General features: G+C 36.5%; 5 protein-coding genes across 7 annotated transcripts in view; 4 read left to right on the top strand and 1 right to left on the bottom strand.

Moving 5' to 3' along the window:
• Nucleotides 1–10,719, top strand: part of aqp4 (aquaporin 4) — a 17,447-nt gene extending 6,728 nt beyond the window's left edge. For both annotated transcript variants that reach the window (XM_056481725.1, XM_056481724.1), the window contains exons 4-5: nucleotides 957–1,037; nucleotides 9,449–10,719. In XM_056481725.1, the coding sequence (XP_056337700.1) occupies nucleotides 957–1,037; nucleotides 9,449–9,712 (345 nt within the window). In that variant the 3' untranslated portion in view covers nucleotides 9,713–10,719. The remainder of the gene's footprint in view (nucleotides 1–956; nucleotides 1,038–9,448) is intronic.
• Nucleotides 10,720–28,988: 18,269 nt separating this feature from the next.
• On the top strand, nucleotides 28,989–73,102 carry kctd1 (potassium channel tetramerization domain containing 1). Of its 2 annotated transcripts, none has more exons than XM_056445569.1 (5): nucleotides 28,989–29,443; nucleotides 54,069–54,259; nucleotides 62,405–62,549; nucleotides 67,485–67,790; nucleotides 72,109–73,102. In XM_056445569.1, the coding sequence occupies exons 1-5, from the start codon at nucleotides 29,435–29,437 to the stop codon at nucleotides 72,271–72,273; spliced, it is 816 nt and encodes a 271-aa protein (XP_056301544.1). In that variant the 5' UTR covers nucleotides 28,989–29,434; the 3' UTR covers nucleotides 72,274–73,102. The 2 variants fall into 2 exon arrangements, with proteins under 2 accessions (XP_056301544.1, XP_056301543.1); XM_056445568.1 differs by lacking the exon at nucleotides 28,989–29,443 and adding an exon at nucleotides 42,492–43,955.
• Nucleotides 73,103–74,372: 1,270 nt separating this feature from the next.
• On the top strand, nucleotides 74,373–103,851 carry taf4b (TAF4B RNA polymerase II, TATA box binding protein (TBP)-associated factor). The gene is made up of 15 exons (XM_056481425.1): nucleotides 74,373–74,973; nucleotides 75,079–75,212; nucleotides 77,272–77,607; nucleotides 77,804–77,917; nucleotides 79,743–79,865; nucleotides 82,603–82,692; nucleotides 82,893–83,063; nucleotides 83,892–83,997; nucleotides 89,268–89,376; nucleotides 89,582–89,751; nucleotides 94,242–94,372; nucleotides 96,537–96,662; nucleotides 96,745–96,801; nucleotides 97,354–97,470; nucleotides 103,719–103,851. The coding sequence occupies exons 1-15, from the start codon at nucleotides 74,373–74,375 to the stop codon at nucleotides 103,848–103,850; spliced, it is 2,517 nt and encodes an 838-aa protein (XP_056337400.1). The 3' UTR covers nucleotide 103,851.
• A 9,892-nt stretch (nucleotides 103,852–113,743) lies between these two features.
• Nucleotides 113,744–120,557, bottom strand: psma8 (proteasome 20S subunit alpha 8). The gene is made up of 7 exons (XM_056445310.1): nucleotides 120,360–120,557; nucleotides 119,496–119,622; nucleotides 117,046–117,170; nucleotides 114,682–114,804; nucleotides 114,482–114,601; nucleotides 114,309–114,371; nucleotides 113,744–114,187 (listed from the first exon to the last, which is right to left on the bottom strand). Exons 1-7 carry the CDS (start codon nucleotides 120,459–120,461, stop codon nucleotides 114,092–114,094), a joined length of 756 nt encoding a protein of 251 aa, XP_056301285.1. The 5' UTR covers nucleotides 120,462–120,557; the 3' UTR covers nucleotides 113,744–114,091.
• A 13,333-nt stretch (nucleotides 120,558–133,890) lies between these two features.
• Nucleotides 133,891–139,660, top strand: znf521 (zinc finger protein 521). Its single transcript, XM_056445620.1, has 3 exons — nucleotides 133,891–134,068; nucleotides 135,101–135,292; nucleotides 136,194–139,660. The coding sequence occupies exons 1-3, from the start codon at nucleotides 134,029–134,031 to the stop codon at nucleotides 138,779–138,781; spliced, it is 2,820 nt and encodes a 939-aa protein (XP_056301595.1). The 5' UTR covers nucleotides 133,891–134,028; the 3' UTR covers nucleotides 138,782–139,660.
• Nucleotides 139,661–144,179: the final 4,519 nt, after the last annotated feature.

Here is a 144,179-nt window from a genome sequence, read left to right as displayed (position 1 = left end):
TCAGATTCTTGCTTCTTTGGTAAAAGTTTATTTGCAGACTTCATTTTTAGTATTAAATGAGCCATGGTCCATTTGTGGAACCATTAGACATCCTTAAGTAACATGTAAGTTAAGTAAGTAACATGGCATGGTGGCTCAGTGGTTTGCACTGTCGGTTTACTGCAAAAAAGTCACTGGTTTGAGTTCTGGCTAGGTCAGTTGGCATTTCTGTGTGAAGTTTGCATGTTCTTCCTGTGTTTAGGTGGGTTTCCCCCGGGTGCTCCTGTTTTCCCCAAAGACATGCAGTATAAGTGAATTGAATAAATAAAATTGGCCGTAGTGTATTTGAGTGCATGAGAGAGTCAACTTCAGTATTTAAGTTCACTAAACTCAATTGCACTTTAATTATAAAGTTCTATCAACATCATTCTTTATTACAACGACTTATTTATTTAAGTTAACTAAACTTGGACCACGTCCATTACACTTGTATTGTCAAGTCATGTCAACTTTAACCTGAGTTAAGACAACTTCACTATTTAAGTGAAGTAAACTTAAAATTTTAAGGCAGCATGAACACTTACTTTTTAAGTTGAACCAACAACAAAAAATGTATAGTGCAGCAATAACAAACACTTGACATCCGCGTTTAAATACTTTGTCAGAAAAGACATTCATAAAGAGCTGGTTTGTAATACAAATATCAAAATTTATTAATTTATTAATCATGTTTTAGCATAAAAGTTTTCTGAGGTCATAAAATTGTCTTGTGCAACCCAGGAACTGATAACAATAAATAATTAATAATATGAATAATTTGATCCTATAATCATAATTTGTGCAGTGCAGAAATAAAATAAAAATAGTTTAGTGGTAAAATCAACATGAAACTGCAATGCATTGTATATATAAGTGCAGTTTTGGGAGTTTTGGCACATATTTCCATTTTTCCAATCAATGTTTTTTGTTCATTTCAGATCCCGTACACTGGGGCCAGTATGAATCCAGCTCGCTCTTTTGGTCCCGCGGTCATCATGGTAAAATGGCAGGACCATTGGGTAAGATTTACACAATATCTTCTGCTTGTAAATAAACAATGCAGAGTTCTTTCTAGTTGCTTCATGAATATTCATGTGCATAAAGGTCAGCAAGGCCATTGCAACTGTGATTGATTAAAAGCGAAGCTGACAAGAATCAGATTCAATGCCAGCACTTTTTTAAGAAGAACATTTTGGCTTTGTTTCACTCTTGCAAAGGTGACTGAACTATATTTGGATCAAGATGATGTTTATCTCTGACCGACAACAGGCCTTTGGCATGAAGCTCAATATACTGGGGTGATTAATATTCTATATATCAGTGTAGGGTGACCAGTCATCCATTTTCCTTGGACAGTCCTGCATTTCAGCTCTATTTTTAGTGTCCTGACTCCCAATGGGATCGGATTTGGTTCTGTATATTCCTAAAAATCTGCACATCACCTTCCCCTTTACTGACTTTTGCACACACTTTTGAAAGTGTGGCAAACACACCAGACCCAAATAAGTTCATGCATTCAGTTATTTACAAGGTTATAAAGTTGAATTCTCATGCAAATCATAGACCACGTTGTAAAAATATTTGCATGTATTGCAGAGAATTTCTTTGTCAATATTCGTACTTTTTGGTTGGAACATGTTTCATCAATCTTTTTTCTCTTTTTGCTCTAGCCTTTTATATTCCCATAGTGATGTAACCTAAACAATGTATCTGTTGTGAATAACACGCATCATTAGCTTATGTGTAGAATGACCATTGCTGTGTAGACATGAGTGGGTATTTTACAAATGGCAAATGTTTTGTTTTGAGTATTCAAATATCTGAAACTCAAAACAAAAAATGTTATTGGACTGAAAACACCAATGCCATAAGTTTAAATTTTTTTACAAGGTGTGAAGGTTTGGTTTCTGAATGGCTTTCAGTCCAAATTCTCTTAAATGTCAAGACATCGTACACCCAGTGCAATGCGGTGCCAAACACAATGCATGGTTTTTTTATTAGTTTGAGCTCAGCGCAGATATCATTTTCACATACTGGGCTACGTTTTTAAATAGCAGCTTTATTTACACTCATTCATATGCCCATTGACATGCTGGTCTGAAAGGCAGGTGTGTTAAGGTGTATTGTTGGTGCATTGCTATTTTGAGGCAACTGAAATAGGCTGCACTGTTGACCAACTAAAAGCTGGTCTAAAGACAATAATGCAAGTTTGATTTTTTTTTTATTTAAGTTTAGTGATATGTGGGTCCAAAACATGCATAACATTTGCTTATTACACACACAGGGATGTACAGCAGCACATACAAATCTTTAAATATAAAAAATTTAAATATTAAAATGTAAAATATTACTATTGTCATAAATATAAAAGCTGCAACATCCTTCCATGCCTTCTCCACCTTCAGAGGGCTTTGGTGGAATCTGGCTTGATCTGTAGATGATCTGCTCACGCTTTAACTTCGCGTACAAGCAAGATATGTGTCATTGCTTGTGAAGCATTCAGTTTTTCCACTCACAATGTCCACCATGTAAACAGCGAATGCGCAATAGCACGAATGCACCTCACACTTGACAGGAATGGGGGATGAGACTGTGGTTAGTTTAATACATGTTGCACCCAAAAAACACCTATTAATCATTAAGAAAATACAGCTGCAATAACCATTTTTTTGCATCCTTAAAATAGCAAAAGTGGATTCGGACATTTCCTAAGTGAATCTGCGCTGTGAGATTAAACCATGCTCTTAGATTGTTCAAATAGGGCTGTATGTCAAGACCTTTACTTTGTTCAGATGATACTGATGATAAACTCCTGCTGCTTTGATGAACTAATTGCCCATTAATTTCCTCAACATTATTTTGTCTTCATGTTCAGTTTGTCTTGCGGATCACCGGCCTTTATTGGGATTTGAAAGAGTGAGTGGCATTTTTAAGATGCAATTTTTTTAGAAATCAGAGATTTGGAAATAGCCGTTTCATTTTCTATTGCTAAAAAGCACATTCACTTGTTCTGAAAACTGTAAATTTGGTGGACAGTTAAATGGGAGTTGTCAGATTATTAAGTATGTTACCACCAGGTGGAGATTAACACATTAATTAGGTGGAATCTCCAAACTTTCCTTTGATTATATCCATGTTTTCCTGAACCAGTTGGTCAAGAAGTAACAGTTGTTCTTGCACACAGTTTGGTTTTTGTTTTCGTTGTTGTCAGCCATGATAATTCACCTCTATTAAAAAGGCTGTTTTCATGCTAACTGATTATGAGAAACACAAATATGAGGTTGGAAATTAGCTGAAATCATACTCGTTTGATTTGTGACACTTGGCCTGCATATTAAAATTTTCATTTGAATGTTCTGTAGCAGCATTGGTATTTTAAAACCTTCACTCTTATGGGCAGCAAGTTAAAGCGATAGTTCTGACAAAATTTTAATTTACCTCATCATTTATATATATATATATCTGTCATTTTTAAATACTAGTTAAAGGTAGCACAAGTAAGTATATTTACATGTAGTAATGAAAGCGCTTCCTCCAACAAGTCCAACATGCTCCGCAGCTTGTGCTTCCCTGACTCCTGCAATTGCTAAGCAACCTCAGCTGTGCTGTCCGACACAGAATAAATTTCAGTTAAGGATTTCAACCGCCTAAAAACCCTTACTGTACACTTATTTGTAGAGAATAGATTTATTTATTATAAGAATAAGATTTATTTGTAGAGAATAGACAAAATGGTCACAGTATTTGGGTGCATCCCATTCTTAAAAAGATTTAAAAACACAAATACAAATGTTTCTAAACATTAACGTAAAAACTGAATTATGCTTACCAGTTACAACTGACCAGTTATACATCCAACCCAATGTATGTATCTCAATGCGTTGTTCCACTTATTGGAGAAAAACTTGACAAATAATAAATTTCAGGAAATCCCTAAACTGCAATTATAAGCTGTTCTTCCATTCTCCAGTGAAACCAAAAGTGTGAAGCTGATTGGTCAGTTCTTGTCATGTGAATTGCCAACGCAATCTCACAGCAATTCGTAACCTTTTGATTTTGTGGCTAATTCGTATGAATTCATGCGATCTAATACGTACAATTTAGTATGATTTGCTCACCATCCAATGACGATTTGGTGGAGTTAGGTTCCATGCCTCCTTTATACAATCATACAATTTCACTTGACTGAACTTGTACGAATACATACAAATAAGCCACAAAACTGAAAAAACACAAAATACTTACATTTTCTTGTGGGATCAGGCTGGACTTGCAGTGTGCTTGTGGCATTCTGAAAAGTTTAGATGTTTTTCAGCTTGGCATGCCTAGAAAACACGAGTGCTTTTTCCATTGAAATTAACAAACTTACATGCTCAAAAGATGCCAGATGTGAATGGCCCCTTTTACACTCAAACAGAAAACCATGCTGTGAACTAGAAATTTGCTGCAAATTCCAAACAAGTTCAGCTTAATTTGAAGTGATTTTTGACTAAAATATACTTGTTTCATTTGTTAAAACTTGACCGTTTTAAAGTGTTTATTTGAATGCGAAAACATAATATCACCCTCTACAATGTTTCATTGTATACAGAGACTCCTCCTCCTCCCCTATCACCCAATCACTGTTTGCATATTAAATAAGAACCAAAGTCAAGCCCGGCCCACATTTACTGCTATTTAAGAGAACTCGTAGTGGTAAAATAAACATTTTGTGAATCTTTAACTCTCAGGAAAATGTCATAAAGAGCTAAGCAGTGACAATGAAACTGTGTGAAATCTACATTTTTCAGTGTTTATTTTGCTAGTGCACATTATTATTTTTAAGGTGAATATAGAATTTGTGGATTAATAAATTAATTTTGTTTTGGTAATCTTCAATCAAAGTCTGATCATTTGCTGTTGACGTCAGTTTGACGGCTTCAGCCACAGTATTCGTAACCATGCCACTTTTACCATTAGTTTGCTATGAGTGAATCATGCACAAAAAGAAAGGCCCTTCTCCTTCTCAATATTCAGTTTCAGTTGAACGTACATTAACATACTGAAATAAAGCTCTCAGCAACTTCTAGTTCATGTTGACATTAAAAATATTGAAGGTCTGTTCTTTAATGTTAATCTTCACTAGACATTTCTTTATCTGTATTTTTTGGTGAAAACAAAGAACGCCCAGAGATGGATACAGACCTATCAGTCATAACCTTTCTTGAACCATGGTATAAAAGAATCACAATCTCAATCCGGTGCACTGAATATCAAACCCAAATACCGGACTTGTGTGATTTTGAAATGTCATTCCATTTGAAGCATTTGACAGCAGTCAGAAGCCAGACAGATGTGGCATTGGAAATAACGGCGGTACATGAGACTGGCTGCTCTGTATATGAGTGTTATGTGCCGTCCGAGTGACTGCTGCTGTCAACACACTTGATTCAGGGTCTCCTCGCCACCGCTGTAACGTTAGAAAGGTCAAAACATTTCTTTCATGCAGTGTTTACCACACTACACATAGTGGCCTTTAGAGATTATGAATGAAAGAAATGCTGGAGCCACATGAAGGCCACAGAGCTTCTGTTACATTAGCAAGAGCTGCTGGTCATCATTATACTGTATATTTAATAGTTTGGAGATAATGAGATGAAAAAAGTGAGATGCGGTTTTGGAAGCAGGTTTTTTGGGCATGGACGTAGTGTTGTTCAGAGTTGTAAATGTATCTGGTGTTTGCTGTATAAGGTTGGTCGTGCCTACTTCTATTTCTGTCATCACAGCCGTTAGTAATTCAATTTTGGCACTGTTTTAGATTCGATATCTATGTCACATTGATAACATGCATATTTCAGACACGAGACAGATTGTTTACTGCACTGACAATATAATAAGAGAAAGTAAATACTTTTTACTGAGGAATGCATTCATATTCACAAAAATGCAGTGGGTTAAACATCTGTAACAATTTTCTAAATACTTATAATTAGAATGACATTTTTAATTGTTTGATTAATTTAAAACATTTAAAATAAATTACCTTAAATTATCTAGATAATGGTGTAGAATTTATATTTCTTTAAAAAAAATTTTTTTATTATTTGACATAAAAAAATTCAAACCTCTAAAATTGTATCCAGTTAAAACCAGTAAAACTCTATACAGTGTATCTTAGATAAACATATTAAAACAAATGTTTAATTATTTTGTATTTCTTATGACATACGCTTTCTTTACATTTCCTAAACCTTAAAGAGCCATGAAACTCCCCTGTCTCAGCCGGGCGTTTTCACCCCTCTAGTTTAAAAAAAGTCAGGAAAGTGGATGAGTCCAGCTTTGTTTAGGTGGGAGTGTCGAGTGGCAAAAGAAGGAAGGGTTTGCATGAAAAGTTTCATTATGCGCACAACAGCTGATTTGTACGCCTGCAACACAAACACAGATTTAGGGGAGATAGACAGTGATTCGGAAAGCAGCATTTCAGCGGATCTGAGAATGCTATCTAACTTTGCCATCTGAACTGTTGTAGTAATATTACTATAAACTTAGTAACTTCATTAATTTTGATTAAGGTATGTCTTCAAAAAATGAAAGTGAGAGTGCTCATGACGATTATACTAACTGAATAAACATAAAGAACATAAATCACTCACCAAATTTTTAGGCCCCGTTCAAACTGCCAGTTTAATGTGACCCAATTCCGATTTTTTCCTCATATGTGACACAGATCGGATCTGTTCTATGACCATATGATATTCAGAGCTTGTTTCTGGCCTCCTTCATATGTGGAATTAAATCAGATATAAATTGGATGTGACAATGGCGACTAACATGGTCATGCTACAATGAAGTACTTCTCCATGGTTTAATGACATAGAAGGAAGAGCGTGTGTGGAGATGCCAACACGGTAAACGACAACAACAGAGGAAACATGGAGGAGGAAAGTGGTCAGTTGCCACAATTTGCTCCCACCAGACCTGAGATCTCTCTTGTACCCACAAATTCCTCTGAATGGTGGAAGACATTAGGGGTGTGAACCTACACTGGTCTCATGGTTCGGTTCGGTTGCGATTATCATGCCATTGATTCAGTTCAATTCAATATCACGGTCCATTGTCTATGCTTTCCATACATAATTAGATTTTTTCTTCACAACACAAGAATTTTTTTACTCAAATCTATAAATATATTAATATTTATATATTATTTGTAATACAATTTTGTCCTTTAAAACAAGCAGTAAGATATATGAACTGTACCGTTAATTTTACCTGCTCAAAGAAAGTACTCTTTTTGAATGTATCAAACAAAACTCCAAAACATGCACAGAAGACAGCATGAGCATTTATAGCAAATAAACTAAAGTAAATATTATCCCGCTTGCTTTTTGAGCGCTGTCAAGCGAGTTCTTACATCCCTATGATTGGTTATTGTCCTCACCCACTCAACAGAAAGGGCTGAGATCGGCTTTAGAAGTGAAAGCGCTGTTCACCGATGAGTGACGCAGGAAGAACAGCCGTGGTTACAGTTTATATGCGCATAATACGCGGTTATCACAGGTATCCACAAGTATCGTTTTAACAGCCAAGAGGAGAGGAAAATTTACCTTACAAACACGCCAGCGGGTCTAATGTCCAAAGTGAGAGATAGAGGCAGAGATGGAGTTTTACAGCATTTCTCCCTAGTCGTGAAATAGGGGTTCGTGCTGTACTTTCTTCAGTGTCAATAAAAGACTTTCCAGCAAACTCACAAGCAGTTGAATTGTGCATAATTATCTACCTTTTAAGTATTTGGAGCGTTTTATTTACTCGCCCCTTGCTTCCTTTGCCATAGTATTTTACTGCGACATTGCACATAGGAGATAAATGATGTCAGTACGTAATAACTGGTTATGATCTATTACTTAACCGATATCGAATTGTACCCATCTAGTGCACCGAAGAAACGTTCATTTTGACACCCCTAGAGAACACCATGTAAATACCATAGGCGCAAGCTGCGATGACGGCCCTTTCCCTCCTCCTCCACCTCAAAATCATTTTAAAGTTGGGCTAACTTTTTATATTTTGCAGAGCTAAAATCAAAAAAGCTTCCATTTTTCATCGTCATGAAAGCTAAAAGCTTCCATTGTGGATAATGTGGCGCACATGCTAGAACATGCATGCGCAATGTTGTACATTGTATGGCAAGTGTAAACACATGAATCAGATATGGGTCACAATTAAAAGAATGTGTAAACAGACAGGCAAAAAAATCAGTACGCCAAAAACAATCTGAATTTGAATTGTGTTAATTTTAATTAACAATTGTACTTTAAAAAATCTGAATTTTTATATGCTGTTAAAAGTTGTTTTGAATTTAAATTTGTTAATTTAAATTTGATTTTCTTAGTTTGAATTTCATAACTTGAATATTGAATATCTGAATTGTAAGACAACTGAATTTTTCAAGGCTGAATTTTTTATAGACGTATTTTCAAACTTCTGATTTTTTTTGTGTGTTCTGTATTCACAGAATGCAGATATTGGGTTTGTAAAATACTGTTTCAAGTTTTCAAGATGAAGAAATTCAGAACATCAAATTCAATATTCTAAAATTCAAAACCAGAAATTCAGATCATGAAATTCAGATTCAGCAGAAAGTAGGCCAGGGGTGATCAACAGGGAATTGTCAATAATTCAAATAAACACAATTAAAATTCAGATTATTTTGGCATATTATTAGCTCCATAGAAATGGAAACAACACTTTTGTTTTGGCACACCTTAAAAAACGGAACACTGATGACCCATGTCTCTGAACATTTCTTCATCTATCGAATTTAATTAACACCATTTGGACCATGCTTCTCTGACCTTTGCAACAGCTAAAAAGCAATGAACCTATCTGGACGAAGCTATGCATATTATTGAAGTTGCATCTCATTACACATAATTTGGTTTAAAATACATTTTAAATATTTCTTGCTAATTCTTATTTTCACATGAATGTAATTCAAACATTTTTCTTGAAATTCTAAAACTCACATTCAGTTTAAAGTATTTTTAAAATATTTTAGTTTAATTTCATATCTTTTAAATGTATTCAAAACTGAAATTAGCTATTTACACATTTTTGTCTATCATTAAACAATTTCACTCATGAATTAAATTTTCAACTGATTGAATTTAATACAAATATTTTGAATATTTTAAATATTTTAATAATGCCAAAAATACATTTTGGCAGAATCTTAAATATTTGTTTCTAATATGTTTTTTTCTAAAAAAAAAAAAAAACAATATGAAAAGCTAAATTATTAATTTAAAGGTAATTATTTGTTAAATTTATTGTGCAAACAATTACATATATTTTTAGTTTTTTTATTTATTTTCTCAGTTTGATTCCCATTCTTAAATCAGATTGCCTTTTTGAAAATGTTGGAGCAAAAAAATCTCTCTCTCTTTCTCAGGTGTACTGGGTGGGTCCTTTAATAGGAGGAATCCTGGCTGCAGCTGTATATGAATACCTCTTCTGTCCTGACCCTGACCTAAAGCGCCGCTATGCTGACGTCCTCTCCAAGAGCCCCTTCCAGATGGAGCCTTACCGCGTGGTGGACACAGACTCATACCCCAGCGATCAGGCTCAGCTCATGGCCAAGCAGGCGGCACTCAGAGTGCTGGATCTGGAGAAGAAGGAGCGCGAGTCCACCGGAGAGGTGCTGTCATCCGTATGACTAGTGAGAAGCACTGAGGAGGAACAACAAAACACAATGAAATACATCCATCAGCTCAAAGAGACTGAGCTCATCTAGACTGCCACACAATAGCTATGTTTCCATCCAAATTGAGAAAAACACTGAATGAAAACCGAGATAAAAAATCTTTTAATATATTTTCAATATATTTTTTATTTTTACGAAACACATTAATAAATTCCTTGACGTGCTTGAAAAAGGTTGTGTGATTTTGCCTTAGATGTGATTGTATAACTAGGCAAACCAGTGAACCAATCTCATCTCACACCATCTTCTCAGTGGTTTTCAGAAAGCCGCGGTCATGCTGCACTTTTTACCAAATAGACTTCAATTCATACGCATGTGAATGCGACAGACTGGAAACACAAGCTCATGCGACAGGTTTCGCATGTCGCTGCTTTGCAAAGTTCAAGCTTGGGGAACTCTGACCTGCGAAATCGAATCACGTGACTGTGTGAGACCAATTAAAGATCAAAACATGACCTTTTAATTTTAAATATGGAGCAATTAACGTCTAATCATTTTGTTTAATCCCGCCTCTTTACGCAGCACCGTACGACAGAATTTCGCAAGCTCAAACTCTAGTGTGACATTAATTCTGCATACACACGTGCGGAAATTCATCCTCAAATTAATTTGTAGAATTTCCTTCTAGAACTCTAACATAAGTGTTTCACAAATATCAGGCACTGCGTAAAAAAGGCAAGATAACATGACCAAATTTCTTTTTGCATGTTTCTTCTGCTACTCTTATAGATGCAACTTATTTAATATGAAGGAAAGTGAAGTTTTTTAACTAGCTCGAGAGGAGCACACTAATTAACAGGGCTTTCCTATCATCAGCAATCACACTATCATACAATACTTTTCAAGAAAGATTGCTCTAAATAAATTGAAAGTTCTAGCTTCCTTATCTCTCGATCCAAACATCACTCCGCCACCCAAATTCTGCATCTTTAACAGACCACTTCCCTTTTCCGGTGGGGGGGGGGGGGGGGGGGGGGGGGGGGGGGGCACTCTGGGAGCGAATTCGATGCTAAAGCGACATTTCTCGACAAAGGAGCAGATTGGGAGTCTCAGAACTCTCTTCCTGGACAGCAAACCAAATACACTTTTATATCCTATATCATCTGTGCATGCAAACTCAATAAAAAGGAGATAAAGCAATTTCTCCAGCCTGATCTCAAGATTAAACGTAGCTATTTTACATAATAGAGGAAAAGTGGCTAATTCGTAAAATTAAAAGTGGCTAATTTATGCTAATTACATTGTATAAATTTGTTCAAATTAGCCACCTTTTCGCCAATGCGTAAAATAGTTATGCAAAATCAGGTGTATCCCCGAACCCCACCACTAAACCCAACCCTCATTTGGGGATGACAAATCGTACTAAAATGTACGAATGAGATCGTACAAATTCATACCAGTTAAATCAAAAAGTTTGCCATGAAATTGTTGTAGATTCTCTGCATACAGAAAATATTTTTTATAATTCATTTCAAGAGTTCACACTTAGCTGATGATTGATTATAAAGCTTGTTTGGCATGCTGTCCCAGGAGAGAGCCCTGAGCTCATAAGATCCTCAAGCCCAGGACTCCCTTCTGTTGCAGGGCGAGAGGGGAGTTTGAGCTCAGATGAGCTTCAAGATGAAGATGGCTGTGACATGGAACTTAGGGTATTTATAGTGACTTAGGAATCGTCTGATTGGCTGATCGTCATGAATTGGCAAATGCATGACCAGCTGTGTTCAATCATAAGCACGTGTTCCTCCCGAAATTAGTTCATAAATAAACTTCACATATCATAATAGTTTCCCAGAAATTTGGCAATTTTGATTCTCTTGAACACATGGTATGGAAACAGGGTTTTATTCGCAAACGTTTTATGTGAAATTGTAATTTTGCTCATAAAGAAAATTTAAAATTACATTTTTGGATGGAAACACAGCTACTAACTTTAATGCAAGACACTTTGGGTTAAAACATACAAACTAATAGTTATCACCATGGTAAACAGTTGATTGAATACATTAAGAATTGCAAACATTTTTTTGTATTACAAGCTTTCTAAAATGTTTTGTTTGAATATGCAAATGAGCCATGTGTTTTGTCATGTCTCCCCTAATTTGCATATATTTACAGAACAAAAATCTGAACATTGGGATTTTGGGAATCTCATTTCTATTCTCCAGAAATGACTGCAAATATCCAGAAAAATATCTGTCTGTGGACTACAATATATTCAAATATATTTACATTTAAATATTTATATATGCATTTAAATTTCTAAACGTAATATGAATCTATATAGTGCTTTATAGAGATGTATGGCTCAGTGTGAAAGAAAAAAAACATTTTGATGAAACAGACTTCAAAAATATGTATTACAATAGAAATCTACAGATGCAAATTGATCAAGTGTTATAAAAGAAGCACTGGAAAAACACTTTATGAAAAGACAAAATCTCCAAATCTCCAAAATGACAGATGTTTTAGCCCTCAGCGTCTTGCTTTAATAGTCAAGGGTATGTTTAAAAGGCTCTTCTCTGCCTGCCAGTCTCAGGCCATAGAGCTCCCATCAGGATATGAGGAGTTTAGGCCGTCGCTGAACATCCTTTAGCAGATGCACCTCATCAGCTGCTGAATCAATAACTAAATGGGATTCTCACATCTAAGCAAATGTAGCTCTTTTGTTTGGTGTACGGGTTATTAGCTGGCAGTCAGAGCTTGAGATTAGAACATCACTATAGTCATGCAGATAATTTTCCTTCTCAGTGCACTCACTGTCATTTTAACCCCTTCTGGCCTTCACTTCTCCTTTTAAATAGGAGGAGGAGGAGGAGGAGGATTGTTTTTAATTTTGTATGTTGTTTTTTTTCATTATGAATGTTGATGATTGAAATATTTAGAGTTGAAACTGTGAAGGGTTTTTGTTTTATATTTGAGCGTAAAATGCATGAGTTTTATGACTTTATTTGTTACATAAAAACACTTTTCATAATTTTCCTTCCAGCTTTAGTTCACAGGTATCAAATCCAGTTCCAGGTGGGCCGCAGCTGTGCACAGTTTAGTTTAACCCTAATTAAACACACCTGATCAAACTAATTGAGTCCTTTAGTTTTGTTTGAAACCAGGTAGGTGTGCTGAAGCAGGATTGGAACTAAACTGTGCAGAGCTGTGGCCCTGCAGGAACTGGATTTGGGCTAGATAAAGAAAAGATAGCGAATGTGTGTAATCAATGAAAAAGTAGTGTAATGTTTTAGATTCCTTTTGAAGTATTTAGAAGCATTTATTTGATTTATTTAGTCCATATGCATGTAAATTATTTTTCATTATTTAGACATATTAATGTATATTATTTAAGATATATGAGTGTATATTATTTAGATTAATGTATATTAATTTTTCCATTATTTAGATATCATGAATGTATATATTTTAGAATATATATATATACATACATATAATGTGTATGTATAGAATATATAGAATATATATTGAATATATAGAATATATATACATACATGTGTGTGTGTGTGTGTGTGTGTGCGTGTGTGTGTGTGTGTGTGTGTGTGTGTGTGTGTGTGTGTGTGTGTGCGCGTGTGTGTGCGTGTGTGTATGTGTCGGTACATATATTACAATTATGTATTGATAATTAATATTTATTTGAATTAATTATTAAACATTTTTTGATAATAATTATAATAACAGTAATTATTTGAAATCTGGAAACGAATAATGCATACCAAATATTATATAATTCAAATTGTCAATTATAAAACAAATAATTTACTAATTAAGGTCTAATATATTTTATTTGTTATTAATATTAATTAATAAACAATTACTACAATTACATATTTCTTAATTACATTGTTAGCAATGAATATCTCAGTTTAAAAATTATATTAAATTATGTAAATATGTAAACTATATTTAACTAATATAAATAGTTAATAATATTGTGATTGTAGTTAAAAAAAATTGATAAACATTTAAATTACTTTTCCTAATTACATTATTAATTCATTTATTTATAACAGTAAGAAATCATAATAATATTATAACAATGTTTTATAATATTACGTGTTTTATTTGTGTCCTATTTTATCATAGATATAATTCAATTTAATAGTATAATCTAAGCATTACTCTATTTTTAATTTTCCAGTATTTATGAAAGTCTAATACACATCAGTTAATTACTTTTCCCCCATCAGTATATATATATATATATATATATATATATATATATATATATATATATATATATATATATATATATATATATATATATATATATATATATATATATATATATGACATTATTATATTACAATATATACAATAATATATAGCATATATGAGTACACCCCTTATCTCTCATTTCAGTTAATATTTTCTATAGGAAGCTATACAATAATATATTTGTGCATATACATTAGATTAGTCAGTACTGAAGCCAAATCTGGAGTTAATCTACCTTATAATAATGGTTCAAAAATTAGTAGCCCGAATGTTATGTTAAAGAAATATGTTATATTCATTTATTCATTTTCTTTTCGGCTTAGTCCCTTTATTAATCCGCCACAGCGGAATGAACCGCCAACTTATCCAGCACATGTTTTACGCAGCGGATGCCCTTCCAGCCGCAACCCATCTCTGGCAAAAATATGTTATATGTTGTAGAAAAATATTCAATACAAATTTTAAAAAGAGGAAAAATCAAGAGCAGCAAAAAAAAAAATACACAATTTTGTTAAATTGTTGTAGTTTGTAATTTGTTTTTGCAATATTTTGCATCATTTAAATATATTATCTTTGCATTTCTAAAGATGTTCTGTGACTGAAATAGTATTTTAATAAATTTATCTGTATACTCATATTAAGAAAGAAAGCATAATATCAGTAAAGCATTATACTCTTTCAAAATTTCGTGTGTAATATAATAACGCATTATTCTATTTCTGTATTTCCGGTAATTATGAAAAGCATATATACATAAAATTAGTTACACTGTTGTTACTCTGGATTTTCCCATGAAAGCTCATGTCACCATAGTTTTTTAAAGGCTTAAATAATTTCTGCTTTATGCATATACATATAATGACCAGCAGAGGACAGCACATCCTCACTGCCTCATCAACCTCAAACTCCAGTAATGCTGAACAGATTTGTTTATGTTATAGAGAAGCGCCAAATTTTTTCTGGGACTGTTTGTTTTCTTTCTCTGGTAACTGATCAGACCAAGACTCTCCAGAATGAAGCATTAATCATAAAATCATGTTGACCTGTTATAACTCTAGTTTCCTTTTACAGTGTAAAATGCATTCATACGTGAATGTGTATTACATTGCTCATAGTTCGTGATTCATGGCTGTTTATTTACACTTGAATTGCATTGTGGGACCTTGATATCTCTTTTTTTTTTTTGTGCAGTTTGACAAAGTAACTTATTTTAGTAGCCTAGTTTGAAACGATATATTGGGTTAATTATGTAAATTACACTCTCAGTACTTATTCGTTAACACTTTACTATAACAGTACATGAATAACGATGTGTTAACTAACGATATGTAAACTAAACATTACTTTATTATGAACTAATAATAAGTTAATGTATGCGCTATCATGAACTAACTTTAACTACAACATGAATTACAAGAGTTGATGTGTGAATAACGGCTTCCTTAATTACATGTTAGTGCATAATTGTTTGTTAATTAATGTAATAATTATCACATTAGTTTAACTGATTTGTTCATGTATAATTATATAATGACTTTACTTTGAGGGGCACATCATCATTAACCCATTCTTAACTACTTATGAACTCTAAATGAATGTCCGTCTAGTGCGTTTACACTGAATAACAATAGAAAAGTGTTCTGTCAATATCAACATGAACAGTTTCAACACAGGAGTTCATGAAGGATGAGTTAATGATGATGTGCCCCTCCAAGTAAAGTCATGACATAATTATACATTCACATCATGAGTTCATGTTGGTAACATTTAACTTAAACTTAAAGGTTAATTAATACATTAATTAACAACATGTACCAAGTAATTAAGGTAGCCCTTATTTACAACATGTGACTCATGTTACAGTTAAAGTTAATTGATGATTAGCACACCTTAACTCATCATTAGTTCATAATAAAGTAATATTTAGTTTGCATATTAACACAACATTATTCATGTACTGTTATTGTAAAGTGTTACCACTTATTCTGTTATTTTACAGATTTATTTTTTCGAGTGTGTGAAGTCAGCATGAGTTTATTATACTCATGAAAACTGTTTGAATCATTTTAATAATACCATCTTAAGGCCTGAAAATGAAAATTTGGGAATGTTGTGTGAATCATTTTAAGTGTTTGTTTTTAAACGCCTTAAAATACTTTTAAAGGTAATTTGTGTCAAATATAATTATCTTCTAATTAAAACCTACTGTATAAAAATTTTTTGCCAATAGTTGTTTATATTTGCGATCACTTTTTATCCCAAATGACAGGAACAAAACAAAGAAAATATTGTAAATTCAGCATATAAAAGACACAAGGATCCTGTTCTATATGTGTATAAAGCAGAAGAGGAAGAGGGTGCAATGCTCATATTTTTATTTATAATTAAGAAGGTGTTTAATCCCAAGGCTTTTGTCTGTAACAGAGGCAAACCCCCACCTCACACTTCAGTTGTTCCCTCAGCTATTTATGGAAATTCAAATCTTAATTGCTCCATTTAAATTAATTGGAGAAAGAAAAAAAACACTGAGCAGTTAGTCTGTTCAAATATTTATTTTCCCATGTGACTACAAAGGAGATTCTCCATCAGAACGCACACAGAAAGCTGTCCAAACCACTGACTATACAGCATCAAAGCCTTCGTGTGTATGTGTGTGTGTATGAGCCAATCCAACATACAAACTGAAGTCATTACAGACATTAAACCCCAAATCAAGGGATGAAAATGGCAAAAGCACAGTAAGTCATTTAGATGCACACATAAGAAACACATAGGAGGATATGTATGTGCACATATACACTAAGGCATGAGAGTTTGATGCGGTGACAGTTGAAGTCAGAGCCAGAGGCTTAAGACAATAAACAATCTGACCATGAATATTCATGCAAGCTCACACTGTGGTTTTGTGTAATATTAAGCAGCCCGATGAATATTCCTGAGACAAAGGAAAGTGATGTTCTACGCGTGGAAGCTTGTGTCTACATCTGCAAGAAAGACACTGGTTTGAGTTTTAAAGGGGACTTATTTTGCAAAAGTCACTTTTAAAAGGGGTTTAATCACAGTTGGCAAGAGTGTGTTAATATATCCAGCCTCTAAAGGTAAAACATTAATTAATTCTGTTTAATAATCACACTTTATAAAAACAGTCTGCAGAAACATTTTGATTGACATTCTCCCTTTGTATGTGTCATAGGAGGGGGAAAGCCCCACCCATTAGTGACCTCTCCCTCATTAGCATGAAAGCCCTGAGTGAAAAATAGCTGTCCGCTAGAGTTTTACCTGCTGAAGATAATGGCAGTGACTAAGAGAATAATAAATGTGGAGTTTTAGGATGAACCAATGAACACTGTAGTCTCAATAGACTATATATTCTTCTGAGACACTTATTTTGACAGAAATAATATTAGTCCTGTTATTGAATCTCCCACTGGTGATGCACAGGCATTTGTAGCTCCACCCTCTTTTGAAAGCACATTCTCATTTGAATTTAAAGCGACAGTCACCACGATTTGGATAAAAACCTGAAAGGGGCAGTTTCAAAGAGTTATAAAACATTATTTCTGGAGTATTTTGAGCTGGAACATCACATACAGACTCTAGGGCAGGGGTGTCAAACCACCGGCCCACAGGCCATTTGCGCCCCCCTCCTACTCCCTCCAGCCCACAACTGACATCAAAAATATAACAAGATTTAGCCCAACAAACCTTATATTTTTGAATCACTATCATTGTTGTGCAGTCGCATATAGCCACTTGTGGTTTTGACCCCCACACCTACTGGACATTTAAAGTACTGTACTATATGTTCGGGTTACTTTCGGTTCTCTCAGTGTGCGGTCGAGAGTAACACACATGCAGATTATTTCTGGGGCTGATTTAAACATTGAAATATATGTCCATAAGTGCTCTATTTTTAGTAGAGCTCTATTTTTGTAAATATTCAAGGGTCATTTGATTATAATCAGTTTTATACCGCCTGTATTTTGTTTTACAAACACCTCTTCATGGCTTACATGTTATGTTGGTGGTGTAAATGTGATCATTTTGCTAATATTCGATTCAAATGGTCTCGTTTAATAGATTTTTCTCATATGCATATTTAGATTTGTTTAAAAAAAAAAAGATGCATTGGTAAAGTTTTACTGCTGGCTGAATTGAACATGTTAACGTGAATTTGAATATATACATACTTTTCCCCTCTTGGTTGTAGTTCTACAAAAGGGAATGGTATTGAGAAGAACAACTGACAGTAAAGTCAATAAGTTACCCAAACTCTTTTCTGCTGTCTTACACTATATGTTCAACTTTTGGTTAAGCAACAATTGATTGGGACATAAATATTATTATTATTATTATTATTATGCCTATTATTAAACTACCCCTTCAATATGTACAATAAGAAACAAAAAAGAGGAGCTTTGATAATCTGGGGAAGAACGTCTGAGTGCATCAATTACATAAAGTTTCCACTTTTTTCTTGCGATTGGAAGTTAAAACGGCCCTCCTATAAATTGTCAGTCACTGATATGGCCCCCCGCCAATTTAAGTTTAAGACTCTTGCTCTAGGGACATCAGAGACTTATTTTACATCTTGTAAAAAGGGACATAATAGGTCCCCTTTAAATAGTTTGACGACTTGTTTTGATTGAAGGGGACTTCATCTGGATAGCTTAATGATATTTATGAAGACAAACAAATTTGCTTTTTGAGTGAGAAAGAGTAAATGAATTTAAAATAAATATTGCAACAGGCCTGCTCCTGATGCTTAATTTCATTATTTACTTATAATTTTCTTTGTTTATCTGTACAGGTCACTGCAACTGAACTTATGTGTCGTAACAAATAACACAATTATCTTGTTTTTTAACTTTGTGACTTGTGTAGTAATAGTAAAGCACTGAGCCATAAGATGCAGTGCTTTTACCATGCCGAGATCAAAAATAAAAGCTGTAAAATCTAGTTTGTTCACCAATACCTTTCTCATCTGCGTGAGAGTTTACTAGGGGCTGTATGATGAAATATTCATTCATTCATTTTCTTTTAAGCTTAGTCCGTTTATTAATTTAGGGTCGCCACAGCTGAATGAACCGGCAACTTATCCAGCATATGTTTTTTACGCAGCGGATGCCCTTCCAGCTGCAACCCATCTCTGGGAAACATCCACACACACACACTCATTCACATTAATACACTATGGACAATTTAGCTTACCCAATTCACCTATACGGCATGTCTTTAGACTTTGGGGGAAACCGGAACACCCGGAGGAAACCCACGCGAACGCAGGGAGAACATGCAAACTCCACACAGAAACGCCAACTGACCCAGCCGAGGCTTGATGAAATATTACTTCTTACAAGTGTTTTGGTTGAATCAAACGAACTTTTATAGTCAACACAACTTACATCAGTCAATCTGACTAAAATATTAAATATTAAAATAAACCTGATTTAACGTCGACAAACCAGGATTGAAGCGTCTTTTTGTACTGTCATGCGGCTGTGGTGTCGAATTAAGTAGCGATTTTACCGTATTTATTACACGTGTTTTAAAAGCGATGTAAAAAAAACTTGTAAAACTCATTCTTGATCACATTTGATGATGATTGATGATCACAGAGAGCTGAACAGATCTTTTAATCCAGCTTAGCTTAAACTAAGCATTCTAAAGTATGGCTATATTTTACAAGCAAGGATTCTGACAACCCAACGTGACTGACAAAATAAGTATGTTCGTGCAAGCAAAAGAAACCAGGTGAATACCGAATGAGAGGATGATCATTCGCACTAACAGCTGATGTGATGCCCGTGACTGTTTAAAGCATGTGCGCGCTCTCGTTTCCTTGCGTGAAGCAACTGTACTTAGAAACGCAACTGATCTCTTTCAAATAGACTAGACAAAAATTGATGAACATGCACCCACAACATGTCTTTCTGGTTTCAAGAGTTCCAGATTTGTATTTTTGCAAGCAGCACCGGTTGCTTTCGCTTTGAAGATTCTTTGAACAGATTATTAATGGGTCTAACGTTAACCATGTGTGTGTGATCATCCTTTTATCATCGTACACGTTTTTACCTGCTTTCTTTTGTATTAATATGGTTTAATTATAATTTTTTACAGTAACATTGCTTTTATGGGAGACTAACTCACCATTTATGTGTAGTTAAGTGGTGATGGGACCTTTAGCCAGGACAGATTACTGTGTATATGTTTTGCTAGATAAAAAGTATATTTTTATATTTTGCTTGTTTGCCACATTTAAAATTTGTGGCTAAGAAATTATTATTTATATGTTTGGTGTGGTCAGAGATAAATTTGGTAAATCCTTCATTTTGAGCTCTGAAAATTCTGTGAAATAAAAACTAATTGTAATACTATGAAACCACGACCCAACTGAAATGAATGAGGAGGCATGTGGACATAACACAAAATCTATATCAAGTAATTTTAGCATGTCAAAGTCATATTTATGTGTTTAAAATATATTTTCCCAACAATAAAATTGTGGCTAGTAAAAATGCAGAATGGCTAGTGATGTTGGAAAACTACTAGCCACAATGGCTGGTGATCAAAAAAGTTAATGTCAAGTCCTGAATAAGACAATACTCTGATCAAGAGTCTACCCCGTAAACAGTGATTTTTGATTATATCTTAAAGGACCACAGACACAAACTGAAGGAAACATTTATACGCTGGTGACGCACTGACTTTAATGAATCTATGTACTATAACATGTAACTGGGAATCATGAATGTAACATTCAAAACGCAACTCATGTAAACACCTGAATCATATTATTTTCTTATTCAGATTAAGGCAAATCATAAGATCACTAAAGATACTGGTAAACAAAGTCATTTTTACAGTTTTTCTTGCCTCACAAAAGTGTTCTTGGAGCTAACTACAGCTGAACCAATGAAGTCACATGGAATGTTTTGACAATGTTTTTGGTTCTTTTTCTGGACTTTCAATGTCTCTGGACTGCTGCTGTAACGTATGTAGAGGAAGCTCACGGATTTCATCTAAAATATCTTAATTTGTGTTCTGAAGATGAACTAAGATCTTAGGAATGAATGTACATGTGGGTGAGTGATTAGTAACAGATTTTACTTTACACACTTGTATGTGTTCTACCCATTTATATGGCAGTTATTGTTATCCAGACTTTGGTCATCATTTACAAATCCTCTACTTGTTCTGGCCTGTGAGTTTTGGTTACCATCATTGTTAAACATAGTTTCTTTTGTGTTCAGCAGAGAGAAAAGAAACTCAAACTAGTTTGGAATAACTACACGGTGATTAAATTTAAATTTTGGGGTAAACTTACCATTTAATGGTCCTTTAATAAGATTAAATGCAGGATCTTCTCAGGAATGTAATTGCGCATGAACCAAATGGCTTTTATAAAATGCAAACAATACGCTCATTTATTCATTACAGCAAAGTTTACTTACAAAAATGAGTCATCCTCACAAGTAGGCTAATATTAACTTGTAGACAGTAGATATAACAAAGACGTTTAGCAATCTGGCTCATTAAAAGTACTTTTGCTAATGTCTCAGTATGTAACTTCAGACACCCTGAATTACTTTTTTAATATATAAAAATGACTGTCAGTAATAGTGTTTATTCTAAATGACAAAGTTCAGTTAGGAAATAATAATTACTAATTCCACCAAGCATTACAATAAAGACCTAGTTAAAAGCTTAGCAACTGTAAAATCTGGCTCATTAAAAGTGTTGTTTAGCCCTTTTCCAATGTCTCAGAATGCGATTTCAGACTCTCTTAATGAATATTTTACAAAATGGCGGTGAATAATAGTGTTTCTTCTAAATAGCGAAGTTGATTTATACAATAACAGGCTAAATAGCAATGCAAAACTATGCTTAAAAGTTTGCTAATAGTTTATTAGCTTGTAGATTTCCTTACGGAAATTGGCCATGGTTTTATAACCAAAAAACATAGCTAAACCAATTAAAGCTTCAACTAATAAAATAAATAAAAAACAGAGAAATTTAGCAATCTGGCTCATTAAAAGCAAAGTCCCTTTCAAAGTCAGCCTGTTCACTCAGCAGCCATATTTGCAATGCCTCTGGGCGGTTCATCCAAGACCAAGTCTAGATAAATGGGGAATCCTGAAATCTCAAAAACTGCTCACTCAACTCAGTTAAATAAGCAACAAAATCTGAAGTGAGCAAACTTTTGTTGCTTAAGCTCTAATTACATTTAAACTCCATTATTTCCAGCTTGTTTCAGCTACTGTTTAAACATTGGCAAGTATTTCACCACACCAGTCTCCTCTATGGCTGTTACAGAAGAAACAAGAGAACGCTGTTACAAAACAATAACAAAGATAAAACCCTGGAGCAAAACCAGACCACGACACTAGAAAGACACAATATTTAATGGGATGTGATGTCTTCCCTGCAAACAAGTCTGTGCTGGTCCTTAATGGGCCCACTTACTGAAGGGCTAGCCTAAGGCCCCCCAGTGAGCTGCAAGTGCAGGGCCCTTGAGAGTTTGCTCATTGGTAAAACATTGGCCCCTTAGAGCTAGCCCCCACTAAACCTCCAGAGTGCGTGCACTATAATCTGCAACAATAAATCAGTTTTATTATCAATACTTTTCAGTTCAGTCATTATACACCTGGATTTTTTTATTTCCATAATGTCATTGCAGCCTTTGTTGTTTTTCACTCAGGATCTGTAATGAACATTCTCTCAACTGTGAAGTTCTAAAATATGGCTGATTTTAATTGTGTGAATGGTTTGTAAGTGTTACAAGAATTACACAATGAAACTGAAGTGGGAAAGGTGTATTAACAAACATTCACTGGACTTTAAAACATAAACAGTGTGTTGAAAGCAAACAAGTACACACAGTCTCAAGGTTTTAGTCCACCAATTGTAATATCTAATTGTCCATCAATCCAAAACAATGATAATACTCAAGCTTGGAAGAGTATTCTGGAAAGGTAAGTCCAGACAAAGGAAACTCCATAGTCCAGAAAAGTTTGTAAGCTGTTAGTAGTCCTCTTGTGTTGTCTGTATATTGTTTCCTGCTTCCTGTCAGATAACTGGTCTTCCTCCATACTATTCTTAAAGATGGGCTGTTTCTCAATATACGTTCCTCAGCGTTCTTGCGTCCTCGTGTTCTCATGTAACGTCTTCATCAACTGCCAGAGCTCAGTTCCAAAACTCAAGACTGCAAGAGCGGAGGACATGTGAAAGTTCCCGGATGTGCTCTTGATAGCAAGGACGCATCGATGCAGAACTGAGAGCAAAACTCGCTCGAGAAGTCCCAGAAGTCACTGCGGCTGAAAAAGGAGGTGGGAAGCGCAGCATTTTATATAGATTTATTATTAAAGTTAAAGATAGAACAAATTTATCTCAGGATTTTCCCTAAATGAGACGGTGAAAGTAAACATTAACATGAACATCTTAATATAAGCATAAACACATTAAGGGAGTTTTTTGCTGAAATTTGTATTAAGTTTGTTTTATTTATTTGTTAGGTTTTTATGCATAGTATATATTGTGAAAAGGGGAAAAACAATAAATCATTGTATGAATGCTTTAATGTTTAACAAATTTTCCATTAAAAAATGTGTGAAGGTCATGTGACCATCAGGAAGAACGCAGCCTCTCAGTTCTCAAAGGACGCAATCTGTTTTCTCATGATCTCCCCAGTTCATTCTTCTGAGGTAACTTGGCAAGACTGCTCTTCACAAGAACGCAAGTCCATTCTCTGCGTTCTTGGAATTGAGAAACTGCCATGTACACACACTAAAATATTAAGAGGAATAAAGTGTGGGCCACCAATGCAGAGGCAGTGTGGGTCTAGTAAGGGCTTTCTGGGGGCTAGGTGAGGGCTGCTCATGCAGGGTCAGCACTAAGAGGCCAATGTTTTGCCAATGAACAAACTCTCAAGGCCCTTTCACTTGCAGCCCACTGGGGTTCCTTGGGGTGGGCCAATTAGGAACCAAGAAACCCTCTCTGAGCTTTCACGGGATTAATGTGGGCTGTCAGCTGTGGGCTACTTAAACAGAGCCCGCAGCTGTGGACCACACCTGGGCTAGCCCACACTGGACCTGTTTAGATTTGATGTGGGCCCTGGGCCCTGCAGGAGCATGTTTGCCTGGATGTAATTTCTCTGGTCAAAAACAGATATGCAATAGTCACCAAATGACAGTGATTAGCTACGTTTCCATCCACCTATTTTTATGTGTATTTTGAAAATGTGCATAAAAAATTTATACTTTTTTAAAAATTAAACTTTTTATTTGATAAGAAAAGATGCGCATAAACTACTATGGAAATATATAGTTTCTGTCTTTTTTCTTTCTTTATTGATTGATTGATTGATTGATTGATTGATTGATGTTCTTCTATTTCACTTTCATCTTTCCATGAAGCTGGTTTGTAATAAATATAGGCCTACTGTAAATACATGGATGAATTTAATCCCAGATAGCAAAGAATTATGGCCCAGATTTGGCATAAATCTGGCACGGTAGGCATTCATCCGGCAGTTCAGGCTTAGTTATGGGTTATTAACTTGGCTGAGACTTGGCCCAGATATAGTCCATGTTTGGCCCTTGACTGGAAGCCAGAATTGGTCCAGTCATGTACCGTAATTCACTGAGACATGTGGGCCAAGCAAAAGCTGATTGAGTGGGCCAAAGCTGGGCCAGACATAATTTGCTTTGGGGGATGTTACAGTTCCATGGTTTATGCCGTCCAGAGTTTGATCAAATTCAAATGCAAAAGTATAATAAGAATATTAGAAGTAAAGTAATATAAAACACCACATTTTCAATCAGGATTCATATCTCTGCAAATACACGAACACAGAGGTGTGTGCATGCATGCATTGCACAAGCCCACCATGCGGAAACACCGAGAAATAGCCGCTACTTAGGGAATTTTGAATTTTAAATAGCAAATCAAGCATTTAACACTTTCACCCTCCTAATAATTTATACAATAAACAGGAGCCTAAGTCACTTCCTTAATAATTTAGACATAAGCTAATGTTGATTTATTCAGCAGGGCTAGTGCCAGCAGGAGACCCGGAGGAGCTGAAATGTGTATTAAAGTAGGACAGAGGCAGCCGGCGCCATAATAACATTTGGATAATTTTATTATGGCTCACGGCTCAGTTCATTTCCCCTTCTGCTCGCTGCATGAAATTGTTTGATTCTCACAGTGCCTGGAGTGAACTGAGAAGGTGCCACACACGCACATAAACATATGCAAACACACTTTTTTCGCGCAGTTTGCTGCACACCTACTCTCTCGTATACCTTCTCTCGGTTTGCCACGCATTCTCGACAAGCTAAAACCTTGCTCTAACACACACTCAAATGTTTCTCATGGTTCTGGCTGACAAACGCAGACACAGCGAACAGGCAGATAAATGATGTGTCTCATTATGGGAGATGCGGAAGAGTGGCAGCACTTTCAATGAGAATGGACTGAGATTAATACCCTCTATCATCCCTTCTTCTGTCAGGGAGACAGACAGCAAGTGCTGGAGACGAATACGACAAGAAAGAAAGAAAGAAAGAAAGAAAGAAAGAAAGAAAGAAAGAAAGAAAGAAAGAAAGAAAGAAAGAAAGAAAGAAAGAAAGAAAGAAAGAAAGAAAGCTGCATTTGTTTAACTAAAGATAAGATGCTGATGGTAAAATCTGTCTGAAAGGCTGAAACAGTGGAGTCAGCCATAATGCTCTGGCCTGAGGGCTGTGTGTGTGTGTGTGCATGTGTGTGTGTTAGTCTGAAATGTCCTGTTGTCATCCCCTATCCTACAATCTTTTCAGTCTCTTTTCTTTTATAGCATGTGCACAGTAAAACATAGTAACTCAACATCAGTCCTCGAACTGTGAATGGTACACCCAATTAAATGTGTGTATACACAAATAATGTTAGACGTAGTGATATTCCCAGCGCAGTAAACATATTCAACAACAGTTCTGGTGAGAAATAAACACTTTAGTTCACAGTTCATATTTTACACCAAATAACATGCAGTGTCCCAACACATTTTAAGCAATGAATCTCCATGACATTTCCGTGACCTTCCTGGTTAGTTCAAACTGAAAGGACCTTTAGGGTGTTCACACTTGCAGTTTGGGTTTCTTGGTTCATTAACCAAAAACAAAATAATACATTTACTCCTGGTTTGCTTAATATCAACCCTGGCATTTTTTAAAAACATATGGTTCCAATGCTTGTATTGAATTGTAATTGGCAGTGTTGGTATTATAATGTATGGGTAAAACAGAATTTTGTCCTTTTCTTGTGAATTCACATTCAGTTTTTGATTTGTTTACATGTCTGTGTGCGTTCTTATTTCAGTCAAACCACTACATCCAAGGCTTGTTTGGACTTTCATTGGTCCACCAGTGTAGTTCACATACACTTTACAATACAATACAACAGTACATGAATGATGTGTTAATATGTAAACTAAAAATATGTTTTGTTAACTAATGATGAGTTGATGTATGCACTTATTATGAAATATCTGCAACATGAGTCGCATGAGTTTGTGTGTTTGTGAGTTTTGTAATGGCTTCCTTGTTAGTACATGATTGTTTGTGAATTAATGTATTATTATATTAGCGATAGTTTATTCTTAATTCAGCCATCATGAACTCATGATATGTTCATGTATAATTATATCACGACTTTACTTGGAGGGGCACGTCATCATTATCCCATTCTTAACTACTCATGAACTCCTTATGCACATCCGTCTAGTGCATTTACACTGAATAACAATAGAAAAGTGTTCTGTCAATATCAACATGAACAGTTTCAACACAGGAGTTCATGAAGGATGAGTTAACGATGATGTGCCCCTCCAAGTAAAGTCATGACTAGGCCCACACGGAATCTGCACGTACAGAATTCTGCAGATATTCCGCAGATTTTTAGCGCATCATTAATTCTGTTTATTTACTTGAGTAAATGTGTGTATGTCTATATTTACTCAGTTTTTAAATTAATTACAGTAATATTATTGACTAATATAAAAATGTTCACCTGATTTATGTACAATATAGTTTATAAAGGAATATTTTCTTATTTTGTAGATATATTATATATGAGACTTGCTTTGTTTACCAAATAAAGTGGATCTAATTGGATCTGCATTTTAAACATTAAATAAAACTTTTAAAAAGATATTATTTTTTATTTCACATATTAAGGTTGTGGTTATGATACTCCCAAAATAATTCTGCAAAAATCTGCAGATTTTTACCAAAATTCTCTGCATAAATAGCAAAAAATGTCCGCAGATTCCGTCTGGCCCTAGTCATGACATAATTATACATTAACAGCTCATGAGTTCATGTTGCTTACACTTAGCTTAAACTTAAAGGTTAATTAATACATCAATTAACAACATGTACAAACAAGTAATTACGATTAATCATTATTCACACATGAACTCATGTTGTATTAAAAATTTGTTCATAATTAGCACGCCTTAACTCATCATTAATTCATAATTAAGTAATGTTTAGTTTACATAATAATACATCATTATTCATGTACTGTTATTGTAGTGTTACCACAGTTTTTGTATAATGTTTACACTTAAGTGAACCACTTCACAGAGTTATCGCACCAGAGAGTGAATGCAACAGTATAGGCCATCCTTGGTAGACACCAAACAATAAAAGAAACAGTTGGAAAGGTTCTGGTGGGGTTTGGTTTACTTTCAGGTGAAATCTGGTGCAGTTTGACTGAAATATGAATGCAGGATCAAAACTAAACAAAAAATGGAGATAATATAAACCACGAGAAAACCAAGAGAATCATTGCTGTAAAAATGTTGAGTGGTTTCAACTAAATTATGAGTAAAATATGAACAAACACAATAGGTGAGTTAAAACCAGGGTGCGAATTACAGGGGGGTTTGGGGGGATTGACCCCCCAATTAATGCTTGATCCCCCTGAAGGACGTCAAAAAACATGTATGGGGGGTCAGTCCTTTAAATAGTAAGAAATAGTTTGCTCTGATCTGTATCTTCAATAAAATTTATAATTGAAATACTAGATAATATAAATACAGTATACATTTGACCACCCCTATAACAGTTCATAACATTGTGAAAGCAAAATCGTGCATCAGTCTATGTGAAAGAAAAAAAATAAATGAAAAGTCAGAAACCGGCAGATTTAGATTACCGATAGGCACCGTAAGTGTTCAAAAGACATTTTTCTTGTAAAATAGCTGTTGGTTTCTACATACAGCCTAACGTAATGTACAATTTCTGCACAGTTTGTTTAGTTTGACCTACAGTAATCTCTGAAATAGCTGAGTATACTGTAGGGTCAGACTCAGAATACACTAAATATCCCTCAAAACAATAAAAACTTAAATACATTTTATTAATAAATTAGATGTAATTTAAGTAAATACATATGTTTGATTAACTGAAGCTTGTTTTAGACCAACAAACATTACTCAAAAAGCTGAACCCCCTGATCATCAATGTATAATTCGCACCCTGGTTATAACTGTCATTTAAAACAATAACCCACCAGTTGGTTTTGTACATATTTGCCCCAAATTTAGGTTGAAACAATCAAACATGTGAGCTTTACAGAATGCGCATCACAAGCTATATTTTAGAGCTTATCAATAGTCACATACATTAATATCAGTTAATTTCCATTACACCGAATTAGGCATCGATAACCGGTTTCAGGGTTTATATTATTAAATATTATAAATGTTTCCTAAAATTAAATATATTGTGTTCAATGGGGGAAAGGTGTTTTTTTACCCAGATATTTAAAAAGAACCTATTTTAGAGCAGTAATCAGAATACCGCGATATCGTGGTATTTTTATCCAAGGTTATCATACCATCAGAAACTTATACCGGCCCATGTCTACACCGAATACAGTATTTTTCCTTATTTATAGGTTTTGCATAGCCGTGACATAGGTTTCAGTCTGTGTAATGGCCCTCTCCCCCTCTGTGAGCGCGCCCGTGCGCGCACACACCATCCATTTGCAGGAAGCGCCTGCGGCAGCGTTCCATCAAAACTAATCATAACCATTCAAATCTGCCTCCCCGCTTCAAGATGTAGAAATGAGGACGACTGTTTTACGCAGAAAAATCACCAGATCCTTTTTACATCCTTGAATAAGAGAAACTGCATATTTTGCGTATTACAAATAGCTCATTCTTGTGATCGGTTAATTCACTAGTTGTCCTGAAGTGAACAGAGATCTGCAGGGGCGTTTGTTTGAGCGCTCTCTCTCTCCTCTCTCTCTCTTTTGCTCTATCCGGGTCTGGCCCAGAGGGGTTGTGAAACCCCTGGAGCGACTCTCTGTGAATTCAGCTTCAGCTGGGCTCCATTCCTCAGCGCTTGAGCAAGGGGCGCGGACAGGAGCCCAAACGCGGAGAGGTGACACGTCGCTGGATGTCCCATGTTCCAGGTGAGGAGCGCCAGATTGGGCTTTGTGGGGTTTTTTCTACAGAGAGAGACAGTGGGTCTTCAGAGCGCAGCTGCATGTACGCATGTGCCAAAGGATGAGCGCGTTTGGGACAAAAATATTTATCTTCTCCCAGTTTACATCCTGTCGCTTCCCGATTTGTGTGTAATGGCAGCGCGAAACGACACTTAAAGCAGTTTGTCTCTTGTCACATGCGAAACTGTTCTGGAGCGAAGCCTCGAATAATTGAAATCGTAATGGCGTCCTCGATTAGGTTTAGCGATGCGCTACGATAAATGCGAGGCGAATTTGATGAAAGATATTGTGAAAATCTGCTCTTTAACACAACGGCTGCTTTTGTAGTGCTCATGTAAGGTTTCGGCTTGTGGGGTTGATGGTATTAAAGAGCGCGTTTTGGCGCATTTGTAACACTTTTGAATGTTCCCGAGGATGTTTTTTCTTGTTTACTCGTGTTTAGCTGAGACTGTTATTTTTAACCGCTGTGTTTAAAGTTAAGCATTCCTTCATTCTCGTCCTGTAATGCGCTACAGCTGCTGCTCAGAGCGAGAGAGAAGAGAAAGACGCACGTGCGCATGTTTCAATGGAGCCGTGTTTTAAGTGCACTGATTGTGTTTCCTGAGCACTGTATCGTGTCGTATAAGTTGTCTTCTGCTGGATCACAGCTGTGGCGCCTCATGCTACCAGCTCGTGGAATTGGCATTTACTGTCCAAGTGGATGTATGTGGTAGTGTCTGAGCGGTCTAATTAGGTTACCTGGCCAAGGGAGGTTTGTCATTAAAAAAGAGCACTCTGTAGTGTGCACTAGAGGGGCTTGGCTTTTGTATTTTGTACTTTATTGATGTACATGTACCCAATTTTATCTATCTATCTATCTATCTATCTATCTATCTATCTATCTATCTATCTATCTATCTATCTATCTATCTATACTCAAAAATATATATAGTTTTTTACTTGTTCAAACTACTTAATTAAAATGAGCTGAAACAACACAATTATTGAGATTTATTGGGACAACTTAATTTTTTATGTTGAATTCACATAAATTTGTTAAAAGTGTTAACTTAATCGATTTGTGTTGGGACAACATGAATGAATTATGTGAAACCCTGCATTTTTTCTATCTCTATCTATCTATCTATCTATCTATCTATCTATCCATCCATCCATCCATCCATCCATCCATCCATCCATCCATCCATCCATCCATCCATCCATCCATCCATCCATCCATCTAAAGCATTGTTTTTTAACCCTCATACTTTAATAGTATATTATTAATTTAATAATTCCCCCTTAACTTTTTTAAATTTTAGTGTCCATTATTATTTCACTGTCCATTATTTGCATGTTCCAGAATCCAGCTGATCCGATATGTAAACCTGGTATAGTGTTCACCTACTGTTTAAAACAGAATTTGACATTATATTAAGAACATGATATTTTGTGACCTGCATTTGGCCCTTAAACATGTTGCTTCTTCCTAAAAAAAACTTTGCGGAGACAGAGTGGACATGTGTGGATGACACAGTCAGCAAAAGCCTCATCTGCCAAATCTGGAAAAGTCTTGTATAACTGTAGGGGAGCATAAAGCACAAATGTAATTGGCCTCGTAGAGAACACAAGCATTCCTGTACGGAACACCATCACCCACTAAAACGCACACAATGGATCGCATGCGGCGCTGAATTGCTGCCCACGGACAGGGCAGAGTTGCTGAGTTTTCTGACTCATTCCTGTGGAATATTCAACATGTTAATGTGAGCTTGGAATCACCTCAAACACAGGTTACTAATCCTAACGCTGTCTTCTGCGCTTCTCTGTGCTTTGCATATGCATGCATGAATATGGATAAGATTAAGAGCAGGATGTCATGCAAGTCTTACCATAATTCTGACTCTCTCCGAGTACCCTGCGACACATACATGGGAAATGAACTGTAGCCTATAATAGGGCTGGATGATTTGGCCTAAAATCTAAATCTCGATTAATTGAACATTTTAACTCGATTACGATTAATAAATGATTATTTTATTTATTTATTTATTTATTTATGTCCTCATAGTTCACTGACAAGTTTTAAATGCTGTCTAAATGCATCTCTCGCGCAGCTTCCAATCATCATCAATGTAGTGCAAAGTAAAGCTTAGGGATTAATTGAAAAAATAACCGAAATCGAAACATTAAGAACCTATAATCGATCTTATTTTTCCAGGAGGATTTTTTTCAATTACTTTCCCTACCGTGTGTGGAGTCACTTGACCCCGCTCTGTTAAGGCAGAATTATACTTATTTATACCTGTCAACCCTCACGTTTTTCCCAGGATTCTCTCGTATTTTACTGTTCTATCCCACAATCATCCAGTACAGGTGTTTTCCCGTATTTCTCCTGTATTTTCAGTCTTTCTCTGAAGGGTGGCAAATAAACTTTTTTTTTTAAACTAGCCGAGCCTATACGCAACCCGTACCGCCGAACCACCAGGGGCCGCCCTTATTATTGTGGGCATATCCCTTATTTTCACATCCCAATGTTGACAGGTATGTACCTAATATATTCTGATTTATACTTATTATATTATTATTATTATTATGATATTATACTTCTGCCAAGGTCATGTGTACAGTCCAGCACAGCATTCGCATACCTGTGCACCGCCAAAAAATGTACTTACATGTCACAACGACATGTAGAACAAGCTTTGTGATTGGTTGGTTTGGTAGTGGTAATGATGGTGGGCGGCGCAGAGAATCACGTTTTAGGGAATGTATGTTTTGTTCAGCATTGATGTTCAATAAAAATAATAGATAGTAGATAGTGTGTGTTTCCTTCTATTATTTTAAAATCAAGTAATCCACCCTACATTAAAAAATCTTTCTTTTGTAATATGTGAGCATATTTACTGTACAAAACTTGTCAGTGAACTTGTCAATGAGGGCAAAAATATAAAATAAATAAATAAAATAATCGTTCATTAATCGTTATCGAGTCAAAATGTTCAATTAATCGAGATTTTTATGTTAGGCCAAATCGCCCAGCCCTAGTAAGGCTCAAGAATGAGTCTATCGTCCTACTTGACCAGAGATCAGATGTGGCTGCAAAGTGGCCAAAATCAGCCGCAGACTTTACAGAGCGACGTCACATGACATGTAGGGCAAGCAATTGAAAAAAATCGTCATGGAAAAATTTGAGCAATTATAGGCTCTGAATATCGATTTCGAATACTTCTTGATTCAGCCCTACCCTATAATGGTCAGACTTAAACGAGAAAGGTTATTATTGTTAACTGAAATATACAACTTTTGATTCAAATTAGGCCTGTATCAATTATCGAGCACTTGTGTGATTGTGGTTATTTAATGTAATGTGCAGTGCAAAGTTTAAAATAGGGAATGCCAGCGCAGGGAGAACATGCAAACTCCACACAGAAATGCCAACTGACCTAGCCGTGACTTCAACCAGCGACCTTCTTGCTGTGAGGTGACAGTGCTAAACACTGACCCACCGTGTCGCCCAACAACATATTAAAAAAAAAGTGTACAATAGTTTTTTTTACTATATTACATAGAAAAACAATAATAAATGAATTAAGTGATTTAAACTATTACTAACGAGAAATAGGAAAATATTAAATAAATTGACTATTCAAACTATCTAGAATATTTTCACAGACTTAAAGAGAAGCCATATGGGTCTGTTTAATTATGTTTCCTTTCCAAGTAAAATATCAAAAGTAGAAGCTTTTCATTCCAGAAAAGCGTCTTTACAGTGGAAAAGCATTCTTTAGATCAGTGTTTCTCAACCACATTCCTGGAGGACCACCAGCTCTGCACATTTTCATGTATCCTTGACCAAACACACCTGAATCAGATGAACAGCTCATTAGGAGAGACTGAAAGACCTATAATGGGTGTGACAGACAAAGAAGACATCCAAAACATGTGCTGGTGGAACGTGGTTGAGAAACGCTGCTTTAGATTATGAAAAGGCTTATCTTACTTTGACTAAATGCCTCTTAGAAGAACTTTTCACTAAAATGTTCTTTGAGAAACCAGAAAGTTTCTTCTCTGGTATTATTCTATGAAAAAAATAATACACAAAAGAGTGTAAAATAGCACTTTCCAGCACACATACGGTTATATCTGAGCGCAACAGTGAAACAGCTACCAGAAAGTATCAGCATGCACTACAGGTGCCCCATTTCCATCTCTCCCATCTCCATGTTGGCTCGCCCAAAGATGGTTTCCATCTCTCTCTCTCTGAGCCGTACATACCCAGACACACACACTCTCACACATTCAGTAGTTACTCTCTCTTTTTTTCTCGTCAGCCTGGGGCTCTGGCAGTAGGTTCAGCTATATCGCACCTTGGTGTTCCTCTCTCTCTCGCTTTCATTCTCTCCCAAGCCTCGGAGGTAGAGGCGATTTGTGATGCTGCGCTCACACTGTTTTTTAAAAAAGTGCTTCCTCTGAACTTCTCTATCTCTTCAGATTAGTCAAGGAACAAATTACCTGCCTGCACATAAAAAGGCCGCTCTCCAATCCTCCGCACAGCCCATGTAACGAGCCTGATCTGCCTTTTGAAGAGCGGGCATGTTATTTTCCCTCACGCCCGCAGGCTACCCTGCCATGCAAATGATTATGAAATTAAATTTAAAACTATACATGTATTCAGCCTCTCTCTTATCGCTATCTGCACAAAGCGCATACAAATCAGGCCGGGATCAGGGCCTCGGCTCAGGACTGCACTTTAAAGCTTTGCTAATTGCTAATTGGGTATCTAGGTGTGAAATGGGCTCTGCTAACGAGAATTTAAAATGTGGAAAGGAGGGTTTCTTTCTCTCTCTCTCTCTCTTTTTTTTTTTTTTTTTTTTTTTGCTTTTCTGCTCTGGCTTTCCTTTGAGAGATGTCTGAGCTGTTTCTGGTGACATGCCTGTGGGCAGGAGTGACAGAATGAGACAAAAGAAGAGAGGTCTCTCGTTTCAAAATGGAGGCTCATCCTTGCACACAGATGTATGTGTGCTGTGCGGAGGAGAGAAATAAGATATGGGTCTGGCGGTGTTCGCTTGGGAAAAGGTTTAATGATGAGGGATTCAGGCTTCTTGAACATGAAGGTGGTTTTGAGTTGTGGCGAGGGCTGACCTGAGGACTGCAGTTACTGAGGGTGTTGTGTTGGCACTGTGGCCTCCAGTGAGGGACTTTACAGCCGGCTTCTCAAACTGTGGTGAATGAGGTCTTCCTCATTTGAGACAATCTTTAATGTCATGGAGAAGTCTACTAATGAGCTAACACTTGAATACGGTGTGTTTGATGAGGTATATGTCTAGGTTTATTGCTGGAGTGGCAGCGGAAAACAGCAAAAAGTGGCCCAAAATGGGTGCTTATAGAAAATAGTTAAAACGAATTACAAAAAAGGAGCAGGATGACTAAACTTAAAATATCAGATCATTTGAACTTTTTTGTCATGTTATAAGCTTTGATTTCATCAGAAATAATAATTATATTTAAGAATATATTGTTAGACATTATAAATTTGTATATATTTATATATATTTTTCTTTTTTTAATTTATCAATTTATTTAATAATTTTAATATATATGTACACTCACCGGCCACTTTATTAGGTACACCTTACTAGTACTGGTTTGGACCCCCTTTTGCCTTCAGAACTGCCTTAATCCTTCGAGGCATAGATTCAACAAGGTACTGGAAATATTCCTCAGAGATTTTGGTCCATATTGACATGATAGCATCACACAACTGCTGCAGATTAGTCGGCTGCACATCCATGATGCAAATTTCCCACCACATCCCAAAGGTGCTCTATTGGATTGAGATCTGGTGACTGTGGAGGCCATTTGAGTACAGTGAACTCATTGTCATGTTCAAGAAACCAGTCTGAGAGGATTCACGCTTCATGACATGGCGTGTTATCCTGCTGGAAGTAGCCATCAGAAGATGGGTACACTGGTCATAAAGAGATGGACATGGTCAGCAACAATACTTAGGTAGGCTGTGGCATTGACACGATGCTGGTTGGTTCTAATGGGCCCAAAGTGTGCCAAAAAAATCCCCCACACCAGTACATGATGAATCCATTCTTTCATGTTGTTGCTGCCAAATTCTGACCCCAACATCCGAATGTTGCTGCAGAAATCGAGACGCATCAGACCAGGCAATGTTTTTTCATTCTTCTATTGTCCAATTTTGGATGAGCCTGTAAGAATTGTAGCCTCAGTTTACTGTTCTTAGCTGACAGGAGTGGCACCCGGTGTAGTCTTCTGCTGCTGTAGCCCATTCGTGTCAAGGTTGGACATGTTGTGCATTCAGAGATGCTCTTCTGCATACCTCGGTTGTAACGAGTGGTTATTTGAGTTACTATTGCCTTTATATCAGCTCAAACCAGTTTGGCCATTCTCCTTTGACCTCTGGCATCAACAAGGCATTTGTGCCCACAGAACTGCCACTCACTGGAAATTTTCTCTTTTTCAGACCATTCTCTGTAAACGCTAGAGATGGTTGTGTGTGAAAATTCCAAAAAATCAGCAGTTTCAGAAATACTTAGACCAGCCCGTTTGGCAGATTGTCTTGGCCATGTCTACTTGCCTAAATGCATTGAGTTGCTGCCATGTGATTGGATGATTTGAAATTTGGGTTAACGAGAAGTTTAATCTAATAAAGTGGCCGATGAGTGTATGTGATACAGTTGGAGTCAAAATTATTAGCCCCCTTTGCAGTTTTTTTTTTAAATATATTTCCCAAATGATGTTTAACAGATATATATATATATATATATATATATATATATATATATATATATATATATATATATACAAATTTGAACTCTAGCTTTGCTCTATAAGGTTCTTTCTGTGAGCCAATCAGCATTTTTAATGCACGCACGAGGACCAATCAAGATCAACTTTCTTTGTCATTTCCCCGGACTGCTCCATTGACAGCAGGAAACAACACAAAGACAAAATCACACAAAATCCTTGTCGACTAAATAATGCCACACCACACAAAATTGAGAAGTGTGTAAATGTGATGATTTAGAAGCATTTCTTGACATTGAGATTTATTCATTCATTTTCTTTTCAACTTAGTCCCTTATCCAGCATATGTTTAACACAGCGGATGCCCTTCCAGCTGCAACCCATCACTGGGAAACACCCATACATACTCAATAACACATACACTACAGCCAATTTTAGCTTATCTAATTCACCTGTAGCGCATGTCTTTGGACTTGTGTGGGGAAATGTCTTTGGACATGTCTTTGGAAACCCACGCGAACATGGGAAGAACATGCAAACTCCACATAGTAATACCAACTGACCCAGCCAGGGCTCGAACCAGCGACCTTCTTGCTGTGAGGCGATCGTGCTACCCACTGCGCTACTGCGTCACCGACATTGAGATGAAATGTTAAAATTTACATTGCTGAAACAGAGATGAAAATTTTAAATGTATATATTAAATGTGAAAAATATTTTGTTGTTTACATATATTCAGTGAAACATTTTTCAGTGTTTATTAAACTCATTTGGTCATCGTCTGTTTCTTTTAAAGTCTTTAAATTTAATATTAAGCCTTGAAGGGCAAATACTTTTTTTATGGGGCATATAATTCAATAAATATAATTCAATAATTCATATAAAGCATAAAATTTAATAAATATTGACATATTAATTAGATAAAATTAAAAGCTGCACTGAAAAAAAATATTTAGCACAGCCTTGTATGCTTAATTTGAAAAGAAAAACTATTCATCCTAAAAAATGAAATAAATGTTACAGAAAGCAAAAATTTTACTTTTTCAAGCATCAACATATTGTTACAACACCAACTTATATATTTTTATTGTATTTCTTGATAAGTAATGCTTCAATGAATGATCTGCCAGATAGAACCTTATAATTCAAAGCGGAAAATGACTTTTCAGAATTAGAAGGTTCTATCTGCATATACCGTGGTTATTTTACTCCAATTTGCAAATGTAAGAGAACTTTGATCATTTACATTTAGAGAACCCTTAGGGTCTCTGTCATGTTAATGTATGAAAGAGAATTGTTACACACATGTTCTTTGCTTTATAGAATGCAAAAACTTTGAAGCTCAATATCTCAAAATCATTTAGAATGCAGATAGAACCTTATAATTTATAAGTCTAAGGTGACAATATATATATATATATATATATATATATATATATATATATATATAAATATGTGTGTGTGTGTGTGTATGTATATATATATATGTGTATGTATATATATGTGTATATATATATATACATATATATATATATATATATATATATATATATATATATATATATATATATATATGTATATATATGTGTATATATATATATATATATGTATATATGTGTATATGTATATGTATATGTATATATATATATATATATATATATATATATATATATATATATATATATATATATATTATGAAACAAAACTTCTTTAAACTTCATGAAAGTAGAGTGAATATCATAGAGATGCTCTAATTTGTTCGTTAACTGTTATCTTTTGTTTAGAGAAGTGTTCAAAAGTTCAGTGTTTCCAAGTCTACTCAGAGACTCTGACTGTATAAAGTTAATGAGTCAGATGATCACTGTTGATTTGCTGATGGATGAATAGAGCTTTTTTTCATCCCTCCTCAAGCTTTGAGCCCTACTGAGCTCTAAAATCCGCTTCCTCATGCGTTGCCTCTCTCTGAGGCACAGCGCCGGAGACAAACATCTGCCTTATTCTCCAGAGCCAAACCTCAGCTCTGTGCTGTTCATACTGAGACAGCGCTGGCCCGAGGGCTCTCACGACACACACACACACACAGGCGAGAGGAGAGAGGCGTGAATGCAGAAACACTTAGCAATGTGTTCTTCATCAAGGTCACTCGTATTGGATGATCTTGGATTAATGCAATAGTGTAATGAATCAAATAAAACACACTGCTATATTTCCCCATATACCGTAGATTATATTTGGAGGTGCTGCATTGCTCTATATTATAAGCTGAGATCAACTTTGAGATTTTGTCCTTTTTGATTTTAATAAAGTGTTCTAATGTGTATAAAACATCTAAAATATACTTTTAATTGTTTATTTTATAACATCATTATTTGAATCTGCAGATGTAAATTTTAATGTCTATTTATAAAGGCTGTTTTCTCAAAATAAGTTTTTAAAGCCATAAATATCAGCTTCAGCATCACTTGCATACACCAAATTTGTTCATATGATAATAATTTAAATAATAATAATAATAAAGCATCATTTGCCTAATTATAGACAACATGCTAGTGATGTCTATCAGTATTTTCCTAATGTAATCAATAAGTTTAAATAAAGAATAATATTAAATTAATTAAAATAAATCAATATTTTAAAAATGTACCCTATTCACTTGCAGTTTTGTGTGAAGCAATTTCATACCAAGTACTCAGGATTCATTCAAACATGGAAATATCATTGCATAAATGAGTAAAGCCCTGAAATATGCCACGATGCAATTCAGTCAGGCTCCGTTTACATTACAATAGCCTCTTCGCTACAGAAGAAAATGAAAATGTGCCCGAGCCTGAGAAAGTCTGCATTGAGCTCCAGCTGAGCTGCGTTTGCAAATCACAGCAGATAAATGTCTCTGAAAAAAGAAAACAAGTTAAATACAGTGCACTAACACTCTGTCACATCATAAATAGCAAACAGGATGAAAAACTGTAGGCGAGATCACCCCCCCCAAAAAAATCTCAAAATTCTGTTATGATTCACTCACCATGATGCTGTTTTGAATAATATTTTCCATGCAGTGGCATTGGATGGAGCTTTAAAGCTTAGAAAAAAAAATCAGATAAAGTATTATAAAATGGTTCATATGACTCAGGGGTTACATTGACAGTCTACTTTCTCTTTGTGTAACAAAAAGACTGAAATTTACTCGCTCTAATCTTCCAATAAGTAAGATGATTATGGCCACATTTTGCTCAAAACCATTTCAATCGAAGAAACCGAACATAGTGTTTACTTGAATGCTAAATATAGTGAAAAGGGGCTGATGTGCGTGTTTATATGTCACAAGCTTCAGATGTGATTTAATCTTTTTTACATGTAAATGAACACAGCGATCCATGTTGTTAAAAAAAGCAGACTTAATATTTGTGTATTTTGTGTTCTATTTTGGAGACGTTAATTGATTGCAACACTTAATTAATAAAAATGAACAGTGAGCGAGTAAAATGTACTTTTATACTATTACTTATAGACTGTTGTAAAGTAATAATGACTAAGTTGTAGCTGTTTAAACAACTTAGTGAGGCAGATTGGGTTCATTACAAACATGAAATGTTCTTAAATCTGAGTGGAAAAAATCAAGAAAAAAAGGTCTTTATTATTGCACAAGCACTTTTTTTTTACCTTCAAGTTTCCGTATGATCAAGTGTTTTGACCTTTTAACAACTTTTAAACACATTTCAGTTGGTTTGGTTTGTGATATACATGGAGATTTACATTTAGTACTTTATTAAAATTGGACTGTTTTCAGAATACAAATGACTTTGTCGCTGCCTAACGCCTACTGTATAGCTGGTTAGAACATTAGCATTACTGGTTGGTTATTTTTCTCAAACACGTCCCAGAAAGAGACATATGATTTAAGGGTGTTTTCACACCTGCCTTATTTAGTTTGGTTGAATCGCACTAGAGTTTGTTTTGCCTTTTGGTGCGGTTCGTTTGGGCAGGTGTGAATGTAGCAATCGCACTTGAGTGCGCACCAAAAGTGGACCAAAAAAACTTACAGAGACCTTGAAGAGGTGGTCTCGGTACGCTTTCTAACAAACCCTAGTATACCATGACCAGGGATACAATCATCCGGCACAGTTGTCCCTCCATAGTAAAAAGCAACATTTTGTGTCTGCCGGTTTGTTTACTTGTGGGAGTTCCATTGGCATTTTCCCACACGTTAATTCTGACCAATCGAAAAGCAGTTTAGGTAATACGTTCAATAACATCTGGCCAATGAGTGATGTTTTGTCACATAACTACATTTTGGTTCTTTTCAACTGGTTCGGACCAAAGCAATCAGTGTGGTGTGAAAAGGACCCAAATATGGCAGAAAATGCTACAACGTATCATTTGTTGACTTGGTCTGGACCAAATGAACCGAACCACAGATGTGAAAGCACCCTAAAACATTATAACTACTCAAAGCAGTGTCAGTTTTTCTTTCCTCTATTGTCACTGCAATAGTGATCATATGAGCACTACAGTTATTTATATTGCTCCTGAAAGTGATAGTGGCTGTCGCTCGTGTTGCTGTAAATTACTAGATCTCCATTGAAATGAATGGGATCTGGTCGCTTTGTCACTGAGTGTTGCTGGTAGTGTGAACACAGGTTAATCTGGAAACAGTGCTCCATGTAAATACATCTTTACTGATTATATTAATTGATCCAAGTGAGAACTGAATGGATTCATGTTGTAAACTGGATCAGCTTGTTCACTGGTTCATTAGTTGAGACTAAAGAATTAATTGTTAGTTAATCTGAAATAATGTGTTTTAGGTAATTTTTTTGCTGATTGCTAAAAATGTTTTACATGAATGTAATCTGTACTACAGTTTGCAATCATGTTGGAATTCTCCTGATGCTTATAAATACTTTTGATGTACAGTTAAACATAGTGAAAGTGCTATATAGATGCTTTAATTTGTTCATTCGTTCCTTCATTCATGTCATTCATAAGTCCTCTCCCGTGGCCCTCTCATTTGCGAAGTGAGTTATCTGCATTTTAAGTAGTTCTGTGAACTCATGACTACTACTCTTGTCACATACTGTTTTTCACATACTATACAGTAGTATTCGATTCAGATACATCATTTGGCTCATGTAGAAATTCTTTTTGAGTCAACCCATGAACCACTGAAGCAGCTGATTCAGATTACTAGATGGTTCAGTTCTGTTTGGGATGATTATCAGTGAGCAAATTTCAGCCTATTTGTCACACAAGGCTTCATAATACTCTCGGTATGGCAATTGAGTGATAGGGGCCATTTTATTTTTGGTGTGCTTTGTATTCTTTTAGAAGCTTAAAATCTCCATTCTTGTCTGAATATTATCCAAAATGTGTCCTTTTCTGTTCCCCAGTACTTTTTTTTTAACAGAACTTCAAGATTTTTGAAGACTTAGACTTTAAAGTTGTGTATGACTACTTTTATGATACATTTTTGGTGATTTATTTAGTTTGACAGCGCCAGTTCTTGTTCATTTTTGTTAAATTCATGTTCATGATATTCTTCAAGATGATAGGAGGTCGACAAAGTATTGACAGTTTTCATTTTTGTGGTATTGGGTGGCTGGGGGGTTAACTGTCTCTGTTATGTGTGTTTTCTCCTTTTTAGGGTGGTGTTTTCTGCCTACTGGCCATCACTGCACTGCATACACAATCCCAGTGTGTGCACTTTATGCTGTGTAGAAATTATTCTTACCATGCACATAAATATCAATTAGCTCACCACACCTTCATCCCTCTCTCTTCCCATCTGTCACTCTCACACACACACACACACACACACACACACACACACACACACACACACATGCACAAAAGGTTGCATACACACTCGAAAGTATATGGATGGCCTCAGGGTTAGACATGATCACAGCTGCTACTGGAAACTCCCAAATCAAGTCAGCCTGCCTGAGCTGCATAGCCCTTTAATAATTAGCAGGTGTGTGTGTCTGTGTGGGTGTATTAAAGCATAATCATTTACTGCTTAATTCAACTGCAGTCCAATATACAGCATAGCTGACCGTTTGCCTCGCTTCATCTCTCTGTTCAAGAGAGTGTGTTTTAATTTTGGGCAATTCAGCTCCCCTTTCCCTGCACCTTTAAGAGCGCGTGCCTGTTCTCGTAGCTGAAGGTCACTAAAACGCACAAAAAGCTCTCAGCTCTGCGGTCCAATATAGCGCATGCGCAGTGCCTCGGGACTCATACACTGTCAGACTGCAATATGGCGAGAATGCCTGGCAGCGGGGACCACTGCTGTAGAGAAGATGATGAACCGGACCCGATGGCGGGGGATCGGGAGAGAGACGGAGAGGAAGAGGAGGAAGAGATTGAGGAGATCCAGATCACCGGGGAAGAGGGAGAAGTGTCAGAGGAAGAAGCCGAGTTGGAGTGGGAGGAGTGCGGGGAGCCCGACAGCTGCGCTGCTGCCGTGGAAACGGAGGAAGCGGTCCTTATGCGGAATACGGACCAGCTCGAGTCCATAGCGGAGGGGGACCCGCTTTTCGGACCCGAGGGAGAGATGCACCGCTCCAGGCTCAGCGAGAACACGCGCCTGGCCACTCGGTACGCGGTGCGAATCTTTCGGGAATACCTGACAGAGAAAGCGCAAAGTACGGACTTTGAGAGCATGGACAAGCACGCGCTCTGCAAAGTGCTGCGCTCCTTCTACTCGGAGGCGCGCTCCAAAAGCGGACAGCTGTACAGCAAGTCCTCTCTCATCAGCATCCGGAGCTCGCTGAACCGCTACTTGAACGAGCCCCCCTTTTGCCGCACGCTGGACCTCACCAAGGACCCCGAGCTGCGCAGCGCCAACCTCGCGCTCGCCGCGGTCATACGCAAACTGGAGGAGCAGGGCGCCGGTCCCGTGGTGCAGAAACAAGCCATCACGCGCTCCGACCTGAGAAAACTCTACACATCGGCTGTGTTCAGCGCCAGCTCGCCGTTCGGGCTGCTCAACAAAGTGTGGTTTGAGACTTGCATGTACTTCTGCACGAGGGGGCGGGAGAACCAGCGCGAGCTCGAGGAGGACTCTTTCGGACTCGCTGTGGACGAGGACGGACGCAAGTTTGTGTACTTTAAAGCGCTCGGGCCGTACCACAAATCACGTTCCGCCTCCTGGACGAAAAAGAGGTCGGACACGGACGACGACAACCTTCCTCGCATGTATGAGACTGCCACGGAGTTTTGTCCGTACGCGAGCTTCGTCAAGTACCTATCAAAGCGCAATCCTCTCTGCAAGGCTTTTTTCCAGCGCCCGCGAGATCACTGCAGCGACACCGACACGACCTGGTACGAGAATAAAGCCATCGGCAAGAACCTGCTGGGCACGAGAATGCAGATGCTGTCGCGGGCCGCCAAACTGTCGAAGACCTACACCAACCACTGCATCGGCGCCGTCTCCATAGCAACGCTCAACGGCATTGCGGGCATTGGGTCAAAGTTAGCGCCTCTCCGCGCTTCTCCGGAAACGGTGAACGGGGCACACGTGCTGCACTGCGAGGACGAGCTCGAGCTCAAACCGCAGAAGCAAGTGACCAAACGCCCGCGAACGCTTGTCTATCCGGTAAGCGTTGCGGGACCCGGGGCATCGCCGAAAAGACAGTGCGCGCGCGCGGACACTCCGACTGTCACAGCGCGAGTCTCCTCTCGCTGCGAGCCGGGAGAGAGTCCTCACATGCTCCCCTCACAGGTAACAGCGATTTCATGTCTTTAGCACGCAGACAGCACGCTTTTGGCTCTTAGAAAAAGCGCTAAATACTGCTTTAAATGGGTTTTACAAGCGACTGTGTTGTCTGTCAATCACACCAGTCAATGGACAATTGTGTTTTCACAGCGAGCGTATTTATGCAAATGAATGAATTAAAGCAACAACCGTGGGATGTCAGATTTGACTCATCTGTGTGTCATTTTGCATGGAGCATTTGTCAGCAAATCCCTGATTTACGACTTTATCCTGATGTCGATTTTCATTCTGTTTCTGTTAAACTCAAGAGTGAGCTTTCAGTCAGAAACTTATCTGTCATCAGTAACACACTGTGTACGTTTTTTTATGTTTCTCATTTAAAATCATTGGAGTTTATCTCTGTTTTTAAGGATTATCTGGTTAGACTGAGATTAAATACTGGATTTCTTTTATACTATTGGTCGCTAAAGTATTGGACGCTATTTAAAAGTTTGGAACTATTTGAAAAAAATCATCAAAAGTTATTAAAACAGAAAAAAGCAGGGATATTGTCAAATATTATTTTAATTTAATATGTAAATGTTTCCCAGAGATGGGTTGCAGCTGTAAGGGCATCCGCTGCGTTAAACATATGCTGATTAAATTGGCGGTTCATTTCCATGTGGTGACCCCAGATTAATAAAGAGACTAAGCCGAAAAGAAAATGAATGAATGAATAAATGTAAATATATTTTTACAAATGTAATTTATTCCTGCGATTTAAAGCTGTTTTTTCAGCATTATTACTCCTTTTCAGTGTCACATGATCCTTAAGAAATCCTTGTAATATGCAGTAGATTTTGTATACAGTTATATGGGTACTGTCATCAATAATGTTCTCATTATTTTCTTATTTTATTTTAATTTTTTGTTTGATAAATGGAAAGCTCAAAATAAAAGTATGTATTTAAAATGTAAATATAAACGCCAGTGTCCCTTGTGATCAGTTTAATGAATTTAAGTATTTTAAAAGAAATAAAATCTTGCTTTGGTTATTATTAAGTTTTAACAAAATACTGTAACATTTATAACTATCATAAATTATTTAAAAACTTAAGATCTGATGCTGAACGTTGAGTTTTGAATGACCTTTTACGTTTCAATTACCTTTTAAAAGCTATTAAGCTGAAATATTTCACAATAGTACGTTATTTATTATGTTTAAAAAGCTAAAAAGAATGCAGCCTTGAGAGACTTCTTTCAAAAACATCCAAAAATCTGGATGTTTTGACCAAACTTTTGACATGTAGAGTATTTCCCTATTCATCTTTCTTTCAGCAGCACACTTTCCACACTTTTCTTATGCTGGTGAATATTATTCAGCTTTGTAAGTAGGCTACACTAAAAACAGATGCTGATTTCCTCACCCTTCAGCATGAAGGTGAGTGTGGAAAATAAAAGCGTTCATTGCCTGAGGAGGAATGAACTGACATTGCACCTGTGCAGGTCCCAACCAAAAACAAGTGCTAAATATAATACTTGAGACAAGCTGATTGTAGCGTGTTGTTCGTTGGTTGTTCATTGCTTTACAATACTGCACTAAAGAAAGAAAAGGTTTATACCTGCCCTGTTTTATACAGCCCCAGCTACATTTTCATTAAAATACCCAAGCATTATTTTCTTTTTGTAGCTACATACAAAAGTGTTGTGTAGTTATGTACTAAAATCACATCATGTATCAGTCTTTAAAAAGTTTTGGGGTAAAATATATATTAGCGACCCCTAGAGGTGAAAGAGTCCTAAAGAAGCATCCTGACAAACCTGAAAGTCCTTGTCAGTTATGGCACTTGATGATTTCAGATTCACGTCTAATTATACCCCTGTGTTCCCTCCTTTCTAATTAACTGATGTAAAGTGAGCCAGTGCTGTCTTCATATCTTTTTGCAGATGGGTTAACAGAGAGTTTGACTGAAACTTTGATAGATGTTTTGCCTCTTGCATCCATTAAGTCATGCAGATTAGTTAGGTGTATCCTTTTATGGTGTTATTCTTTTCTTTTATTATTTGAATTTTCAGGTATACCATACAAAAGTGTCATATACTCACCAAAGCTGCATTTTTTTTAAATTAAAAACACTGAAAAACACACAATATTGTTATATATTATTGCAATGTCAAATCACTGTTTACAATATACATATAAACATATTTTTAAAATGAAATTTAATGGATATTACAATGTTATTGATGTCTGGGATGTCAATGCTGAATTTTCAGCATCATTACTCCAGTCATCAGTGTCACATGGACAGAAATTTACGTCAGAAATCAATCTAATATGCTGACTTGGTGCTCAAACAACACTTATTTTACATTTCAAAAAACAACTGTGCTGGTTAAGATTTTCTGTACACATGAATAATACACATTAATACAGATGAATAATACACATTTAGCTTTTTTTATTTATATTTATATTGAAAAAGACTTTACTTTCACTTTCAAGAGTTTAGTACATCCATGCTAAATCAAACTATTGAAAGTATTTTTTTTTCCTTTTTAAGTTTGAGCGTAAATTTTTGGACTATGTATATTTTTATAATCTTTGAAACATTCGTAGATCATGAGTGGGGCCAGACCAACACAATCTCATGGCAATTCATAACTTTTTGATTTAGTGTCTAATTCGTATGAATTCATACAATCTAATTTGTACAATTTAGTACGATTTGCTCATCCCCCAATGATGGTTGGGTTTAGGGGTGGGGTTAGGTGCCACGCCTCCTTTTTAAATTCATACAACTTGTATGTTCGTACGAATTAGCCACTAAACTTACAAAACGTAATACTTATGTTTTCTCGTGAGATCAGGCTGGCCAGACAGAATCTGCAGACATTTTTTGCTATTTCTGCTGAGAATTTTGTTAAAAATCTGAAGATTTATGCAGAATTATTTTGTGAGTATCGTAACTAAAAACTTCATTAATTCAATTTCTTTACGGTTTAGGCCCTTTATTAATCCGGGGTCGCCAGAGCGGAATGAACCGCCAACTTATCCAGCACATGTTTTACACAGCGGATGCCCTTCCAGCTGCAATAACTAAAAATTTAATATATGAAATAAAAAACTCCAATTAGATTAACTTATTTGGTAAGTAAAGCAAGTCTCAAATAAAATATCAACTATATCACAATAATATTATTAAAATTAATTTTAAAACTGAATAAATATAAATTTACCCACATTTTCACTAGTAAGTACATAGACTCAATGATGGGCTAAAAATCTGTGGATTTCTGCACGCATAATAAACCTTATACAAAACATAAGTATTAAGGTTTATACTTTACTCTAAAATAACACTGACCACTGTTAATAACATTTTATTCTAAATGTATGTATTCATTTTTATATTTAAATTATATATCCCAAAGACCTTAAAAGTGATAAAAAATGTTTTATATTATTTAAAAATGTAAACGACGCAGTGGCGCAGTAGGTAGTGCTGTCGCCTCACAGCAAGAAGGTCACTGGTTTGAGCCTCGGCTGGGTCAGTTGGCGTTTCTGTTTGGAGTTTGCATGTTCTCCCTGCGTTTGTGTGGGTTTCCTCCGGGTGCTCCGGTCTCCCCACAGTTCAAAGACATGCAGTACAGGTGAATTGGTTAGCCTAAATTGTCCGTTGTGAATGAGTATGGATGTTTCCCAGAGATGGGTTGCAGCTGGAAGGACATCCGCTGCGTAAAACATGTGCTGGATAAGTTGGCGGTTTATTCCGCTGTGGCGACCCTGGGTTAATAAAGGGACTAAGCCGAAAAGAAAATTAATGAATGAATGAGCTCTGCTTGATTTGTAGACATTCAACATGTACAACATTGTTCTCATACAAAAATCTATTTCATCCACTTTAAAACACATTTTCAGAACTCCAAAATGCCATTGGTGTGTAACTGTCTGAAGTGCAGTGTTGTTTTGTGTAAGCAAAGCAATTTGACCAACTTTATCTTGAATCATAAATAATATATAGAAGTATTCATTTTTTTCATTTATTCAATGGCAAAAAAATGTATAGATCAGCTCACTAGTGTTATTATGATTACCGGTTTTAAGGTACAGTAAACCACTGTAAATTTTGATGGTTAGTATTACACGGTTAACAATTTTTGCATTTTACTCTAGGACAGTTGTGCAATATGTTACTGTATTTTAAAGTTGCATTGTAAACAATTACTGTATATTTTACAGTAAGGATATACAATATTGTAAATGCATACACATCAAGGTACTTGGTGCTGTAAATATAACAGTATTTTTTCTGTAATTGATTTACAGCAAGTTACTGGTGAACTAAACTAACATAAACTGAATTTGACTGTAGGACAGTTATGCAGTATGTTACTGTATTTTGAAGTCGCATTTTAAAAATGACTGTAAATAAAAAAATAAATATACAGCAAGATAAATGGTGCTGTAAATGTAAATGCAGTATTTTTACTGTAATTGATTTACAGTAAGTTACTGGTGAACTTCTGCCAGTAAGTTACTGTAAATTCTACAAGAAATTGTTAACAGTGATACAGTTTCAAATTTTCATTGTTATTAAAACCATTATGGATTGTGGTGATTTTGATAACTCATGCTCAATTCCTTATTAATGAAAGGCAGCAATGTAAATCATTTTTATACAGAGCAGAGTACGGTAACTGTTGAGAATATTCAACTGAAGGATGACTTCACAAAATGAAAACTCAAATCAATTTGCAATATAGGTAAGAATAATGGCAATATTTCATCAAATCGGGCAAATATTGTGAAAAACAATGCAAACATGGATTCTTGTGAAGTTTGGGCCCTTGTCTAAGTGCAGGTTTAACACACAATACCTTGAATTACCTACAAGAACACACACAAAAGAATGCACATGAATTAATACAAACATAAGTAAACAAATCCAGTATGCAGGGATCCATATTTACATTGTCACAAAATTGTATAAAGCTGCAAATGACAGTTTTCAGATACCAAACTTGGTCGAATAAGTGTGTGACTAATATTTGGAAATATTTCAGGTAACTTTAAGAAAACCATTATAATATTAATAACCTTGATAATTATGGTCACTATACTCATGACACGAAATTTGCATACCATTACAACCCCAGAGCTCACCTTTAAAAAGCTCTGAAAATACTTTAATAATTAACCTTCCCTGCTTGTTTATTCAGAGCAGCCACAATCCCAGTGCAAACTTTCTTAAGTTGGTGTCAACTGTCAACATCTCTCCAATTAGCTAATGGCAGAGTCTGCATCTCGCCCTTCTCCGACTCTTAGCAGCATCCAACACACAGGAATAGCAAATAGTTCCTGAAACACTTATTTTCACTATATTAAATTGCAGTTATTTACTGCACTGAACCAGCTTTGTTTTTTTCAATTATATTATTTGGTGTACAAGTTGACAGTATACTTTAAAAGAAAAAATCTTTCAGAAACCTCTGCCAGATGAATAAAGGCAAACATTTTCCACCCCATGCTCTCGTTTTCCTCACTGTCTACACCGCACGCATAAAAATAAGATTTTGCATAAGAAAATGCCTCTTTGACCCAAACCGGTCTCCCTGTAGGCATAACGCCGCGTTTGGCCACCATCAGTAAACTGCACCCAGTTGTGCCAGAGATGTTTATCATTAGTGCATTAATGCGCTAGCCTGAATACATGTTTACTAGCTCATGTTCTGTGTATTACGAAGGGTTAATGCTTGTTTTTTTCAGGTCGCTGTATAAGCCGGCGCGCTGAACTCATTCTCTCAGCATGTTTCATTCTGTAAGACAGTCGACTCAGATAACATTACTCTGCTCTGGGCGAAAAATGCATCGATAGTGCACAAAGTACACAAGTATACTTATGTTACAGTTTACTTTTCTCTGTTTTTCATCTTTTAGAAGAAACTCTGCCTGTGGCTGTTTCATCGGGCCTCGGTAGAAAGTGACCATTGAGATTTAGCAAACAGTTATTTCCCAGTACAAGCAGATATTACGGCAGACGGAGGCCGTGGAACGAGCATAATGAGTGTCTGACTACTGTAATGTGGTTTAGTGCTGACAGTGAAATTACCATTAATGCCATAACGGCTAGATTTAATTATATCAACTGGTGCGTTGCAGTGCAGTTGTCAAGGTACAAGTGATTATCTGGGTTTATTTTGTGAACCATTTAGCGCTGTTTTCTCATTCCACGCTCGTGACACATTAACCGAAATAAAGATGCAGCTTTAAAATGTTCTGGTTAAATCCTTAAACATTTCTTATTCCAGTTTAGTGTGAAGAGTTTAGTGAATTTAGGGATAATTCCCTGAAGTGTGCAAACCCTCATAAAGCATTCTGGTTTGTTTGGACCAAAAAGGGATGCATAAACATTTCTTAAAAAAAGAAAGAAAAGTGCTAAGTAAATAAAACTTTGCAGATGCTTTACACAATTATTATTTGTTTAAGAGATATGGCCAGGGTGGCACGGTGGCTCAGTGGTTAGCACTGTCACCTCGCAGCAAGAAGTCCCGGCTGGGCCAGTTGGCATTTCTGTATGGAGTATGCATGTTCTCCCTGTGTAGTAACTATAGTTGAATAAACTAAATTGACTTTAGTCTATGAGTGTGTGTGTGTGTGTGTGCGTGCATGCGTGTGTGTGAGAATGCGTGTGTTTGGGTGTTTCCCAGTACTAGGTTGCGGCTGGAAGGGCACCTGCTGCACAAAACATATGCTGGAATAGTTGGTGGGTCATTCTGCTGGGGCAACCTCTGAAATAGAGACTAAGCCAAAGGAAAATGAATGAGATACGGCCATAAAGTTTGTTTACACGTTTTGTGTTGGGGTCATTTGTATGGAGCAACTTTTATGTCATATAGTTTCATTTTTACGATCATCTGTTATACCGTCCATATATTACAGGCTTTCTGCGGGTCTTAAAAAGTCTAAAAATGACTTCAATCTCAAATCTAAATTTAAGGCTATAAAAAGTCTTAAATTTACTGAAATATTGTGTTGTAGCTCTTAAATCTTTTTTAAAAAGATCTTAATTTTGCTTTGTTTATGTATTGCTATGCAATCTGGCCAAAACCCATACAATCACCAACAATCCATCTCAATAACACTTTAATTTTTTATTTAAAAAGGTAATTTTTAACTCAATTTACTTTAATGGTTAAATTATTTTCTTTACAATAACATTTGTTTAAAAGTGCTCCATGTATTTACTGCTGAGGACACTGACCTGGACAGATTGTTGTGCATAGATTTAGTTTATTATAGTTTATGTTTATTAAGAAAGTTTATGTTGGAAAAAAAAGTGTATGGATACAAGTAGAGCTTGCTTGTTTTTAGACAGTATTTAAAATATTTTGCCAAGAAATATCTAAATGATTTTATTAATTTATTATTGTATTATTAAATGTATTAAAATATAATTTTTTGGATTTTTTTTTTTCAGTTTTTTGATAGGGCAAATAAAAATCTTTTCCATCTGCGCCACTTGAAAAATTCCTTAGCACTTAGCCCTTTATGAGTCTAAACTTTCATTCATAATGGTCTTAAAAATGTCTTTAAAAGTCTTAAATTTAACTTGGTGAAACCTGCAGAAACCCTTTATTAGTGTGCAAAAACATTTCTAATACTTATTTAGCTGTCAGCATTTACATTTACATTTAGTCATTTAGCAGACGCTTTTATCCAAAGCGACTTACAAATGAGGACAAGGAAGCAATTTACACAACTATAAGAGCAGCAGTGAACAAGCGCTATAGACAAGTTTCATGTGTGTAAAAGTCTAAGAAGCAAAACATTAGTAGAGAATTTTTTTTTTTTTTTTGAGAGAGAGAGAGAGAGAGAGAGAGAGAAGGCACAGTTAGTGGTATAGCCAGAGAGGCAGTTGCAGATTAGGAAGGAAAGTGGAGACTAAACAGTTGCGTTTTTAGTCGTTTCTTGAAGACAGCAAGTGACTCTGCTGTTCTGATGTAGTTAGGGAGTTCATTCCACCAACTGGGCAGATTGAATGTGAAATGTATGTATGTATGTATGTTTGTTTGTAAAAAATATTGTCTCTTTATGTTTCTCACCCATTTTGGGGCAGAATTTTTTTCAGCATGTATGTTTGTATGTTTGTAGCATGTATGTTTGTAAAAAATATTGTCTCTTTATGTTTCTCACCCATTTTGGGGCTGAATTTTTTTCGATAAACATTGTTGAACATTGCAAGATTTGCTAGTGAAAAACCTTATATATTTTTTTATCAAGGCCTTTCATCAAAGTTGTCTTGAAACTATTGAACTATCCCCATTCATCTAGGACAATTTTGAAAAAAACCTTTTGGATCCACAAAGTTGACTGCTGTATATATTTCTTATGTTGGAAATTAAAATGTAGGTTTTATGAACTTTTTTTGAGCAATCATAAGTTATACAGTAAATTTCATTGTAATGGAAATGAGTTAGTGTAGTAATACCATCATAAACAAATAATAACAAAGAAAATCATTAATGAGAAGGTGCAGATTTGATGTTACAGTATATGGCTTTAATTGAACACTATAAAGCTCTGATTGGTTTTCACTGGTGATGTAGAAATAAACATGCAAAGTCTACATGAAATAAAAATTAATGACAGATTTTTTTTTGTTGATCATTGACGAAAAGTATTACAAAGACAACGGCTGTCTTTGTAAGGTGTTATACAATTTACAAAAAAGAGACTAAATGACTTTTTTCTTTTTGACTGATGTCACAAATCTGTTTTACTACATCTGCATAGTAGTAGATATATGCATTAAAAATCATCGCATGCCTAATGGGGACTATATACAGTCAAGCCCGAATGTATTCATACCCCTGGCAAATTCGGACTCAACGTTACTTTTATTCAACCAGCACATTTTTTGTTTTGTTTTTAGACCGGAAATGACACGGGCTTCTCCCAAAAGATAATGAGATGAAGTACAAGAGTCATCATTCTGGAAAATTTAATTTTTTTTTGCTCGTTTCTCAGTGTAATGTAAAGACGAGTGGGGATCCAAACGCAGGGTTTAATTGCAGAGAATTATAAGGCAAGCAACGGTCAGGAGCAAACAGATGTCTACTACAGGCAATCCAGAGTCGTAGTCAAATATCTGGCGAGTGGTCAGAAGGCAGGCAGCAGACAACGTAAAGCAAACAAAACAAAGCAATGTTCAAACAAGGCAAGGAAAACGTAATGCGTAAAAACCGAAAACTCGTCATAATGTTCACAATCAGTATAACAAGAATTAGCAATGAGTGTCTCAAAGTGAGCCATATATATATATATATATATATGTGTGTGTAAGCAGTACTTATGTGGCATCAGCTGTGTGTTTAATCAATGGAGACTTGGAGCCGGTGTATGTGTGTGTTGCATGACAGGACTTGTAGTTCATATTGAGACAGGATTGTAGTCTGTGTAAATGTGAATGTTCTCCAGCGATCTATGAAGGTTAGATCGCTGGTGATCATGACACTCAGATTTATTTACATTTGAACAACAACTTTAAGTTAGAGTTTGCCAGCGGTATGAATAATTTTGGGCTAGACTGTAGGTGATAAAATATTCTGACAATGTTAATGTTTTTCACTGGAGTGAAATATGACTGGTTTCACGTAAACATGTCTCATGACAGTATCTATGTATGTACGTATTAGCTGGTTCAGACCACAAAACATACCATACATATCTGAATTCTGTCCAAGCAGTTATATTTTATTGTGCTGTGTGGGAGGTTATGAGGAGAAATGGACAGACAGACTCACTGTGGCTGTCATGAGATGTCTGATGCGACTTTACCAAGCTCAACATTTTTGGCTGAGCTGAGAAATATAAATGAAAATGCTATTGGATTTTTTTCAGAGAAGGTGGAGGAGCTGCTCCATATGTCCAATCCTATTTCAGTGGAAATTAAACCAACACATTGAACAACACTGCCTGTTTCAGGGCAACATTAATGTCCACTTTTCACATTCCAGTCAAATCCTGATGCATAAACGCTAATGTTTCATCTTAATTATTTGACCTTCTGCTCGCAATTGACTATAAATTATTCAGTTGATCTGATCTTAAATAATTTCTCTCTCTTTCTCTCTCAGGAAAATCGCAGCAACAGTGTGGGCATGTCGACTCGGCCTATCTTGGCGCACTCGCCGGTCTCGCCGCTGGGCACAGCTGGCATCCCCACACCTGCACAGCTCACAAAGGCCAACGCTCCCGTGCACATTGATGTAGGAGGTCACATGTACACCAGCAGCCTGGCCACATTAACCAAATACCCAGAGTCCAGGTAAATGACTATACACACACAGAGGTAAACACAAAAACTAGTGGACACTTTTCACATTTCTCGTGGTTCTCAGAAGTGGTTATTTTATTAATATCCTACGCTCTAGTAGAAAAGTGCATAATTCATGATAGCTATTGACTTTCCAAACGTAACTATAATTCTTTTCAGAAATCCCTCCAAAATAGATCACTATTTTCCAATAGTGAAATAGTTAAGACTGACTAAATTGCACTCTTTAATACATAAAACTAAGCATAGGTATTATCAAAAGTGGTGAGGTTTTGTTGTACCTGCTTAAAGATTATGTCATCATTTACTCACACTTGACTTGTTACAAACCTGTTTGAGATTCTTTTCTCTCTTGAACACAAAAGAAGATATTTTAAAGTAAGCTGAAAATCTATAACCATTGACTTCCATATGTTCTTACTATAATGGATGTCAATGGATACAGGTTCAATTACAGGTTATTTTGTGTTCAACAGAAGAAAGAAGCTCTTCTGTTAACCACTTAAGGATGAATAAATATGGAGTCAATTTTATTTTTTGGCTGAACAACCCCTTTAAAAATAAAAGTTTCAAACAACGTTTTGTTTGGAATGCCACAGAACGGGGTGTCCAAACTCCGTGTCCAAACACACCTGAACCAGCTAATCAAGAGCTGTTTCTCAAATACAAGAACACAGAGAACGACTTGCGTTCTTGTAAAGATCTTGGAAGAATAAACTCTGGAGACCATGAGAACACAGAAAGCGTCCTGTGAGGAATGAGATGCTGCGTTCGTTCTGATGGTCACATGACCTTCACGCGTTTTTAACTGAAAATTATTTAAACATTAAAGCATTCATACAACCATTTATTGTTTTTCTCCCTTTACACAATATATTCTATGCATAAAGACTTTACAAATATACGTTGCACAATATAAATAAAACTGTTTTTAATTTTAATTTCAGCAAATAAACATCCTTAATGTGTTTTTGCCTTTATTAAGATTATCATGTTAATGTTTACTTTCAATGTCTCATTTAGGGAAACTCCTGAGATAGTTTAAAATAGTAAAACTAATAGACCTTAAAATAGTTTTAAAAATTTTTTTAACTGCGCCAAAATAAAACAAAAAAGACTTTCTCCAGAAGAAAAAATATTATCCAACATACTGTGAAATTTTCCTTGCTCTGTTAAACATCATTTGGGAAATATTTAAAAAAAGAAAGAAAAAATTCAAAGGGGTTTAATAATTCTGACGTCAACTGCATGTTAAAGTGTGCCCCACCTAAGTTACTCTAGTCTAGAACCCCCAACGGATGGGGGTCAGTGGTTTCTCTTTAAAATATCTTCAACAGAAGAAAAAAACAGGTTTGCAAAGAGTGGAGTGGGAGTAAATGATAACAGAGTTCAAATATCTGGGTGAACTATCCATTTAAAATGTATTTGTGACAAAAATGACTATATAAAATGTTGCTAGATTTACAGTAACTGTGGAAGCAGATCATAAGAGTCTGAAAATATGAAATGTACACTGCACTGTAAAGCATATTCAAAGTGAAAGGTGTTCTTTTTATCCGTCAAAATCATATTTTATCCCCTGTCAGTGTCTTCTAATTCGTCTGGCAGTCAACCCAAAATTTCTAAAAACACATGTCGTCCTCTGAACACGTCTGTTCATTCACGAGTCCTTCATGATGTGTGTGTTTGCGTGTATGTGTGTGTGTGGCTTGTCTGTGCTCATTAGCTCACTGACCGGTATATTTCTGCAATGCCAAAGAGCATTATTGTCTCATCGCTGCTGACTGAGTCAAACATCAGAGCACAGGCCAAAAGGAGCCCGAAGCGCTTTGAGCCAGACTCGCGTCCTGTCTCACAACTGCTCACATGTCTCACAGTTTCGCCTCCCACCGCAGCTTACAGTGACCAAGTCTCACACATATTGTCTGATGTAGAGTCAAACAGGCCTAGGATCCACATTTTCCTATGCCCCATGATGCTTTATAGTTAACTTCTGTTTAACTGTAAACAATCAGTGAATAGTAGGGTTTTTTAATGGGTACAATGAGGTGTTATTACCTTCACAGTTCTGCCACCTGATATTAAATAGCAAAAAACTTAAAACAAGTCTTTTCAGTCCCTCCAGGATTTGTTTTAATGTATTTATGGCCTAAAATGACTGATTTTCTCATTACTCATGGCATTATTTGCTTCAATGCCTGCGTTTTGGTGTGAAATTTTTATTTTATTTAATTATTTTGAACAAGAAAAAAGACATAAAATTATACACAAAGCAATTCTTTAAACAAAATTCATTTCATCATGGTCGAAATGGAGCGGGATTATTTACCCCTACTTCAACTTATTTCTTCTTTTACTTATCTCTTCTTTTTACTTGAGATATACAGTTGAAGTCAGAATTATTAGCCCCCCTTTGAATTTTTTTTTGCTTTTTTAAATATTTCCCAAATTATGTTTAACAGATTCAGAAAATTTTTACAGTATGTCTAATAATATTTTTTCTTCTGGAGAAAGTGTTATTTGTTTTATTTCAGCTAGAATAAAAGCAGTTTTAAATTTTGTATGAACCATTTTAAGGTCAAAATTATTAGCCCTATAAGCTTTTTTTCCCGACTGTCTACAGAACAAACCACTGTTCTATAATAACTTGCCTAGTTACCCAAACCTGCCTAACCCTAACTTAATATTTTTTTTACTTGTTCAAACTACATATTTAAAATGAGCTTAAACAACACAATTCTTAAGATTTCATTGTGACAACTTAATTTTTTTATGTTCAATCCACATAAATTTGTTAAAAGGTTTAAGTTAACTTAATCAATTTGTGTTGGGACAACATGAATAAATTGTGTGGAACCCTACATTTTTACAGTGTAGTTAACCTAACTAACCGAGTGAAGCCTTTAAATGTCACTTTAAGCTGTATAGAAGTGTCTTGTAAAATATTATTTACTGTCATCATGGCAAAGATAAAATAAATCAGTTATTAGAAATTAGTTATTAAAACCATTATGTTTAGAAATGTGTTGAAAAAATCTCTCAGTTAAACAGAAATTGGGGGGGAAAAAATAAACAGTGGGGCTAATAATTCAGTGGGGCGAATAATTCTGACTTCAACTGTACATGAGCTTTACATGAAACATATTTTATCCTTTTGACATTTTTGACAATTTGTGACATACAGTGCTCAGCAGAATTGAGTACACCCCATTTTGAAAATGATTATTTTTATCCATTTCTCAGTGATTATAGGTAATATTATTGATGCATTTAAACAAAACAAACTTCTAAAGAGATATATTTATTAAATTAATATTTTAGTCACAGAACATCTTTAGAAATGGAAAGATAATACAATTAAATTCATGTAAAATATTGGGAAAAAAAAAGACAACCTACAGCATTTCAACAAAATTGTATATATTTTTTGTTTCTCTTGATTTTTGCAATTTTTGGAAATTTTATTTAACATTTTTCCCTAACATATAAATTTGGCATACAAAATTTTAAACCATTAATGTAAGTTATTTTGTTAGATAAGCTCCAGATTTGGCTTCAATACAGACTAAACTAATGTATATGCACAAATATATTATTGTAAAGCTTCCTATAGAAAATAATAATTTAAATGAGACATTTGTGGGGGGTGTACTCGTATATGCTGAGCGCTGTATCATAACATTGACCCAAAAAATACATCGCATTGCAAACAGCCATTTACCTTATTCATTTAGTTTTTTTCAATCACATCTATTCATCAAAATATTTCTTTAATTATAAATATTTTTTTTTACATTTTCTGTGTTTTTAAAATCACCTTTATTAATCATTATATTCCTCTAATATATATATATATATATATATATATATATATATATATATATATATATATATATATATATATATATATATATATATATATATATATATATATATATATTTATATATTTATTAAAATATTAAATAATATTTTAGTCACGAACATATTCATAAATTGAAAGACAATACAAATAAATTCAAGCAAATTATTGCAAAAAAAATTTACAACCTACACAATTCCAACTAAACCTTTATTTAAAAAAATATATTTTGTTTGTTTCTCTTGATTTTTTCCTCTTTTTAAAATTTGTATTCAATATTTTTCTATAATATATAAATTTGGGTGTGCTAGTTTTTGGAATTTATCATAAGTTATTTGTTAAATAAGCTCTAGGCTTGTGAGGAGTGTACTTATATATGCTGAGCACTGTAAATTAGATTTATATGTATTCCCCCAAATTTCATCACAATACCCCATATATGGCAACATAAGTGTGTTCTATAATACACACAATTCTTGTATTTATTTATTTTTTATAACTAACACTGTAAAAAAACACTGGATTGAACATAAAACAATTAAGTTGTCCCAAAAGAACTTAAAAATTGTGTAAATTCAGCTCATTTAATTTAAGCAGTTTGTATTAAGTAGCAAATAAATAACAATAATAATCTTAATAACAAGTAGAAATTAGACTTGCAAAATCTTAGAGTGAATGAATATTATTGACACATTGAATATTACTGTGCTCCCTTGAGTATAAAGAGAAAATAATGTAGAGAAGAGCAAAACACAGTGACCTAAAAAAATGCTTTGGCCACAGATATGCTTTTAGGTTAAAATACCAAGCGTGACATTATATTCATGATGGATAAAAAATAAAGCAGGAAACCAAACATCTCTTACTCAGTTTTCACTCTGAATATGGTTTCATCTTGTCATTTAAAAGCATTTGTTTGTTGTTTTTAAATAGCAGTTGCTCAATCTGGAAGTGCAAACCGTGATTTTGAACACTCTAATCACGTGCGGGAAAAGGTTGATAGACCTTAGAGAGCCTTTGTGATTGTCGATTAGACGTTTCCGAAAACAGCAGTGGCGTAAGTGACAGTTGTGGTCCATTCGCCCGCCGGCTGCTTTATCACAGACAGCATCGGTATGACACGGCGCTCATCAGAGAGCCAGGAGGACGCGGGGCGCTGGATGATGGTGACATTTGCGTGGTCAGGAGCGATGAAGATGATGATGATGGTGATGATGGCCACCGCCTGCAGTCTCGCCCTTCCTGATGCTGATGCAGATGCAGAGGCTACAGCTTAGGCAGACTCTGCTGACCGAAACAACTGTCACAGTCCACTGTCGGACAGTCATAGATTTTACATGAGCATGCTGGGATGACGTTTTTTTCTGTCCAGTCAAAATGCAGCAAAGTCTCGCATACCCACAATAGTATTCGTCAGATTCAGTTATTTGATCTGCAAACTAAGATCTTGTTAATCCTTGTGTTAAAGCTCCAACACTGGGCACAGTCAAATCAAGACTTAAAACACATCTGTTTAGCTTTACCTTTACTAGGTGAGCACTGTGCTACATCCGACAGATCGCACTATTATGTCTTTCTTTTTCATTCCTTTAAGACTTGTTTTTAACACATTTTATGTTTTTAATCATTTTTATTCTCTGTTGTTTTTTCTCTTATACTTGTCTTTTTTTATTCTTATTTATGTAAAGCACTTTTAATTACCATTGTGTATGAAATGTGCTATATAACTAAACTTGCCTTGCCTAAAGTCTTAAAAGATTATCAGATAAATTAGTTTATGCTTAATTGAATTGTGTTTTCCCCCTTAATTTTCAAAAATCAATACAGACAATTGTGTTGGCATCATTGGTTCCATGAAGAATCTTAAATATCCATCGAAACCTTTCATTCCACAAAAGGTTCATTAAAGGGTTTGTTTGCCCATGATAAACATTCTGTTATTATTTAATCACCCTTGTGCTGTTCCAAACTGTTTTAGACCAGGGTTCTCAAATTGGCCGGGGGCCTATATCAGTGACTGACAATTCATTGGAGGGCTGCTTTAACTTTCAAGCACAACAAAAAAGTGAAACCTGATGTAATTGATGCACTCAGACATTCTTCCCCAGAGTATATGCAGTCAAAGATTCTTCTTTTTGTTTCTTGTAGAAATTGAAGGGGTAGTTTAAATTGCTATGAAAATATTACACTTTAATAGTAGGCATAATAATGATAAGTATTATTCTGTCCCAATCAATTGTTGCTTTACCAAAAGTTTTAACAGAAGAAAGAACAGCATAAAGTAGAACTAGTGACATTACTGGCAATTGTTCTTCTCAATATCTTTTTTTTTTTTGTTGTTGTTGTAAAACTACTAAAACTACAACAAAGAAGGGAAAAATATTTAGTCAAATTTTACTAATGCATATTTTTTAATTAAAAAATTATATGAATATGAGGAATATCTATTAAATGAGATGAGACTATTTGAATCAAATATTAGCAAAACGATCATATTTACACCACCATCATAACGTGTAAGCCATGGAAATGTGTTTGTACAACACAATACAGATGGTAAAAATACAACTAATTATAATCAAATGACCCTTGAATATTTTGATATTTTGAAGCAAAAATTTAGCATTAGTAAAAATAGAGCACTAACGGACATATATTTCAACGTTTAAATCAGTCCCAGAAATAATCTGCATGTGCGTTACTATCGACTGCATGCTGATAGAAACTGAAATAACCCAAACACATTACAGTACTTTAAATGTCCAGGAGGAGGCGGGTCAAATCACAAGTGGCTATATGCAACTGCACAACAATGATAGTGATTCAAAAATATATGTTTTGGGCGGCTGAATCTTGTTATATTTTTGACGACAGTTGCGGGCCGGCAGTTTGAGACCCCTGCCTTAGACCTTTGTTCATCTTCGGAACACAAATTAAGTTGAATTTGAAGTTGAAATCCGAGAGCTCTCTCTGACCCTCCATAGACAGCAACGGTCGTGAGATGTTTAAAGTCTAGAAAAGGAGCCAAAAACATTGTCAAAACATTTCATATGACTTAAGACTGTAATCATACGAAGCTCCAAGAACACATTTGTGACAGAATTTTTATTTTTAATTTTTTTAATGTTTGCTTTTGTATTCTGTTCCACCTCAGGTCAAGGTGCGCATTTGCTTCTTTTTGTACGCCATATTGTAATTAGAGTATTGCCAGCAGTCTAATAAATGCACACCCTGATCTGATGTTGAAGGCATTGGCAAACAAAGCCTTTTTTTGGTGCACAAAAGGTGTTTTTGGAGCTTCATATGGTTACATTTGGACCAGTGAAGTAACATGGAATGTTTTGACAAATTATTTGGTTCCTTTTATGGTATTTGATTTGATGCTTTGGACTGTTGCTGTATATGGAGGATGAAAAACTCAAAATATTTACTTACTTAGTCCCAGGGCAATTTATATCTAAGTTGATATTTAGCTGCACCATGTTGGTGTTTCGTAACATCAAATTTTTACGAGGTGGGTAGATAGCCCAACGCTCAACCCCCAACCTGGAGGACCAGAACATACACACATACACTACAGACACTTTAGCTTACCCAATTCACCTATAGCACATGTCTTTGGACTTGTGGGGGAAATCAGAGCACCCAGAGGAAACCCATGCGAACATGGGGAGAACATGCAAACTCCACACAGAAACGCCAACTGACCCAGCCGGGGCTCAAACCAGCAACCTTTTTTGCTGTGAGCACTACCCACTGCGCCACTGTGCTGCCGAACTATAAATATCTTACTAAAATATGTTAAAATATGTGTTGAGAAGATGTCTCTGTGTATTGTAATGTGCAACTAATAACATAATTAAGTTTTGGGAGGTCAACTAACCCTTTAAAGCAGAAAAGGATTCTTTAGGTCATTAAAATGTTCTTTGCACTAAGATATAAATATTTTCTGAAAAGTTGACTGAAAGTTTCTTTGGGGAACCAGAAATGGCATTGCTGCAAAAACCCTCTCGTGGGATCTTTTATATTTAGGATTGTATGTGCAATGTTTTTAGCATTGATAATAAGGCATATTTCTTGCACATAAAATATCCATATTAAAATGGTTCCTAAAGAATCATTTGATGCTGAAGATCATAGGGATGAGGCAGAATATTTAGCATTGACACAACAATACATGCTGTGCTATTATACATGTGTGTGTTAACTGTGTATGAAAGCAAGTTGTTGTTTAGTTACATCTGTTTATGTTAATCTCTGTCTGTTTCTCTCGGAGGATTGGCCGTTTGTTTGATGGGACGGAGCCCATAGTGTTGGACAGCCTGAAGCAGCATTATTTTATAGATCGGGATGGACACATGTTTCGCTACATATTAAACTTCCTCAGGACCTCAAAACTGCTCATTCCAGATGACTTTAAGGTATTATAGATTTACCTTTAGATCACTCTGAGTGCATACTTATATTGATGTTTAGAAAATGAAGAAATATTTCAACCCAAATATGTAGATTATGTAAGCACCACCATTTTGTTCCAAACCCATATTCTTTAATTTTTTTCTTTTCAGGAAAAACACTAGTAATTATTATACAAATAAATAAAGAATAGCTATAGAGCTCTTGTCAAACAAAAGTTCAGTGACCAGGGACTGTAGAAAAATATACATGGAGATCACATTTTTGACAACAACTGAAGAACACTTGATGGAAAAAAAATGTAATGTTGTAAGCTTAATTGCTCAGAATTTGACACAATTTTAGTTGTGGTTACAACATGCAAGAAGAAGTATTTTACTAAATAACCAGTTTTGGTTATTTAAGTTAGAGAACAGCAATGAGTGTCCCTTGAATAAACAAAAGTTTCTGACGTACAGGCCCTTGCTTTGAATGACTTTAGCACATCTGCGACAACAGGACATCACTAGTCTCTCACAGACATAACTAGTTTTTCACTGACATCACCAGTTTCTCACAGGACATCACTAGTCTCGGAGACATCACTAGTGCCTCACAAGACATAAATAGTTTCACTGACATCACTAGTCTCACAGACATCAGTAGCCTCTCACAGACATCACTAGTCTCTCATGGGACATCACTAGTCTCTCAAGGGACATCACTAGTCTCTCAGAGGACATCACTAGTCTCTCACTGACATCAATAGCCTTAGCCTCTAGTCTCTCATGGGACATCACTAGTCTCTCACGGGACATCACTGGTCTCTCAAGGGACATCACTAATCTCTCACAGGACATCACTAGTCTCTCACGGGACATCACTAGTCTCTCACAGGACATCACTAGTCTCTCACTGACATCAGTAGCCTCTCACAGACATCACTAGTCTCTCACAGGGCATCACTAGTCTCTCACAGGACATCACTAGTCTCTCATGGGACATCACTAGTCTCTCACTGACATCTAGTCTCTCACAGGACATCACCAGTCTCTCAAAGACATCACTAGTTTCTCACTGACATCACTAGTCTCTCACAGGGCATCACTAGTCTCTCACAGGACATCACTAGTCTTTTACTGACATCACTGGTCTCTCACAGGACATCACTAGTCTTTCACTGACATCACCTGTCTCTTACAGGACATAGCTAGTCTTTCACAGAACATCACAAGTCTCTCACAGGGCATCACTAATCTCCCACAGGACATCACTAGTCTTTCACAGGACATCACTAGTCTTTCACTGACATCACCAGTCTCTCACAGGACATAGCTAGTCTCTCACAGGACATCACTAATTTCTCATAGACATCACTAGTCTGTCACAAGACATTACTAGTCTCTCACTGACATCACTAGTCTCTCACAGGACATCACTTGTCTATCACAGACATCACTAGTCTCTCACAGGACATCACTAGTCTCTCACAGACATCACTAGTCTCTCACAGGACATCACTAGTCTCTCACAGGACATCACTAGTCTCTCACAGGACATTACTTGTCTCTCACTGACATCACCAGTCTCTTGCTGCCATCTAGTCTCTCACAGGACATCACTAGTCTCTCACATGACATCACTAGTCTATCACTGACATCGCTAGTCTCTCAAAGGACATCACTAGTCTCTTACAGGACATTACTAGTCTCTCACTGACATCACTAGTCTCCAACAGGACATCACTACTCTCTCACAGGACATCACTAATCTCTCATAGACATCACTAGTCTCTCACAGGACATCACTAATCTCTCACAGGACATCACTAGTCTCTCACAGACATCACTTGTCTCTCATAGGACATCACTAGTCTCTCACAGACATTACTAGTCTCTCACAGGACATCAGTAGTCTCTCACAGGACATTACTAGTCTCTCACTGACATCATTAGTCTCTCACAGGACACCACTAGTTTCTCACAGGATATCACTAGTCTCTCACTGACATCACTAATCTCTCAAAGACATCACTAGTCTTTTACTGACATCTAGTCTCTCACAGGACATTGCTAGTCTCTCACAGGACATAGCTAGTCTCTCACAGGACATCACTAGTCTCTCAAAGACATCACTTGTCTCTCACAGGACATCACTAGTCTCTCACAGGACATCACTAGTTTCTCACAGGACATCACTAATCTCTCACAGGACATCACTAGTCTCTCAAAGACATCACTTGTCTCTCACAGGACATCACTAGTCTCTCAAAGACATCACTTGTCTCTCACTGACATCACTAGTCTCTCACAGGACATCACTAGTCTTTCACTGACATCACCTGTCTCTCACAGGACATAGCTAGTCTCTCACAGAACATCACAAGTCTCTCACAGGGCATCACTAGTCTCTCACAGGACATCACTAGTCTTTCACTGACATCACCAGTCTCTCACAGGACTTAGCTAGTCTCTCACAGGACATCACTAATTTCTCATAGACATCCCTAGTCTGTCACAGGACATCACTAGTCTCTCACAGGACATCACTAGTTTCACAGACATCACTAGTCTCTCACAAGACATTACTAGTCTCTCACTGACATCACTAGTCTCTCACAGGACATCACTAGTCTATCACAGACATCACTAGTCTCTCATAGACATCACTAGTCTCTCACAGGACATTACTAGTCTCTCACTGACATCACTAGTCTCTCACATGACATCACTAGTCTATCACATACATCACTAGTCTCTCACAGGACATTACTTGTCTCTCACTGACATTACCAGTCTCTTGCTGCCATCTAGTCACTCACAGGACATCATTAGTCTCTCAAAGGACATCACTAGTCTCTTACATGACATCACTAGTCTCTAACGGGACATCACTACTCTCTCACAGAACATCACTAATCTCTCATAGACACCACTAGTCTCTCAAAGACATCACTAGTTTCTCAAATACATCACTAGTCTCTCACAGGACATCACTAATCTCTCACAGGACATCACTAGTTTCACAGACATCCCTTGTCTCTCATAGGACATCACTAGTTTCTCACAGACATTAGTAGTCTCTCAAAGGACATCAGTAGTCTCTCACAGGACATTACTAGTCTCTCACTGACATCATTAGTCTCTCACAGGATATTACTAGTCTCTCACTGACATCACTAGTCTCTCACAGGACATCACTAGTTTCTCACACGATATCACTAGTCTCTCAAAGACATCACTAGTCTTTCACTGACATCTAGTCTCTCACAGGACATAGCTAGTCTCTCACAGGACATGACTAATCACTCACAGGACATCACTAGTTTCTCACAGGACATAACTAGTCTCTCACAGACATCACTAGTCTCTCACAGGACATCACTAGTCTTTCACAGGACATTACTAGTCTCTCACAGGACATTACTAGTCTCTCACAGGACATCACTAGTCTCTCACAGGACATCACTAATCTCTCACAGGACATCACTAGTCTCTCAAAGACATCACTTGTCTCTCACAGGACATCACTAGTCTCTCACTGAAATCACTAGTTTCACAGACATCACTAGTCTCAAAGACATCACTAGTCTCTCACTGACATCGCTAGTCTCTCACTGACATCGCTAGTCTCTCACAGACATCACTAGTCTCTCACAGACATCACTAGTTTCACAGACATCACTAGTCTCAAAGACATCACTAGTCTCTCACTGACATCGCTAGTCTCTCACAGGACATCACTAGTCTCAAAGACATCACTAGTCTCTCACTGACATCGCTAGTCTCTCACTGACATCACTAGTCTCTCAAAGACATTGCTAGTCTCTCATGGGACATCACTAGTCTCTCACAGGACATCACTAATCTCTCATAGACATCACTTGTCTCTCACAGGACATCACTAGTCTCTCATAGGACATCACTAGTCTTTCACTGACATCACTAGTCTCTCACAGAACATTACTAGTCTTTCACATGACATCACTAGTCTCTCACTGACATCACTAGTTTCTCACAGGACATCACTAGGGTTTCACAGGACATCACTAGTCTCTCACAGGATATTACTAGTCTCTCACGGACGTCTCTAGTTTCTCACAGGACATGACTAGTCTTGCTCACATCACTAGTCTCTCACTGACATCACTTGTCTTTCACTGATCACCAGTCTCTTACAGGACATCACTCCACCTTTAGACACTCACTCACAAACTTCTATATCCACTTCCCCTCAGGGGAGTTTCTGCCGCCATTTTAAAGTATGATCCATTTCGTCAAGTAAACGAAGGAAGCCTACATGGACATACCCTCGACATGTGACAGAATGTAATGCAATAGTGAAGTCTCAACAGTGTAGTTTCCAAGTGCTCAAGTGTTTAGCGCAGGGGTCACCCTGCAGAGTTTAGTTCCAAACTGTCTCAACACACCTGCCTGAAATTTTCAATTATACCTAGTAAGACATTGATTAGCTTGTGCAAGTGTGTTTGATTAGGGTTAGAGCGAAACTCTGCAGGGCAATGGCCCTCCAAGCTTGGTGACTCTTCGCTTAGGGCATTCCATTTAAATGCATTCAGATGTTCCACCAGCAGGACACTTATGTAACGTAATCAATGGGCATAGAAATTTGGGCTGGAATGCAACCTTTATCTGCTCTGCTCTATGGCTAAAAGTCTCTTCATCTCTTTGTCCTTAATCTAAACAACCTACTGTCAGAGGGTTTCAGTCACTTTAGAATGGCTCTCCATCTTACAAAATCAGTGAAAAATAGTTTGCCTGCCAGGTTAATAGGATTTGTCAGACAATTCTGTACAATTAAAAAACTGGGTATTAGACCAAATATCTCCAAAGTTTTTTTTATACTGTGATGTATAACTCATGAAATATGCTTAAAAATTGCTGCTTGGACTGTTTGAAATAGGATATTGTAGCTTGTTGTGTAAATGTGATTTATGTGTTCAGGATTACTCTTTGCTGTATGAGGAGGCCCGGTATTTCCAGCTTCAGCCACTGCAGGTGGAGTTGGAGCGCTGGCGTTCGGAGCAGGACTCCAGGTTCACGTCTCGCATGTGTGAGTGTGTGGTGGTCCGCGTGGCCCCTGAGCTGGGAGAGAGAATAACACTGAGCGGAGATAAAGCCCTAATCGAGGACATCTTCCCCGAAATTGGAGACGTCATGTGCAACTCGGTCAACGCCGGCTGGAACCATGACTCCACTCACGTCATTCGCTTCCCTCTGAACGGATACTGCCATCTCAACTCTGTACAGGTGCAGGACGCCTCACACACCTGCTTGTGCCAATATTCATTCATCTTTTTTTATGTACATGTTTATTCTGTTCATTTGTTATTTTGACATTTTTCATTTATTCATCTATCTATGAAAACAATCAATCAATTACATCATTTGTTTAATTGATCATTAACTTACCTTATTATTTATATTATTTTTTATCTATTCCTTCATTCAAACTAATTTATTATTAATTTAGCAAAATTTTTGATTATTCTTCATTTATCTGTTTATTGATTCTGGTCATTTTTTTCACTTAGTCCATTTATTTCATGGTTCAATCTTTCATTGATCACATTTTTTTACTGCTTAAGGACTTATAAGCAAATTTAACAGTCAAAGGGTTCTGATATTATGATAAAGAAACAAATCATTATCAGAAGAATCAAATGCTTAAAAAAATTAAATAAGTGAGCCATGATTTCTGAGAAACAATGTATATACAATGTATACACTCACTGGCCTCTTTATTAGGTACACCTTACTAGTACCAGGTTGGACTTTTGCCTTCAGAACTGCCTTAATCCTTCATGGCAGAGATTCAACAAAGTACTGGAAATATTCCTCAAAGATTTTGGTCCATATTGACATTATAGCATCATGCAGTTGCTGCAGATTTGTCGGCTGCACATCCATGATGCGAATCTCCCGTTCCACCACATCCCAAAGTGCTCTATTGGAATGAGATCTGGTCACTGTGAAGGCCATTTGAGTACAGTGAACTCATTGTCATGTTTAAGAAACCAGTTTGAGATGATTCGTGCTTTATGACATGGCATGTCATCCTACTGGAAGTAGCCATCAGAAGATAGGTACACTGTGATTATAAAGGGATGGACATGGTCAGGGACAATAGTCAGGTAGGCTGTGGCGTTGACACGATGCTCAGTTGGTACTAATGGGCCTAAAGTGTGCCAAGAATATTTCTCTCACACAACACACCATCACCACCAGCCTGAACTGTTGAAACAAGGCAGGATGGATCCATGCTTTCACGTTGTTGATGCCAAATTCTGACCCTACCATCTGAATGTCGCAGCAGAAATTGGGACTAATCAGAGCAGGCAACGTATTTCCAATCTTCTATTGTGTATAATCTTCCAATTTTGGTGAGCCTGTGCGAATTGTTGCCTCAGTTTCCTGTTCTTAGCTGACAGTAGTGGCCCCCTGTGTGGTCTTCTGCTGCTGCAGTCCATCCGCCTCAAGGTTCATCGTGTTGTGGATTCAGAGATACTCTTCTGCAGACCTCGGTTGTAACGAGTAGTTATTTGAGTTACTGTTGCCTTTCTATCAGCTCGAACCAGTCTGGCCATTCTCCTCTGATCTCTGGCATCAACAAGGCATTTGTGCCCACAGAACTGCCACTCACTGGAAATTTTCTCTTTTTTGGACCATTCTCTGTAAACTCTAGAGATGGTTGTGCGTGAAAATCCCAGTAGATCAGCAGTTTCTGAAATACTCAAACTAGCCTATCTGGCACCAACAACTATGCTATGTTCAAAGTCACTTAAATCACCTTTCTTCCCCATTCTGATGCTCAGTTTAAACAGCAGCAGATTGTCTTGACCATGTCTACATGTCTAAATGCATTAAGTTGCTGCCATGTGATTGGCTGATTAAAAATTTGCGTTAACGAGAAGTTGGACAGGCGTATATATGTGATTATGATACAGTATCTAATACAGGATCTAATACCACATCTATTTTACCATATGTAACCCTTTGAAAGAAATCTGCAAGTCTTCTTAAATGGCATCATCACAGGCCGTCAGCTCATTTAACATTACAAACACTGGCCTATGATTCATGTAAGGAACGAATGTACAATATGAGCTCAGATTTTCCTATACTGCGTGTGTGTGTGTGTGTGTGTGCGCGTGCGTGTGCGTGTGTGTGTGTGTCTAGAGGCTGTCTAATCCTGTTTGCTTATTAAATCTTTTGGCCCCTGGCACTTGCCGTCACACTAATGGAAGCAGGAGATTGAGAAAAGTAGCGGCAGAAGACATGGAAGAAAAACGAGAGAAAAAGAGGGTTGAAGGACAAAAGCATGACGGAAAGTCACACTGAGCAGACGGACAGATACTTTGACCTGTAAAGTAGAGGTTTTGGGAGAAAGGCAAAAATGGAGAGGCTGTGAACAGTAGGAGATTGAAGGGGAAATTTGGTGGTGCTGGAGAGAAGAGAAAGGCATGTCCTGGAGGCGAACTAATGCAATGTGATCTCACAGCACTGAGAAGCAGATATCTGCATCCAGACTCAGACAAATAGACAGACAAACAGAACGAGGGAATACGCAAGTGGTTTATGTGTCTCGTTTAATTCAGTCGAGTGAGCTGCTGGACAGATGGTTTATAACACTTTGGTTGTGCTGTTTCTTCTAACTGATTCTGTGCCAGGGGTGTTCAATTAAAGGGACAGGTCACCCAAAAATGAACTCTAGTGATGGTTTATTCATGTCCATTGATACTCAAATTTTCTTTGAGGAACACCAAAGCAGAATTATGATCAAACTTCTTACTATTGTTTATTTTTATTATCAATTTTGTATTATTTTTATTTTCCTCAGATTCAATGATCATATATACTAATCAAATCCTTATTTGCCTCTCAATTGAATCAATATTGATTTAGGCCATTCTCAAACTAAAATGGAATTTGATTGCATTACGCACATATGGAGAATCTCATAAGATTTTCTTTCCTCACATCTTGAATATTCAACAATAATTAAACAAAAAAATCATGGTGCATCACACACAAGTTTAAGGTGCAATAGGAAATCTTGGAAAATGCTCATGTAAGCTTGAGTCCCTCTCAACAAATCGCCATATAAAGCCACACCTCCTGAATGCATGAACGCGCACTTGCGTTTAACTAAACAATTATGCCTCATAATGTATTATTTCATTGACAGTTTTATTGATGACTAAAATATGATTGATTTGGATTTTTGCCAAGTAGCTTTTAGCTTAGCTTGCCACAATTCCCAGAAGGTAGTTTTTAGCTATGTTTTAAGTAGAGTAGCTAATAGCTTAGCTCACTAAATTTTTCAAGTAGCTTGCCCAATACTGCCAATCACCTATTGCACCTTTAAAATAGAACAACTATATAAATATATATTGCAAAGCACTGCATATATATTTATGCTTGCAGCGCTTAGGCCCCTAGTACTTTCACCAACAAAACAATGGTTTCAAGTCTGTTCTTTCTATTTGGTATAGTGTGTCAGACAGACTAAATCTAAAACTGTGGCAATGTCTCCAAGATATTTCAAGAAACCTACATGCAAAGTTACAGTACTCTATAAGTATTTGGACATTTGTGTAAAAATTCAGTATTATGGATTCGTTCAAAAAAAAAATTATATACAGTTGAAATCAGAATTATTAAAGTGCCTTTGAAATTTTTTTCTTTTTTAAATATTTCCCAAATTATGTTTAACAGAGCAATTGATAGCAATTAGAAATTTCGTACTGACACAGTACATAAGAAGATAAAAATAACTGGAAAAAAAGAAATTGCCAGTATTTTTTTACAGTACTGATATATATATATATATATATATATATATATATATATATATATATAAATATGAGCATTATCACGAGTAGCAGTGCGATATGGCTGTATATCGGCACTGGTGGGAGGCGTGCTTTGGCTCGAGACCAATTTATTATGGGGTCTCTGTCACCATCTTGTGGCAGAACGTCAACCGCCTTTGCTTTGTATAGCAGGCTGACCACCAACATGCTGAATCTCCGAAATTAGGAATATTTAAAATAGGTACTATCCCTATAAATAAACTGCATAGTTGCAATCTAAACAACTACATTCTTGACTAAAAAGCCTCAAAAGTACATTATGTTGTCCAACAGGTGCAATATTTGTCAAACTGTAGTGCTTGCCACTTGTGTGGGCAGAGTAATACAGGTGAAGAGGCTGTACTATACAGGTGAAGAGTAATATACTATATCACTATAGTAAAATACTATATCACAATAAAATATTCTCACTGTACATTTAAAAGAGAGGGGATTCCTCTTCTTTTTTTCCCTTACATGTATGGTTGTTGTACATTTCCCAAGACCCATTACACAATCAGCTGTGTTGTTGCCACTTCCACAAGCAGTTTCACTACTGTCCACTTGACACATAAGGCAGCCTGTCATGATCATTCAGATTTAAAATAAAATAGTAATTTATATCTAAATAGTAATGCACACACTTTTTTGGTACGATTGAAATGAAGGGATAATAATAAGTGTGTGTATGTGATTTATTTTTATGTTGGCAGGTTCTGGAACGACTGCAGCAGAGAGGTTTTGAGATCGCTGCTTCTTGTGGAGGTGGTGTGGACTCAACTCAGTTCAGTGAGTACGTCCTGAGGAGAGAGGTCAAACGGAGTCACCGCGGGGTCATGACCTCCGTCATCCGAATCAAACAGGAACCACTGGATTAGCCACCCACTCTGACAAACAATAAACTGGATATGGTATTTTTAACTGAATATAAGGGATGTTTTATGTTGTAATTCTCTGAGAATTTTTCCCCCATTGATTTTGTCCCCAAGTAATCTGTTTCAAATAAGGAAAACATTGTTTAAAATGGAAATGGATACTTTTTCCAAACTTGGTCTCCATTTGATTCTATGTGAAGGTTTGTTTTAAAACTTCAAGACTGCCAGACTTTGCACTATTGCTGGATTTGTCTTCACCATGACAGCTAGAATTGGAAGAAGCTAAACTAATGTCAGACTCTATATATGACATCCTGTAAAAAATATCATCTGCCATACTTACTTAATAAGCTGATTGATGAATCATTTATGATAATAATCGTCGAGTGTTTTCTCATAAATAGCATATCACTCCAGAGAGGAACAGCAGCTCTAATTAGAAACCCACACGCGCACATAAAGGTTAAACCGCAACTGTGGGCTTCATAGGGATCAAATGACTAGAGAAACCCTTATTTTGTCAAATACAGCCATGAATCAGCTCTGAAAGATTTTATTAAAAAGTGTATTTCTTTCCCCAACTGTTCTTCATCCTAATAATTTAATCAGACAATTTAAAAAAAACTTTCAAGCCAGTTAAATGAATTTATATTGTGCTGTAACCTGCAGTATTTTTATTTTGAAACTGTAAAATGTTTTTTGTTTTAAGTTTTTTTTTTTTGGACCATAATTCTACAGTGTCTGGCTACACTTAAAACTGGTTTATAATTCACGAGATTAAAGTTTGAGAGGAATGTAATGTGACATTGTTAATAAACGTTTTTAAAAACCATCAAGAGTTGTTCAGTAACATTTGGAAAAAATTTCCTCATCCATGTATAGCCTGCAAGTGAGCATTTCATTGGTTGCATCTTCTGGAAGAATACACCCTGAATATGACTGAAGAAGTGAAACACTCATGCATTAGAATCTAAGTAAAATTCATTTTTAAACTGAACGAAATGTTATTTATGTGAATAGCGTTTGCTCCGTTTAGAAGAAAACCTGTCCAAACTACTATGAATTTACATAATTAAAACATAATTACAGTGGTATTAAAAATAAGAGGAAACTAGCTTTATTGTAATTTCTTGGAAATTATGATTGAGCACAAGTTGTTCCATGTTGTTCACAAAGACAATCATTTGAGTGATTCAATGACTTAAAAATATGTTGTTTGTCGCTACTTTTGGTGTATGTAGAACAAGAAGAAAGATTAAGTAAGTGAATATTTATCTGGGGGACGCGGTGGCTAAGTGGTTAGCACTGTCCCCTAGAAGGTTGCTGCTTCAAGTCCCAGCTGGGTCAGTTGGCATTTCTGCATGGAACTTGTATGTTCTCCCCGTGTTCGTGTGGGTTTCCTCCGGGTGCTCCTTTCCCCCACAGTCCAAAGACATGTGCTATAGGTGGATTGAATAAACTAAATTGGCCATAGTGTCTGTGTGAGAATGAGTGTGTATGGATGGGTTGCAGCTGGAAGGGCATCTGCTGTGTAAAACATAAGCTAAGATGGCGGTTCATTCCACTGTGGCGACCCCTGATGAATAAAGGGACTACTAAGCCGAAGGAAAATTCATTAATATTTATCTGAAGAACTAAGAACTTATCTGAAGTCTAAAAAAACAAGACCTTACCTCTGAGGAATGTTTCGAATACATAAAGTAAAATCAAATTGTATTTTCGAACGCCCATGTATCAATTCATGTTTAATTGAATCTATAGCGGTCAGGAACTGAATCGTTTATAAACGCTTAATACATTTTAACAAAACACAGGGTCCGTGTGGCAGCATGTGGGAAACGATCACAAAAGTTCCCTCATAAACGAATAATTATCAATAATTCATTTAAGGGATTCAATGATTCACTCAAACTCAAATAGAATCGGTGAACACTTCCGGATGAATTCAAAAGAATCGAATCCTGTCTGAAAAGCTACGCCACAAATGACCCATGGTGTTATCAGTCGCGTCTGCTACTTTTTTGAAAAGGCGATTATTCAAGCAGATGGAAAACCGTTTAATTTAGTATCGAATTATTCTATAATATAAAAGAAACCAAATAATGTCCGAAACGTCGGTCTCAGATAAGTTAGAGAAAGATAATCTTCGTACGCCAACAGAGAAAAAGAACGACGCGCAAACAAACAATACCGAAAACCTTTCGGAAAGTTCAGGCAAGAAAAGAGAGACAACGGACTTAAACGCTAATGTTATCACCAATGAAAACAGCAACTCGAATTCAGTTTCCCTTATTGAGAAAGCAGAGCTGCCAAACCCAAAAACAGAGACTGGTTCATCAAACGCTGCACCTCAGGGTCCTGTAACAGTCTCTCTATTGACCTCCAGCACATCAGCCTCATCTGAAGCTGCTCCAAAGGTCATGGTAGGCCCCGCACAGATGAAATCTTCAACACCCGTGGTCGTAGGGGCCAGAGTTGTGACATCCAGCGTTCAGGGACCAGGGGCCACTAGTTTGGCTCTGGTTCCTCAGCCTGGAAGAGTTTCAGTGGCCATAAGCCAGCCCAGAGTCACCACACTGACCACTGCCAAAGGGCCGGTCATGACTTTGCCAAGGATTTCCACTCCATCACAAAGTGTGCCAATGACGCGCGCCCCTCAGACGGTGCCACTGCAGCTGCCTGCCAACTTCCAGGTACCACAAGGTGAGCTTTTATGTGATATTAATGTCTTTGTTTTAGTGTATTGTAGGCTGTAATGCTGTCTCACCATCAAGTTTACTCAGTCTTGTGGATGTCTTACTGTTAAAGGAATGGTGTTAATCCGCAGTGACAGTGGGCAGTTGATGTTGGTGTCTCAGCAGGCTCTGGCCCAGGCTCAGGGAATGCTGCCAAAAGCAGCCAGTGCCAATGCCTCGGCTATAGTTAGACCCTCGTCCTCACAGGTTTGTTGATTTGGTCAATGTCTTGAAACTGCTGGGCAAGGAAACAACGGTCCTGTGATATTATAAATGAAGTTCTTTATTGTTTTAGTTTTATATCATAATTTTTATCTGATTATTGTTAGTGCTTCATGCATAATAACATGCATTATACAGAGATTTGAATTCATTTAGATTTATTAAATATACATTACATATTTTAATAAAAATGTAATATAATATTTTACTCAAGCATTCATTCAGGTATTTTAATTATGTACTTTAATTTAATTGTGTATACTAATCTAATGTAATGTAAGTATTAGATACAAAATAAATATATATATATATATATATATATATATATATATATATATATATATATATATATATATATATATATTATATATATATAAAATAAGTTTCATTTGCATATAATAATAAAAAGAAGAATATCAATAAAATTATTCTGGTAAAGCTAGAAAAATATGTTAAGTGTATAAATGAGTGCATAAATCAAAATATAGAATTAAGGTAAAGTTGTTTTTATATTCTGAGTTTCTCCTTAAAAAACAATTCAGAAAAGTATTGTTTGCGAAATCATATTAGCAGCCTGCGATCAAAGCACATTGTTCCGTCAATTAAATAGCGCCAATGTTGTTTTGAAGTCATATTTTACATGTGATTTCAGTCACATTTTTCAAGTACCATGGTAAACAATATAGGGAGCATGTCACAAATTGTCACTGAACGAACGTGCAAATATAAAACCAAGTTTACCTCAATAAATATAAAGCATAGAGCAAATAATGAGGGTCCCTTTTATTATGATGTTAGTGTCAGTGATGTTAGTGAGACACTTATGTTTTTTTTTAATTAATGTCTTAAATTAGTTTATGCATATAAATATTTTCTGTTATCATCATTATTTTATTACATTTTGGAATTTGTATTTGGTACTGATGAGTTAAAAATCATGAATGGAATAGTTCACCTAAAATGAAAGTTCTGTTTTTATTTTTTTTACCCTTTACTTGTTTCAGACCTTTATGAGTTTCTTTCTTTTGGTAAACACAAAAGAAGAAAAATTTTGAAGAATGCTGAAACCATGTAAACATTGGCTTCCATAGCATTTGTTTTTCCTACAATGGATGTCAAGATACAGGATTTCATCTATCTTTAAAATATCTTCAATTCACTTCATGTTCATTTCTATATAGCAATTTTACAATGTAGATTGTGTCAAAGCAGCATAACATAGAAGTTCTAGTATATTGAAACTGTGTCCAGTTTTCAGAGCGTTTTAGTTTAGTTTAGTTCAGTGTGGTTTAAATTTCACTTCTTAAAGTCCAAACACTGAAGATCAAATCCATTGATGCACAGCTCCACAAGTCCCAAACCAAGCAAGCCAGTGGCTACAGTGGCAAGGAACAAACTTCTCCAATTGACGAAAGTGAAGATAAAAAAAAATTAAGAGAAACCAGGATCCGCTGGGCATGACCTTTTTTCCTCTGGCCAAACATCTTGTGCGGAGCTGCAGTCTAGGTGCCGCAGGTTAGAGAACACTGGATTTCCATTATGGAGAAGCTGCAGGTGTAAGTAGGTCACCAGCAGGTGTTCAGGCTGGCCCACAGGATCAATGCGAAAACTCTTCTGTTATTGTGATCTTTCAGGAATCAGTCTCACGCTCTCCACTCCTCCAAGACCATCTGCTTTAGGATATGGAGTGGTCCTGATCTTCTTTTGTGTTCAACAGAAGAAAGAAGCTTAAGGTTTAGAATCACTTGATGGAGAGTAAATAGTGAGTAGATTTTCAAGGATGAACTGTCTATTGAACACTCTCTTATTGTTAAGAGTATTTTTGTGTTTTTCCAGGTAAGTTTGGTGCTATGATCAAATTAGTACCAAAGAAGGTCTACACTCAATAATTTATTAAACGAATCACAGAAAAAAAGAAAAAACTAAGGTTTCAATCACTGGCAAAGGCTCATGGTCGAAATGTTTGACTTCTTTTTTTTTTACTTAACTTCTCTAAAAAAAAAAATGAAATAACCCATTTTATTCTACATCATTTTTTTCACAGGCAACTATAAACACCACACCGCTCATCAGAGTTTCTCTCCCTCCTACAAGTGCATCAGCTACTGCTAATATTAAACTTAACCCTACTGTGGGGACTGCCATTCAGAAACCAGCCGCAGCTACAGGAACTGCTGTTTTCACGCCATCATGTTCAGCAGGAACCGCCATCAGTAAGCCGGCCGCTGTTGTAGGCACAGCCATCAGAAAGCCCAGCTCTACCATGGGGCCAGTTATCAAAGCCAGTCAAATGACTCCAAACAGCAGCACACCAGGGACATTTAACCAGAGGACTAATTCTGTCACCGCAACTACAGTAATTAATACCTCTGCTGGAAAGGTATTACTCACTTTGGCTGCATCAATTATTGATCTAAACAACAAAACAAAACAAAAATGATTCATACTGTGCCTTCAGGGCAAGTGTTGACTGAAATGCATTGTTAGCTTTCCCTCAGTGATTTAAATAGAAACGTAGGTCATTCCGTGTCACATTTATCTACATAATCATGTGTGTGCGCTTCATTTGTCTGCAGTCTGTGGGCAAAGGTGGACCCTCCATCCAGAGTAATGCCCCGCGAGTGGTGTCTCCTAATGTACCACCCAGATCCAGCACAAACACATCCTCAACACCAGTCACTGTTACAGCTGTAAGTTCATGTGTGTAAGGATACACAGATATTAACTACCTAAAGACAAAATTATTACATGCCAATCCATACTAGAAGCATGCTAACCTATATGATGTTATAACTTTTTCAAACCTCTTCAAAACTACTTCAGTTATTTAAACTGTTTAACTACTTCAAACTTTCAGACAAGGCTTTCTCAAGACACCATAAAGTTTGTCCATAAACTTTACTTTTCTAGTTATAATAAAAACAACTACAGATTGTCTTAAAGCCCTATTGTTAGTGGAATTCCGTCCACCATGGAATCAAATCTCAAGTTAACAGATAAGAAAAAAACTTATTCAGAAACATCACTTCAGAACTTTAAATTAAGGAGTGTTGTTGTTTTTTTAATTGTATTATTGAGTGTTGTAATGTCTTAGCGATAGCAAGATGGATGATCTTACTCAAGTGTTTACTCAGGATTATAATGCCGCATGGCGTAATACAAAATCAGTTCAATCAACAGAATTCTCTCTGTATTAATCTACCACATCAGGGAATTCACCAACATTAACCTTAAACAATAAATTACAACTGTATGCAGTTATAAATAGTTATTTCCTTCATCTCTGAGTTCAAGTCAAACTCATCTTCAGATAAGTCTTAATATATTAAAGCACTGGGTGTGTTGCTAAAAAAGTATACCAAGTGTTCATCTCAAATATTTCAAACAATGTAAAAATTATTGCAAATTTTACTACTTGAAAACGAGCAAACCATATAAACCATGAACTGAATATAGGTATATTTGGAATTAAATCAAGGTACAACTGTATAATTTTTTTTCACCAGAGTTTTGCCTTAAATCAATTATAAATTAGGCCTACATTAAATGTGCATATCGAATATTTTACATTAACTTATGGGAATAAAATGTTGACATTTTAAAAGCCAAAAACTGTATAATGTCCAATTAATTGCAGGGATTACGTGTGTCTAAATTGTCTAATAGTTGACTAAATTGTTTAAAAATGTGATTCAAATGTGATTAAAAAATGTCATCAGTTTAAAGGCTTGAGGCCATTTAGGTAGTGTAAAGTGATAATATACAGTATTAATATGCATAACCATTTATCTAAGATAACATTTAAGTGTTTTTATACTGTTTTATTAGTAGTTTAAAGAAGAAAAACAACTTTTAAGTTTATAAAAGTAACTAATATTAGGTCAGCTAAATGTAAAAGTGCAGAAAATGAGCACAAACAATTAATTGGCTTTAATTAAGACCTGTTTTTTTATTTTAAATACAGTTTAAGTCCGAATTATTAGCCCCCCTTTTATTATATATTAAGAAATATATTAAGAATATTAAGAAAGTTTATTAAGAAAGTCTTATGTGTGTTATTTCGGCTGTAAGAAAAGTAAATAAAAGTAAAAAAAAAAAAAAATTCAGGTCAAAATTATTAGCCCCTTTAAGCTTTATTATTTTTCGATAGTCTACAGAACAAACCACCATTATACAATAACTTGCCTAATTACCCTAACTTGCCTAGTTAACCTAATTAACCTAGTTACGCCTTTAAATGTCACTTTAAGCTGTATAGAAGTGTCTTGAAAAATATCTAGTCAAATATTATTTACTGTCATCATGGCAAAGATAAAAATAAATCCGTTCTTAGAAATGAGTTATTAAAATTATTATGTTTAGAAATGTGTTGACAAAAATCTTCTCAGAGAAATTGGTGAAAAAAATAAACGGGGCTAGTAATTCAGAGGCACTAATAATTCAAGGGGGATAATAATTCTGACTTCAACTGTATGTGCATCATGAAACTAGTAATGTCTCAATTTTTACCACCAGGAGACCTTGGAGAATGTGAAGAAGTGTAAGAACTTCCTGGTCACTCTTATGAAGCTGGCATCAAGTGGCACTCGCTCTGCTAACATGGCCCAAAATGTCCGCGCTCTTGTCAAAGGCCTGCTGGTATGATGTCGCTTTTGGCTACTAAAATCAATGTATCACATAAATCACAATCCAGTATATTCTGCAAGGCCAAGGAAAGATGTTGATGTTTGGATTGAAGTAAAATAGACTGATGGGGACCATTGTAGCATTTCAGTTCTTGAACAACCATGTTAGAAGATGTTCCAGGGTTACAATGCTAAGATTCATTGGACTTAAATTGTAAGGTAGCTTTAATTTCAGACATTAACCGATGACGAGATGATCTGATGCAGACTGAATATGTCATACTGCCGAAAAAAAAAAAAAAAGAGTGCCATCAAATTGGAACACTTGACAAACTTGAACAAAGAAGTCTGTGGAAAAAAAAGTCTTTGTTTTATTGATCTTTTGCAATATCAATGCAAAATGTTAATCATTTATGTTTTAAAATGTTTTTGGATGAGAGTTGAGAAATCTTGGGAAACCATTTCAAACAATGTAGATGATGTCAGATTGTAAAATTGAAGATTTTCAGACCCTAAAATCCAACTAACTTCGGCAATTCTCAATGATTCTTGGAGATCTTTTTAGCCACTTACAAATCCTCCTAACGGTTTGTTTGGACAAGATCAGGCTGATTCATAACATTGCCCTGATGGTGGAAAAGGGCATTTTTGTGTGTAAACAGCTGGCCATAGCTGAATATTGTCCTGTTTTTAGTCACCCATGTCTACTAAAACAGAGAATTATCTATGCAAATATACTTTAAAAATGCATTTCTCATATGAATTCATAGAGGTGCCAATAGATGAAACATGCGCATGCAACACACTCACATAAACAGTATATTCTTTACTATGAACATTATACATTAACATTATTACTGCTCTAGAGCAGTGTTTTTCAACCACGTTTCTGGAGGACCACCATCATTGCATGTTTTGAATGTCGTCACACCCATTACAGGACTTTCAGTCTCTGCTAATGAGCTGATGATCTGAATCAGATGGGTTTAGTTAAGAAGACATAGAAAATATGCAGAGCTGGTGGTCCTCCATGAATGTGGTTGAGAAACACTGCTCTAGATTCCAGTGGTGGCATGGGTTACACCCCAGCTTAAGTGTTACAATTAGTGGTGGGCTGTTATCGGCGTTAACGGGAGACTTAACACGCGATTAAAAAAAATATCTCAGTTAATCTATTCTCAAATTTGGGTTGGGAACTGGGTCTATTCTACGCAAGCTATAATGACTTTCACTTTGATATTTTAGCGTGGATGTATACCTGAACGGTGAGCCTTCTGAATCCAATCAGCAGGATGCCCTTCTGGATCTTTCACTTACTCCGAAGACTACTAACGTTTACATGGACATCTGTAATCTAGTTATTTGCCTTAATAGACAATAATATAATTAAGGTGTTTACGTGAAGTGCTTTCATGTAAGAGTTTCCTGTAATTTTGGGTGACTTTAACTCATGAACATTTCATTCATGCCCCCGTGACAAACTGGGGTATTAGACGCAAATAAGGAGTAAAGACTGGTGAGAGTGTTATGGAATTTAATAACGCATGCCAAATGGAAAAAAAAAAAACGTCTGCATTTCGCTGTGTGTGTGTGTGTGTGTGTGTGTGTGTGTGTGTGTGTGTGTGTGTGTGTGTGTGTGTGTGTGTGTGCGCGCGCGCGGTCCTTTACTGACAGCCACGTGTGTGGATCTTTTTGGTAAATATGGCAAAGTCCTACATGACAGTAATAGTTTGATTGCGGTGTTTACTTCAATAATGCCACTAATATATGCATACTCCACATGTCTTAATTCCATTTCTGTTTAGTTCTGTTATCATTTATGACTTTAGTCAGATTAAGGTGATCAAAAATCGCTGTTTGGAGCTTATGTAGGCCTACGGTTCAAAATTCATGTTTAACTGAATAAACAGTTAGTAAACGCAAGTATTTCTTATTGAACATAATTTATTTTCATCACCAATTATCATTGTAGAACAGTTTGTGAAGCAGTTAGTGATGCATTTTGGAAATAGGAGATGAGCCCCTGGTCTAATGCGCCACCTGGCTTGAGAAACCCGTTCTTAAAACTTATTATTTGGGTAGCAGCACACATATTCTGAATGCCTTTGGCAGAATTCAAATGAGCCATTTTAATCTAAATTAATCTATCTTAATTGCGAGATTAATCCAGATTACAAAAATTAATCTATGCCCACCTATAGTTACAATACAAAGTGTTACAATACACTTTGATTGCACTTGGTGTGATGTAAGTCTTGGATGCAGCTGAACAACCAAGCCATCCATTGCCTAAAGCTCTCTACACATTGTTATTGAGCTAAGGTCACACAGTTTAGAGCTCTGTAGATATTGACTAAAGTAAAGTTGGTGACTTCTGCACACTGTGTACCTACAGTAAGCATGTGCCAGCCCCCACTCTGTGATTTTATTGTGGCCTACCACTTCATAGCACTTTTTTTCGCTTCCAGTTTCTTTTACTTTGTTATAATACCTTATATTTGATATACATTTTGTTCATATTTTGAGCAGGAGGTTAATCAAAAATATATATTTATTTACATCCTTCTTTTCTCATATTTACCAAGGATGCCAATGTTAGTGCAAGACACTGTAACAAGCCAGAAAAATATGAATCACTGCACTTCAGATACAGTCATAGACTCCTTGGTATTTTCTTATTTAAATCCAAACAGTGACTATTTTGGGGATATTTTAATGTGCTTTTAATGTTTTCTCTGTGAGTACTCTAGGATGGGAAACTAGACGCTGAAGAATTCACAGAGAAACTCTACATGGAGCTCAAATCGTCTCCTCAGCCATATCTAGTGCCTTTCCTGAAGGTGACTGCAGCTTCTTTGCTTATGAAACCCATTTAGATGTTATCAGCAGCTTCAACAAAGTCATATGAGGGTGCTGACCTCATTTCTGGCCTGATTTTAAGATGAAATCTATTATCAGACCTTCGTGGCTCGTGCATGAATGAGACACGACCTCTTTGGTTTGAGCTAAATTAGAGACGCTGATGTGTTCATTCTTTCAGAGGAGCCTGCCAGCCGTCCGTCAGCTCACGCCAAACTCGCAGCTCTTCATTCAGCAGTGCGACCATCTCAAGCCTTCAGATTCAGCCTTGACCAAATCCACAAACCAGAAGGCCTCTGCGTCTGTCAGCTCCTCCCTCAAAAACAGCCAGCCAACCAGAACACCTCAGCTGGTAAATCCCAACCCATTATTTTCAGCGGCAATGTAATTCATCATGAATATGATTTCAGGGCTTGCCTATATGAAACAACGGAAAAGTAATTTGATAATGAAGGAAAACAAATGATCGTCCAGCGCTGTGAAAACAAACCCGTGTGTTCATAAATGTCACTGTACAGGTATGATTTCTCCAGCAATAGTTAAAAGAAACATACAGTGTCTGGAATTCAGGTTTATTTGGCTGTCCTGAATATGCCGTTTTGATATTTTATGTAATAGTATACTGTTTGTATGAGCAGTCTAATTTCACACTGCCTCCTTCCCAGCGCACTGGTTCATTTTTATGACAGCCTCTCTTCACTTTGTCTTCATTTCCTGGTTAACTCACCACCGCCCACGGTGTACAGGCTAATTCACTTAAAACCACCAGTATCCCACAAGCCCAAGCGCAGCCAAATTAGTTTTACTCTAGAGACAAAGATGCATGAGTCTTACCCCATTTCTTACCAGGAATGTCATGTTATCATATTCAAATAATGTCATGATTTGTTTTTCTGTAATCTAATATCACCTTTTTATTGGACGTCTTGATGGATTTCCACTGAAATACAGAAGCTCATTTCCCGTATACCTGAATAGACTTTGGAGGCTTGATTACTTCTGAATCAGAAAGTGCTCTGAGGATTGTTTTCAAGAAGTCCTGCTGTTTAATATGGCTTGTACATTGTCCTCGAGGTGGACCAGACCTGGTGTACATTCTTTGAATATTTTCATATACATAATTTTAGCATCTTTTCTGTATTTATTCAGGCTGACTACTTGTGTTTTTCCTCTTGTTCAGGTGCAAACTAAAGAGGTGGTCGTCAAACAGCCTCAGGTGGGCTTAGCTGCGCAGAGCCAAACCCACTCTAAACACATGGTCATTCAGACCAGCACTCATTCAACAGGTATAAGCTATGATTTTGATCTCTTTTCTATAGTTGTTTGTGATCCTCAAGGCTGCATTTTACATTTACAAATATAATTAAACATGCTTTCATTCAAAGCGACTTACAAATAAGAATATAATATAGCACTTCAAATCACCAGAGAGCAGCAATATATAGATGCCATGACAAGTCTTAGTTAGTCTAGCAGTTTATTTTTTATATATATAGTTGAGTCATAGCAGAGTGTTTATAGGAAAGTGACTGGTGCATATAGAGAGGAAAGAGCACCACCGACATGTAATTACTGTCAAGTTGCTCTCACCATAAAACATATTTTATTAGAATGTGAAAGTAACATTAGAAAAGATTTTTTTTTTTATTTAAAACAATTTGATGGGAACATTTTCATAGGTGCTGCTTAAGGCAGTTGGATTAAAGGTATAATTTCTAAATTTTGTAAAGGTTTAAGGATGAATAAACCTCACCCAACTGAATATGTTAAGAACAAAATGGGAAAAAGAAGGAAATTTTATTATTTCAAATGAAGATTGGTTAGATATATGTGAATTCGCATCAAAATGCACAAATTCATGTATGTGGCAGGAGTTTGGGTGGAAATGTCTTATCAGATTTTTTATTACACCAAAACAAAAAACATATACTGCAGGAGTGGACAGTAAACACTGGAGACAGTGTGGGTTCCAATTAGGGCTGTGACGGTAACGGATTTTCTGTTACCGCGGTGATAAAGCAAGAAATCATGCGGTATGTCGGTTAACCGCGCACATATATATATGCAATATATTATATATATATATATATATATATATATATATATAAGCATTTTTAACGCACCGTTGTAATTTCTATATCGCAATCCCTTTATCAACATTTTTAATACAAGTCATTATTTTAAAGATTATGACTTGAGAATATGATTTTACCTCAGCGATGCACTCTTCTCCTTTGCCCTCGCGCTGAGTTCAGGTAACGGAGTGTTGTGAAGTAGTTAAACTATCAAACTGGCACAGGAATATCAGTATATTAATATAGGCTTTGCTAAAAGGCTGGTCAAATGTGGGTCTTTTTTTACAGAAGCTATAAACAGACGCGCATCTGTGACTGGTAATGAGTCAACAATCGCATATATTTGACTTATTTAAAGTAGGCTATAGGCTATAGCACATAATAATTGTGTGTAAAGAAGTTTATTAAAAATGTAGCTAATATATCACAGGGGTTTGTGTAGCAGCAATTACAGTGGAGCATTAATTAAATCCTTTTTTTCCCGTGGAGCGAAACAAACACTGCACAGTTTTGTAGCGGACGGGGACGCACAAAAATATACAATTCATATATTTTCGTTGGAAGAAAAATATTCTTTGAACGAATTTAGTTTTGTACAATTTGTATCTTAGTTTTTGTCGGTCAGTTATTTACAAAATAAACAAGAATAACTAATAAACTTTGAGGTGAAGCGATGTGCCTCAGGGTCCGCTATATGCCGCGGCCAAAACACAAACTGGTCTGTTAAATACAATCGTAATATAAGTGAAATATTCAGTTTCGAATATGGAATCTTTGTTAACTGTATGATCAAAATTAAAAGAGCAGCCTATATTATCACTCTTTATGACAAATTTCCATTGATCGGTCAGTTTCGCTTTAGTTTAATCAAAGCGTTTGAACTTTTTGATATTTTAGGCAAAGTGGTCTACATAACCAATGATTGAACTTATCCACCTGCGACCCACCCATAATTAAACATCATGTAGGCGAGCTGGCTTTTTGATTACCTGAACCGTGTATTAACGGCTGCACCAGCATAACCGAGATCTGCGTTTTAATAGCAGCACCAGCAGATATAAGAGAGTTTGTTTCATAACAGCGTTTTATGCTTCTTAAATATCTAATATTAAGAGAGAGACTCCATAAGGTACATAACCTGCGCACACTTGATTATTGCTTTAATGTGTAAAGTCATGGACGTATCTCACAGCGCAAAGCATAACTTGTCCTTTAAATGTCCATGCTTAATATGTCATTGATGAGGTCTATCTATTAGTTAGTATAGGCTGCTCTTTTAATTTTGATCATACAGTTAACAAAGATTCCATATTCGAAACTGAATATTTCACTTATATTACGATTGTATTTAACAGACCAGTTTGTGTTTTGGCCGCGGCATATAGCGGACCCTGAGGCACATCGCTTCACCTCAAAGTTTATTAGTTATTCTTGTTTATTTTGTAAATAACTGACCGACAAAAACTAAGATACAAATTGTACAAAACTAAATTCGTTCAAAGAATATTCTTCTTCCGACGAAAATATATGAATTGTATATTTTTGTGCGTCCCCATCCGCTACACAACTGTGCAGTGTTTGTTTCGCTCCACGAAAAAAAGGATTTAATTAATGCTCCACTGTAATTGCTGCTACACAAACCCCTGTGATATATTAGCTACATGTTTTTATAAACGTCTTTACACAAAATTATTATATGCCATAGCTTATAGCCTGCTTTAAATAAGTCAAAATATTTGCGATTGTTGACTCATCACCGGTCGCAGCATGCGCGTCTGTTTATAGCTTCTGTAAAAAAAGACCCACATTTGACCAGCCTTTTAGCAAAGCCTATATTAATATACTGATATTCCTGTGCCAGTTTGACACTGTAAATTAAACTGAGAAGAGTTTAACTACTTCACAACACTCCGTCACCTGAACTCAGCGCGAAAAGTGCAGCGCTGAGGTAAAATCATATTCTCAAGTCATAATCTTTAAAATAATGACTTGTATTAAAAATGTTGATAAAGGGATTGGGATATAGAAATTACAGCGGTGCGTTAAAAATGCTTATTTTCTGTGGAGCCATTGATTTGAGTTAGTAGGTCTGCTTTATTAAAATAAGCTTAAAATAAAAACAGCCTATGCTGGTTATTAAAAAGGATTCAGTGTTTTCGTTTTGTAATCTAAATTTGTAATTTAAGTGGAAAAAACTTAGTGCAGGCCTTTTATTCCTTTTATTTAGTTTATTCTGTTTTTCTATACAATCCTGAAAGATTCACAAGCAAAAAAATAAAAATGAACTAAAATGGGCAGTGATGACGGTAATAACCACATCACCGCGGTTGACATCTCATTATGGCGGTATGGCGGTGATGCGGTTACCGTCACACCCCTAGTCCCAATCACTGGCATATAGTTTGGGAGTGTTCAGTGATAAAACATTTCTGGGTGGACATACATAATGTAATGGAAAGAATATTTAATATTAAACTACCTTTTCAATTTACGGCTTTATTTTTAGGAATTTCTGACATTCAGACAAGTAGGCCTGAGAAATTATGCAAAGTAAATTCTGCCAATTTTAAATAAATCAAATAAACATTGAAAATTAAAATGAAAACCAGATTATCAATTTCATTATAAAACATAGTTTGCAAAATATCTGCCAAAATGGAAAATGAAATGAAATATTATTAAGATTTAGGCTAGATGTTGACCTGCTTTATATTTTCCTGGAAACTGTGATTTTAAAAACAATGGCATTTATTCAAAATAATATTTTAGACAATTTAGCTTTGTTTTATCAGTCAAATTTTTCTCATAAAACTATATTTGAATGGTTGTGTGTTTTTTGCATTATTATGTTTTTTTCTGTTATCAGGAAGAAAGGAAAATCTACAGTACCCGACTTGACAAAAGTCTTGTCGTCAATCTCAGTTGTAAGAGCAATAAATAATAACTTGACATCTAGTTGATCACTTGGAAAAGTGGCAGAAGGTAGATTTTTCCGATGAACTGCATCCCAATCATCACAAATACTACAGAAGACGTATTGGAACCCGCATGGATCCAAGATTCTCACAGAAATCAGTCAAGTTTGGTGATTTTTGGTAAAAAGTCATGGTTTAGGGTTGAGCCTGAGGTATCAAGAAATTTGTGCTGCCCATTACATTACAAACCACAGAAGAGGCCAAATCTTTCAGCAGGATAGCGCTCCTTAAGCAAAGAAGTGCAAGGTGCTCCAGGATTGGCCAGCCCAGTCACCAGACATGAACATTATTGAGCATGCCTGGGGTAAGATGAAGGGGGAGGCTTTGAAGATGAATTCAAACAATCTTGATGAACTCTGGGAGTCCTGCAAGAACACTTTCTTTGCCATTGACTTTGACATTGACAGATGACTTTAATAGTAAGTTATTGGAGTCATTGCAGAGATGTATGGATGCAGTCCTCCAAGCTCATGGGAGTCATACACAATATTAATTCTTTTTCCACTGCAGCATAACTTTATATTCTATACTGTACATTACTTCTGTTAAGTGACAAGACTTTTGTCTAGGCAAAGTCAGACCTTACTGTCCTAATTAAAAATCAAGACATAATCATGTTTAATTTTGGTAAAATAGGCGTAATCTGGAGGCCTTTGCCTTTCATATAAGCCACTTCTGATACCAAATGATCAACTAGAAATCAAGTTATTAGATGGGCAACAAGACTTTTGTCAGGTAGTGTATGTGTTTAAAATCTATGTATTTTAATAGATCACATTACTAATTTTAATTTTCGTCATGTAATTTGTAATAAATAACATTACAATTTGTGAATAATCTACTCAGCACTGTACATATTGTATACAGTTAAGGTCAGAATTATTAGCCCCCCTGAATTATTAGCCCCAATTTCTGTTTGACAGGGAAAAGATTTTTTTGTAGGCACTTCTATACAGCTTAAAGTGACATTTAAAGGCTTAACTAGGTTAATTAGGTTAACTAGGCAGGTTAGGGTATTAGGCAAGTTATTGTGTAACGATGGTTTGTTCTGTAGACTATTGAAAAAATGTATCGCTTTAAGGGGCTAATAATTTTGTCCCTAAAATAGTTTTTTTAAAAATAAACTGCTTTTATTCTAGCCAAAATAAAACAAACAAGACTTTCTCCAGAAGAAAAAATATTATCAGACATACTGTGAAAATTTCCTTGCTCTGTTAAACATCATTTGTTTATCCCTCTATGTACATTGTGTGTGTACTTATATGTGTTTTAATTCATTAATGCTCTAAATGTGTGTGTATATATGTGTGTGTGTATATATATATATATATATATATATATATATATATATATATATATATATATATATATATATATATATATATATATATATATATAATGAAAATCTAGGTAAGCATTTATTACTTTTATGCTTCTTTCACCTCCAAGTGTCCCAATTCATGTTGAGCTGATAAAAATATCTGTATTTTTATTCTGTCCCCACAGGTGCTGTTGTGCGGCAGTCCATCCTTCAGGCGTCTAAAACACACTTTTCCCAGCCGACCCTTCCAGCACAGGCACACGGCTTCAAGGACAGCACCTCGGGCTCTTTCCGGTAATAGCTCTGACTGGCGGCCATTCTCTGCGCACAGTGGCTCAATGTGCATATCGCTTCTTTATAGGATGAATGTGAATCGAAGGCAGTTGTGTCGCTGTAGATTATGATTTTTCAGATGAGCTGCTACACCGTTAACATATTCATTTTAAGCAAGAAACAGTGAAGTCCTGTTCTTTTGTTTTCTTATTGGACTTTTGTTTAGAGATGACGATGACATTAATGATGTGGCCTCCATGGCTGGAGTGAACCTGAGTGAAGAAAATGCTCGTATTTTGGCCTCTGGCTCCGAACTCGTGGGATCAGTGATCCGCTCCTGTCAAGAAGAGCCCTTTCTATTCCCATCAGCCCTGCAGACACGAGTTCTGCACATCGGTAACTTCACCCAAAGCATTCAATTACTTCATACACACATACATACATATATATATATATATATATATATATATATATATATATATATATATATATATATATATATATATATATATATATATATATATATATATATATATATATATATATATATATATATATATATATATATATATATATATATATATATATATATACACACATACATACATACATACATACATACATACATACATACATGTATAAGACGGATAAACAAAATTATTGTACTACTTTTCTATTCATTGTATTAAATGCATAATACAATAGCTGCGTCCCAAATGGCACACTATGCGATATGTACTTATGCACTTACACACTCAACAGTATAGTATATGTATGTAGTGTTGTCCCAAATCGAACACTAATGTTTTTTTTACTAAGCAGAAATTCAAACCGTTTCCCTGATGACGTTTGATGGTTGCCAAATTAGTGAAATAAATGACCAAACTACCAAATAATAACTGCCATTAGTATAACCGCATTCACCATCGGGAGGCGCTATAATCACTCTCGTAGGAGAATTTTGCTTTCACAATCCAAAATAAATAAAGGCTGTTTTTCAATTCTAAGAATGCAGAGACCGGTCTTGCCAGGTGTCCTTGAAAGAACGAACTCGGGAGACCACGAGGACAGAGAACGTGTCCTTTGAGAAATGAGATGCTGCGTTCTTCCTGATGGTCACGTGACTTTAACACATTTTTTAATGGAAAATTATTTAAACATTACAGCATTCATACAATGATTTATTGTTTTTCCCCTTTTCAAAATATACACTACGCATAAAAACATTATAAATAAACATTGCACATTATAAATAAAACAGATTTTAATACGAATTTCAGCAAACAAACACCCTTAATATGTTTATTCCTTTGTTAAGATGTCTGTGGTAATGTTTACTTTTACGGTTTCATTTAGAGAAACTCCTGAGGTAAATAAGTGATATCTCTGAACTTTAATAATAAATCTAAGTAAAATGCTGCGCTTCCCACCTCCACTTGCAATGACTTATGGGACTTCTAGAGCGAGATCGGTGCTCAAGTCTGCATCGGTGCGTCCTCGATATCAAGAACACATCCGGGAAGTTTCACGCGTCCTCCGTTCTTGCGGTCTTGAGTATTGGAACTGAACTTTGGCAGCTGATGATGACGTTACACAAGGACACAAGACTGCTCAAGAACGCATATTGAGAAACACTCAACGTTATCTAACATGTGCGCACGATAGCTCTGCCCCTTCCGCTACGTGAGCAAAACTGCGGTCGTTGAGTGCGTGAAGTGTCCATCATTCCACTCTTCATTTTACCGGTTGAATGAGTGCATCATCCGGGTATTTTAAGTGCACTTACTTTTTGTAAAGTTTTCAGTGTGAATGCACTACTTACACTATTTATACTCCAAAATGGCGTAAAATAGTGCATAAGTATGTGATTTGGGACGCACCTTAAGTCTTCCTTAACTGTAAACTCTAATTCACAGTATTAATTATGTTGTTTGTAGCATATGTGATTACCATACATTCTAAATGTCTTTTTTTGTTGTAGTTGTTTTGTTTTTGGTTGGTTCAGCTTACCATCCAACTAAACCAGAGCACCAGCATGATCAAGTTGAAGAACTACCTGAGGACCATCTTAAATCTGCTAAAACCCATTAAAACCAGCTAAAATGTGAAACTAAATGGTTTGTAAAGTAAAACCTGCAGGTCAGGCAGAGCATTCTCAATGTGGGGAAAAGATCAAATGTAAGACCGAATTTAGCATGTTACTGTTCATGTAACGTAAGTTACTAAATTATTGGCAAAAATTTCTTAAAAGTAACTGTTGCACATCTTTGCTCACTTCGGCCATAGCATCCATTATTTTAATGGTACATGAGTGTATTTTTTACTCAAAGTGATCCTGCATCTCCCTCCATCTGTGTTTGTCAGAGTCTGTTCACCTCCCTCAGCTCTGCCTCTACAGTATGCATCCTGTCTGTGTTTTTTTTGGGCATATGTTGCGCTGTGTTGTGACACACGAGTGCAGTCTCTGTCTTTGATCAGTGGTATCTCTGACGAGCCTGTTCTGCTTAATCAGTATGCTAATGACTGCCGAGCCGCGCAAAGTTGCCAGAGTGGCAGGAATCCACTCTGCTGCACTGATCAAAAAAAGCATCGGAACAAGGGTGAGAAAGGACGACAGAGGCGGAGGGAGAGAGAAAGAGAGAGAGAGAGAGAGAGAGAGATAGCCAGAAGGAAGGGGGAGTCGTGCGGAGGAGGAGGAGGAGACGAAAAGAGAGAATGTGGAAATGAAAGAGACAGGCTTGGCCTTGCAGGAACTCGGTCCGCATCAGCAGAAAGGGCAAAAATGAGATGGAATTGGAGTGTTTGCAGATGTCTGTCGACTCTGTAAGCGTAACAGACCAACAGGAACAAAGCGTGTCTGACATTATGGAAATGTGAATACAATATAAACAGCAGAGGAAAACAACACAACCGCTGCATTCCAGCTCTGGGAAGATGTTCGCCTGTAATTATACACAATCTTAATTTCTGTTAGGCAGTCTTTTGTGATTATCAGAATCTGTGCAAACATAATATGAACGCGCCATTCACAAATTGTATTTATGCTGCACTCAGAACATGCTAATGTTTAAATGGGGCTTTATGTAGAATTCAGACCCCCCTGATATATAGTATTAGTGACACTAATGATCATTAAAGGTGCTGTAGAAAGAAAATCTGGATAAACCTAGGCATAGCTGAATAATAAGGGTTCCGTACATGGTAACGATATACCCTGAGCTGAAAAAACAGTTGTTTCTGTGTTGGCATTTATATCCTGTGTGTGTAAAATCCTGGCCAAAAAAACATAGATGATCTGTGATGATCCTCATGGGCTCATTAATATGTACGCCCCCAACAGTGTATGATTGGCCACAATGTTTACTAGTGAGTTTACAACAAACAAAATAATTTAAGTCCAGTATTATAAAATAAAACCAAAGATCAAAACCTGTTGTCAGGCGCAAACATTCATCGCTGTCACCAAAAGGTTCATAAAGCTTTTTAGGTTTTGTGCGGATAATGTTGGCATCCAGCACAATGTTTTTTTCGTGCAGTCAACAAAGCAAAAATAGAGTCCGGACACCAGATGTGCCGCTCACATAACTGTTGAAAGTAACACTGGACGTGCACATTCGCATGTTATTTAAAATTAAATGATTCAGATGGTGCTCTGTGGCGCAGCAGAAAAATTACCAGTGTCTTGAGTCATAGCTGGGCACCTCAGACAGCTGCCAACTTGCGGAGCTAGTGTGCATAACCTGATATAAACCTATGTTTGCATGACGCTTCATGGTGCGGTGCATGCAGTGTGCGACCCCCTTTACGATGGTCTTGCAGTGGACAGTTACAACCCTTTTTGCATCCTTGTTGAAACTCACACTGCTAACGATCGAAGATTTAGGATAAACTCTTTTTAGAATGAAGATTAAGATGAACCCATTCTGTACTGTACATGAGACGCGGAGGAGATTGATTGACAATTATCTACAGCCAGTCAGGATGCAGAACACAATGCGCTGTAAAAAAAATTTGAAAAGCATATCAAATTGCACAAATAAAATCTGCGAAACTGCAAGGCAGCGAAAGGTGAATCGTGTTATATCGAAGGACCACTGTAATACCTTATTGTAATATTCCCTTATTGTATTGTCTACGTATGTGGGACTTTTATTTTGAAAACTGGACTTTAAAAAACAGTAAGAAGTAGACAGCCATGTATGGCCACAGAGAACTTTATCTCATATATAACTCTTTATGTCTTTATAACTGTAACTGTTGGTCAAGCCACGAGCAGCATGACTGCAGGTCAAATTATTATGTACAACCCTTCCAAATAGGGTCAAAACATAGGGATATAAATAGTCTTGTAGCAATATAAATGGGCTTGAAAAAAAAATTAGGTTTTTTTACATACTTAAGCCAGCAAGAAAAATTATGTTTATGTAGATGTAACAAAAGGTTTGTTATAAAATGTTATATTATTAAAATAGCACTTTTATGAAACTTTGGTAATGGATACTTTTTGTTTGTATTATATATATCACACTATGTAGGACACTGAGCACTTTTGGCATTATCTTAATCATTAAGCATTCATTTCATTTGTAACTGAACAGAAATATCACACATCCATTTCTAGCAAACATATCTAAAGCTCGTAACAAAAATCGGTTTATATGCTTTCATAAACAAGCTTGGAAGAGCTGGTTTTACAAGCTGTTCGTAGGTTGGCAATTATAAAGTTATTAATGCATGAATATTTTTTGTCAGAACAGTTGCTTTTCCCTCATTAGCTCATTTCCTTAAGTCCCCTTGTTTATCTTATTTCATTCCACAGCATATATTCCCTCTGAAACCTGTAGGATTCTCTGACTTAAAATGTGTGTGATTGTGTGTGTGCACAGGTGGCTCTTTGAGTGTCACAGAGGTCTGTCCTGATGTTCTTGAGTTAATCTCTCTGGCGACACAGGAGAGACTTCGAGACCTGCTGGAGAAGATCACCGTTGTGGCACAACATCGACAGATCTCTTACAGGGTATATACTTTGCTTCATTCAATAGACAAAAAAAAATAAATCAAAGCTTGTTTCTTAAAGGCATAGTTCACCCAAAAAATAAAAGATTACTGTTTATTTACTTAGCCTCTGCCCGTCCAAGATGGTGACTTATTTTTTCAGTTAAAAGATTTTTTTGGTCAAAACGGTGGTCCTTGATGATCCATAAAAATCTAATCAACAGCATCTCTCTCTATCTACACTAAAAAAAAAATGTATTGTTGCTGCGTGTTCAAACTACTTGTTTAAAAGGAGCTGAAAGACCACAATTCTTGTAATTTCTTTGGACAATTTATTTGTTTTGTTCAATCCACTTAATTTGTAAAAAAAAAAGTTAATTGACTTAATTGTTTTGTGTTGCGACAACGTGGATAAATTGTGTTGGTGTAATCCTCACTTAGTTTGAAGATTTAGAAGAATTTCATGTAAAGTTTTGACTTTTGAGGTTACCACCTTGAAGAAGAGTAGCACTCCTGCTCCTGTTGTTGGCAGCTACTTCACTCAATCAGCCACAACCATGCTAATGCCAGCTATGAGGCAACAGTCAACTGCATTATCAAAACAGTTGCAGGTTAAACTGCAATAAATAACAAAAGATTTTTGTAGTTCAAATGCAAATGATTTGACATAACTGGTTAAATATTCATTTTGCTTGTGGGTTCTATAAAAAAGTTCAAGTAAGTTGAAAACAATTCAAATAAGTTGAAATAACTCAATTTAATTTCGTGGCAAAGTTTTCCTTAATAAACTTCATGTATTCATTCAGCTTTTTAAGTGTTAAACTAGGTACTGTTTCAAAAGCCATTGTTTTAAGCATCTGCACTCTTAAAAATAAAGTTCCTTTTATTGATGTTTTATTGCATTGACGGTTCCATGAAGAACCTTATCCATCCACAGAACTTTTCATTCCACAAAAGGTTCTTTATAGTGGAAAAATGATCTTCACATATGAAAAAAATGGCTCTTTAAACTTTTCACTGAACAGTTCTTTAGTAATTAACAGTTTTATTTATTCTCGGGCAAATTTCATAATGGAATACAGAATACAACTCTGTAAAGAATTAGCATTTTACCCACCAATCCCTAACAACGATTTTTAAGGGCACGGCTTGGCTATCATTAAATGCAGTTAAAGCTTCTTTATATAATTCGGAGAAAATTTAAATAAAATAACATATGAATAGGTTAGTTCAGTCAATAACATATGACATTTACACTGTCACAATCAGTGTATTTCTCACACATTTATTACTGTTCCATTTCCAAACAGGTTAAGTACTTGGACCATTTTTTATAGTATAGGTTTAGCATGTCCATTTGCTTATAAGACATTTTTTCAAACTAGCTAGTTCTACTGCGCATTCTTGAAGGGAAGGGGCATCTTCTGATTTCCAGCTCCAAAGAATTATTTGTCTGCCAATCAGTAAACTGGTTTGGACCCAGGATTTTATGTTTTTATCTTTTATTTTGTTGTCTGTCCAACCACATGGTATAAACATTCTAGGACAGGCGTGTCTAAACTCGGTCCTGGAGGACCGGTGTCCTGCTAAGTTTAGTTCCAACCCCAATCAGACACATCAGAACCAGCTAATCAAGCTCTTACTAGGCTTCCTAGAAAAATTTTTGCAGGTGTGTTGAAGCTAGTTGGAGTTAAAATCTGCAGGACACTGGCCCTCCAGGACCAAGTTTGGACACCCCTGGTCTAGGACAAATATGAAACTCTAAAACCAAGCAAATGTGACAACAAGAAATCTTGAATTTTTGTACAAGACCATAGAGCATGAACTGAATCACTATTCTCGATCTTACATCTCCAACAAAAATCCTGAAAAATTCTCTTGACAACAAGAAATCCTAAATTTTTGTACAAGACCATTTCTTGAGCATGAACTGATTCACCATTCTCCATCTTACATCTCCAGCAAAAAGGTGTCAATGAACAATTCTTTGAGGAACCAAAAAAAAGTTTCTTCTGTAGCATTGCTTTGGAAAACCCTTTTTTAGTTCCTCCTAGCACCCAACCTACTGTTTTCCTAAACTACATCACCATACGGAAGTAAAAGATTGCTAAAAATCTTTCGTTACGCTTCTAAACATACACATTTTTATAGGATGCTAATGTCTCTGTGGTGTTTTGTGTGTTGAGGATGATTGGCGCTACACTCAGACCAATGACACACGCTCTCAGCTGAAGTTCCTGGAGCAGCTAGAAAGACTGGAGAAGCAGAAGAGGGAGGAAGAGGAGCGGGAGACACTGCTACGCATCGCCCGGGTATCCAGCAGACGCTGCAACAACAGAGGAGAAAATCACCAGCAATCTCCATTCAAATGAAATGAGCTCTTTTTGTGTGTAGAGTCGCTCAAACAGCGAAGACCCAGAGCAACAGCGCCTAAAACAGAGAGCCAAAGAGGTAGAAATATTCCTCTCTTGTATTTTGTTTAATAAAAATACATGTGTTCCTTCTACACAACCTGTTTTTCATTCCTTCTGCTCCCTTGTATAGCAATGAGGACGATCAATACTCTTCATAAAGTCCCATTTGTGGCCCACATAGACAAATCCACACACATACATACACATACCCTGGAGACAAGGCTCTCTAATTGGGGGCTCATTTTAATTGAGTCTAATATTGGGTCTGGAATTGAAGCCCGAAGCGAAACAGGGAACAGAATGTAATGAAAGCCCTCTGGATGAGTTGTGTGTCTGTTTACAAGGTAGCTCTATTCTACTCATGTGCTCGCAAGCAGCATGTAACATATCTGTGTGTTACACTCCTTTGTCATAGGCTTTTGGTAAGATCAATAGTGTTAAAATGAAAGATTCATCGTCAATAACAGCTTCTGTTTCTTTCTTTTTTACCCAAACATTCTGTGTGGATTTGGGCGAGCCAATGGAAATATTGATTTTATTTTTGAGTGCCTGTCTAATGCACATTCTCGGTCTTTCCCTCTTTCTTCAGATGCAGCAGTTGGAGTTGGCACAGATGGAGCACCGAGATGCAAATTTGGCAGCGCTGGCAGCCCTCGGGCCCCGTAAGAAGAAACCTCTGGAGGCTCCAGGCTTAGGGGCCAACCAGGTACCTGCACGTTTACAAACATCCCTCTGTGCTGGTGACTTATTCTGTATACAGTCTTCTCTTTTTGCACATGAGGAGGTGTCTGTTTGAAATCCATAAATTCCCCCAGTAAAAAGAAATAGACAAATTGTAATATTTGCATTTTGTGGCACTGCTCTGCCGCACTTAATTAGAAAATGCTCAATTGTAAGTGGTTGAGATGGCCAATCAAAATAAAGTAGGCATGGCTTACAGTTCACAGAAGCAGAGCACAAATTCCAGTGTCATTTTAGGGGGTTATTTAAAGGAACAGTTCACCCAAAAATAAAAATTCTGCCATCAATTACTGCCACTTCACTTATTTTCTATTGAACACAAAAGAATTTGAAACCTGCTAGTTGCTGGAAACCATTTAATAGTATTTTTTTCCTATTATGGATGTTGATGGGTTCCAACATTTTTCAAAATATATTTTTATTTGTGTTTAATGATGACAGAAACTCATAAAGGTCTAAATCAGAGATGCCCAAACTAGGGCCTGTCGTGACCTTTGATTTGGCCCGCCATTTCATCTAAGAAATGATGGGGATGGTTTTGAGATTGTCAATTCAATTTGAATGTAGCCCTTTGTTGTTTGTTTTATTGTTAAAAGCTAAATTAAATGTTTCAATTAAATGGTGTAAATTAATGCAGAGACAAAGAGCAAAGATTTTGCTTGACTAGTGTATTCAGCATTGAACTCCACTGTGTTATAAATGTGACTTTATTTTTTATTGCATTGTCATCATTTACAAAGTTATACTACATTAGCAGTATGTAGATTTACAGTAATGTTTTTTATTTTTTTTTAAATATTATTAAATAAATTGGGAAATTACACATGACGACTTTAAAGAGCACATATGGTGAAAAATCAAGCTTTTCAAGCTGTTTGGACAGACGTGTGTAGGTATAGTGTATAGACCGTGATATTGGGGTAATATAAACACACCCAGTCCTTTTTTTTTTCAATTTAACAACATAAAAACGGTGGACCAATTGGAGTGGTTTTCAGACCGACCGCACCCACCGAATCGATTGACAGTTGCATATTAATATGTCTGCGTAGTAACGCGTCATATAAACAAGACAGGACGTGCGCAAAGAACCTGGGAATAAAAGGAGTGTTCAGTTCGCTAGGATCATCAATCATCATCAAATGTGATCAAGAGTGAGTTTTACAAGTTTAAAATGTTTTAAAACCGTGCATGTGTGTAATGAATTACAGCGATTCACTTCAGATTTACTTCATCAGCACAGCTGCGTGTCAGAACAATTACGAATGAAGACGCTTCAATCCCGGTTTGTGGACGTTAAATCAGGTTTATTTTGTACATTAACATAACAGATATCCACACAACAGTGAATATTAACCTGTATCCTGTCACATTTGCATTCAAAAAGAGTGCAAAGCTGTGTGTTTGTGTGTGTGTGTGCGTGCGTGCGTGCGTGTGTGTGTCTGCGCTGTGTATGTGTGTGTGTCTGCGTGATCTTTGTAATGACATTGTGTGTGACTCATCATAGCAACTCTACAACAAATACTCATTGGTAAAGTTCTTACTGTAGTATTTACCACAAACGCTACATGAGATCTTCTTCCTTTAAGTCTGTTGTCTGACGCAGCCGAGGGAGAAGATTAAGCCACGCAGAAAGGCACGTAGAAATGGTGGGGGGGGAAGACTAACCTTAAAGGCACAGTACAACAAAACCGCTACCTGATGCAAAACCGTATAAGATATAAGAATAAGAATGTTATAGGAATAATATTATAAAAGGTATAATAAAAAATCTGATGGGTGTTTTGAGCTGAAACTTTACAAACACATTCTGGATACGCAAAAGACTTATCTTAAATCTGAAAAAAGGGGTAACCTAGGTGCCCTTTAATGTTATATAGTTTGCTATATTTACATTCAGCCCACGGCTCTCAATGATATTTGATTTTTGGCCCTTCATACAAAATCATTTTGGCAATCTTTGGTCTAAAACCACAGAAAGGATCATCATTTTGCCAAGTACGATGCGTTCCTGGATTAACATCTATGTTGATTTTGGAACATCATTTTTGTTCGAAAATGTAATCCATACCTATTCCCTACTCACAAACCCAACCATTACTATAAATTATTCCCAAAATCACAGGGAAATAATAGTTGGATAACACTCATTTTATATAATAATTTTTGGGGGTTTTATCGGCAAAGGACCTCGAGCAGGGAATCAAACTCGGATCTCTGTGAGTTCGGTTTTTTTAAGTGCTCGACAAATGCAGACTAGAAAGATAAATGCTAAGCAGATACAATTACATTGCTCAGTACACCCAATTTTGCAAATTAATATTTTTATTAATATATCAGTAAATATAGGTCATGTATTTTGGTGCATTTGAACAAAACAAATTTATTAAATGGATATATTTATTAAAATAATATTTAATTCACTGAACATCTTTAGAAATAGAAAGATAATACAATTAAATTCAAGCTAAATATTGCAAAACAAAATTACAACAAAATTTTATATATTTTTTTTGTTCTTGAATTTTGCTCTTTTTTTTTTTGTTTGTATTTAATATTTTTATATAATAAATAAATTTGGGCGTGCTTGTCTTTGGACCATTATCATTATATTATTGTCAGATTAGCCCCAGATTTGGCTTCAGTACTGACTAAACTTATGTATATGCACAAATATATTATTGCAAAGCTTCCTATAGAAAATATTATTTTAAATGAGAGATTTGTAAGGGGTATACTCGTATATGCTGAGTTTTGTAAACGCATATGTGTAAAAAAAGATTAATTAATTGTCAATGAGCACTGTACACATACATATGCGAACAAAATGATCAGCCACGCTGTCTTAAAATATTTCCATAGTGATGTTTAACAGAGAGAATAAATTCTCACAGTATTTGCTATAATATTTCTTTTAATTGAGTTTGAATAAAAGCCATTTTGAGTTTTTTTAAAACAAATTTTAAAGGCAGTGATATTAGCCCTTTTAAGATTTTAAGACAACTAGAGAACTGTTGTCCAATAAATTGCCGGTAACGTAGTTAAACCTTTAAATTGCACTTTAAACGGATTTCTAGTTTTTTTTTTTTTTTAAATAACTAGTCAAACATATAAAGAAGTTAGTTATAAGTAGGCCCACGCGGAAACTGCACGCGCATAAATGCAGATTTCCTCAGATTATAAGCTTATTGAGAATATTTACATACTTGTGTAAATGTGTGTAGATTTATATTCATTCAGTTTTTAAATGAATTTTAGTAATATTATTGACTACTATGAAAATGTTGATATAATTTATTTACAATACAGTTTAAGTGTAAGTAGAGATCTTATATGAGAGACCTGTCATAAGTGGATCTAATTGGATTTGCATTTTAAACATTTAACAGAAGCTAAAAGGATATTATTTTTTTATTTCATATATAAGTTTCTAGTTATGACACTCCCAAAATCGTTCCACGCAAATCTGCATATTTTTTTGGTAAATTCTCTGCAGAAATAGCAAAAAATGTCAGCCGATTTTGTCTGGCCCTGGTAATAAGTTATTAAAATTATTCTGTTTAAAAATGTGTTGGAAAAAAAATCATTCGCTCTGTTAAAAAACACTTTGAAGCTTTTTTAAAAAGAATTAAAAGGAGGGCTAAAAATAATTTTGACTTCAACTGTTTATACTTTGAGTTTAGCCTATTAACCAGAGTATGACCTCTGGCTGGGCAAAAAAAAATCTCCTTTAATGCTAATCCGCCTATTAAAATGTATTTTACACCGGAGAAAGTGTTTGTACATCAATATTAAGAGCATCAACCATTATATCAAAAAAGAGGACCAGCCAATCATTATGAATGGGTGAAGGATCTCATCGTGGGACCATGAATACTGAAGTATTGATGTAATTTGACATTTGCCTTCACATGAATAAATTACATTTTCAAATATATTGAAGTAGCAAGCAGTTATTTTTAATTGTTTAAACCTATTATGGTTTTATTATATTTTCCATCAAGAAAATGCAAGTTCGGTGAGCATAAGAGACTTACGCAAGCTTTCAAAGGTACTGTACTGTATATGCCTGAAGGCAAGTGCTGAACTCGATCTGTAATGTAGTACCATGTTATTGTTAGTGATTTTATGAGATTTAGGAGAAAAAAGGGATAAGGAAAGACTGAACAAAAGACCAGTATGTTAGTTTAGTTTAATTAGTTTTTACATTTGTGAATTCCTTTTTCCTTTAGGCAGAGGGGAATGCTAATAAGTGAAAGATGGCTTTGAGTTTTTGTGTGCTTAAATTACACAGGCATTTTAGGAGAGGAGAAAAAAGCCTTGGGAAGTTTCGCATTTGCCTCTTTTTGTGGTTTCATCTCTGTAACAGAATAAGCATCTCTATGAAGAAGTGCATATTGCAAGAAAGAGTGGAGGTTAAAAGACTCTTGTTTCTCAAAAGTGAAAGTGTCTGCAGCAGCATTTACTTGCTAACTGTCTTTATTTGCATGCCTGCTTTCTCTTTATTGCTGTGTATTTCTTGTTCCTGGATTGAGGTGAGTTTGGTCTGATGATTAATTTTTTTTTTTTTCCCTCAAAGCATAATGAATTAAGAGTAGCTCCCCATGTGAAAAAGAAATGCACTAGTGTTGTATTGACTGTGTACTTTTAGTGTATTTCATTTCATAGTGACCGTTATGTTGGGTTTTTTTCTGTATGATTTACAGAAGACATACTGTAAATGTCACTAATGCAGAGTTCAGACTCACTGATTTTAGCCCTGATTTCGACTTGCTGACAAATGCCTGAACTCACAGGTAAATCTGTGCTTGTTCATGTGAGTAACAATCCCACACTATATGAACTATTAAAGACGCGATCTGAGAGAATCACAGATGAGTCGCCGACACCCGTGAGATATTTGGCATGCTAAATATCTGGACCTGACGGCAATTTAAAATCATGCCGTATCAAATGTGTTCTGATTGAAAATAACATTGGCGATCACCTACAGCCAATGAGAGAGCCACATCCACTAGTATGGGTATCTTTAGGCCAGCGGGAGGTTGAGGGAGAGGTTAAAAGCGCTAATTTTCTGTCTATTTGGACCAAAGAAATGGAGGAAAAACATTGGTGGAAATTTGGTAGGTGAGCAAAATAAATACATTTTCTACCCCATTACAGGTTTCTTTCTCATTATGTAGTTAATAGCAAAAGATATACTACATTACCTCACATTGTTTCCATGTCACTTCTCGCGTGTGTTTGGTTGTGAGACGTAGTTTGTGGACCGAGACAAAGTTGTCTGCGATTCTCCTATTGTAAAGTCATGCAGTGTAAAATTCCCTGTCGCTGATCTATCTTGCAGTGTAAATACAGCAACTACGGAATGCTAGAACAGATAGTCATGCAATATGAAAACATATATGACACGAATACTTTGAAAATCCTGCAGTCTGAACTCTTCATAAGTGACACAGAAATGTCATTCATGTTAAAAATAGTTTATATACCAAAAATATATAAAGGTCCATATTTTACATCAACAATCATTTTATGACACATTAAGAGTCCCATGAACTTAAAATGAAGGTTTTTAGATGTTAGTATCAATATTATTCATTTTAAGGATATCTATAAGCTAGTGTGCTCAAAACAGTAACAAAATTGGCTGTTTTTTAAAGGGGAGGTGCTACACTATGTCCCACCCTCTCTTCGTGTTTTAGTTGAGATTACCTCAAACATTGAATAAAATTGCATATTTCAAAGCACTTCATGGGACTTTTTGGATCATTTAAATTATTTATACTTTGCCATTATCCTTCAAATCATTGTTTGACAGCTGACAGTTACAAAGTAGAAAACATTTAGATTATACCCAATGTCAGCAAGATGTTTTAAGTAATTTAAAATACAATCAAATATTTGCAGGGTCGCGAATTAGTACGTTTTATTTTTATATGAATATTTTTTGTTGCAATAAATGTTGAAGGAATATTATTTTGCATATATTTTGACTTTATTTTAAGTGTATTTTTTCAAGTATTATATATTTTATAAATATATAAAAACTTAATATATATAAATAACCTGTTCTTTTTAAAGTTTTTTTCTGTTCTCTGTGTGATTATAACAAATGCTAAAATTGTATAATTACCATTTAATATTTGATTTAAAAGAAACATGTTGGTCCTCATGGCTCAATAACCTCACTCCTCGTGTCTCTCTGATCAGTTGTTAGGTTCACATGGGCACTTTGCTTCTCGAGCTCCTGTTCGAGTCACTATGAGAGATTTGACCTTCTACATGGAGCAAGACCCCACATTCAGACACACTCTCATGCTCTATAGAGCCTTTTTGGGTTAGATCACCACACAGCTTTAAGGTATGAGCCTTGTTTGGACAAGTTCTCCACATGACATTACATTTTGTTACATTTGTTTCTATTTTCTGACCTTGTTTTGATTAATGAATGACCTGTATGGACGCATTGACTGGGAATGATGCACAAAATAATTAATTAAACACTAGCAGCCAACACCATGTGTGGATCTTCTATGTAGCTTCACTGGATTTTCATTGAAGTAATGATTTTTTTTGCTGATACTGTTCTCATGCTGTTTCATTTGTCATTTGGGATTGTACAGACGTCTGTGTATAAGCTCCGGGCAATGGATGCGCTGAACAAAACACGACTATCCAATCACACAAAAACTGACAAAATCAGCCAATCACAGTGAGATGTTGGCTGAGAGAACAATACTGACCAATCAAAAAAAAAGATGGTTACTGCCTCAAATCTCAAAATCAGCTGAAATTCAACTCCACGTTTGAAACTGACCAACCAATCAGAATGTGGCTTGAGAACTAGATCACACCAATAGGAAGTGCAAACAGCCAGAGGCTTTGAAGCTGAAAGAAACAGGACAATAGATGCCCTCGAGAACTCTTGTGCAAGATAGCAAGGGCCAAAATCAACAGATCAGGGGCAGGACGTCTCTCGTGATCCACTCTTCAATGATTCAACCCAAGGTTAACTAAAGGGTAACCAACAATGACATAATTGGCCAGGGTTTATCTCTGCTCATTAGCATAACCACTCTTCCTCAACTGTCACGCATGTCTTTGCAGTTGTAAGGTGAATGGGAGTTCTGGAAAGGAGCTGCTTTAATGTATGCCTCGCCTCAGCCTCAGAAACTTAAATACTCTGTGTGCTCGCCTGAGGTACAGGATTCTGAAATATTCCATTACCTCTGAATAATCATGAATGAGAAGCTGGGAGCTAAATATTGATATGCCTGCAGCATTCACAGACCCCTCAGAGAGTGTGAGCGCATGCTATTCAGAGGTACACAGCCTCACATGCCAATACAGGCTTAGCAGTGAATGCAGCAGAGAGAGTTTAAAGCACAGAGTGTGCCTTTCGCCAGTACAAAGGCTGGTTTTATGTTACGTGAAACCTTTTTTGAAACATTTTGATTTAACTTTGTGAGTTTTAAATCACCAAAATGAGGAAATTCAGTAACATTTATGATTACAGTACATATTGTTTGACCTGCAACTCTCTCACATGGTCGCCCACTGAAGCTAAGCAGGGCTGCGCCAGGTCAGTACCTGGATGGGAGACCACATGGGAAAGCTAGGTTGCTGCCGGAAGTGGTGTTAGTGAGACCTGCAGGGGGCGCTCAACATGGTTTGTGTGGGCCCCAAGCCCGAGCATATTGATGGGACACTATAGACGAAATACCAGTTTGTAAACAATCACGATGTGCGCGCTTCAAGGTTGCAGAAAAAAAAAAAACAGGAGTGCTAGCATTTACAGCGAGGGAATGACATCCAATGAGGTATAGAGTTTGTTGTTGTATTAGAGATAAGTTATATTGATTACATATTATATATATTATTTACATAATGCTTTCAGCATATTATAACAGCTCATCACCCAGTGATAAGCACAGTGATTTGGAAAAATTAACGTTAAAGTGAGCGGCATTCATCTAACAGGTCCATTTACGATAGCACCCTGCCAGTGGATACTGGATAAGACAAAATGGCTAAGCATCCAGCCCGAAATATACAATATTGAAACTCCAATTGATTTAACATGAGAGAAGTTAAAGGCTTACAATTCTTTGGATGCCTACAATGTTGTTCTGTGTGGTCATGTGCAAGAAATAATGCTCCATGATTACCAGATTCAAAACGTTGTAGTGCTAAAAACCGTGGTTCTGCCAAAGACAAGGAAAGAAGACGGAACTGTACAAGGCCTGGGTAATCATCAACAAGCAAAACGACTGCATTCTGACAGAAAACGGCACCTGTACGGCAGGGTATGTGAACTTAGATTTTTACATTTCATTCTAAGCATTCAGTGTCCGCAGTTTAATTAATCATTTGAACTGTTTTTGCTGAAATCACTGCTGCAATCAAAAACGAGCAAGGTGTATGATTCATCATAGCGTGAACTTACCTGATAGAAAATGAGAACTGCAGAGTCCAGCATTTTTAATTAGATCCTCACTCCATTCAGCTCTTCTGACGGCTGTTAGCCAAAGACGTCTGCGGTCGGCATTAAAAGCAGTGTGGTGTATGGTAAAACGTAAGTTTTCTATTTTGGACTTTAGATTTTGGCATCCTACCGCACAACACGACATGTTTGCTATTGCAACCGGTCTCTTTTTGCAACCGGTATGCGCGGTTTAATCTGTGTGACATAGCTTGGTAATTCCCCTATACTGCTCAGTGAACGGCATCTTTTGGATGAGACATTAAATCGAGGTCCTGACTCTCTGTGGTTGTTAATCTAAATTTTTAGGTTAGGAAAGGCCTCCTAACCATCCACATATCATAATTGGCTTCATCACGGTCTCCTCTCCACCAATCAGCTGGTGTCACATCATCCAGGTGGATGCTGCACACTGGTGGTAGATGAGGAGATAAACCTACAAAAATATACTACAAAAAAACCTATATGCCTTCAGTGGTTGAGTCAGAATAGCATGAAGCTAGGAGAATCCTTTGATGCACATGTAAAACAAAAATAACCACTTTATTCAATAGTTTATTTTTTCTCAATGTCAGTATAGGGTGCACATTTACAATTGCTGTACTGTTAGACATGTTGGTTGTGCTCGGTACCTCATATGTGCTTGTGCTTTGTTTCTGGGGTATTGACAGACATTTTAGGGTAAACTATCCCTTTAAGCTGCAGTATTTATTCATTCATTTTCTTTTCGGCTTAGTCCCTTTATTAATCAGGGGTCAGCACAGCAGAATGAACCGCCAACTTATCCAGCATATGTTTTATGCGGCGGATGCCTTTCCAGCTGCAAGCCATCACTGGGAACACCCATACACTCATTCACACACATACACTACGGACAATTTAGCTTACCCAATTCCCCTATCGTGCATGTCTTTGGACTTGTAGGGGAAACTGGAGCACCAGGAGGAAACCCACGTGAGCATGGGGAGAACATGCAAACTCCACACAGAAATGCCAACTGAGCTGAGGCTCAAACCAGCAACCTTCTTGCTGTGAGGCAATCGTGCTACCCACTATGCCACCATGACGTAGTTTTGTATGTGAAAAATACCTTGATGATGATCAGACTGGATCAGCTGATAGATCTGCAGTAACTGCATGATGCCATCATGTCAACATGAACCAAAATCTCTGATGAATATGTCCAGCACCTTGTTGAATCTGTGCCATGGAGGATTAAAACAGAAGGATGTTCAACTTTGGCTCTGGGTTCTCCAGTCAATTCACAAGTGTACTTGACACTTCTACATGGGCAACTTCTGGGTGCCTATTTTATGCTTCTCATTCTCTGTGTTTGAGATGCAAATGACACAAGATGAAGTAGAAGTGCGCTCCAAAATTTGGCTGCAAGCGTGTACTTAAAAGTTCCTAATGAGTCTGAAAATCTTGATTAGCTGCTTGATGTGCGTTTAATTGGGGTTGTAGCTGTTGCCCCCAGGTACAGGTCTGGGGTAGGGTTAGGGTAACTTAAGAAAGAGGACTTTATGGAAGCCAGTTTCCACCACTCAATAAAACAAATTTTTAAATCTAATGACATTTTATCTTATAGTTTAGACGTTGTTCCTCACAATTTATTCTTTTTATCTTCTGACAGATTTGCATGATAGGCCTACAGTATAATTAGCTTAATCAGAATTGCTGTATACATTAGTCAACATTAGAAGCGGATCAAAACCTTTCATCAAAGTTGTGCCAAACCTACAACACCCATTCAAATTTTAGGACAATTCTAAAAAAAAAATTTTCATCCCCAATAAAAAAAATACTACTTCTGCTTCTTCAAACTATTTATTTCAAATGACTTGAAACAACAAAATTATTTTTTTTTTCGAGACAACATAGTTTTTTTGTTCAGTTAAATTTGTAAAAATGACTAAGCTAACTTAGTTTACTACAGTGTACTACACATGTTGTCTTTTATATACTTGTAACTGCATGGAAAAAAGTTACGAAAAATATATTTATTAAATATAAACTTTAATATTCTGATTTTTTTCTTTCTTTTTGTCGTTTGCTTCACATGATAAAATACGTCTTGTGAGATAAAAAGCTTAATTATCTCCCTACACGGCCATCAATACCACATCAACACAGCCCGGACCATCTTCCTACACAGCCATCAACACCTCCAGCCATCTTCCTCTCCCCCCCTGCACTTCAGATTAGTGAGGATGATGTGCGTCAGATCTTCAGTAAACAGAAGAGAAGGAAAGCACCAGGGCCAGATGGTGTCTCACCAGCCTGTCTGAGAACCTGCGCTGACCAGCTAGCTCCCATTTTCTCACAGATCTTCAACAGATCACTGGAACAGCGCAAAGTTCCATCCTGCTTTAAGCTCTCTACTATCATCCCAATCCCGAAGAAGCCAAAGATCACAGGACTCAATGACTACAGACCTGTGGCCTTAACATCTGTGGCCATGAAGTCATTCGAAAGACTGGTGCTAGCATATCTGAAGGATGTCACTGGAACCCTGCTGGACCCCCTGCAGTTCGCCTATAGAGCAAACCGGTCTGTGGATGATGCAGTCAACATGGGACTGCATTATACCCTACAACATCTGGACAAACCAGGGAACTACGCAAGGATTCTGTTTGTGGACTTCAGTTCTGCCTTTAACACCATCGTCCCATCACTGCTTGAGTACAAACTGGTCCAGCTCTCTGTTCCTAGCCCTGTCTGTCAATGGATCACCAGCTTTCTGACAGATAGACAGCAGCTAGTCAGAATGGGCAAAATCACATCCGACAGCCATACCATCAGCACTGGTGCCCCCCAGGGATGTGTTCTTTCTCCACTGCTCTTCTCCCTGTACACCAACGACTGCACTGCAAAAGACCCCTCCATCAAACTCATTAAGTTTGCAGACGACACTACTGTTATCGGCCTCATCCAGAACGGTGACGAGTCTGCATACAGACAAGAGCGGCTGGCGTTATGGTGCAGATACAACAACCTGGAGCTGAACACGCTCAAAACAGTGGAGATGATAGTGAACTTCAGGAGAAACCCCCCTGCACTCCCCCCACTCACCATCATGAACAGCACTGTGGCTGCAGTAGAGTCATTCAGGTTCCTGGGCACCACCATCTCTCAGGATCTGAAGTGGGACATTCATATAGACTCTATTGTGAAGAAAGCCCAGCAGAGACTGTACTTCCTTCGTCAGCTGAGGAAGTTCAACCTGCCACAGGAGCTGCTCGTACAGTTCTACTCAGCTGTCATCCAATCCATCCTCTGCACTTCAATCACCGTCTGGTTCGGCTCAGCTGCCAAAACCGACCTCCGTAGACTACAGCGAATAGTCCGGACTGCTGAACCAATCACTGGCACAACCCTTCCTACACTTCAAGAACTGTAAAAGGGCTCGCAAAATCACTCTGGACGCCTCACACCCAGCACACTACCTGTTCGAACTGTTACCGTCTGGTCGGCGCTTCAGAGCACCAAGCACAAAAACAGCCAGACACAGGAAAAGTTTCTTTCCTCAGGCTGTCTACCTTATGAACAGTTAAATATTCCCCTACTGTGCAATAAATATGTGCAATACTGTCTCATACGCACTTGTACACAGCACCTTATATCAATATACAATGCAATACTTTCTACATTCGCTCTTGTATACAGCACCTTATAACCTGTATATTTATAACAATCTGTACATACAACTCAACATCCAGGTTTCTTCACTAACCGCATCTGTTTAATGTTTATCATTTTTATTTTTATTTTATTTTTTTCATATTTATTTTGTGTTGTCACTTGTCACTTTATGTACACTGGAAGCTTCTGTAGCCAAAACAAACTCCTTGTGTGTGTGAAGCACACTTGGCAATAAAACTGATTCTGATTCTGATTAACTTTCAGTGGTGAAAAAAAGCAAGCTTCCATTAGGGCTATCGTAGAAGGCCAAAAAGGTGGCCGCTGACATTTTTATGTTGTCGTAACATAAACTACACAATTATTGCATGAAATCAAACTTTAGAAGCGGATGTAAACATACTTGAAGTAGCAGTGACTCCGAATGAGCTTCTTCAGCCAGCATTCCTGATGGTCCTGCATGCTGACTAATGCTTAAACACGTGTGTGTGTGCACTCAGTGGACTCATTGCATAGCTGGTGAAATTGTTCCAGACTGCAGCTCTTCAATTCAATTAATTATTGATTGTATCATCATCTGCATGCGCTGCTAACGGCTTCAGATCAAAGGCTCAGGGAGTTTGTGCGCGTTCTAGGTTTCCGTCGCTTTGACAGCACGTCAAATGGAGGAAGACAGAGGTAATTTACCCGGCATTATTATGCATGAGTGCGCTCATGAAAACAAAGATGTTTTAAATTTTTTTCTGAGGCCTAGTCTCCACTCATACACTTGGGCACACAGTCATTTTCCGTCCCAAACCACCCGCTCCAAAACTCCTCTCAGGCAGAACAGCTGAACATGGTAAACAGCGTTTGAACTCACTCAGCACTGAAGTCCCGTCAGACTGCACTGCTTCTCCCTGTGGTGCTTGGTGGAGGAAAAGTGTTTCAATTGACAGACTGTCCAATTTTTATTTTTTGAAAATTTTTTTAGATAATTGAGAGTCCTCTGACAAATTTTATCAATACTATTATATATATATATATATATATATATATATAGACCAATTACCATGTTTGTAAACATTCAGGATGCGTGCACAGGGAGGTTGCAGAAAAAAAAACGGGAGTGCTAGCATTTGAGGGAATGACATCCGATGCGGTACAGAGTTTGTTGTTGTCTTAGAAATAAGATATATTGATTACATATTATATATAATTTACAAAATGCTTTCAGCGTATTATAACAGCTTGTCAACCAGTGATAAGTGATTCGGCAAAATTAGCGTTAAAGTGAACGGCATTCATCTGACAGGTCCATTTGCGATAACACCCTCCCAATGGATATTGGATAAGACAAAATGGCTAAGCATCCAGCCTGAAATATACAACATTGAAACTCCAGGTGATTTTACAAGAGAGAAGATAAAGGCTTACAATTCTTTGGATGCCTACAATGTTGTTCTGTGGTAATGTGCAAGAAATAATGTTCCATTTCCAGATTCAACCCTTTTTAGTGCTAAAACCCGAGGTTCTGCCTAGCCAAAGACAAGGAAAGAAGACGGATCTGTACAAGGCCTAGGTAATCATCAACAAGCAAAACAACTGCATTCTGACAGTGAACTACACCTGTATGGCAGGGTATGTGAACTTACACATAGAGGTAAAGTTGGTTTTATATTCGCATATTCTGACTTTCTCCTTAATAATATAATTTCATAAGTTTTATTTGCAAACTCTGATTGGCTGCTAATATGATTTCGCTATTTAAAGTACAACATTGTTCGCAGCCAAATAAACAGTGTTAATGTTGTTTTCAAGTTACACTTGCAGGTTACTTCAGACCGAATATTCAAAGTGCCGTGGTAAACAATATAGGGAGTGTGTCACAAGTTGTCACTGAATGAATGTGTGAATATAAAACCAACTTTACCTTAATAATGTAATGTTACACTATCACGTTTCATTCTTAGCATTCAGTGTCCGCAGTTTAATTAACCATATGTAACCATATGTTTTTGCTGAAATCACTGCTGCAATCAAAAACTAGTAGTGTGTATGATTCAGCATAGCGTGAACTTACCTGATATAACATGAGAACTGCAGAGTCCAGCATTTTTAATTAGGTTGTCACTTCATTCCGCTCCCTTTTAGCCAAAGACGTCTGCAGTTGGCATTAAAGCAGTGTGGTGTATGGTAAAAGTTTTCTATTTTTGGACTTTCGAGTTTGGCATCCTACCGCACAACACTGCATGTCTTTTTTTTTTTTTTTGCAACCGGGGACCCGTGTGACGTCATGTGTGATGTAGGTTGGTAATTGGTCTATACATACAGTGGTCAGTATAACTGAGTACGCCCCATTTTGAAAATGAATATATTATCCATTTTTCAGTGAATACAGGCAATGTATTTTGGTGCATTTAAACAAAACAGATTTTGAAAGTTAATAGGATTTAAATTCAAGCTAAATATTGCCAAAAAATATTACAACCTACAATATTTCAACTAAATTTTTTCAACTTATTTCGTAAATTGAATGAATTTCATTCATTTATTTTCTTTTCGGTTTAGTCCCTTTATTAATCCGGGGTCGCCACAGCGGAATGAACCGCCAACTTATCCAGCACATGTTTTATTCAACGGATGCCCTTCCTGCAACCCATCTCTGGGAAACATCCATACACACTCATTGACACACATACACTACGGACAATTCAGCCTACCCAATTAAACTGTACCACATGTCTTTGGACTGTGAGGGAAACCGGAGCACCCGGAGGAAACTCCACACGAAACGCCAACTGACCCAGCCGAGGCTCGACCAGCGACCTTCTTGCTGTGAGGCGACAGCACTACCTACTGCGTTCGAGTGGGTTTCCCCCACTGTCCAAAGACATGAGGTACAGGTGCATTGGATTGGCTAAATTTTCCGTAGTGTATGAGCATGAATGGATGTTTCCCAGAGCTGGGTTGCAGCTGGAAGGACATCCTCTGCGTAAAACATGCTGGATAAGTTGGCGGTTCATTCCGCTGTGGCAACCCCAGATTAATAAAAGGGACTAAGCCGAAAAGAAAATGATTGAATTTTCCTTGCCTGTTACTCAGTTGGTTCAACAGTCAGATGCACGTTGTCAATATTCATTTTTGAATCTGGCTTTCGCTAATGAATGAATTACAATGAAATTCAAACTCTTTAACTGTCAAAAATCTTATGCCGTTGCTAAATTATGAACTTAACCATGTATCGTGTATTGTTCAAATTTAACAAAAGCAGAAAATATTTACATATTTGACCTCTTCCCTACAAGGAAAAACACCAACAATCAAGAATGCATGATTGTATGGTGTCATGGCTTTATCAAAAAAAAATCATTATAATGGATGTCAATGGGCCAAAAACATAATGAAAAGGTAGTGCATTTGCCCAGAAAGTATTGTATTTTTTTATTTATTTAAAGCAATTTCTCAAAATAGTTGTCACCAAATATCATTCCCTTTGCTGAAACAGAAAAATTTATAGACCAATTAAGCCTCAACATCACCCCAGAGTGGATGAAAACACCCCTAACAGCACAAACGTGTTAAATGAAGTTGTTCAAAAGTTGGTGTCTCTAAGTCAACGTTGACCCAAAATTGATTCAGTGGCTTTAACTTGGTTGATCACAGTTTGAGATATCATGAGCTTGGGGTCTAATTGATTGATAATTAATCATTGGTTTTATGCTTCATGATGAACACCCGTTTTGTCAGCATTCATTAAACCAATCCTTATTTCAATTACGTTGAAATTGGTCATTAATTTGAATATCTTTTGAACAGATTGAAAAATCAGTGGTGAGGGTCAACAGCATATCCCAGGGTACCAGCGAATTTTAAACATAGTGCCACCAACCATTGCAGATAATGTTTTAAATAGGCTTTTATATAAAGGTTAATGCTAATTACAATAATATTGAATTAGCAATTTCCCATCACTTTGCTTGTCTGACAAATGAAATCCTGGTGTCTTTCTGACTGAAACATAACCTCAGAGATGTTAATAATTGCAACACAAAACCAACAATTTAGCTGCTTATTTCCATCAGAATAGTGCTCATGTTTTCCTCTCATCAACAGAAAGACACCAGGCCATTGGTACAAACCAAAACAGTTTATTAGGAAACATCAGTCAGAGCACATTCTCCCAGAATTCTGAGCAGTGGTCGAAAGTTGAGCAAGAAAACTGACCGAAATCTACAGGCTGACCACAGTACATGCTCAACAAATTAACAACTGGCAACTCTCATCCCTGAACATGCTTTTATTACTAGGATCTTAAAAAATATTTCCTGGGGAAAAAAACAAACATATTCATTGATGCTGTGGTTCAGTAGAAGACCAAGAGTCTGTGCTCTTAACAGATGAAGAGGAGGAGGAAGGTGTACAGTGAGAGCCTGAGCCAAGTGCATCTGCCCATATAAACAAAACCAAGGGAGAATCTGATTTACGAAGACTTCTTCTGCTTCTTCTTCTCTGCCTCCTCCTCTTTCTCCTTCTCTATTTCGGCGACCAGCGTCTCAATCTCTTTGGACTCCAGAATCTGTGTAAGGCGAGAACGAGCCCCAAATGTGTCATGAGCGATTACCAAGACGCAACAGATGACAAGAATGCTGCATCAAAACCTAAACGATATAAAAAAATCCAGAAATCAGAAGCATTACCTTAAGGGGCTGGTTTCTCCGGATCACTGCCAGCTCGATGTTCTTGCCACCGGATTGCACAACCTGTGCAGCACAGATCACACACAACTGCCTCAGCAAACATGTTGCATCCTGCCAGCTTCATGACATGAGTGTGTGTTGTCAACATGTAACTAAGGGAATGTGCTGTTTACCTCCAGTAAGGCTTTGATGGCCAGCTTGATGGCATCATTATCACTGGCGATGGCTTCATCTGTGTAGTTCTTCTCCAGAAACTCCCTCACCGTCTTCGCACTGCGGCCGATGGCGTTCGCCTGATGACACGGGTGAGAAGAGGGTTATTAAGCCTGAATGTGTAGCATTTCAATGTGGAAATGCACTGCTCCTACTTCACCTTCCACGCGTGGTATGTTCCAGAAGGGTCTGTCTGATAGAGACGTGGAGTCCCATCATAGTCGAAACCAACAATCAGGGCTGAGATGCCGAACGGACGACGTCCATTGCTTTGAGTGTAGCGCTGTTGCACAAGCAAGAGCAGAATTAATAGTGAGAAAATGATTCAGGAACGTTAGCTCTACCTGTGTAAATAAACTCTGTAAATTCATTAGCAACTAAAGCTTGGACAGCATGATTTATTGAAATAATCATTTCAATCGAATATGTAAATCACAGTTTAAATGTTGTTTTACACGAAAGGCTTATGATTCAGTGTCTCTGAGTGGTTCAGTTGACTAAATACTGCTCTACACAAGCTTTTGCTGTGAGGTCAGGTCACTTTTAACGTGCATTTGAGATAGGGCTGCACGATTAATTGAAAAAAAGATTGTGATCTCGATTCGACCCCCCACATGATCTTAATTCAGCTTTTCTACGATTCAGCCAATTATATTTTCAAGTTCAGAAGAGAAGCGTAAAGGCGGTCGCACAAGTCTTCACATAGTTTTTTATACATTACTCCGCAATAGGGACGCCTGCAAATGGCATTGAAAGAGTCAAAAACTGTATTTATAAAGTGTAATTCACGCTAAAATTGAATTTCTGCTTTCATGTTATGATGTATTCACAGCTGCGAAATCACATGTGAGCTAACCGCGAGCAGTTACAACAGAGAAGACACGCGTGAATGATGTCTACTTTAGTGAACAGAACCTGCATAGGCTGTGAACAGCAGGTAATAAAGTTGTGAATAATGTTCAGTTTGTTGCACAAAGCGATTATTTGGGAGCCGAGTGGGAAGTATGAATACCATGCATGTCTTTTTTCCTGAAGTGACAGCAGTCATGAAAGTAAAACCAAGTGTGCACATATTTATATGATCATAACGCATTTTGCAGTTATGGTTACGACAAGCATTTGATATGTTTTTTTTTTTCTTTCATAGTGAACACAAAGAGTTGTACATGAGAATAAATGTTTACTTGGTCAGTACAACTACTCCAGCCTATATAATGTTAAATATAATGCAAGAGGGAATCTGATAATGACAAATGTCTGTTTTTATCAGTGAAAAAATGCAATGACAGATGACAAACGTATATCTTAAACACAATCATTCAACTTCAGAGTTATGAATAGTTGTATTCTGATATCACTTTACTGTGAATTAACGAGTCTTGTTCAAGTCCACCATTCAAAGTTTACATGAAATTTAGCATTTTAATCAACAGTAGACCAACACATATGCCTAATATTGTTATTGCTGTTTTACCATATGTTTGATAAACAATAATAATAATAATAGAGTACTCACATGAACCTTTATTTTACATGAACAGAATCATGAGAAAATCGTGATCTTCACTTGAAGCAAAAAACCTGTGATTCAGAATCGTGTAGCCCTAATTTACGATCACAAAATATACTAACATCTTTATATTCTTTACTAACACAAATAATTATTTTAATTTTAAAAAGTCGGTTTAATACAGGTGTCCTGTAGAATAAAGTATTTTTAAAGTGCTATACAGTAAAACTATTTTATTTATTAGTTTATCTTGTTGAAGAATCATATCTTTGCTATTGTTAGTCAATTAAAAAAAAAAATCTCTAAATTATGGGACAAAATGTGCAGACTTAAAGTTTGTGCACACTGAGATGATTTTCACTTACGCATATTGGTTTTTTGGCATTCATACCCAAGCGATTTTCACTACAAATGCTAGTGAACTGATATTAATAGCACTTAAAAATCAAAACAGAAATACCCTAGTATACAAAGTGGCACTGCACAACTTTACGTTTATTGTACAGAAGAAGTGAGCCATTGTTTTTGTGCTTGTTAAAGCCATTCAGATAGTATTTCTGAATCGGCAAACAAAACATGCATAGCAGCAGCAAATCCAGCTGGTTTTCAGACACCAACGAAACAAGCAGCATCACATTCATTTTGTCTCAGTGCTTCTTCTCCACTCTTAGGAATGTTTGCTCAGGTAGACTGTTTTGAGCTTGAGCGCCACTAAGTGGAGTTTACTGTAACTTTAGCACATGAACAAAAGTGTAGGTGTGACCACATCATTGGCCACATCGTCTTTGATTCCAAAAACATGAGACGCAAAACATTCAAGAATGTTTTCAAATCACTTCAAATTTTCTCTCGTCATATCAAACAGTTTGGCACTCACCTCACCTCAATTTATATTAAATAAAGGCTGACTTTCACTGTAAACTGTAAACTGTAAACGATGCCATTTTCAATCATCTTTTGTGTTCTATAGTATGAAGGCAAAGTTTTCCACTTGAAGTGTAGTGGTGTGGTCACCTGTTTGAGTGTGGCGATGTAGCGGGTGATGTACTCCACAGTTACGGGGTCTTCCACTGTGAGTCTGTGGCTCTGACACTCAACTCGTGCTCTGTTGATCACAATCCTGGCGTCTGCTGTCAGACCTGGACAACACATTTAACAAACAAGCCAAGATCACTCTTTTGCACCGGACAGTCATGATATATTCCACAATTATGATTTACCTGTATCCAAGCTAAAAAACACTTATTTTCCCTTAACCCCTTCCCTTCCATTGAGGAGATTTCTCTTCAATTAAGCCTGTCATTGAAAAGTTTTTACAGCAATTTGTGTTCTAGGTATATTAAGGTAGGGGATGTCTGCTGGGGCTCCAAGGTATGAAATATGAACCTATTAGGGCTGTTCAATAAATCAAAATCGAATCGCGATTTGAAACGTTGCAATTAGCTAATCACAAGAGGCTGTGCTATGAAATGCATATCTAATTTCCCCCACCCCAAAAAAAATGCTTGACTGCCATCTGTGTGTGACAGTTTTACTATCCAATTAAGTGAGCACACTTTTGTTCTGCCCAATCAGAACTGCGTGACCGTACCATGCAGAAAGACCACAATAAAACAAATTATTATGATCACACTGTTGGAAAGTTAGGGTGGTGCTGATTTAATCATATCAATTCAAGCATGAGTCTTTTGATGAAATACTGAAACTAGATTATCAACCTGAACCTTTATAATCTTGAGCTGGACTGTTAAGTTCATAGAATAATAACCCATCACAGCTCATCAGGCTATCTGCAGATTTCATCAAGTAAAATTTAAGACTTTTTAAGACCATTATGAATGAAATTTCAGACTTATACAGGGCTAAACACTAAGCATTCTTTCTAATTGCCTGTTTGGTTCAATAAAAAATATTTTTACTTGCCTCATCAAAAATATAATCGAATGCAATTATTTCTTAGCTACAAGCAAGCTCTAGTTGTATACATACACTTGTTTCCAACAACGGTACATTGTTTAAAGTATATTTATTATGAAGAAAATTACATTCTTCATGAATGATCACAAAGATATATTTGTTGACTTTTGGTCCAAATGGATCACGTATTTAACTCCTAATTTGTTATAAAACATTATGTTTCATGTCTACTTATACATATTATGCATGTTCCCCCTTTTGTATAGTTTTTTCATGAAAGGAAAATAAATATAAAGGAATATATTGCTCTGCTATTATCATGAGGAACTGTGTAACTAATTAGCTTTCTTTCCCTGATTAGGGGATTTAATTTGGAGAATTAGCTGTAAAAACAGATGTTGTGAATTGGATTTCTTTGCAATATAAACTTAAACACAAAAAATGGTTTTATTGAGATGGAAATTGCTCCCCCCACATGTGACCGGTGTAAGTCTGCTGAAGGCTCCCTGACTCACCTCTTTTGGACGTGTCCAAAACTTTATGATTTCTGATTTGACATATTTAAATGGTTTTCTGATATGTATGGTTTTACCTTTACACCTGACCCAGAAATTGCTTATAGCTGGGTACTTATCTCACTCAAATATTGCACATGGAAAGAGTCTGTTATGGAGATATTGATAATCTTGTTTTACAATACATGGCAACTATTTCTTGATCACCTGGACCAATATAATGCGGATTCTGAGCAGCAGTGTAGTTCTTTTTTTTGCTCACTACACCCATTGACTCTCTCTTTGTATTTTCATTGAAACCATTTATATGCCCTAATTGTTTTTAATAATACCTTTATATTTTTTTTTATTTAATTATTATTACCATTATTATGCTTATTTTGTGCATTTTTAATTGTTGTGGTGTTGCTTGGTAATTATTGAAAAATGTAAAACACTTAAAAAATTTTAAAAACACTTTAAAAACAAGTTTAAAAATGAGGGGGAAAAAAGAAATGGAGATTGTTGGTGATTGGATGGGTGTTGTCCGATTGGATAAATTTACAGAGACAGAGATAAATTAGGAGCTGTTTAAAAGACCAACAACACAATAATTCAGTAAACTTGAGACTTTAAGGCTTAAAATTTAGCTTTTGAAATTAAAGATATTTTAAGACCCTGAGGACACCCGGCTCACAAGACTGGCAATACACAGACATATTAACCTTCTGGAACTGATGATGACTCACTTCAGCTGTTCAGATTCAATTCTTTCCATTTATTCTGCACTTTAATCTTTCAAGCTATGCATGCCTTTAGCATTCACAAACAGCTACATTACATGAAGAGCTGTATTAGAAAAAGTATGAGGGCACTTTAAACTACACCAACTAAATGGCTTTAAACTGTCGAGTAGCTCCAGTTGTGGCATTTAAAAAAATACAGGACATCATTCATATTCAACGCATTGTTTATAACAAAATAAAAGTGAACGGTAACTAAAAAAAAACATGAAAATGCCAGAATCTCCTCATGTCAGGAGTAGAATCTTACCTGCGAAGGCCATGCACACATGCTCATCCAAGGCACAGATCTTCCTCACAGTCCTCTCCTCCTGAAGCTTCGCCACTGATTTCTTCTCAACACCCAACACAACAATATCTTTCCCCCTGATTCCAACCTGCAGATAAATAAAAGTCACAATTAGTGAGGGGACTGAAAACTAGTAACGTTTACATAAGAAATATCATTTAGTGTGAGCACAGAACTTTCATATTTGAGTCCTCTAATCCTTTTACTATGAACACATCGCCCTCTACCGGAAATTTTGACCATTACACGATCTTAAGAATGAAACTACCTGACTCATACTGTTATAGAAGAAGCTTAAGAAACTAAATACCACAAATAACATTTTAAAATGGCTCTCGGCTCTTTAGAGAACTTTTAACACGCGTAAGGTCTGAAACGCAACTAGAAAAGGTTCATAAACTTGAAATGGACGTGTAATTTCATTGATTTGTTAGCCGGCAAATGTATTAAACCTCACATTATATTATAATAATAATTTTGCTAAGCACGTGGTATGATAGTAGTGAATTGAACGCGCATTTTAAATACATAACTTATGCTTTAATAGATCGCAAATCTAGTTTAGTATCTGAATAGCGCATGCTAATATTAGCAGCAACATGCAAGTCACGCTTAGCAGTAGAAATACAAATACAAAACACTCCTGATAAACAAAACTACTCAATTTCTTCATAAAAGTCTTTATCAATCACAGTATTTGCTCATGTATCCAGCACTTGTTGGCTAAAATCGCTCATCTTTTATTTTAGAGATGTATGGGTAGTGCCTAGCTGTTAGCCGTTAGCTAAAGCTGCGACTCAGATGTAAGCATATAAACACACTCACAGCTGTGGAGCCCTTCTTTACAGCTTCCTGCGCATATTCCACCTGAAACAAGTGACCGTCTGGAGAGAAAACTGTTATAGCTCTGTCGTATCTAGCTGCCATTTCTGCACACTAGACACAAAGCGCGAATTACTGTGGAATAGTTGCCTCTGACTTTCGACTAGCAGCACAGCACAGAAGGTTTCGAAATTGATCTGCGCGTGCGCAACCAGCGAGCGCATGGGATGGTGGGTCTTGTAATCCACAACATACGGAACTCGTGATTTATTTGCTTTTTTTGTATATATTTATTTACAAACGTAGTACAAGAGAATACATCTCCCAACAATTATAAACAACATTAAAATATTATTAAAATGAGAGAAATTATCTTAATTATACAATCAAAGTATAAACATGCCAGGGGTAAAATATAGGTAAGATAATAATAATAATAATAATAATAATAATAATAATAAACATTTATATAATCAAATGAAATTTACATAATGCTTCATATGTTTTTTAGCTTTTCTGTTTCTTATGTTACATAGTGTAGTACCATAATCTCCTTTATAAAATGTTCACAATTTGGCTTCGCTTTGGCCCATTTCTTAACATGAATATGGTATTTTCCAAGTAATATTATTAGTTGTTTAAGAAAATATGTTGTACATTTTTTAATGAATTCCATCTTGTACTAAAGCAAACATGACATCATATAATTCAATTTGTATTAGAGTAGAAGGTTGCTGGTTCGAGGCTCAGCTGGGTCAGTTGGCATTTCTGTGTGGAGTTTGCATGTTCTCCCTGCGTTCATGTGGGTTTCCTCCGGGTGACCCAGTTTCCCCCACAGCTAAATGGTCCCTAGTGTATGAATGTGAATGATGTTTCTCAGTGATGGGTTGCAGCTGAAAGGGCATCTGCTGCGTAAAAACCTGCTAGATAAGTTGACGGTTCATTCAGCTGTGGTGACCCCGGATTAATGAAGGGACTAAGCTGACAAGAAAATGAATGAATGAATAAAGTTAGAAACATCAATCCAAAATAATCTGGAGTATACACATTGAAAAAACAGATGTGTAACAGATTCTTTAACAATACCACAAAAATCGCAAGAGTTTTCTCTATCCGCATCAAACCGTTCAAATAGGTCTTTTACATTTACAGGATAAATTCTGCGTTAAATTTTAAAAGATATACCTGTCCTACTTTATTACTTTTAAAAAATGTATTTGTTTATAAACATACTTTCTTCCACTCAATGTTTCCAAATTTTGATGACCAGAAGACTGTTGAAGATGGAATATTTTTTTCTTTTTTTAGTAGTCACTAGTAGTGACTAGTGACATTCTACACTGTATATACCTGTCTGTTTATTTTATTTTGGACTTCTGAATCATGAAGTGTTTTGAGATAACATGCCAAAGTAGATGCCAAAATAAACACTACTTTCCTCAGAATTTTGGTGCAGTTTAAATATGGTCATAAACTGATTTTTTTGCGAGAAATATAGATATATAACAGGGCCAGGTGAATATATATATATATATATATATATATAACAGGTGAAAGAGGTGCTTCTTATTTCTCAAAAACCTTTTTGCAGTTATTTGCCTCATTTTCTATTTAATTGTGAAGTTTAAATACTGCATTTTAGTGACATTTTAAGCACTTCTTTTGCTGCATTAGCTTATCAGATGGTCATGTTTTGATGTACCAAAAACATTTCCTAAAGATTTAGGAATAAAGAAACATGAAAACAATACTTATTTTTAAATACAAATGTATTGCATCATATATCAATAGAAAAAATAGGCATCTAAATTAAAAACTAGCCTATTGTCATTTATTAGGTAAATAACAAACTGGCCAGCACATGCAACCTTCCTCAGTCAGAATTTGGGAAGCCAAATTTGTCACTTTAAAACGGAAAGTCATACCGAAGCAACAGCCAACACAGGATTCCACTTATTTTTAAAGCCTTTTTCGTTAGATTATTGTCATAGGTTTTTTTTTACAATTTAATATGGCATAGCAGTCAAAATAAGACAATTGAGCCCATATATGGGACAAGTTCTGGACCTTTGTCTGTGAAGGGTGGGTCTTTCGAACCACCCGAACACCCCCTGCCTTATTGTAGTTTTTGACGAAACAAGGTATATTAACATTGCAGTTATTCAGTAACAAAAGTTATTTTCATTTTGTTTTGTTTTTCTTTTTTAACCACATATTTTAAGACAGAAACAAATGAACTATAAAAATGAATAAGAAAAAAAGTTAATGAAATTAAAATAATAAATAAATAAATGAATAAATAAATGAATAAATAAATGAATAAATAAATAAATAAATAAATAAATAAATAAAAACATATGGGAGTAGGGGGAGGAAATGGTTGGAGTACATTATTCTCAATATGGATTGTTAAAGGGTCTCATGGTTTGTAAAATGTTCTGGTTGATCCTCAGAGAAAATATTGACATTGATTTTTTTCTGTTTTCAAAAATAACTAAATCACTAAGCCAGTGTGACAGTATAGGTGGCATTGGTGGTTTCCTATCTACAAGAATTCTTCTAAAAACTTGATTTTTAAAATAAAAAATATCATTATACTTAAATATTTATATACATTATTATTAATATAGAATTGTTTTCAGAGCAGTAGAAAGTTTTTTATGTTTTAGAAAGTCAGAGCATTTTTTTCAACTGTTGTTTATCAGTTAAAGCTGGAAAAAAAAGTTTTTTGTAGTATTATTTGTATTACTAACTTTTGAATGTTTTTTCTTTCACTTTCGTCAATTGGTGAAGTTTTGTTCCTCATCACTGTCACCACTGGCTTGCTTGGTTTGGGAGTGTGGAGCTGTGCATCAATGGATTTGCTCTTCAGTGTTTGGACTTTCAGCAGTGAAAATTAAACCACACTGAACTGAACTAAACTGAATTTCAACTCTGAAAACTGGACAGACGCCATTTCAATTTACTAGAACTTCTATGTTACATTCTATCTACATTGTAAAAGCGCTATAGAAATAAGATGAATTGAATTAAATTGAATTTTAAATTATTCTTTTAAAAATGTATTTGATAAGTGCCACTTTAAACAAATTATAAATGAATTATGGATGTCTAGACACTTTATTTGTTATTAAATCTATCAAAACTAGCAAAAAAGCAACAACAACAAAAAAGAGATTCAAACAGTTGTCATGGCCATTCATGCTTGAATTTTGGTTACAGTGTTCTGTAGATGATTTACTATTATTGAATATGTATACATTATATTGCCTAATTTGTTTGAATTTGTAGATGTTCCGATCAGTTCCATAGCCAAAAGTTTAATAAAGTCTTATCAAGCACCTAGGCATGCAGACTGCTTCAACAAACGTTTGTGAAAGAATTCATGTTCACTGATAGGATGTGCCACCTGTGCATTAAATTCATTTGTGAAATTTCCTCACTCCTAAATATTAAATGGTCAACAACAGCAACTCAGCCATGAAGTGGTAGACCACATAAAATCACAGGGTCAATGCATGGGTACAGAAGTCTTTTTGCAGAGTCAATAGCTACAGACCTCCAAGCTTCATGTGGCAAAAGAACACAAAAAGAAGATCATTTGAAAAAAGTAACATTGACTTCAATAGTATTTGTTTTTCTTACTGTGGAAGTCAATGGTTACTGATTTTCAGAACATCTTCTTTTGTGTTCAAAAGAACGAAACTCATAAGGTTTGGAACCCCTGGAGGGAGAGTAAATAGTGAGTTAATTTTCATTTTTGGATGAACTATCTGGTGGTTGTGTGGTGAGACCCCCCCCCCCCCTCTCATGATTGTGAAGCGCTTTGGGTGTATGGCTACACAATAAATGCGCTATATAAATACACATTACTTACTTACTATCTCTTTAAGCACAGAGTCCTGAACTGAACCTGACTGAACAACTTTAGGATGAATTAGAATGGGAACTGAACCAGGCCTTCTACATTCAACATCAGTGATTGACCTCACAAATCGACTTAGATGAATGGTCAAAAATTCCCATCACACCTTGGGGAGCACCTTCTCAGAAGAGCTGACGCTGTTATAGATGTTATAGGGACAACGCGATATAAAACCATTCAGATTAAAATTAGGATGTTATTAAATGGGGCGACACTGTTGCTCAGTAGTTAGCACTGTTGCTGAGAAGGTCGCTGGTTCTAGTACCGGCTGGGTCAGCTGGTATTTCTGTGCGGAGTTTGCATGTTCTCCCTGTGTTCGCATGGGTTTCCTTTGGGTGCTCTGGTTTCCCTACAGTCCAAGAAGTGCTAGGTGAATTGAATAAACTAAATTGGCTGTAGTGTATGTGTGTGAATGAGTGTGTATGAATGAGTGTGTATGGATGTTTTCTAGTTATGGGTTGCAGCTGAAAGGGCATCCCTATTTAATCCCCCAGCATATGTATGTATACATATATTGGAAAAGTTGGTGGTTCATTCCGCTTTGGTGAACGCTGATTAATAAAGGGACTAAACTGAAGAAAATTAATGAATGAATGTCATTAAATGTCATGTGCATGCAAAGATGCCCCAATACTTTTGGCAAAATAAGAGTGTGTTTATATGTATGTGTGTATGTACAATAATAATAATACTATTTACATTTAAAAATGTAAAAAAAAAAAAAAGACATTTATTTTTACTATTTTTAATATAGTGAACAAAATCTGATTGAGCCGATATGCTGTGAAGGCCACGCCATCAAAGAGCTATTCGGTCACTTGATTTTCCATTTACCTCTATCCTAAGTCCTCAACATTTGTGAACAAATGTACAACAGCATGACGTCTTTGACAAGCACCTCTACAAGTACCTACAGACACTTTCAAGCTTCTACTTCAAAGGCCATTTTGGTGCCACCAAACCTCTCATCAATGCTTCATCAAGAGCATGCTAAACCTGCAGAGAACAGGCCACAAATCTGCCGTACCTTATTAAAAATGTCCTTTTAATTAAATTCAACAAATAAGAATACATTAAAGTAAATACGATGCATCGGGGAATAGAGAGGTTTGTGTTGCGAGACCATGGAGCAGTGTTCAAAGAGACAGAAATGCCCACCCACTAGTATTCCTTAGCTGTGTATTCCCTCAAACCAAGCTAATGAGGAGCTTCTGTAGAGCTCGCCGACACTCACAAACCCCAGTGTTTCTTCCGGGAGTCACCTGTGTGGGACATGAGGGCTCTCTGAGCAAGTGTGACCTAGCTATAACAGATTAAGACTGCTCTGAAGTAAACCAGGTTGTGGTGGGGGGGCTGTAAACATATGGAAAAGCGCATCGGTGCGTGTCTGTTCAGGGTGGATTTCTGATGTTTCTGCGTACTGTGCTACTGTAAAAATCTGTCATTGGATTTGTTGCTCAGGCTTTCCAGTGTGCTTAACACTGGTTTTATCATTCTTAACCCCGCTTATCCAGCTTTTTCCTAAATTCCAACAAGAGAAGTGTTTTAAAGGGGTGGTCCACTACGTTATCATATTTGAAACTTTAGTTGATGTGTAATGTAGCTGTGTGAACATAAACAACATCTCTGAATGTAAGACGCTCAAAGTTCAATGCAAAGGGAGACATTGGCTTTTACAGAGTTAGCTTAGCAAAGTCTACAGCTAACAAAGTTTGGGAACTACAAAAAAAACATACAGGTTAGTAAGATCACAAACGCTTCAGGTTACGCACAGCAAAGGGGCAAGGCCAAAGGCGCTGTAACGTTATAGCAGACAAAGCTAAAATGCCATCCAAACGCTGCTGTTTCCACAGAGCTTGTTCTGTTTCTGTATTTGGGCTTCCAAAGGACATGACACAAAGAGAGAAGTGTGTACAATTTAATTTTCAATATGTTCCAGAGAATTATAAAAAAATATATAGCTAGCATTTGACAAAGGTCAACTTCCAGAATCTCTCCTAGTTCAGTACTGGATTCGGCTAAAAACTCCTCAAAGAAGGAGCAGCTCTAACCGTAATAGAAGAAGCTGTGGATTGTGAGCCACAACCTTTAAGTGTTTTATTTGTTAAAATTTATCTATTACTAGCATAGTGTCTAGCTTTAACGGTATGTTGTAGCAAGGATGTAAAAAAGGATATAAACAACAGGAAATGCTGTTTGTCATCACTAACATTTTAGCCACAAATTCATATTTATCCGTCAAACCAGCCTGATCTCACAAGGAAACGTAAGTATTTTATGTTTTGTCAGTTTAGTGGTTTAGTCGTACGAAAATGTACGATTTTAAAAAGGAAGCATGGCACCTAACCCCACCCCTAACCCCAAACATCATTGGGTGATGAGCAAATCGCACTAAATTGTTGGAATTAGAATTCATCCGAATTAGCCACTAAATCAAAAAGTTTCAAACGAATTGCCGTGAGATTGCGTTGGTCAAACCCCTGTAAACACACACAATCTTCACCAGCGCTGCAGTGTCTGTCTATGCGGCCGATTTCTGTGCGTTCTACATCTCAAATAACAAAATTACAAAAGGTATGTGAACGTTTCATTTTACTTACACATGGTTATAATGCGATTTTATTTTAGAGAGCAGGCATGAGGTTCAGCTGTGTCCTCTGTGTCATTTTCTGTCTGTGATTTCTTGTGCTCAAACTGACTCGTCTAACAGTTACACTGACTGACAGAAGTGATGGGTCATTCTTGAACAATTTGTTGATTTTGAAAGAATCTTTTGTATGACTCGAGAACGATGAGTCCTCTCAGTGAGTGATTCGTTCATTGGAGTAGAAGATTAGTTCTTTTTTCGAGTCCTCTATCGGATTTGAGTCGTTCATTCATCACGTGAAGACAGAAGCCAATCATATGCATTTAGAGCTGAAAAAAGATTTGATCTGTTCATTTGGTGTAGTTGTAGATGAGTTTGGAAGCAACTCGTATCATTTAAATAATATTTTGGCAAATTACACGAAATTAATGAAATGACTCGAATACAGATTTGTTCATCTCACTGAACAAGATTCAAAGGTCCGAGTCAGTAAAATGATCCGAACTTCCCATCACTAACTGACAGTGTTTTAACACAGCAGAAGCACAGTGTGTGCTTGTAGGGGAGTAATGCTTTTCCTGGTGACGTGGAGCCAATCTGCGAATCACAGCACATTATGTTAGCTGACCAATCAGAGCCTCTTGAGGGTGGGCTTTCAGAGGAAGTCGTTTTCATGTTAGCTGAGTAGCTGTAAATAATCAAAGTAAGATATATGAACAAATATCGTGATTTTCTACAAATGAAGCAGGAGCACACTTTTGTTTTAATAAGGGAACGTGTTCAGTTATTAAGATGCAAATGGTCATATAAGGTTAATAACCAAAAGTTTAGCCATGTAAAGTGTGAAATGTATGTGTTTAATTAAATTGTTAATATTTATTTTATTCTATAAATGTCTTATAACGGCTGCACGGTGGCGCAGTGGGTAGCACGTTCACCTAACAACAAGAAGGTTGCTGGATCGAGCCTTGGCTAGGTCAGATGGCATTTCTGTGTGGAGTTTCTGTGTGCATGTTCTCCCCGTGTTTGTGAGGGTTTCCTCCAGGTGCTCCGGTTTCCCCCACAAGTCCAAAGACATGCAGTATAGGTGAATTAAGTAGACTAAATTGTCCGTAGTGAATGAGTGTGAATGAGTGTGTGTGGATGTTTCCCAGTGATGGGTTGCAGCTGGAATAGCATCCGCTGCGTAAAACATATTCCACTGTGGCGACCTCAGATTAATAAAGGGACTAACCCGAAAAGAAAATGAATGAATGAATGAATGAATGAATGTCTTATAACATTTCTTAAAAACGTTTAATGAAAATACTGACATGTGTCGGTGCCAATAGCCTAGTGATTTGTGTGTCAATATATAGCACCGAATAAACACAAAGTACCTTGCTACCTCGCAATGCACAATTACAACAGTATGTCCTTGACCTCAGCTGGAGAAGAACTGAAGTGAAGTCTTTATTTTAATTTCTGATCCACTCTAGATCAGTCCGTTTTGTTCACCGACTGAGCCGGGATCATCATCATTAGCAATCGGCTTCATCTCTGGCTCTGTAATTAGCTGATTAATAAAAATTAACCTTCAAAGTTCATTAATATCAGACAATAATTAATCTTGATGTCCTGATTTAAAAATGCCCCAACTCTTTTTTCATTTGGTTGAATTGGCAGTGGTAAATGTTCATAAAGATAATTGGCTCTCGAGACTGCACATGCTGTAGATAATCACACTGCCCCTCATGAGCCGCCTCTGTTGGAATGTGTTATGTATCCTCAAGAGAAAATGAGTTTTAAAGGGGTAGTTCACCCATTGCCATTTACTCACGTTCAAGTCACAAAAAACAAAGCTGCTTTACCGTATATTAGACTTGAGTATACTTCATCTGTCTGTATTCTGCAAAAGTCTATCTGAAGTTTCCATCATTAGGAATGCCTATGTAAACGTTGTGTGTACTCTTAAATTTAAAGGTGCCAGGAAGAACCAAAAAAGGTGTTTTTACAGTTCACTTTTGGTTCCTCAAAGAACCTTTAAGTCAGAACATCTTCATAGAACAATTTATAATGGGTCAAGACTGTAAGGAATCTAACTTTCCAATCTAAATATCCGATTTTTTGAATGAAAAGGTTCCAATAGATATTAAAGGATCTCCTTGAAACCCTTAATGTCAGTAAAAAACCTTTTGTTTGAAGGCTTTTTAAGAATGAAGAGCACAGGCATAAGGTGAATGCTGAGACAGAACAAGTCCTCATCTATATATCCATGCTCATCCTTGGTTAGGTTAGCTATTCAAACATGGCCCTGAATGCACAAGATATGCTATAGATATAGAAGATATCTAAGGGGTGTTTAAATGAAATTACTGCTAATTAATTTACGTTTGAAAGGTGTTTCAAAGTTCATGATATGTGCATGTTAGATCAGGGTGTTCCCAAAATCTTCAGCCCATGACCCCCAAAATAACAATGCCAGTGACTCGCGACCCTCAATATCCTCTGGGGTGGTTATAAATATAGAGACCTTGCATGCAACGGCACACACACACACACCAATAGGCCCAAGTTTATTCTTTGTTTAATTTTTGAAAAATGTATGTAAGTGCTGTAAAGGTGTCAGAAAGTTTAACCTGGTGCCATAAAATCAATCTGCTGCATCTGAGGCTATTGCTGTGTCTTTAATATAATGTAATCACCCCCAACCAAGGGTCTCAATCCAATAGAAAAAAAAATCAGAAGGCTGTAACTATAAACTACTATTTTTATCTTCAGTAGGTTATGGATAAAATATGGTAATTTTAATGGTTTTTAAAAAATGTATCAGTTTATTGGAAATCAACAAGCAAACCCCCTTTGGAAACCAATGTGGTAGATGATATTAGCTTCCCTCAGTTTTCTTGTAATTAGAAGACTCTGAAAGTAAAAAGTGTTCACGGCCTCCTACAACACACAATTATAATTTGTAAACTCTGAAATTTCTGAAAGCTGCACTTTTTACCAAATAACCACTGTATCACCTGACCAACGTAGTTTAGATGTTGACCATGTTGCCACAGAAATACAGAATTTAGAGTCTGAAAACGTGAACAGCTTTGAGTAGAGTATCATCTGTTGTCTTGGAATTGTAGTGATCAAATAATTGGAGCTATTGTTAACATCTCTTCGTGAAATGATTTTATGAAAACTGCAACATCATGCATATTGCATATTTGGTGTATAGACATGTTCCAATACTTGACAACAATGGCACATATGGGACAGTATGTGTGCAGGACATTGCTTGGCCTGGCATGCATATTGTGCCACAGACTGCATTGATTCATTATGTTATGTTAAATTCTATATCTGCTAAGTATTTGCGTGGCTTAGTTAATTGCAAATATTTTCCAGAATTCCAGTTTTATATGCTTATTTGTAACTACGGAAATTACCCATAGAACGAAAATATTTATTGGCCATATTTGGAATGGTTGTTAATGATTTCATTGATTAATTAGCTCTGCTCTGATTCTATGCAGATTGTATTATCTCTCTCTCCATCTCTCTTTTTGTCTATCTCACTCACTCACTCACACACATACACACACACACACACACAGCATGATGTACTTTGAAATACACACATTCAAATATCATACCTCATTAGTCAAAATATATTGTAACAAGTAGATGCCTTGTTGACAATCTTTTTAACTGAAGAGGTGGAGTGCTTTATTTAACTAAGGGTGACTGAGCTAGCTTTATGTCACCAGAGTGATCTGGTTTGTTCCAGAGTAACAGTCGGCTAAATTATACTTTTGCTCGACACAGGTTACTGAAAGAGATGTATTTAGAGTTGTATTTTGAAGCTTTAACGTATATGAAAAACTGGCCGCAATTAATATCAGCCACTGGATAAACAGATGAGCTTTATTGGCACCCTTTCACTTAAGATAAATCAAAATGAGAGCTGAGTGAGCTGAGTTTGCATGTGTCTGTTGCCTCATTAGAAACATATGCGGCAAACCACAAAATCTACATTAAACTAACAAAAGATACATTTAAACAGACGTCTTTTCAAGGTGGTACTGAATAAATTCATAATCTCTGTATTCTGCATTATGTGGTCCTGTTTTACATATCTTCTTCTTTATAGTCTTCCTGCCACCCAGTTTTCAAAATAAGAGTCCCACATACATAGTGGGCTCTATTTTAACGATCTAGGCGCAAAGTCTAAAGCGCATGGCGCAAAAGCATTAAGGTGTGTCCGAATCTACTTTTGCTATTTTAAGTAGGGAAAAATATGCTCTGCGCCGCTACACATGGTCTAACAGGGTTGTGCGTATTCTCTTAATGAGTTATGGTTGTGTTTTGAGAATAAACCAATCAGAGTCTCATCTCTCATTCCCTTTAAGAGTCAGTTGCGTTGTGCCATGGCGCATTTGCTATTTACATGGCGACTTTGTTGGTTAAACAGACCATCTGCAGCGCAAAGATAAAGAATGAGTCTCCTACAAATGGCCTTTACTTTTACATTCTGTTTCTCTCTTTCGTGGAACGGTGTTGTAGGCTACGCACAGACATCTATTAGCCTACATAATTATTTTCGTTTGTGAAGCGCAAAGATTTGTTTCAAAGCTATTTCTAAATTTAGTTCTAATTTCCAGCAAACGAATAAATGAACAATAATAACGAAGTGTGGTCAAAAAACTGAGTTCTATCCAAAGACACGTGGACAGGTGGAAAATCTAAACTTGTTTTTACAAATAACAAACAAACAAATATAAATATGCATATAATAAATGATACAGCTAATAATAGTTGTCATGAACAAACTAAAAAAAGCCCCCCCCCCCCCTGAGATGAAGAAGGCATGGAGGCAGTGGTTTTTATATTTATGTAGAAAGTATTAATTTTTGTAATAAATTTAATATTTTAATCCTTTAATTCTTTTTCATTTGTAAAGATATTTGCGTATTGCTGTACATCCTGCGCGTTTTAAGCAATGTGTAAGCAAGGCGCACAACTAACGCATTCTGCACTGGTCTTTAGACCTACTTTCAGCTATTTCAGGTCTATTGCTCAGTCTATTTTAATTCCTTAAAATAGCAACGCGCCAACAACGCGCCTCTTTTCTAGACCGAAACACCCATGAGTGCACAAAGTGAAGCAAATGGATTTGCTATTCAAACAACGTGCCGGAAAATGAGAAAATTAAGGTTTCGTTAGTCTGAAAATACCAACACGTTGGGGCAAACACGTCTTGCGCCTTATTGCGCCGGGTGTATGATAGGGCCCAGTATGTTTACAAGCTTAGATAAATGTAAAAATATAAGGGGGAAATCATCAATATTTTGATCTCAGTGGAAAATTGCCTGCTTTTTTTTTTTGAGACTCTTATTATTCAGCTGTCTTATATTCATATTTTCATTCTATGGCACCTTTAATAGTTTTCTGTGTGACAACACATTCATCTGTATGCAAAACATTTCGAATGAAACACATTCGCAGTATTTATTGTGGCTAACTATTCCTTTAAGAGCTTAATCGGCTTTATATTGTATACCAATTAGTGGCCCTAAAAAATAATGTGCATTATAAGGCACTTTCAACTGAGAGTTGCAGTGTTTTTTTCTCCCTGTAGATTTGTTGAAAGATTTTCTATGATGTAAAAGTATTTAGGGATTTTTGGGAATATTTCCCTCTAACAATAACAGAATGAACTATCTCAGTTCATAATTTTTAAAAAGTGAATCAATCAAAACAACAACTAAATTAAATAATTTATTATTATTATTGCTGAAGCAGATTCACTGTAAAGTATTTGTTTCAAAATGGTCTAATAAAACCAATTGGGTGCTTGAGGATATGAAGCAGAACAGCTTTCCTCCCTGGAGATGCTCTGATTGGCTGATAAATTATTTCCTTCATGATCTCCTTTGTGCAAAGGTTGCTTTTGCATGTCAATACGGTCTATTTAAAGCTACACTACATATTCACAAATATGTTCATACTCGGGTGCGCATAATGTCATCTGACAGTTTAACTCACTAAAAGGATCCTTAAGGGTAGAGTCAACCCAAACTACACATAATTGACCCAAAGTCTTTATGCTGGAATCTCAGGACCTGACAGATGTATTATGTCGTGGTGTGTGTCTTCATCGCAACATCCCCTCCTCTATTCACAAAACAGTCACAGACAAGTGTCTCAGCAGCTAATTCAAAACTCATTAGAAACATGCAATTGCAGAGCAGACTCCCAAAGGGATCCAGCTTTCTAATCAACGTTCCCCACTGCAAAGCCCATCCAACAGGGCGGCTCATAACTAACGTTTCCACAGAGAAATTAAACCGAGGTGTCATTATGAACGAAGACGCTCCTCTGATGATTTCATTACAACAGTGCCATATGTTTGATGCTATATTGTAGATATTTCAAATGTTACAGGAGCATTTTCTCTTCTTAGTTGTTTATTTCTTTGATTTGAAAGAAATTAAAGCATTAATGGACTGAATGCTACCTCAGTCCATTAATACCGCTAAAATAAGAGTTTTTTTGGATTTATAAAAATAAAATCAAGGTAAAATGTTGTAATACTGATTTAACCTCTCATTCAAAAGAAACGTTGTAGACTATGTCCATATCACAAACTTAAAAGCCAGATTCAATACTGTCTTTAAGATTTCAACTCAAATATTGTAAAACATATGTATGTAAACTACTCTAAGCACATACAGCAAGCACGCTCTCAATATGTAGTCCTCTTTGGTGTTTACTTGAGCTTACGAAATACTAGTAGAAAAAACGTGACGTGAAATAAAACGAGAATTATATTTACACAGTGAGCTAGCAAACTCGACATTCTTAAACTCTAAACTACTTAACACAAACTAAAAAAAGTATTAACGATAAAACGGTCTATCGGCGTTCCGCTGTGTGTGTGTGCGTGCTCATGTGAGTACAGCGATTACGCATCTCGCGCGCGTCCCCGGTGGCGCAGCGCGTGTATGGAGTCATCCCGCCGCTGCTGTAGGCGGGGGCGAGCCCCTTTGCCCGTCATATTAATGTGCTTTCCCGCTATTCCAGTTCATGAAATAACACTCAAGTGTTTGCTCTTGTTCGCCGTCTGCGCTTGCTAACAGTGGACAGCAACTGAACCCGTTTACTGGCAGCTGCTGAAGTCCTTTATAATGTCTCGTCGAAAGCAAGCGAAACCAAGATCTTTGAAAGGTATGAAAGGTTTTCATTTAATCCTTGCTTCCTTGTTGTTTTATGTGAAACTCCACAGCAGGCAAATCGACCCCAATAAGTTGTAGATAGACTGAAGATCGATGTTGTGGACTAGACCAGAAGAGGATAATGTAATTGTTCTGCAGAACTTTGAGTTCACTTTCATTGTATTCTTCTTGGGTCTTTTTATTAAGAGGGTGATGCCATATTATGCACGTGATACACATGGTAGCCGACATATCGATGAAGATTTATTTATTAGGACAGTCAAGGTAGGCTACTCTTGTGGTATTACAACAAAGTTTTCACAGCTGTATTAATGTGTGTGTGTGATTTTGCTTTGTTTGGGAGGACAAATTGTCCTAGCAAGGACAGAGACATTCCCAAACAAACAAATGACAGAGGAATACTGCTTAATAAAAACATATAATAATGTATAACAATAATTGTAAATGCGTGTATTAGATTTAGGAGCAGGGGACAGATATATATACAATACTAAACAATAGAAGACAAAGTTAGAAACATGACAGAACAATGAATGAATGCGAGTTTGAACGTTTTCTGATGTCCTTATGTTTGCTGGTAAAAAAAAAAAAAGCTCAGTGTGTTTCCTGACATGTTGCTGTCACTTTGAAATACAGATGTTACCAAAAGAACAAAAAGAGCAGAATAAGAAAGTCTGTATAATGAAAAATTCAACTGTTGAATTTGTTTCTCTGCGCATTTCATTTGCATAGTTTTCCCTGTAGAGACAATTTTATAGTACATTGTGCTATTATTAAAAACAGAAAACCTAATATTTCAAACATCTGTTTCTTGTCTTCTGTATACCTTTTATTTAAAGAGCAAACAAGCACACAAGGGTACTCCATAGCTGGATGAAAAACAGATCAAAATGTCTATATTTGTTTGTACTTTTTCAGCATAACCACGTCAGACGATCCACTTAAAGTGCTAGGTTTTTTAGCAATGTAAAATTACATTTAGCACCTATGGTCATCATGAGTCTTATCAATCTCTTCTTCACAGGTCAGGAAAACAGGTTAAATGCAAATGACGATGGGATAAATATGGGAAAGAATCATTGCTCCGAGGAGAAGGGCAAAGAATGGGATGAGGAAAGTAACAAACATGGACAAGGGAAAGAAGAACGTGCTAAAGAGCCTACAAACCTACCACAATCAGAATCACTGGCCCAACAGAAGTACTGCCATAGTTCAGGTAAACATTCTATCCTGAATAAACTGTGAATATATTCTCCATATTGTCTGTATCCTTTATACAAGAAGATTACAAAGAAGAGAGACCTCTGGGGTTTTATATTGCAGGTTTAGTGTTTCTTGGTGTTTGTGTGACCTTTGAATTAGGTATATTTGCAATTCCCTATTTGCACACAAATATAATGAATCATGCCCTTACAAGCGATTTTGTATTTATGATCCTTAAATAGCTAATCATGTTTTTAGGTATTAAATCTTTTAAAGCAGATACAGTATCTTGATTCAGTGTAAGTATGGATTTGGTTCAAAGATTTTTGGTTTGTTTTTTCTCTTGTAAATATTCAGTACTTTTAAGTAGCAGCACTGCATTTGTTCAAACTGTGAATCTGGTCCTCTCACACTGACAGCAATTTTAGTCACAGTGGCATTGCTCATTATGTGACCACATGCCGAGCTAATTACATCTAAAAAGTGTGAAAAAGAGCATCCAATTCATATTTTTGGTGTTTAGTCTGCTCTTATGAGGCTGGATTATATTTTAACCTGCCATACATCAGCAAGACGGTCCTTTTGAAACTCTAAAGTGTTTGGGAAGATACAAGGTACTATTAATTTAGTGCATCTGCAGCTATCTTTTTTAAAGTAGGTAGCTAAACCACAATTTAACAAGGGGGAGGGCATGATGTATTTTAGATTATATCATATATGATTTAGACAAACCTGTGGCTCTACATATTTAAGAAAGCATCTTTTTACTTGAGAATCTAAAATGATTTACAATCACATTTATGAACAAACTTCATTTATAAGCTTTGCTAAATTACTGTCAGCTAGTTACTCTCCAATGGTACATTTTCATGAAAGTTGTAAATAGACATTTCTCTTTTCCTCTTGGGTCATAGCAAACCGCAATGTTGAGGAAGATGAAATATTTTGTTTGGGTTTTCCTGGACATTTCTCTACTGACCATGAAGATGGAAGTGGCCTTGGATTCAAGGGAGAAACATGCAGAGACCATCAGAGATTCAGTCAGAGTGGGAAGGTGAACACCCCTTTGCCTGGCAACAGTTCAGTACTTCTTGAAATATCACAAATAGATGCAAGCGACGAAAGCCCAACAAAAAACAAACAGGACTGTAATAATCAGTTTGAGCAGGGTAGTACGATGTCCTTGCAACCGCTCTCTCTAATAAACGATGTACCAAATTACATGGGGGACTCTGCGAAAAGAAAACATCCAAATTTTGCAGCACAAGATCAGTCACCCCTTTCAATGGCAGAATGCACATGTATCAACTCACAAATACCCAGTCCAGCAAGCCTGACTACTTCTGAAGAAAAGAGAAAGTCTCCGTTTGACGGTTGTTTAGGAATCTCTAAAAAGCTCAAGATTATAAGTAATTATGTCCACAACCACGTGGACTCCAGAGCACGTCCACAGGCCCAACACATGGAGAATAAGTACTGCTCCAGTCCTGAGATTCAGGATTTTCCATTTAAAATACACCAGAAAGAGGCTAATGTAATGCTAGGCCACTCTGTGTTGCTTGAAGCTGCAATCACAGCAGCTGTTCAGACAGTTCTTCAGTGTAGCTTCTGTCCCACGTCGTTAAAAAACCTTGAAGCTCTTCAAGACCATGTTCGGCGAACACATAACTCTGCTTTAACTGAAAGCAACGTCTTCTTCTGCTCACAGTGCTTTAGAGGATTCCTTACAAAGGACACACTAGATAATCATGTGCAGCAGACCCACTGTAAGAGCCCAAAACTTGACCCTGATCCAGAAGAATTAGCAGAAAGGAAGTCTTTGCAATTCTGTCCATACTGCAGCCACTTGCCTACATTTAACAGTAAACTAAAACTGATGCAGCATATCAAAAAGACGCACAAGAACACTAACTTGATGAATCTCACAGATGGAAGGAGGACAAGTGGTTCAACATCACCTCAGTCAATTAAGAGTCCAGCCAAAAAAGCAGGCCAGTGTGCCATACCTTCATCGGACTTCATATGTGACCATTGCGGAGCTAAATACACAGATCTGGATCTGTTTCAGACACACTTGAGCTCTCACCTGAGAAGTTTACTTCCAAAACTTACATGTCCAGAGGGCTTCAGGGATTTCCCAAACAAGGAGTCCTTTAAGAAACACAAAGTGTTTCAATTTAGCAACACATCTACGTTCTACATCTGTGAGAGCTGCGGTAAGACCTTCACTAGTGTGAAAGACTTACATGGGCACCTACTTGAGATGCACACTGTTTCATTTTACCGCTGTTCCCTATGCCAGCAGGTGTTCAGCTCTAAGGTGTCTATTCAGGTTCACTTGGCCTCTGAACATAGTAACAAGAGAACGACATTCCACTGTACGTGCTGCGACTGGGACTTCAAGCAAGAGCATGACTTGCACCTGCATGTCAAAGAGAAGCATCTTGACACACAATGTAAGGCATACTGTTGCATCTTCTGCACAGAGTCCTTCACTACGGATGTTGACTTGCAGTGCCATATCACCACACACAGCGACAAATGCAGTCCCTGCGTCTGTACTAAGACCGGATCTCCCCTCGAGGTGCCCTTACACGAGAAACTCTGTGCCAAGAGCCAGAGCGCTGAAGGTAACAACGTGACCCCTCCACCTGTCTCCGAACCAGTTGCCAAGGACAGCGCTGGATTCCTGCCAGCAAAAAGTGAAATAAGAGACAGTAAGGTGGAATCGCTGTTCAGCCCTCCCACTGAAAGCAAAGGGAAAGTGAGCCTGAGCGATCCTATGTTTGCCTGTGAAATTTGTGGTGCTTCATACACCATGCAGTCCTTGCTCGCCAACCACCAGCTGCGAGATCACCACATCCAGCCTGGGGAGAGTGGCACTCTCAAGCGCAAAGTGGAGGCGATCCAAGGGAGCCACAAATGCAAAGACTGTTCCAAGACCTTCTTCACTGAGATGGCACTGTGGGAGCACGTCCAGACTCATCTAGGCCCCACCAAGCACTGCCAATGCCCCATCTGTGGAGAGCGCTTCCCCTCACTGCTAACTCTGACTGAACACAAGGTCACCCACAGCAGGAGCTTGGACACAGGCAACTGCCGCATCTGCAAGCTTCCTCTTCACAGTGAGGAGGACTTCCTGGAACACTGTCAGAGGCACCCAGACCTGCACAACTCACTGACAGGCTTCCGCTGTGTCGTATGCATGCAGACTGTCACCTCCACTCTTGAACTAAAAATTCATGGAACTTTTCACATGCAGAAGGTACAGGGCGAGGATCTGACCAACAGCTGCACAGATCCCTCCAACCTTAATCCTGACCTTAAAATCTTCGCAAGTGTTGCTCAGCAGGAAACAGCGAATGCAAATGTCAGCACATATGAGCACAGACTGCGAGACAATAAGAATAGCATTTCTGTTGTCAACGGTTGTTCGGCTACGGCTCTCATTCCAGAGGAGATTAGCAATAAAAGCACTCTCACGCAAACCACAACAGTTTGAAACAAAGCCAACCCTAAATAAAAGACATGATTTGTCAGGACAGCATATGAAGTATCTGTTTTCAGTTGTACATTGTATTATGTATTTGTGCCAGAACAGTGAAGAGATGTTCGGGAGAGGCTGTTTTCTCCCTTCCAGTTAAGAAGGGGGGTTCGTTAGTTTCAAAACACTCAGCAAATGACTAATTCTCCCAAGTGCAAGGCTAATCTTCGCCGGACACTTCTGAATTTAGATTTACAGCCATATTTGCATCATTTCCTCTCTCTTTGTTACGTTTTAAGATAAATCCTTGTGTTAAGGAACGGAGCTGGATCTTGGTGAGTAATGAGCTTCTGATGACTGAAACTGCAGATGCGCAGAGGGGCAGAAAAGAGGATGAGATGTGGGCAGTGGGACTTGATGTTCAGAGGGAGAGAGTCATTAGCAGTGTTTTATCTAATTGAAATCTGAGCAGGCCTCTTGGTAAACTTTATGGATTAGATGTAGGGCTTTTGGACAATGACATCTGATAATCACAAAACCGCCACGATGCTGTGTATTTTTAAAGTGTACTATGTCTTTTTAGTAAGATACCGTCATCTGTGTTGTATAATTTTAACAGTGAGTGTCTTGGTAGTGGTTTATCTGTGTATGATGTCCATTTAAAAAAAGAAAAAAGAAAGTAAATTGCCTCCTTGGTGCATTTATGTGTAAGTGGTGTGTGACTGCTGTTTCAGTTCTCTGCGAATGCTACAGTGTGTTTCTGGGCCATTGCAATTTGACAGAAATGTTTTCGATAGTTTTCTGTAAAAAAAAAATTCAATCATGAATTAATAATATAGTCATCGATATTAATGAAGTTCAACTGGAAAAGTGTTTCAATGTATCGTAGTTCTTTAAAGGGATAGTTCACCCTGTCAGTTTGCCCCTAGGCAATGCAAGATGTTTTTGACTTCTTCAGTAGTACATTAAAGATTTTTTGCTTAAACTCTCTGATCCTTTGTGATTCATAAAATGCAAGTAAAAAAATAAACAAAGGCAAAACAAAATTAATATCAGTGGCTCTTAGCGATACTCTGAGCTCTTGTAAAGCCAAACAACTGATATGTGCAAGAAACTGAACATAACTGACAACAATTGACAACATGCAGGTACTAACTCACACATAGAGGATTGAGTGTGTTTTGCAATTGTTCATCAGAATTGCTGTGCGTATCCTAATTGATGCAACCTTTATTTAAACAAACTTATTGTAAACAAACATCAGCTCATATGTGAGTTTATACCCATACTGTACATATACAGTGCTCAATAAATTAATATTTTTATCCATATCTCAGTGAATATGGGTAATATATACTGGTGCATTTGAACAAAACAGATCTATTAAACAGATATATTTATTAAAATACTATTTTAGTCACCAAACATATTTAGAAATTAAAAGATAATTCAATTAAATTCAAGCTAAATATTGCAAAAAAAAAAAAGAATAATTATAACCTACAAAATTTCAACTAAATTTTTCTGCTTCTCTTGATTTTTCCTCTTTAAATTTTGTATTTAATATTTTTCTATAATAGATAAATTTGGGTGTACTAGTTTTTGGATGGTTATCGTAAGTTATTTTGTTAGATAAGCTCCAGATTTGGCTTCAGTACTGACTAATCTAATGTATATGCACAAATATAATATTGTATAGCTACCGATTAAAAATATTAATTTAAAAGAGAGATTTGCGAGGGGTGTACTTATATATGCTGAGCACTGTATTATGCCTCAAGAAGTCTATGCTCTACAATAGCTAAATGCACCATTTCCAGAGGCTGTGGATGAAAGGTAATTATGTAAAATAATCCATTTATTTTCACAGACAGATTAAGACTTCAATATATCATCAGGAGCCACAGCTACTTAAATGGGTAACCCATTAAATATCTTGTTTGTTTTGTTTTGTTTTGCCTGTATATGTGACTCAAAGTGCTAGTAGCCTTTGACTAGGGTTTTATGAATCACCAAGGACCAGTTTCAAATATTCAGAAAAAAAGTCTTAAACGTTCTACTGAAGAATAAAGTCACCTACATCTTGGATGCCCTGAGGGTGGGTAAATTATTAGCACATTTTCATTTCGTGTGAACTGTTTTTAAACTACACCGAAGAGAGGTTGGCAGTGTTTCACTTGATATTGCAAAATGTATGGTATCAAGGTTAAGCACAACTGAGCCATAAAGTTTTAACTCTGAGCGAACAATGACTTTATACTTATGGGGTTTTATAGGGGGTGAAACAAATAGGCAGGACTGTAATTCCTCCACACTATGATGTTTCCTCACATTAGCATTTTTGTGCTTTTGCTGATACATTTATGACTAGTACTACTTTGAAACCATATTATTTAAAAATAAATCTGAACTGAAAATATGCAGGACTGTAAAAAGTGATGGCTGTGCATATTTTGAGAATGAAAGTTAGGTAACCGAGCCCTGAAGCTGGAAAAAAAAAACATACTTCATTTGGAAATGCCCCTCAGTCACCAGGACAGCAGCTGGGCTTTGACCGAAGGCACAGGAAGGAAAAGCGACATCATTTTGGGAACGCCTGTTCTGTAAAAAAAATACAATTTGACAGACAAAAAAAGGATAATGACATTCTAAAGCACCCTGCAATACATTTGCTGAAGACATTAAAGATTTTGTAAATACTTTATACAAATACAGACTATATTAACTTGAATTTCATCCTTAAAGCGGTTAGTTCCCCCAAAAATAAAAATGTACTCACTAATGGAGTTTCTTTATACTGTAGATTTAAAGAAACTGAAAACTCTCCCAAATAGCGATTTTTGAGTTCAACAGAAGAAAAAAAGGAGTTTGGAACAAAGGGTGAGTAAATTAGGGCTGGGTGATTTGGCCTAAAATCAAAATCTCGATTAATTGAACATTTTAACTCAATTATGATTAATGAACGATTCTTTTATTTATTTATTTTTATATTTTATATAATTTTTTTCACCCTCATAGTTTACTAAAAAGTTTAAATATTACTTGATTTTAAAATAACTGAACCTACTATCTATGATTATTTACTGAACATCAGCGCTGAACAACTAAAATTAAAACACACATTGCCTAAAACAAAAAGTCACTTTTTTCTTATAAAAAGTAAAAATGAATAACTTGCACTTTAGGAAACAAAATTTATTATTTTCAGTGTTTTACATATTAAAATTAGAAAATAAGTAGTATCTTTTCTAAATAAAATAACTCTTGTATATCCTGTAAATAATATTTTAAACAGTGCATTTCTTGCATCTTCTGTAAACAAATATTTTAATGTAAATAACAGTTTTAATGTAATGGATAATATGCTGTCTCAAGAATCTCTGGTGCAGCTTCCAGTCATTGCCAACGTAGTTTTTATATTAAATAGAATGGGTCCATTGTCCTACTTGACCAGAGATCAGATGTGGCTGCAAAATGGCTGCAGAAGTAGAAATTAGCCTTTAAAAAGGTTTAAAAGAGTGGGGTCATGTGACTTCACATACGGTAAGGAAAGTAATTGAAAAAATAGTCCAAGAAAAATCTGATCGATTATAAGTTCTGAATGTCGATTTCGATTACTTTTCGATTAATCGCCCAACCCCCAGAGTAAATAATGACAAAACATAAAGTTTTGTGTGAACTATACATTTAATCATATTAGAGATGCTAATTTATTATTTTTGTGGTAAACAATAGTAATCATTCTGTAGTTTATATACAAGTTCATGCTAGAATATGAACTTGGTTTTCCTTTTGTGTGTCCAGGCTTTAGGCCAAGGTAAAGTCGGCTGTGAAAACATGATGCCGGGTAATGCCCGGACCATCTGTCAATAAGCGTCTCTCGAGTGGCTCGAGTGCAGAGGAGAAATGACAAAAAAGACAGCGCAGTGACAGCAAGTTTGATCTGAAATTATTTAAAGTTTTTTATTTATGTTGTATTGCTAAATTGCTAAAAACAATAGCCTACAAAAAATCATGCTGGTCATTTTGCAACAATTTTAAGGAATTTAAGGAGTAAATATACAAAAACCTGGAGGAGTAGGTACAAGAAATTTTCACTTCCATGGTTTAACAGTGATATTCTTCAGTTAATTAAAAGGCGAGATCTTGCTCTCAAAAAATCTTTACTAACTAAAAACTAATCTTGATCATCTTGTTTATACTGGGTTAAGTAACAAAGTGGTATCTGAATTGTGAAAGGCTAAGATGAAATATATTTCTAAGTTAATTGAGGAGGCCCTTGGCAGCAGTTCTAAATTGTGGCAACATATGAATAGACTATTTAATTTAAACAGGCAAAAAATTCTAAAATAAAGCATCTTAAAGTTACTAATAATATGATTTGCAGTGATGAGGCTATAGCAAATGCTTTTAGTAGTTTTTTTATTGAGTCTGTTCAAGAATTGTCAAGTAATTTTAACTACACTAAATCATACCCTGAGAAACCAGATTATGTTCACCCAGACTCCTTTATATTAAAGAAGTATCTTGTAAAAAAGTCCAAAAAGTAATAGAAAATATGAAAAATTCTATGGCTAAGGATATTTTTATTTTTACTCTGAATTAATTAAGAGATATAAACATTGTGTGTTGGAGCCAATTACGTATTTAGTAAACTTGTCGATACAAACAAAAACTTTCCCAGGTAGTTGTATGACAGCAATAATAATATCGATTTATATATCTGGCGATAAGGATGTTGCTTGTAACTATAGGCCTATTGCCATTCCACCTGTAGTTTCAAAAGCGCTGGAGAAAATTGTTGCGGAACAATTAATGGAGCATTTACACTCTTAACAGTTGCTTTATCCACAGCAGTTTGGTTTTAGAGAGAAATATTCCACAGAAACAGCAAATTGTTATCTGCTTGAACAAATAAAAAGGTCACTGGATATACAGCTGAAATCAGAATTATCCCCCCCCCCCCCCTGAATTATTAGCCCCCTGTTTATTTTTTTTTTCTCAATTTCTGTTTAAAGTAGAGAAGATTTTTTCGACACATTTCTAAACATAATAGTTTTAATAACTCATCTTTAATAACGGATTTATTTTATCTTTGCCATGATGACAGTAAATAATATTTTACTAAATATTTTTCAAGACACTTCTATACAGCTCAAAGTGACATTAAAAGGCTTAATTGGGTTAATTAGGTTAACTAGGCAGGTTAGGGTAATTAGGTAAGTTATTGTATAATGATGGTTTGTTCTGTAGACTGTCTAAAAAAATAGCTTAAAGGGGCTAATAATATTGACAATAAAACAAGACTTTCTCCAGAAGAAAAAATAGACATACTGTGAAAATTTCCTTGCTCTGTTAAACATCATTTGGGAAATATTTAAAAAAGAAAAAAAAAATTCAAAGGGAGGCTAATAAT

Source organism: Danio aesculapii, chromosome 20, assembly GCF_903798145.1.
Source record: "Danio aesculapii chromosome 20, fDanAes4.1, whole genome shotgun sequence".
NCBI classification, from domain to species: domain Eukaryota; kingdom Metazoa; phylum Chordata; class Actinopteri; order Cypriniformes; family Danionidae; genus Danio; species Danio aesculapii.
Note: the sequence above shows the minus strand (reverse complement) of the source record. Positions and strands in the feature narration are given on the sequence as shown.

Coding starts and splice junctions, on each gene's coding strand:
- kctd1 (XM_056445568.1), top strand. CDS start 42,498: ATGCCTGGCAGCGGGGACCACTGCTGTAGAGAAGATGATGAACCGGAC. Junction 43,956..54,068: donor CTCACATGCTCCCCTCACAG/GTAACAGCGATT, acceptor TTTCTCTCTCAG/GAAAATCGCAGCAACAGTGT. Junction 54,260..62,404: donor ACCAAATACCCAGAGTCCAG/GTAAATGACTAT, acceptor TTTCTCTCGGAG/GATTGGCCGTTTGTTTGATG.
- taf4b (XM_056481425.1), top strand. CDS start 74,373: ATGTCCGAAACGTCGGTCTCAGATAAGTTAGAGAAAGATAATCTTCGT. Junction 79,866..82,602: donor CTCTTGTCAAAGGCCTGCTG/GTATGATGTCGC, acceptor TGAGTACTCTAG/GATGGGAAACTAGACGCTGA. Junction 96,802..97,353: donor TAAAACAGAGAGCCAAAGAG/GTAGAAATATTC, acceptor CTCTTTCTTCAG/ATGCAGCAGTTGGAGTTGGC.
- psma8 (XM_056445310.1), bottom strand. CDS start 120,461: ATGGCAGCTAGATACGACAGAGCTATAACAGTTTTCTCTCCAGACGGT. Junction 114,805..117,045: donor ACATCGCCACACTCAAACAG/GTGACCACACCA, acceptor CTTGTGCAACAG/CGCTACACTCAAAGCAATGG. Junction 114,188..114,308: donor GGAGAAACCAGCCCCTTAAG/GTAATGCTTCTG, acceptor CGCCTTACACAG/ATTCTGGAGTCCAAAGAGAT.
- znf521 (XM_056445620.1), top strand. CDS start 134,029: ATGTCTCGTCGAAAGCAAGCGAAACCAAGATCTTTGAAAG. Junction 134,069..135,100: donor GAAACCAAGATCTTTGAAAG/GTATGAAAGGTT, acceptor TCTTCTTCACAG/GTCAGGAAAACAGGTTAAAT. Junction 135,293..136,193: donor GAAGTACTGCCATAGTTCAG/GTAAACATTCTA, acceptor CTTGGGTCATAG/CAAACCGCAATGTTGAGGAA.